Source organism: Erinaceus europaeus, chromosome 2 (genome assembly GCF_950295315.1).
Source record: "Erinaceus europaeus chromosome 2, mEriEur2.1, whole genome shotgun sequence".
NCBI classification, from domain to species: Eukaryota; Metazoa; Chordata; class Mammalia; order Eulipotyphla; family Erinaceidae; genus Erinaceus; species Erinaceus europaeus.
In genome coordinates this window covers 183,393,569-183,507,561 of record NC_080163.1, presented here as the reverse complement: position 1 = coordinate 183,507,561, position 113,993 = coordinate 183,393,569, and the positions used below count along the sequence as shown (strand labels likewise).

The following is a 113,993-nucleotide window of genomic DNA, read 5'->3' as shown; positions in this document are numbered from 1 at the left end:
TAGTCTGAAAGAGACAGACAGAGAGAGAGAGAGAGAGAGGACACTAATCCCCCAGAACTGGCATCCTTGGGAGAAGGGAGAGACAGGAGAATGAAGCAACTGAGACTTGCATCGTGGTGAAAGTTGGGCAACCACAAGCTGAGGAGTAGCCTAGATGGATGAGCCCCTCAGCTTTGCTGGTGGCTTCAGCCTCCAGCCTCCAGCCTCCAGCCTCCAGCCTCCAGCCTCCAGCCTCCAGCCTCCAGCCTCCAGCCTCCAGCCTCCAGCCTCCAGCCAGGAGGGAACAAATGCCTGGGAAAGTCCACCCCCTTCCCCTTTGGTGCTGGTCACTGATGCCTGTTTGTGTGGGGGTGGGGGGGGTGGGGGGGTCAGCTGCTCTGGTACCCCAAGGAGCTATCTCTGAGTGGCTCCCCATTCCTCGGCACACACACTCAGGACCTCAGGACCCCAAGGTGGCAGCCACAGAACTCTGTGTGTGGTGCCCCTCAGGGGAGACCTTAGGTTGACACCCAGAGTGGAGAAAAGCCCCCAAACATCACAGACACATGGTCCCAATGGGGTTGTTATCAGTGCTGAGAGCTGTGAAATGAGCACCCCAGCATCTCTGTCTGAAGCCCAGGCACTAGGTCTCTGTCTTCTCAGGGACCCAGGCGTGCAGGCCCCACCCTGCTCTCAATGGGCCTTTGTCCCTGACTGGGAAAGGCACGGGCAGAGTCTGACATCATGAAGCCTGAGGTGGGGGTGGGACCCCCCCCTCCTGCCTTCCCCTTCTTATGAGTCCTGGAGGGTTTCCCCATCCCTCACCCCTCGACCTCTCTGGGCTCTCCCATGGGAGAGAGACCCTCCTCCCCACCCTACTGCCCTGATCTGAAGGAGTATAGAGAATGTCCCAGTGTGGCTAGACAGGGCAAGTCCAAGTGCTGCTCTATTGGAAACCCCACCACCAGCCTCTCCATCTCCTAATGTCACTTTGCAAAGGTCATGACTGATTGGAGGGGGTGGGAAACTGTCATCTCTGCACCCAGAGCCCTCCTCCCCCTTCAACCCCCCCTTCCCTGCTCAGCTTAGAATGTCAGTGTCCAGACACCCCTGGACATCAGGTGCTGTTCAGAGGGGTGGGGGGTGGGGGGCTCATGGGTGAACAACATAGACAGACACCTTGGTGTTTGGAGGTCCCCTGGAAGGAAGCTGGGAAGCAGTACCCCAGGGGGTTGGGCAGGCCAAGATGTCATGGGCTCAGGAAGGACAAGTTCTGAGCAGAGGAGCTTGGCCTGATGACAGGCCAGGGAAGCTCTGGGGGTGCCAAGAGGCTGAGCAGGCTGTGGCCAGTGGGGACTTGGGACTTTCCAGGAGGAAGGAGAAAGTGTGCGCGCGTACACACACGCACACCTTAGAAGGTGCCTCAGGACCTCAGAGGACCTGGTTTGTGTACCCTCTTGAGCTGTGGGCATCTTTATCCAGGACAGGACTGGCACAGAGCAGGCAAAGCCCTGACCTCCTGGAGGTTGTGTCTCATGAGAGGAGGCACTTGGGACCCGAGACCCCAGGCCACATCCACTGGCAGGAAAAGCCTAGAAGAAAACAGACCAGGACGGGCAGCAAGCATGGAAAAGTAACTCCAGAGACAGAGGAGGAGCTGTTGAAGCCGAGAGCAGCCAGGCTGCCTCTCTTCTGTGAGCCCTCCCCTAGGCCCCCAACTCTCCCAGGTCCCTAGGATCAGGGCTATGCTGAATGTGGCTTCCATGATGCCCTGGACACTGAGGACAATGCCGTCTGCCCTGAGACTGAGCCATCCAGAGATGTCAGGATGTGCTCCAAGGGTCCCAGACCCAGGGGTGCAGGGGAACAGAGGGGGGGGGGACGACAAGTGAGGCAGACCCCCATCCCCTCCCTCCAGGAAGGAGCTAGTGGGACCCAGGCGTCAGGCTGCCTAGTTGGAGCAGTGGTGACAAGGGCCCCTTTGTGCCCCCTCCCCCGGGGGCAGGGAGGAGCTGGGCCCTGGAGGCAGGCGGCCCCTGGCACCCGGGGGAGGGGAGGGGCCGGCAAGTGGGGGCCTAGACCCTGGTAGGCCAGGGGGCCTGTGTGCTGGACTGGAGGAGCAGAGAGTACAGGAGCTGGAGCAGAGAGTGGGTGAGTAACGCAAGCAGCCCAGGCTGGGGTGGGGCGGGACAGAGACCTGGGCCTGGAGGGCAGGGCTGAGCTCCCAGATATGCAGAACAGAGGGTGTGGGAGAGGCCTGGGGCTGAGTGCCGCCAGGTAACACCTGCACCCTGCTGTCTGGGAAGGTGTGCTCTGAGGGGGCAGTTCCAGCACAGGGCAAGGGGGCACAGACAGGTGTGTGAGCATGTGTATCCACCCCCATGGCAGTCTCATGCTAAATCAGAGTGTACTCATCTCTTTCACTACATGCCTCTTCCTCCTAAGGAGAGTTCTGAGATGTGTCATCCCCAAGCCCACTTCCTGCCCCCCTACCTTAAGCCCTCCCCACAGGACATTCAGTGTTGTGGTCACTGTGTATATGTTTGCGGACTAGGGCCTTGTAGAGAATCCTAAATCACTGGAGTTTCTAAGACTTCTCTGGTACCCACCCCAGGAGTCATTTACTTTTGGGCCAGGAGATAAGTTTATTTGGTGGAACACAGGCCTTAGAATGTGTGAGGAGCCCTGGGTTTGAGCCCTGCCATCTCATGGGAACACCATGATGGCCCTGGGAAGCAACATGGATGGAGGAATGGTGCTGTGGTGCTTCTCCTGTCTATCTATCATCTGTCTATCTATCTATCATCTGTCTATCTATCTATCATCTGTCTATCTATCTATCATATGTCTATCTATCATCTGTCTATCTATCTATCATCTATCATCTATCTATCTATCTATCTATCTATTTTTCTTTCCCCAGCACTGCCTAGCTTTGGCTTGTGGGTGGGAAATTTAATTTGGGACCTCAGAGTCTCAGGCATAAGACTTTTCGTTGACCACTGTGTTATTTTCCCAGCCCTATCATCTCTATCTTAAAAAAAAAATGAAAGACTGAATCTGCTTCCCCATTAAGAAAGCTAGGTTTCGGAGACCAGGTGGTAGCTTAGTGGGTTAAGTGCACACAGCACAAAGTACAAGGATGGGTGCAAGTATCCCAGTTCAAGCCCCCAGCTCCCCACCTGTAGGGGGGGTCGCTTCACAAGTGGTAAAGCAAGTCTGCAGGTGTCTATTTCTCCCCCTCTGTCTTCCTGTCCTATCTCAATTTCTCTCTGTCCTCTCCAACAACAGCAATGGCAACAACAACAAGGGCAACAAAATGGGAAAAATGGTCTCCAGGAACAGTGGATTTGTAGTGCAGGCACCAAGCCCCAGAGATAAACCTGGAGGTAAAAAAAAAAAAAAAAAAAAAAGCTAGGTCTCCATGCTTGTTTCCTGTGTCTACATGGGCCCTGAGCTGGTGCTCACCTGTGTGGATCTCCTGGGCCTTCTTGTTGCAGCTGTAAGGGCATCTGCTGTGTGTTCAAGGGCTTGGGGGTCGTTTGTCCTGTAGGCGAGCAGCCCCGTCTGTCTGCAGGCTTGGTGGCAGGTGCTTGTGTGTGCCATTTCATGCATATGTGTGTGTGTGTGAGTTGCAACCAAATCTATCCCTGCATGTGGTGCAGGTGTGACTGTGCATGCGCCTGCATTCTCCTGCTCAGAGCTCTGGGTGCCTGTCCATGTCTTGGGCTCTGTCACGGTGTTTGTGTGAGTCTGTTCTGAGAACCCGTTCTTGAGGCAGGGTCGCCATCTGTCAGTTCAAAGCGGCCTGTGTGTGTCTGTGTTGTTGGAAGACAGGAGGCAGGATGGAGAGCAGCCACTTGGAGCCCCTGGCTCAGCCCTGAAGTGACTACGACCCCACCCCCACCCCTAACCATGCCCAACCAGGAGTGTGTGATACTCCTCTCTCCCCACCTACTCCGGAAGCCCCCAGGAGGAGCCCCACTCAGCCTGTGGGAACAGGGCCCTTTTGTACCTCTCTGTGGCCTCTGCAGAGGGTGGGGACACCAGGGGCCGGCTGTGGGGTGGCAGAAGGCGGCAGGAATTCACACGGCACGCTGGGAATGCCGGTGCCGTGAAACCCGCTCATTGATGGGACTGGGTCCCTGCTGCCACCCCCAGACCTTGGTGGGACAGCTGCTCCCCACCTCACTCTCCACAACCCCTGCTTCCCCCACCCCAAGGTTCCACTGACCCCCTTTCCTCCCCTCCCAGCACAGCTTGGGGGAAAGGCGTGGCCACAGAGTAGCCTCAAGTCTGTGTGGGATAGTCCTAAGCAGTCAAGGACAGCAGAGACCACATGCCAGGCCACACTTAGAGTGATCAGTGCAAACAGGGGTGGGGTGGGGTGCTCTCAACCCACCATCCTGCACCTGCTTATTCCAGGTGGGCTGCTGACAGCTTCAAGTGGAGCAGAAGCCTTTCTCAACTCAGGGAGACTAAGGTGAGGGACAGGGACCACTTCTCTCTCTTCTCCCCTTCCCCTGCTTCCCTGCTGCCTGGACACTCCTGGCTCCTTTCTTCCTTCCTGGTGACCTGCAGGGACCCACGGTGATAAGGGGATCAGTCCAGGTCACCACTTAGAGATGTGGCAGCTTGGTGGTAAGGTTTTTAGACTTGGACGTGTAGCTCCATCACTTATCAGCTGTGTGGCCCCAGGAAAGTGACGTGACCTCCCCAAACCTCAGCTATAACATGTGAATGGGGGCCATGCTTTGCCACATATGAGGGCTCAGGTTCAAGTCCCCCACAACCTGGGAGCACTACACAGAGAAGTTTCACAAGTGGAAGCGTGGTGTCTCTCCTTCTCTCTGTCTCCCTCTCCCTTTCTGTCTCTTACTCTTTATTCTGGAAAAAAAGAAAAAGAAAGAAAGAAAAGACTCCTCTCAGAGTGGAGAAATGGTGCTGGCAAGGAACCTTTGTGACCATAAATAAATAAATAAACCAGACAATTGTCCCCTTTTCAAGTGATCAGTTGAGTTAGCACAGCAAAGCTAGGCATTGTGGTCTGGTGGGCAGGTGCTCCAGGCTGTGGAACACCTGGCTGAGTGTATATGTTACCAAGGATGAAGGCAGGTGGGAACTTGAGCCTGGGACCTTGGTAATAATGTATGCGCTTAACCAGGTGTACCACTGTCTGACCCCTCAAGTGCTTGCTTCTTTTCAAATAACATGACATAACTCCACAGTGGTGACTGGAATCTGGACAGAATCTTCTACAGAAGTACCCACTTTGCCTGGCAGGGCCTCTAACCAGCTCCTCTCTCCGCCCCAGCTGTCACTCACCTGCTGAGCACAATGATATTCCTCACAGCACTGCCCCTGTTTTGGATTATGATTTCAGGTAATGAGTGGGGATGCAGTGGTTTTCTGAGATCTTGCCCCTGAGCAGATTGGGGGCGTTTCTGTGGGTCTTGTGACCCCCTCAGTTGGTAGTAGGGGGGTGGCAGTTGGGGGGGGTGGTCAGGGTGGGACTGGCTGGTCAGCCTCAGTGGCCCCGCTGGCCCACAGCCTCCCGAGGGGGTCACTGGGGCGCCTGGATGCCCTCGTCCATCTCGGCCTTCGAGGGCACGTGCGTGTCCATCCCCTGCCGCTTCGACTTCCCCGATGAGCTGCGACCGGCCGTGGTGCACGGCGTCTGGTACTTCAACAGCCCCTACCCCAAGAACTACCCCCCGGTGGTCTTCAAATCTCGGACCCAAATCGTCCATGAGAGCTTCCAGGGCCGCAGCCGCCTCCTGGGGGACCTGGGCCTGAGGAACTGCACCCTCCTGCTCAGCAACCTCAGCCCTGAGCTGGGCGGCAAGTACTACTTCCGTGGGGACCTGGGAGGCTACAACCAGTACACCTTCTCTGAGCACAGCGTCCTGGACATCATCAGTGAGTTCCCCAGATACTGGGGGAGGGGGAGAGCCATGGAGCAGAGACAGGAAGTCCCCCCAGGCACCTTTCTTTTTCTTTCTTTTTTTAAAATAATTTTTAAAACACTTATTAATTTGGAGCTAGGAATTGAGTGGGGAAGTGGAGAGAGGTAGAGAGAGAGAGAGAGAGAGAGATGCATCCCTGCTTCACCACTAATGAAGCTTTCCCCCTGCAGGTAGGGACTGGGGACTTGAACCCTGGTACTTGTGCATTATAATGCATAAGCACAACCAGATGTGCCACCATCTGGGCCCAGCACCAATCTACTTTCTATCTTTCTGATGTATTTGTTATTTACTTAGAGAGAGAGAGAGAACCAGAGCATCACTCTGGAATAATGTGATACCAGGCATCAAACCTGAGACCTCATGCTTGATCTACTTGATCCACTTAAATGCTAGATCCACTTAATCCACTTTATCTAATGCTTTATCCACTGTGCTGCCATTCCGACTGCCCTCCCCATTCTACCATTCTACCCACAGGGACAGAAACCAGCAAAGTGGACCCCAGGGAGTTTTGCTGCCCTCTGTGGGAAAAGGGGTGTTTTCTCATTCTCTCACAAACACCTGGACAGAGAAAGGCAGAAGGACCAGGGGTTGGGGGATAAACTCTGGATTTTTGCTTGAGCTGGGTGACCAGGGGCAAGTTACTTGACTTCTCTGGGCATTGGCTGGCCTTCCAGTAAGATGAGAATGAGAGCAGCACTCTGGCTGGGCTCAGGGAGGGCACAGTCATCAAGGGTTTAGAGCTGTGCCTGGCACACACTTCCCTGTACCAGCTGGGGCTTTCTGGGGCAGGAGACGAGGTAACACCACAGTCTGGGTTTCCATGAGAAAACAGAACAGGGTGTTTCTTGGTGTGATCACCTCATTCCTAAACTCCAGTTACTTGATTCAGACATACATTTAAAACTATCTTATTTATTTGATAGAGACAGAGAGAAATTGAGAGGGAAGGGGAAGATAGAAAGGGAGAGAGACAGGTTTGCAATTGTCTATCTTTCTTTCCCCCTCTGTCTTCCCCTCATTTCTCCATTTCTCTCTGTCCTATCTAACAATGAGTACATCAACAACAACAATAATAATAACCACAACAAAGGCAACAGAAGGAGAAATAAATAAATATATATATTTTTTAAAAAATCAAAAAAAAAAAAAAAGAAGGTGGCAGGGAGAGAGAGAGAGAGAGAGAGAGAGAGCCAGCCATTGCAGATCTGCTTCACTGTGAACCTTTCCCCCTGCAGGTGGGGGCTAGGGGCTTGAACCCAAGTCCTGTGCATTGTAACATGTACCCTCAGTAGGGTGTGTCATTTTAACCTTGAATTTGGGCTAGAGAAAAGGAAACTCAAAGCCAGGTCTGGGACTGAGTAGGTCTCACTGCAGGTTTTAGGCACTCCCACTGACTAACCTCTGATCCTGCTTGAGACTCATATTCCTGGTGGCAGAGTTTGTGTGAGGAGTCCAGTCACAGTCTTGGTGCTGAGGGAGACCTGAGGCATAGCCAGACAGGAACATGACACCAGGACACGAAACACACTCATGCAATTACACAATCACTACACATACACACACACATAAACACACACATGAAGACATATATACTTACGCATTTCCTACACATGTACTACCACATACATACACGGAAAAGCAAAGCAAACATGGACCAAAAAACCACAGCTTTCTTTTCTCTCTCTCTCTCTCTATTTTTTTTTTTTTGCCTCTAGGTTTATTGCTGGGGCTCAGTGCCTGCACCATGAATTTACTGCTCCTGGAGGACACCTTTTCCTCCTTTTGTTGCCCTTATTGTTTTAGCCTTGTTGTGGTTATTATTGTTGTTGTTGATGTAGTTCGTTATTGGATAGGACAAAGAGAAATGGAGAGAGAAGGGGAAGACAGAGAGGGGGAGAGAAAGACAGACACCTGCAGACCTACTTCACCGCCTGTGAAGCAACTCCCCTGCAGGTGGGGAGCGGGGGGCTTGAACCGGGATCCTTACGCCGGTCCTTGCGCTTTGCACCACGTGTGTTCAACCCACTGTGCTACCGCCTGACCCCCTTTCTTTCTCTTTCTATCACTAGGGCTTCACTACTCCAAGTTGACTTGTTCAGATAGAAAGAGACAGAGAGAGTGTGTATAAAAGAAACACACCACTGAAACTTCCTCCTATGTAGTAGGGGTCAGGCTGGAACTTAAGTCACCTGTATGCAATTCAGGTGCACTATTCAGAGAGTTACCTTGCTGGCCCAGGGAGGAGATTTCTTTTATTACCCCCATTTTTATTAGTGTTTTAATATTGATTTACAAAATTATGAGATAACAGGGGTATAATTCCACATCATTCCTACCATCTGAATTCAATGTCCCCATTCCCTTCACTGAGAACTGCAGTAGTTCTCCCAAAGTCAAGATATGGGTTTGGGTTGACTGTTATTTCTATAACTATCTATATTTATTTGCCCATTTTGCTATGGTACTGCCTTCTCTTCCTTTCTAAGTCACACCTACACTTATAGCTACTTCTAAATCTTCTTCCTTTTTTCTTCTTCTTTCTCCGGGTCCTGATGTAATTGGAGTTCAGAGCCCTCTGGTCATTTCCTAATATTTCTCACCCTCTGGGAGTATGGACCAAAATTCTTTATGGGGTGCGGAAGGTGGCAGGTCTGGCTTCTGTAATTTCTTCTCTGCTGGACATGAGCATTGGCAGGTCGATCCATATGCTAGCTTGTTTATATCTTTCCCTAGTGGAGTAGGTCTCTCTCTGGAGAGGTGAGGTTCTGGGACACATTGGTGAGGACATCTGCCCAGGGAGTTCAGGATGAAATCATAACAGTGTCTGCAACTTGGTGACTGAGGAAGAGGTTTCCTTTTTTTTCAAAAAAAATTTATTTATTCCCTTTTGTTGCCCTTTTTTAAATTGTTGTACTTATTATTTTGTTGTTGATGTCGTTGTTGTTGGATAGGACAGGGAGAAATGGAGAGAGGAGGGGAAGACAGAGAGGGGGAGAGAAAGACAGACACCTGCAGACCTGCTCCACCCTTTGTGAAGCGACTCCCCTGCAGGTGGGGAGCCGGGAGCTCGAATGGGATCCTCATGCCGGTTCTTGTGCTTTGCGCCACCTGCGCTTAACCCACTTTGCTACTGCTGGAATCGCAGGAAGAGGTTTCTTAAGGAATATAGTGCAGTGACCAGGACACAGAGGATTTAGTCAGTGTGACTGGGCTTGAGCTCAATTTTACCCTGAACTAGCTGTGGCCTGAGAGTTATCATCACAAAATGACATCACCCACCTGTTAACATGGCTGAAAGGACTGGCCACGCTTAGCACTGTGCTCAGACCATGCCACCGTCATTTGCACTATCGGATCCACAGTGAAAGCTGTGCAGGGCCCTGGGTCAAAGGAGAGAGTATTGTCACACCTTCTGGATTCAAGGCTAAGGACAGGAAGGATAAAGTAGTGGGAAAGAAACAGGACAAAATGGGAGGGTGTCTCCGAACCCAGTGTGGCTCCCCAGCCAGCTTCCTTCTTGTGTCCCCTAGACACTCCCAACATCGTGGTGCCCCCCGAGGTGGTGGCAGGCACGGAAGTGGAGATAAGCTGCATGGTGCCTGACAACTGCCCGGACCTGCGCCCAGACCTCACCTGGCTGGGCCACGATGAGTTAGGGGAACCCACCGTGCTGGGGCGACTGCGCGAGGACGAGGGCACCTGGGTGCAGGTGTCGCTGCTGCACTTCGTGCCCACCAGGGAGGCCAATGGCCACCGGCTGGGCTGCCAGGCCGCGTTCCTCAACACGTCCATGCAGTTCGAGGGCTATGCCAGCTTGGACGTCAAATGTAAGCAGGATTGCGGGTGAGGCAGGGCCAGAGACCCGGAGGTGGGGCCAGAGGCCTGGGAAGGGGCGGGGTCTGAGGGCTGAGGTGGGGCGTGGTCGGGGGGGGTGGGGGCGGGACCGGGGCGGGGTCAAGGACCTAAGGTCTGTGTTGGGTGGGGCCAGAGAGCTGGGGCGGGGCCTGACCTGGGGAGGGGCCAGAGAGCGGGAGGTGGGGTCTGACCTGGGGCGGAGTCAGGGGACGGGGGCGGGTGCCTGGCCTAGGGCTGGACCAGGCGGCAGGGGAGTGTCTGCGGTGCCGGCTCTCTGACTCCCGCGGTGTCTCCTGCAGACCCCCCTGTGATTGTGGAGATGAACTCCTCGGTGGAGGCCATCGAAGGCTCCCACATCAGCCTGCTGTGCGGGGCTGACAGCAACCCGCCGCCGCTGCTGACCTGGATGCGGGACGGAGCGGTGCTGCGCGAGGTGGTGGCGGACAGTCTGTCCCTGGAGCTGGAAGAGGTGACCCCCACCGAGGACGGCGTGTACGCCTGTCTGGCTGAGAACGCCTATGGCCAGGACAACCGCACAGTGGAGCTCAGCGTCATGTGTGAGTGGCCTCAGAGCGCTGGGTGCACCGGCGGGGAGGTGCTGGGGCCTCTTGGTCCCCTGCCAGTGACTGAGGCCAAGGGGGAGAGCTGCAGGTTCTGGTCCCGGGTGGTATGAGGGACGAGTTGGGTCTGACCTAAAAAACAGCACTTAATTAACTAACTAATTTAAGTTTTAATTATTTTTGAGAGAGTGAATCAGAACATCACTTTGGCACATGCGATACCTGGGACTGTACTCAGGACCTCATGCTTGCAAGGTCAATATTTATCTACAGTGCTACCTCCTGGATAGCTTATTTCTATTATTATTATTTAACCAGAGCACTTCTCAGCTCTGGCTTGTAGTAGTCCCTGGGATTGAGCCTGGTGCTTTTATGGAACTTTAATAGTCTTTTGCATAGGGAGCCAGGTGGTGGTGCACCTGGCTGAGTGCACACATTACAATGTGCAAGTACCCAGGTTCAAGCCCCTCGTCTTCACCTGCAGGGGGGAAGCTTCACAAGCGGTGAAACAGTCCTGCTGGTTTCTCTCCCTTTTAATCTCCCCCTCCCCTCTCAATTTCTCTCTGTCTCTCCCCAAAATAAATAAATAAATAAATAGCTTTTAAAAATTAAAAAGTCTTTTGGATAGATGGCTATATCCCTGGCCCTTAAATTAAAAAATAATGATAATAAATGTCTTTATTTCATGAGAAAGTTTCATGAGGCAGGGGAAGCCAGAGCAGCAGTCTAGGACCTGGGGTGCTAGGGATCTAGTCCAGGGACTTAGGCATACAGTCCAGCACTCTACTAGCTGAGTGCTCCCCTCTACCCAGGGAGCCTGCATGTTTAAATGATTTCCACCCCATATCTGGTGGGAGGGCTGGAGGGAGCCCTGGCCACCCACCCCACACCCAGTCCTGTGAACATTTTGTACATTATTGGTCAGGGGCAGGGGGCTGTCAGATGAGATTCTTTTCTTTCTCTCTTTCCTTCCTTCCTTCCTTCCTTCCTCCTCTTCTTCTTTTTTATATGTAGAGAAATCAAGAGGGGGAGGGAGAGTAAGGAGAAAGGGGAGAGAGAGAGAGAGAGAGAAAGAGAGAGAGAGATGGAGAGAGAAGGTTTTGCAGCCATGGTTCACTACTTGTGAAGCTTCTCCCCTGCAAGTGGGGACCAGGGACCTGAACCCAGACCTTTGCACATAGTAAAGTGTGCGCTCAACTGGGTGAAGCACTGCCAAGCTCCCCCAAATGAGATTCTTAGCAAGGAACCAGAGATAAGTCATTGATTTATTGATTTGCTCACTCATTCTTCTTCTAGCGTTTGCCCTTCTTCCGTAGCCAGTCAACAGCGTCAGGTTGAGCCTGATGTAAAGTTTCGAGACCTCCTTTGAATCTGGAGAGGTGGCAGTCGTTGACTATGTGGGTCATTGTCTGTAGCCGCAGGGGCAGTTCGGGTCATCTCTGGCTCCCCAGCGATGGAACATAGCGGCGCACCGGCCATGGCCTGTTGGATAGCGATTGAGGAGGGCCCAATCATAACGTGCTAGGTCAAAGCCGGGTTGACGCTTGCAGGGGTCTGTGATGAGGTGTTTGTTCTTTACCTCAGCTGACTGCCAACTCTGTTTCCAAGAGTCTGGAACAGAGAAGTTCAGTGTAGGCGTAGGGGACCAGATTGGATGACGAGACGTCAAGCGTTGGACAGGGTGGGCGAAGATATCCACGTATATTGGCAGGTCCGGTCGAGCGTAGACATGGGAAATGAACTTAGATGATGCCGCGTCCCGATGAATATCTGGCGGGGCGATGTTGCTAAGAACTGGCAGCCATGGAACCGGGGTAGAACGGATAGTTCCAGAAATTATCCTCATGGAGAAATATAATTTGGAATCGACCAAGTGGACATGGGGGCTACGGAACCATACTGGGGCACAGTATTCTGCAGTGGAATAGCATCATGCCAGAGATGATGATCGTAGTGTGGAAGCGCTCGCGCCCCATGAGGAGCTGGCCAGTCTTGCAATGATGTTATTCCTCGTGCCCACCTTTGCTACAGTTTTTATGAGATGTTCGTGAAATGACAGAGTAACGCCAAGATAGACTGGCTGGGCTTCATGCCAGATTCTCGTATCGTCAAGCTGCACATTAAGCTCACACGAGGCCGAGGCATGGTGTAGATGGAAAACAGATGATACCGTTTTTTGCAGTGCTAGGGATTAGTTGCCATTTTTTACAGTAATCAGATATCAGAGACATGCCTTTCGTGAGTGTTTCCTCGAGGATGTCGAACTTGGATGCCTGAGTTGCACTCATTAATTCACGTCACCACAAATGCTCAGTGAGTGTTGAGGATAATCACAGTGGCAGCTACAACCTGTATTTATCAGCGGTTTCCAAATGCTTTACACAAGTACTCCTCCCCCAGATGGTTGTGGCTGGCTCCAACCCACCTCCTCCTAGTCTCACAGCTGTTTTCTTTTCTTCCCTAGCCTAGTTAAGACTGGCACTACCCCTATTTCCCATCCACTGCCCTACATTGTTCTCCAAAGTACATATCTCTATCTGTATATATGTTTTTTTTTAAATCAATGTAGTATCTATTTACATGAACAGGAAGCAACAGCTACCTCATGCAGACCAGAACAGTGTCCAACACTTAGTACATTCTCAGAGTTCCCTATGAGGCTGGAATTATTCTGAATCCCACTTTCCAGATAAGAGAAACAAGGCCTACATGGGCTAAGACAGTGGCCAGACTGTAGCTGATGAGCCCCTGGGGTTACCTGAGCCCTCCCAAGCTGGTGTGCTTTGAGGCAGTTGGGACCCCTGACCATCACCCCTCACCCTGTCCTGCTCACCCCAGATGCTCCCTGGAAGCCGACGGTGAATGGCACCATGGTGGTTGTGGCTGGCGAGTCAGTCTCCATCCTGTGCACCACACAGAGCAACCCAGAACCCATCCTCACCATCTTCAAGGAAAAGCAGGCTCTGGCCACCGTCATCTATGAGAGTGAACTGCAGCTGGAGCTGACTGCCGTGGAGCCCGAGGACGACGGCGAGTACTGGTGTGTGGCAGAGAACCAATATGGTCAGCGAGCCACGGCCTTCAACTTGACAGTGGAGTGTGAGTACACACCCCTGCCTCCCCTGGTCTCACCCCTGGCAGATGCTTCATTGGCTATCACCTGGCACCTGCACTTCCCAACCAAGAGTCAATTTTATATCCATGGATGAGGACGGAGCAGGAAAATAGACAAATTACAGTCCCACCCCAGGACACATCCTGGGGTGTGCTTCTAGGCAAGCAGAATTCTGGTGAACTAGAATTAGGACCATGGTATCTAAGCTTTGAGGAGCACTCTCATGTGCCAGGCACTGCTGAACACCCTTCATGGGGCAGGGACTCACTGCCGACATCCCTTTGAGGGTTCTATCTGTCTCCTCCTACCCTTCTCCCCCACTTGCCCAAGGTTAAGACTGAGTCCACTGTCTTGATGGAGAGAGAAGTCAGCCATGTCATCTGTGAAGTGGGTGGGGACTGGTTCTGGGGGAGCCAAGATGGACAGGGTGTTGAGGTGAAGTGCAGCTGACTGGTGCAACCAGAGAAAGAGTGAGAGGGGGAATGAGGTGTGTGTGTGTGTGTGTGTGTGTGTGTGTGTGTGTGTGTTGTGAGTAAACCTGCAGAGTGTGGGAATGACTTGGGCAGGTTTCAGTGAGCTGTTCCAGGTAGAGGAACCTGGGTGGGGAAGAGCTCCATGAACTTGAAAATTGGCAAAGAGTCCAAGGAGATTGGGCTGCTGGTGGCCCATGAGATTAGAACTTGGCCACCTTAAGTTTGTAGATTAATATCAAAGATTTGAGTTTTATTCATTTAAAAATATTTATTTACTGGGGCCAGTGGTGGTACACCTGGTTAAGCGCACATAGTACAAAATGTGAGGATCCACACAAGGACCTGGGTTCAAGCCCCTGTTACCCACCTGCAACAGATGTGCTTCATGAGCAGTGAAGTAGGTCTGCAGGTGTCTTTCTCTCTCACTCTCTGTCTCCCCTCCTCTATTTCTTTCTGTCCTATTCAATAACGTGGAAAAAATGGCCACCAGGAGCCGTGGATTCATAGTGTGGTACTGAGCCCCAGCAATAACCCTGGAGGGGGGAAATATATGTATGTGTATGTGTGTATTTGTATTTGACAGGACAGAGGGAAATAGAAAGATAAACAGACACCTTCAGCACTTCTTTGCTTATGAAGTTTCCTTCCTGCAGTTGGGTAGTGGAAGCTTGAACCTGGGCCGTTGTGCATGGTAATGTGTGTGCTCAACCTGACCCCAGGACTTGGCTTTTATTCTTTTTAAAATTTTTTTATTATTTATTTATTTTCCCTTTTGTTGGCCCTTTTTTACTGTTGTTGTAACTATTGTTGTTATTGATGTTGTCATTGTTAGATAGGACAGAGAGAAATGAAAAGAGGAGGGGAAGACAGAGGGGGAAGAGAAAGATAGACACCTGCAGACCTGCTTCACCGCCTATGAAGCGACTCCCCTGCAGGTGGGAACCGGGATCCTTATGCCGGTCCTTGAGCTTTGTGCCATGTGGGCTTAACCCGCTGCGCTACCGCCCGACTCCCCTTGGCTTTTATTCTAAGTGACACAGGGGCAACAGGAGGGAGATGTTTGAGCAGGGACCTCTATAATCATCATCATCATCTTATTATTATCATTATTATTATTTTAAACCAGAGTACCACTCAGCTCTGGCTTCTGGTGGTACAGGGAATTGAACTTGAGCCCTCAGAGCCTCAGGCATGAGAGTCTCTTTGTATAACCATTATGCTTTCTCCCTTGTCCTGTTCTGATTAAGTTTTACAGCGGAGATGCACTTAAGATAATGCAAGGGGTGGGGAGGGGAAAGCAGCTCAAGGGAGCTAGCTTCATGCTTCCCAAGCCCCATGCCCTTGACTCTCTGTCTCTGAAGCTTGGTGGGTGCCACTCCTACCTGCTGAGTCTCGCCCCTCTCCCCACCCTCCAGTCGCCCCGGTGATTCTCCTGGAGTCACACTGTGCTTCGGCCCGGGAAACGGTGCAGTGCCTGTGCGTGGTCAAGTCCAACCCGGAGCCCTCCGTGGCCTTCGAGCTGCCCTCGCGCAACGTGACAGTGAACGAGACGGAGCGGGAGTTCGTGTACTCAGAGCGCAACGGCCTCCTGCTCACCAGCATCCTCACGCTGCGCGGACAGGCCCAGGCGCCACCACGCGTCCTCTGCACCGCGCGCAACCTCTACGGTGCTCAGAGCCTGGAGCTACCCTTCCAGGGGGCCCGTGAGTGGGGCAGCCTGGGGCTGGGGCGTGCGGGGGCTGCAGGGAGGGGGCGCCTTGGGTTGGTTGCCAAGCTTGGTGGGTCACTCAGACAGATCAGAGGGCAAAGATGCCCTGAGTGTCTCTCCTCCCACCCACCTCGACTCCTCCAATGTTATTGGGCATCTCGCCTGAGCCCTGAGGCTGGTCACGCAACACCAGGATATACCAGCTGTGCCAACAATTTCTTTAAATTATTTTATTTATTTATTGGATAGAGACCGTGAGAATTTGGGCAGGGAGACAGAAACGGAGGAAGAAAGAAACAACTGCATTACTGCTTCACTGCTCGTGAAGCTTTCCCTCAGCAGGCGGGGATCAGGGGCTTGAACCAGGGTCCTTGCACACTGGAATGTGTGCAATTAACCAGGTACATCAGTACCCAGTGCCACCAATAGTTTTAAAATTTTTAATTTACTTATTTATTGAATAGAGACAGAGAAAAGGGAGATAAGAGGGGGAGAAAGAAACATGTAATACTTCTTTACTGTTTGTGAACTTCACCCCTCCCCCCATGTGTGGATAGGGACTGGGGGCTTGAACCTAGGTCTTTGGGCTTTGTAACACGTGTGCCCTACCCAGAGCACTATTGTCCATCCCCTACATTTATTTATTTATTTATTTATTTATTTATTTATTGCCACTGGGGTGATTGCTGGAATTCAGTCTGAATTATGTACCCATTGTTCCCACTGACAATTTTTTCTTTTTTTATATATTTATTTATTTATTTTCCCTTTTGTTGTCCTTGCTTTTTTTATTGTTGTGGTTATTATTGTTGTTGTTATTGATGTCATCATTGTTGGATAGGACAGAGAGAAATGGAGAGAGGAGGGGGAGACAGAGATGGGGAGAGAAAGATAGACACCTGCAGACCCGCTTCACCGCCTGTGAAGCGACTCCCCGGCAGGTGGGGAGCTGGGGGCCTCGAACTGGGATCCTTACTCCAGTCCTTGCACTTAGCGCCACGTGCGCTTAACCCGCTGCGCTACTGCCCGATTCTCCATCCCCCCCTTTTATTTTATTTAATAGGACAAAGAGAAATTGAGAGGGGAGAAGGAGATAGAAAGAAAGACACCTTCAGCATTGCTTCATTGCTCTTAAGGCTTTGCCTTGTAAGTGAGGACTGAAGGCTTGAACCCAGGTCCTTGTGCATGGTAATGTGGTCCTAAGCATGTGCATTATCACCAGGCTTTTAAGATTTATTTATCAATTAATAAGAAAGAGAATCAAAGCATCACTTTGACACATGCAATGCTGGGGAATCAAACTCGGGACTTCACACTTGAAAACCCAATGTTTTATCCACTAAGCCACTTCCTGGACTGCCACATCAATATTGTTATTGTCACTTCCTGAGATCCCAGGCCTCCACCCCTGCCCCCAGCCTTGAGGGATCTTCTCCATCCTCAGATCGCCTCATGTGGGCCAAGATCGGGCCTGTAGGAGCCGTGGTCGCCTTTGCCATCCTAATTGCCATTGTCTGCTACATTACTCAGACCCGCAGAAAGTAAGTAGTACGGCCTGCCAGGCTGATCTGGGGATGGGAGTCTCTGGCTGGGAGGTGGAGGGGTCAGAGGGAGCCCAAGGCTGGCCCTGTGTATGTGGGATATGTAGGAGGGTCATTCAGCTCTGAGAACCATCAGCAGGCAGGAGAGAGGGCTCCAACGCCTGGGCTAGGTCCTGCCCACCACTTGGCTTTCACTCCGGGTGCTTTGGCCTCCTGCCTACCAGGAACTTCCCACATACCCCTCAGGGTGAGGAGGGAAACCGCGGCCATCCCCAGCTTGCAGCTGGGACATTAATATATTGAGTTAGTTTCAGAAGCCCAGTGTGAGCAAACCCAAACTGCTCCAGTCTCTGGCTGCACTCACTTGCTGCATCTGTGTCACCATTAGTTTTCCTCCTGGTGGCACTCACATCAGTGTTCCACAACCTGACAGCACAGGGCAGACAGACCAGAGAAACGTGGGTGGGGGCCTGAGCCACACAGCAGGAGCAAGGCTGGCCTTGGTGGATGCAAGAGCTGGGCCTTAGCAGAGTCTGAAAGCCTCTTGCCTTGCCTCAGAGAGCTGGGTGGGATTGACTCTGGGGTCCTTTAGGCCACTTCCTGTGGTGGATGGGGGGCAGAGAGGGTGGTATGAAGGGGGCTGGGGCATCCTGCTGGGGCTGACCTGTTCTGCCCTGCAGAAAGAACGTGACAGAGAGCCCCAGCTTTTCGGCAGGGGACAACCCCCCCGTCCTGTTCAGCAGTGACTTCCGCATCTCCGGGGCGCCGGAGAAGTATGAGGTGAGGGCCAGAGTTCTGTGGCTCTGGGCAGCAGGAGAGGCCCAGGGTCAGAGGGGAGGCTGGCTCCTATGGGAAGAAGGGAGGCTGTGTGGTGGGCTGGCTGAAACCTGGGCAGGGAGGGACTTCTCAGGCCAAGACTGTGCTGGTTCCCCCTCCTCCCTACCTGGCTCTGTGACACCATTTCCTTCTCCAATAGTCCAGAGAGGTCTCTGCCCTGGAATGAGCACCCTAGGAGGTAGGTCCCAGGGGCCTCAGTGTGTCCACCCTGGCCTCCATGGGGCCCAGGGGAGGGCGTGCTTCTGTGTGCGTCCCGTCAGGTGTCCAGGATGACTCCCTGCCAAGTCTTGTCTTGCCCAGCATTTTGGGCCTCGTCTGTTCTGTTCCCTGGCTGCTCCCTTCCGTCTGTCTGTGGCCACTGTCCTGTGTGTGTGTCCAAGGTGCATGGGGACGGGGGCTGCAGAATGGTGGGGAAGTTGGTGATGTACCTTAGGAACTCCCAGAGGGAAAGGGGGACTACGCCAGGCCGCAGATTCAGGGAGGGACATCCTGAAGTAGGCATTCACAAAACTGTGGAAAGACAGACTGCTTTATTCTAGGAAGGTGTTGTTCCTTACGCTGGTCCTTGCACTTTGCGCCACCTGCGCTTAACCCAAAGCCCTACCGCCTGACTCCCAGGAAGGTGTTATTCCACAAAGGTGTTATTCCTATGTGAGGCCCTGAAGCCCCTGTTATATTGAATAGACACTGAATTTAAAAAACTGTATTTACTTTAATTTTATTGAACAGAGACACATTGGGGAGGAAAGGGGAGCTACAGATGGAGGGGGAAGAGGAAAGGGGGGAGGAAGAAAGAGAGAGACCTGCAGCACTGCTTCACCATCCCTGAAGCTTTCCCCCCTGTAGGTGGGGACTCAGGGTTTGAACCTGGATCCTTGTGCATGGTAACTTGTACACTCAACTGGGTGCACCACCATCTGATCCAAGAGACATTGAATTTAAAGGTGACTTTCAGACTTAGCCATGAGAAAGGGGGATCAGGGGGATCAGGATGGGCCAAGGCTCCAAAGCGGAACCTGGGGAGCTCAGCAGTTCGTGCAGGACTTTGGAATTGTGTATTTGCATGTGTATGTGTGTGTGTGTGTATGTGTGTGTGTGTACTGTAAGTAATCTTTTGTACCTGGGAAAGGTAGAGCTGGACCTTTCTGAAGGCCGGTTCCCTTCACAGAGTGAGAGACGCCTCAGATCAGAGAGGAGGCTGCTGGGCCTTCGAGGGGAGCCCCCGGAGCTGGACCTGAGCTATTCTCACTCGGACATGGGGAAGCGGCCCACCAAGGACAGCTATACCCTGACAGAGGAGCTGGCCGAGTATGCTGAGATCCGCGTCAAGTGAGGGGCCTCCCTCCTGCTCAGGACCCACACTGGCCCCCACTGGCTGTGGGCTCTCTTTTTCCCAGAGTGGTGGCGGCTGGGGCAGGACAGGGCTGGGGTGGGAGGCAGTGAGGTCCTGGGGGCCTGGCCTCCCCCTCTTCCCAGCTGCCCCCTCCCTGTGCCCCCACTGCAGCTCCCCTCTAACCTCCTTAACCTCACCTGTCTGGAGGGGAGCTCTGTCTGTGCATGTTATTTATTGCTCCCCTGCCCTGCCTGGCCTCCTGCCCCAACCCCCGGCCCCAGGACCTATCCAGAAGGGACACAAAATAAACATCCCAAAGCCCCAAAACTATCTTGGTCCTGATGATTTCTGCCTCCCCATTCTAGGGGAGCCTCCCCCAACTTGCCCTCTGCTGGCCCCTATGGAAGCAGGGGGTTGGTGCCTGGGAGACAAACGCCAAGTCCAGGTCTCCGCCTGTGGTCACTTCTATTTTTTGCATCAGGGTTATTGCTGGGGGCTCAGTGCCTGTGGGATGAATCCACTGCTCTCAACAGTCATCCTCCTCCCTTCCCCCCTTTTATTTGCTAGGACAGAGAAATTGAGAGGTGAGGGGAAAGTAGAGAGGGAGAGAAAACGAGAGACACCTGTAGCTTCCCTCCTGCAGGTGGGGATTGGGGTCTTGAGTCAGGGTCCTAGAGCATAGTAACACGCGCACTCTATTGGGTATACACATATCCCTCCCCACCCCACCCCTCAGAGAGAGAGTGAGAGAGCAAGAGAGAATGAGAACGAACCAGAACATCACTCTGGTACATGTGATACCTGGGATTGAGCTCTTCTCCCAGGAGAAGAGCAGAGGATGGGAATGTGACCTAGGGGCTGGGGTGGGAACACCCTGCGTCAAGACCCCTGAAGGGGACTGACATGATTTGTCAGGACCTCATGTTTGTAATCCCACCATTTTAGCCACCGGCCCACCTCCTGGGCTGCCCTACATCATTCCTTCCAGCTGTGACTGGTTCTCCAGGTGGAATTCCTGTAGCATCATCACCCGGCTACTTGTGAGGCTGATTTTCAGGCTGCCTCCCCTAAATCAACTACCTGGTAGTGATGGTGGGGAATAGCAGCAGCCTGATGTTTTCAGATACCCGCTGAACCATGTTCAGCTCGAGCCCTGATTTGAGCCCCATGTCTTGGCTTCTGAAGCCCATGCCATGATGTTGAAGAGCCTCAGAAGTTGAGTGTGCTAAGAGAGCAGCAGATGGGGATGGCTCACCAGGTGGTGCACACACTTACACACTTTCCCATGTGTGGGGGAGGACCTGGTTTGAGCCTCGGCCACCACAAGGGGACACCATGCACAAGGAGAAGCTTCAGAAGTGATGCAGTGGAGTTGTGCTGTCTCGCCTTCTCTGTTTCTCATTCTTTTTCTTCTTTCCCTCCTTTCTTTCATTCTTTTTTTTTTCTTTCTTTATTCCTTCCTTCTTCTTTCTTTCTAGCTTCCTCTCTCCTTCCTCCCTCCCTCCCTTCCTTCATTTTCCTCACTGGGCCTTCACTGTTTCAGGAAGACTTTTTATGAGGGAGGGAGGGAGGGAGGGAGGAAGGGAGGACACATGCACACACACACACACACACACACACACACACACACACACACACACACAGAGACTATGGATGTAGAGACTATAGACTAGAGAGAGGCTGCGCTTCCTTCAATCAATATGGTAGGGTCTAGGCTTGAACCTGGGTCAAGCTTATGACAAAGTGAGCACACTATCCAAGTGAGCTGTCTTGCTGACTCTTTCCCTCTGTTTCTATCTATAATTGAAAGAGATGGGGGGAAAGCCCACTGGAAACAGTGGAATTGCACAAGTGTGAAATTCCAGCAAAGACCAGCAGCAAAGAAAAACAGAAACAAACAAAAAACGAGCAGTGTGAGCTGTCGGGTGTGGTTCCCGAGGATGGCTAGGGACACCATAGAGGTCAAAGTAAAGGTCTAAAGCAGGTGTGACCCGAGATCGAGGCAGTTTCAGCTGGAATGGCCAGTTCAGGTGCAGGAGAAAGAGGAGATGTGGATGATGGGCCCCTCTCCTGCTGCCTGCCTGAGCCCCTTCCTCACACAAACCATTTCACACACAGTGTTTGGTTATGGCATGTGACATGTGCTCTTCACACACAGTGTTTGGTTATGGCATATGCCATGTGCTCTTCCAGGAGAAGAGCAGAGGGTGGGAGAATGAACACCCGTGTGAAGGCCCTCACGGGGGAAAGGTGACTGATAATGATTCCAGGAGCCAAGAGAGAGCCTGGAGAGGGAGGGTGACAGGGATGAGGGGAAGGTGTGTGGGAGCTCCCACCAGTCAGACACACACACACGCACACATGGATGCAGAGGCCCTGCCCTGACACACCATCCTTGGCTCCAGCAGGTCTGGCCAGGAAGGAATGGCCTTAAGGACTTCGCCCTGATGCACAATGTGAATGAGGAGAACACAGTAATCCTGGCTAAAGCCCACACTTAGCATCCCAGCACCCTGCCAGGGAGCTGGGGGCCCAAGGAGGACTGTGTGACTGCTTTTACTAATTTTAAAAATATATGTTTTACTCTCTCTCATTTTAATTATAAAGAGATCCAGAGAGAAAGATACAAAGAGGAGACCAGAACACTGCTTGGCTCTGGCTTATTGTGGTGCTGGAGATTGAACCTGGGACTTGGGAGCCTCAGGCATGAAAGCTCTTTGCTGAACCTTTCTGCTGTTTCCCAATCCTGCTTTTGCTAACTTTTAGTAACTGGGTTTCCTTTAGTGTGGTTCAGAGCAAAAGGAAACCAGTATTCCAAACTGGTGAATCTGTATGTTTATATTTGTATCAGTGTCTGCATCTGTGTCTGTCTATGTCTATATGCTTATGTCTATGTCTACACCTATAACTATATCACTGCCTAGGATGAGGCTAACTCAAGGAAATTAATTTGAAGAAATGTGCAAAATGACAATGATATATTTCAAGGAAATTGAACAACTTATCCAAAATTTCATGTGGAACTATAAAAATCCCAAGAATAGGGAGTCGGGCAGTTGCACAGTGGGTTAAGCGCAGGTGGTGCAAGGACTGGATCCCGGTTCGAGTCCCCTGCTCCACACCTGCAGGGAGTCGCTTCACAGGCAGTGAAGCAGGTCTGCAGGTATCTATCTTTCGCTCCTCCTCTCTATCTTACCCTCCTCTCTATTTCTCTCTGGCCTATCCAACAACGACATCAATAACAACAATAATAGCTACAACAATAAAACAAGGGCAACAAAAAACCGTAATAAATAAATAAATATAAAAAAATAATTTCCTTAAAAAAAAACCATAAATAGCAAAAGCTCTCCTGAAGAAGAATAAGAAAAGTGGAAGCATCATAATTCCTGACTTCATTTTATATTAGAAAGCAATAGTAGTTAAAATGGTGTAGTATTGGGACAAAAATGGACACATGGACCAATGGAACAGGGCAAAGAGCCCAGAACTAAACCCACACATGTATAGGCACATCATATATGATAAAGGGGCTAAAACTACACACTGGGATCATAAAGTCTCTTTAACTCAAAATTGATAAAAAAAAATCTTGATATTAGACCTGAAGAATGCATTGGTGAAACATTTCATGACATTAACATTAAAGACATATTTGGAGACTACACTGCATGGGCAAGGGAAACAAAACCAAAAAAGAATAAATGGGACTATATCAAATTAAAAATCTTTTATACATCAAAAGAAAACTCCCTAAGGATAAACAGGAAACCCAGTAAATGAGAAAAGATATTTGTACACTATACTTCAGACAAGCAGTTGATATGAAACATCTGTAAAGAACTCATACAGCTCAACAAAAAGAAAAAGTACAGCCCAATAAAAAGTGGGCAGAAGATGGAGTATGGAGCCATGGTCATTATGGGATGCAGAAGGTGGAAGGTCTGGCTTCTCTAATTGCTTCCCAGCTGAACATGGGCATTGGCAGGTTGAGCCATACTCCCAGCCTGTCTCTTTCTTTCCCTAGTGGGGTGGGGATCTGGGGAGGCAGGGCTTCAGGACACTGGAGTCGTCTGCCCAGGGAAGTCCGGTTGGCATCATGGTACCATCTGGAACCTCTTGGCTGAAAAAAGAGTTAACATATAAAGCCAAGCAAATTGTTGAGTAATCATGAACGTAAAGGCTGGAATATTACAGATGAAGATTTGGGGTCTCTGTTTTGAAGACAGCTAGTAGGCCTATTTTAGTTATATTCCAAAGTGCCCATGACTATACAAGTTTTTTTTCATGAGCCTGACATCTGATATGCAGGTGGACCCAAGTTATTGTCTGGGAAGATGATGTCATGGCTGAGAAAAGGGAAAAAGGAACTCTATTACACTGCTGGTGGGAGTGTGAATGGTGCAGCCACTATGGAGAACAGTATGGAGAATCCTTAAACAAATACAAATGGAAATACCTTATGATCTAGCAATTCTGCTACTAGGTATATACCCCAAAGATATAATAACTTGAAGGGATATATGCACCCCCATAGCGGCTTTATTCACAAAAGCAGTAATTTTAGGCCTATTTTAGTTATATTCCAAAGTGCCCATGACTATACAAGTAATTTGGAAACAAGGAAATACTCTTCAACAGATGACTGGATAAAAAAAAGTTATGGGACATATACTCAATGGAGTTTTACTCAGCAACAAAAAGATGACATTGTGTCCTTTGGAATAGTAGATGGAACTGGAGGAGATTACACAATGGTTTCACTCATAGGCGGAATATAGAGAATTGAACATATGAATACGAAAAAAGGTCAACCTTATATATAAGATTGTAGGAGAACTATAGTGGTTGTCGGAATGTGGACATCGACCTTTGGTGATGGGAGTGGTGGGGAAAAAAAAACTATACTATAAACCATAACTCAAGCTTTGAGGTAAAAAAAAATGAAGTTGTGCCAGGTGGTTCCCAGACAGAACAAAAGTCCAGACTATCCCAGACTATCTGAAGTCTGGGCTAATCTAATACAGAGAATACATTTTAAAAATTTGTATTTATTTATTTAGTCTCTAGGGTTATCACTAGGGCTCGGTGCCTGCACTATGAATCCACTGCTCCTGGTGGCCATTTCTCATTTTATTGGATAGGACAGAGAGAAATTGAAAGAGGAGGGGAAGATAGAGAGAAGGAGAGAGAGATAGATACCTGCAGACCTACTTAAACACTTGTGAAGTGTCCCCCCTGCAGGTGGGGAGCTGGGGGCTTGAACCAGGATCCATATGCGGATCCTTGTGTGGGTTCTTGCGCTTTGTACTTTGTGTGCTTAACTCTTAATCTGATATGCCACCGCCTTGGCCCCTGAGAGCACCCTTTTAATAGATATTATTTATCTGTTGGATAGGGACAAAAAGAAATCAAGAGGAAACAGGAGATAGAGGGAAAGAGAGAGAGAGATCTGTAGCACTGCTTCACTACTTGTGAAGCTTTCCCCCTGCAGGTGGGGATAGTGGCTTGAACCTGGGTTCCTGAGCATTGTAGGATACACACTATAGTGGGGGTGTCCCACCATCAACGCCACAACAAGCCCACTGTTAAGAGGGATTGATGTTCAATGACGACACCTGAGTGGGACTGGAAGTCAGGTGCCATACTCCACTCAGCTCCCAGACCTCTCAGAACCTGCATGTTCCCTCAACACATGTTTACTGAGCATCTACTGTGTGTCAGGACTCTCCTGGGCTCCAGGGTATGGGAGCAACCAAGAAGAAGTGCTCTCTGACCAAATGGGGCTGATACCCTGGGAGAAACAGCTCAGATCAGCAGGTGTTCGTTAGGTGGAGGGAGCAGGCAGGGAAGAACACTAAGAAAAGAATGGGGATACTTAACAAGGGACCATCTGAGTGAAGAAGGGTTTAGAAGGGGAGGGGGATCAGGATTTCAGAGGAATATGAGGTCAGGACAAATCAAGATAAAGTGCAGTGACCTCTGGGGCAGACCTCTGCTCTCTCTAGGAAACAAGAAGGAGGTCCGCTGGCCAGTTCTGCAGTGATGATGGTGGGGTGGTTGTCTGAGGGAGCCATGAATTGGGATCTTGAAGACCACGGTCAGGATGTCCCTCTGAGTGGACTAGGGAGCACTTGGAGTGCTATATGCAGGAATGTTCTGGAAGGACTCAAGGTTGCAAAGACTGCTGGGAGTGGAGTGATAGCTGACCAGGTAGAGCATGTGTCTTGCCACATGTACAGCCCAGGTTTGAACCCTGACACCACATGGGAGGTGCTGTGGTGCAGTGGTGTCTCACTCTCTGTGTCTGAATAAAGGAACCGGCCAAGGTGGTAAAAATGAATCCTGAGTGAGGCCTCAGTTGTATGAAAGAAAAAAAAAAACCCCAGCATATTGCATAGGTGAGGGCAGATGCTAGGAGGGGAGGAGAGGACTCAGAGCTGCCTGGCATGTCCTCAGATGGTGGAGATGGTGAGGGCTGAGTGTGAGAAGGGATGCAGGAGCTCCATGATGGCCAAGTCCCTGGATGCTGAAGAGCATCAGGATCCATGGGGCTCAGAAACTGGGGTGTGTGTGTTGGGGGGAGTGAGTAGGAGGTGGGGGGTAGGGCTTAGAGGTGAAAAGGTGTGGGAGACTAGGGGCATAACAGGGACCCTGTCCTTCCTTTCCTGCCAGTCCCTCAGGTCATCCTGCTTGAGGGATCCCATCCCCAGTCACCCTTTGACCTGTCCCCAGGGCCACGCAGTTCTACTTCCCTTTGCCTTGATGGGGATTCACAGTCCATGCCTCATTTTCCCCCTTCCCACCTCCTTTTAAAAATACTATTTATGGGAGTCCAGTGGTAGCACAGTGGGTTAAGCGCACGTGGTGCAAAGCGAAAGGACCGGCATAAGGATACTGGTTCGAACCACTGGCTCGAGCCCCTGGCTCCCCACCTGTAGGGGAGTTGCTTCATAGGCTGTGAATGGTGCCAACAGAGGCTTCAGGACTTCTGCTAGGTGTTGAGTAAGGGGCTTGGTCCCTAAAGGTACCCTCTCTAAAACCTTTTAAGAATCTGCCCTGTGTGGCCTGGAGTTTCCCACTGAGATTGTGTATACATGTGAATGTGTATGTGTTTTCATTTTTATATAGGGAGTTGCAAAAACACGATGGAGATATCTGGTCTGCCCTTCACCCAGTCTCCCTTGGTGCTTATTTTTCCCATAATTCTAGCACACTCTTTTCAGTATTCAGACAGAGAAGGAGAGAAAGAGGAGAGAGAGAGAGATAAGTTGTTGCCAACACTCATATTTTGTTCCTTATTGTTACTGCCATTTATTACAACTTGTTTAACCACTCACCCACTGAAGGGCAGGTCAGTTCCAGTTGATCACAAATAAATAAATTTCTGTAAAAGATCATGTACAGCATCTTATGTGGACATAAGTCTCATCTCTTGGAGATAATTACCTGGGAATGTAACTGCTGAGTCATGCACAAAGTGTAGTCTACTGGTTTGTTAAGAAACGCAAACTATTTTTTCCACATCTGTACCATCTTCCATTCCAGAAAGCAACATATGAATATTCTAGTTTCATTGCCATCTCCCCAGCATTTGGTATTGCCATTCTTTTAAATCTAATCTTATGATTATTATTTTAAATTTAATTTTATTTGATAGGATGAGAGAAATTGAGAGGGGAGGGGGGGAGAGAGAGAGAAAGAGAGACTCCTATGGACCTGCTTCACCACTTATGAAACTTTCTCAGTGCAGGTGGGGACTTGGGGCTTGAACCATGGTCCTTGTGCATGGTAACATGTGTGCTCAACTGGATGCCTCACTGCCTGGCCCCCCTATTATTATTTCTTTTAGAAACAGAGAGGCAGAGACAGAGTGAAAGAGACCACAACACTGCCTTAAGCACTTGGCAAAGCAACACTGTCCAAGTGCACTATTTTGATGGCCCAGGGCTTTTTCATTTTAGATATTTTAATAGGTAGGCAGCAGATCTTGACCTCAATTTGCATTTCACTAACGGCTGGTGATGCTGATCATCTTCTCATGTGTATGTTTGCCATCTGTGTCTCCTCTTTGGCAGAGTGTCCCTGAGTCCTTTGCCTGGGTTCTGACTGAGCATCCAAGTCACCCACTCACAGTGTACGCTTCAGTGACTTGAAGTAGATTCAGGGCTATGCAACCTCCACCCCACAATCAATTTTTAGAACATTTTTATCATCCTCTCCCAAGTAAAGCCATGCCCATTATCAGTCACTACCTACTTCCTCTCAATACTGCCCTCCCCCCTCCCCCCCACTTCAACCCTAGGCAAATGTTAAGTCTACTTCCTTTTTCTGTAGATTTTCTTTGTCTGGATATTGCATTTATTGATTGATTGATTGATTGATTGATTGTGTGTTGGGGGTTGACCTTAGGGCTTTGCACAGGCATGACTTCACCACATTCTGGCTGATAATTTCATTCAGAGTGAGAAAGCCAGGAAGAGTGGCAGAGAGAGGAAGAGAGGGAGAGGGAGAGGGAGAGAGAGAAGGAAAGGGAGAGGGGGAGGGGAGGGAGAAGGAGAGGAAGAGAGAGAGGGAGAGAGAACCAAGGCACTACAGCTTTGGTGTCACAGTGCCCTCCATAGGGTACTGGGACTTGAACCAGGCATTGGGCATGGTGAGACAAGTGCCTTGCTCAGTGAGTATCTCACAAGCCCATGATATTTAAATGTGATTGTATGTGATTGTATGTAAATGTGATTGTATGATGTGTGTCATTTAATGTTAGCTTTCGTTCACTGGTTTTCTTTTCTTCTTTTTTTTATTTTTAAGAATTTTAATTTTATTTCTTTATTTTTATTTTACTTGATAAGACAGAGAGAAATTGAGAGGGAAGGGAAAGAGAGGGAGAGAGAAAGATAGATACCTGCACACCTGTTGTACCGCTTGTGAAGCCTCGTCCCTGCAGGTGGGGAGTGGGCGGCTTGAACCTGTGTCCTTGCACTTGGTAATGTGTGCACTCAACAAGGTTCATCTTTGCTTGGCTTCTCACTGGTTTTTGAGTTTACATTGTAGCAACTCTCAGTGGCTTATTCCATTTTATTGCTGAACAAGGCCTTTCTGGCTGGAAACACCAGCTTTTATTTATCTGCTCATCACTAGGTGGAGACCTGGGCTTTTCTACCTTCTGACTTTCCAGTTCCCTTTGTATTTTAAATATTGAACTAGTCAGTATCCCTGGAATAATCCCCACATGGTCATAATATATCATTGATGACTGCTATCTTCTCTCCCTTCTTTTCTTCTCAACTAAGTAAATCTTTAAAAAAAATTGGGGTCCAGTGAGATAGCATAGTGGTCATGCCTGAGGCACCAGAGGCCACAGGTTCAATCCCCAGCACCACCAAAAGCCACAGTTGAACAGTCCTCTGGTAAATAAATAGACAAATTTGGTCTATTTTGGTATATATTCCATAGATGTGTGTAAAGAGTATATATATGTATTCTTCTGAGTATGCTGTTTCCAACTGTAATTGTGAATTTGTATGCTTATCTTTTAATTTCTGTTGGGTTTTGCTTTTTAACATTTCTTTATTGGGGGATTAATGGTTTATAGTTGACAGTAAAATATAATAGTTTTTACATGCATTACACTTCCTAGTTTTCTACATTACAATTCAACCCCCCACTAAGTTCTCCTCTGCCATCATGATCCAGGAGGATCTTCTTAATGTTTCAGATTTGCACCTCTGTTGCTAGAACTGCTATGTCTTCTCAGAATTAATTTCTGCTTAATATCCCTTAGTAGCTTTGATCACTTTCTTTGTTCTGAAGTCTAATTTAGTTGTTATCAGTATAACCATTCCTGCTTCCTTTTGACTAATACTTGCAAGTTAATCCTTTTACTTTATCATATTTTTACTTACTTACACAGGAATGCGTGCACACACACACACATACACACACATGAACTTCTCTTCTTTTTCTTTCTTTTCTTTTCCTTATTAGAAAGGACAGAGAGAAACTGACAGTGGAGGAGAAGGTAAAGAGGGAAAGAGAAAGAGATACCTACAGATATTTCACTGCTCACAAATCCTCTCTTCATGCAGATGTGGAGCAGGGGCTTGAACCTGGGTCCTTGCACATGGTAAGTTATGGGTAACCATCTGGCTCCTCTGAAGTTATCTTCTTATAAGCAGTGTATAGTTGGGTCATTTTTGTCAATTCACCACATCAATCTCTGTCTTTTAATTTGTGTATTTGGGTCATTTATATTTAATATTTTTGCCTGCAAAAGTGTAAGTTTTCTGTTTAATTTTTGTTTTTCTTTGTTCTCTTTTTTAAATATTTTAAAAAATATTTATTTATTTATTCCCTTTTGTTGCCCTTGTTGTTTTATTGTTGTAGTTATTATTGATGTCATTGTAGCTGGATAGGACAGAGAGAAATAGAGAGAGGAGGGGAAGACAGAGAGGGGGAGAGAAAGATAGACACCTGCAGACCTGCTTCACCACCTGTGAAGCGACTCCCCTGCAGGTGGGGAGCCGGGGGCTTGAACCAGGATCCTTATGCTGGTCCTCACACTTTGCACCACTTTGCTTAACCCGCTGCATGACCGCCCAACTCCCATTCTTTCTTCTTTCTTTTAAAAATTTGTTTTCTTTTTCTACCTTCCTGTGGGTTGCCTGAACATTTTTAGAATTCCATTTAGATTTGTTTACAGTATTTCTGAGTGTATCACAGTGTATAGCTCCTTTTAGTGGCTACTCTAGCTATAACATTACACATAACTCTACAGGTCTTGAGACTTTCCTGTTTCTAAGTGAAATACAGAAACCTTACAGATCTTTATATCACTTTACTTTGTTCCATTTATTATATAATTGTCAAGGGTTAGGTGGTGACACACCTGGTTAAACATACACATTACATTGCGCAAGGATCTGGGTTCAAGCCCCTGGTCCCCACCTTCGGAGGGAAAGCTTCATGAGTGGCGAAGTAGGGCTGCAGGTGTCTCTCTGTCTCTTTCTCTATCTCCCCCTCCCTTCTCAATTTCTTTCTATCGCTATTCAATCACAAATAAAAATTTTAAAAATTGTCTTAAATATTGCCTCTACTTGTACCAAAAATAGTGTTACACAGTGTTATGGTTTTTGCTTTGATTGTCAAACATAATTTAGAAATCTCAAGAGAAGAAAGCTTATCTATTTATTATTAAGTTTATTCTCTTCATATTTTCCTTCCTGATGTTTCTTGAAAATATATATTCTTTCTATTTAGACAATTCTCTTTAGTTCTTTTTTTCTTTTTAAGAGAATTCTTTATTAATGAGAAAGAAAGAGGGAAAGAAAACCATAGCATCACTGACAAATGTGATGCCAAGGACTGAACTTGGGTTCTCACACCTGAGAGTCCAATGCTTTATGTGCTGAACCACCTCTCGGGTTACTCTTCCAGCTATTCTTTTTTTTAAAAAAAATATATTCTATTTTTTTAAAAAGATTAATTAACGTTGGTAGTTAATATGACAAAAACAGTGGGACATCTTGATTATTCCTGGTGAAATAATTTGCAAGTGTCAAATGTCCACCACAATTGTCCACGTAGACTTGCTTTCTTTGGGTTTTTCCCACAAACCATGAGTCTGAGTACATTGGGGGCTGCTGCTCTGATCATCCTTGGGGAGACTCTAGTCAATAACTTTGTCCTCAGTGACTCTGTTGGCTCTGCTCCTGAACCATCTCCAATCCCATCTTTCCAAGAGCCCTTTTTACCTCTGCTTTCTGTGGTCACTCTTGAGTTCAACTCTGGGCAACCCTTTTATTGACTGTATTCCAGTTTGAAGGTTTGATACTAAAACTAATTCTAGCTATTTCAAAAAACTTTTAATTAAATTAATTAATTTGATGGGACAGAGAGAAATTGAGAGGGGGAGGAGGGATAGAGAGGGAAAGAGATAGAGAGAGACACCTGCAGCACTACTTCACCACTCAAAAAGTTTTCACTCTATAGGTGGAGAATGGAGGCTTGAACCAGGTCCTTGCACATGGATAGTAATGTCTGTTCTCACCCAAGTGTGCAACCACCCAGCCTCTCTTCCAGCTATTCTTACAGGGCAGGTTTCTGCTGGTTTTAAAACTTCTGTTAGTTTTCCTCGATCTGAGAAATTCCTAACTTCCCCTTCACTCCTGAAGTATATTTTCACTAGATAAAGGTTTCTGGGTTAGTAGTTCTTTCATTTCACTATCTGAAAAGGGGCGGGAACCAAACAACCCTCAACAAACTGTTTCACTTCCTTCTGAACCTCACAGTTTCTGATATGAAACCTACTATCATCTGAATGGGTTTTCTCCCTATAGGTAATGTTTCATTTCTCTGTGGTTGGTTACTTTGAAGACTTTTTCAGTTTTTAGAAGCTTGATGATATGAAATGTCTTGGCACATATTTCTTTGATTTGTCCTTTTGAGATTTTCTTAAATCAGCAGAAATATGTAAATTTTTGTCAAACTGGGGACACTTCCAACCATCACTACTCTTCCTTCTCTTTCTATTTCTCCTTCCTCATCTCCTCTCCTCCACCCTTCTTCTCCTCCTTCCCTCCCCTCCCCTCCCCTCCCTTCTCCTCCCCACTACCCCTTCTCTTCCCTCTTTTTTTTTTTCTTTCCCAGAGCACTACTCAGCTCTGGCTTATGGTGGTGTATGGATTGAACCTGGGACTTTGGAGTCTTAGGCTTGAGAGTTTCTTTGCATAACCATTATGTTGTTTCCTCTCACCCTGCAGCTATTACTTCTTCAAATGCTTTCTCATTTCCTTTAAAACCTCTTTCTCCTCTCCTTCTGAGTCCAGTGACATGAATATTAGCTCTTTCATTATAGTCACACATGTCCCTGAGACTGCTCATTTTTCTCAGACATTTTTTTTCCTCTCTTTGATCTAATTGGGGAATTTTAATATTTTAAAATTTAATGTTTCCACTTAACATATTCTTTCTGCTGCATTTTCCATTCTACTGCTGAGTCCATTTATTAAGGTTTCTAATTGCAGTCACTGTCATCTTTGTTCTAAATTTTCCTTTTGACTCCTCTTTATCTTTCCTGCTTCTGTGCTGTGGCAGGTCATTTCCCTAACTGCGGTGGCCTCCTTATTTGTTCATTTATTTTCAGCATGTTTGACATTGCTGACTGAAGCACTTTTATCATGGTTGCTTAATAGTCTCTGCCAGCTGATTCTAACATCTGTGTCATTGAGGTATTTTTGTCTGGGAGTTATTTATTTCCTTTTTTTTTTTTCTACATTAGGTTTGAAAACTTCTTGGTTTTAAGCATGTGAGTCATTTTCAATTCAAACCATAAAATTTGGGTATTATGTTATAGGACTGCATCTTAGAAAAGACACCAGTAGGTGGGATCTAATAGCACATAGCATACACAAATAGCCTTATTCATTAGGGTTAAGACACATTTGGCCATACAATGCTGAGCATTAGTAAGTGAACCATATGAATGTTTGCAGATGTTTGTTCCATCTCAACAAAGTCATCAAAGGTTCAGACCTTTTCCATCCTTCTTCACTGTCACCATTAACTAAGAGACTTTCTTCTTCAAGCTTGTGACTGTATGGTCTCAAAATGGATGCTGTAGTTTCAACTATCATATCCTCAAGTAAAAGTCTCTAAACCAGAAAAGCAGAGAGCAGCTCCCCATACATTTCTTTTTCTTTTTCTTTTTTAATTAATTTTATTTTTGAGAGAGATGCAGAGAAAGAGAGAGAGAGACAGAAAGAGAAAGAGAGAGAGAGAGAGAGAGAGAGAGAAACACCAGAGCACTGCTCAGCTCAGGCTTATGGTGGATCAGGGAATTGAACCTGGGACTTAGGAGCCTCAGGCATGAGAGTCTGTCTGCATAACCATTATGCTGTCTCCTCCACGCTCCTCATACATTTCTTTCTTCTAGTGTGGAGGAAAATCTTTCCCGGGGACCTTCAGTGGGCCCTCCTTCCCCCCTCTCTTCTCCCTTATTATCTGGGACTTGACATGTGGCCCAGGACCTGTGGCAGGAATGAATTTAGTCCATTCTGGAAAAGCTCCTTCTGTTTCCTGGCCACCAAGTGGTTAGTTTTGCAAATGCATACAAACTATGTTTTCTACATGTTAACAAAAGCACAGGGACTGGGCGGTGGCACATCAGTTAAGCGCACATAGTACTATGCTGGGTTTGAGCCCTTGCTCCCTACCTGCAGTGAGGATGTGCTTGACATGCAGTGAAACTGACCTGCAAATGTCTTTCTTTCTCTCTCCTTCTCTGTCTCCCCATTCCATCTCAAATTCTCTCTGTCCTACCCAATAAAATAGAAAAAAAAAAGGGGAGGAGGAGGGAACAAAAATACATTGCTGAGAAACTTTGTTCTTCTCTTCTTGGCTTTTGTACCAGGCCACTGTGGACCCTGAGACTGCCATCCTGCAGGGGACAAGGTCACCATGGTTATGTGAGGAGCAGCCCTCCCCTTTCTAGCTTTGGAAGATGTTTGTTTGTTTGTTTTCCCACCAGGGTTACAGTAGACTCTGTGTCTGCATCTCCACTGCTCAGGGAGTCCAGTTTCCACCACCCCCCCTTTTTTCTTTCTTTTTGATGATCAAGACAGAAGTAGAGAGTGAGAGAAATAAGAAGAGAAAGAGAGACACCTGCAGCACTGCTCCACTGCTCATGAACCACCCTCTCCCCTGCAGTGGGGACTGAGGGCTTGAACTCTGGTCTTCACACATGGTATTATGTGCACTCTACGAGATGTACCACCACCCAGCTCTTGGTTTGGAATTGTTTATGTGAGGACATGATACACTTCTGTCCCTGGGGCTGAGGGATCTGCGGCAAAGGGTAACTGATTTGTTTGTGACCTTCTAGTCTACATCCAATGAAATCACCCTCTTGAGCAGCCTGGGAGGTGTCATAGTGGGTAAAGCACTGAGCTCACAGGCGTGAGGTCCTGAGTTCTATTCCCAGCACCACATGTACCAGAGTGATACTCTGGCACCATCTCTCTCTCTCTCTCTCCCTCCCTCTCTCTCCCTCTCATCTCTCAGAAATAAATATAATCTAAAAGAAAGAAAAAAAGAGATTACCCTATTTAAAACAAATTCTGTACTTCACTTCCTCTCCCCTAGCTTATCCCTTGGCAGTGGGGGGCTCCATGCCTGTTTTCACTCCCACCAGAGTTTGCAATTTCTCTGCTCTTGTTCCCTGTCTCTGAACTGGGGTTGCGGCATCCTTTTTCTATGGCACAGCAGCCGCTAGGGTGGTAACCCTGTGTCTAGGTTCATGGAACTGCCCAAGAGGGAAGTCAACAAACTTTCTGTGGGTGTTGCAAAGCTATAGGGACCAGAACTACCTGTCTTACTTGGGGATTTTTGTTAATAGAGTGAAGTAAAGAGAGAGAGAGAGAGACAGAGACAGAGACAGAGAGAAAAGATAGAATGATCTGTATACTGCATCTCCCCCTAGACTGCCTTTTGGAGAAGCTGTAGTTCACTCTCAGTTTCTGTCCCCCTTGCATAGTGTAGACTTTGCAGACATGTCCCTTGTCACCTGCATGGGATGTGTGTGGACTTGTCTGAGCTCTGCTTCTGGCTTCTGGACACTTCATAGAGTATAAGCTCAGTAAAAGGATGAAAGTAAAGTGTTTTCAGTTTCAAGATTCCTCTGTTCCAGAGTGTCATTCCCAGTGGGTCATTGTCCTTTCCCTAGTCCTTGTGTGTCTGTCTGTCTGTCTCCCTGGGCACAGCAGAAGCTCCCACTCCACCTTCATCTCATGCCTGTGAATGTGTCTGGTTTGGACGGAGTCCTGAAATGACAATGACTTTTTAAAGATGGCTGGGGGTGCTGTGCTGTAGCCTGGCCATTCTGATCTTGTGTCATTAGCATTTCCTATGAGCTGGGGTGGGGTGGGTGGGTTGGGGGTTGGTGGAGGCGGTCGCATTTGAGGCAGCTCTGGAACTCATAGTGTCAAAATCCCACCGGGCTTGGAATGTCAAGGCTGACTGTGCATACATCCTTAAGTGATCCCTCTTTCCTATCTGGCCTGTCTCTGCTCCACGCCCCAGATCAAGATGTCCCTGGGTTACCCGCATTGCCACTAGAGGCAGGGGCGGGGCAAAGGAGAGTGAGCAGAGCCTGGCTCTCTCTGCTTCCCCTTTCACTCTTAGATGCTGCCAGGGTCCCTCAAGAGGGAAGACGCCAGGAACGAGGTAAAAAAAGAAAGAAAGAAAGAAAGAAAGAAAGAAAGAAAGAAAGAAAGAAAGAAAGAAAGAAAGAAAGAGACCCATCTTGTTTCTTCCTGCTCTTGGTCAGTGTGGGATGGCTGCAGGGTGCACTTCCTGGGGCTGGTGGGTGGTGGTCTCTCTCTTTGTCTATATGTCGCTTGCCCTGAGCATACCCTTTTCTCTCCTGCACCTGGTGGGTCTTTTGAGAGTAGGATGAGGGTGGGTGTGGGGAGTGGAGGCCCAGGCGGGAAGGATGAAGGAAGTCGAAGGCTGATTCCAAGGTCCTGTCAAACTCCAGCAGGCCACAGGTCTAGTCTGTGTGACTTTGTCCTTCTGCCCTTTGCCTCTATGCCCTGCTCTGCCTTATCTGCACCCTGCAGCTCCAGGATCAGGTTCCCCTTCTTGTGTCTGGAGACTGCCTGGAGCCCCGTAGGTACGCACACAGCCCGGTCTGGAGGAGCACCCTGGCCCTCTCACCATGGCATCCTCTGCCAGTTCCCACTGGGAGAAGGTGGGTGTGTGGCAGAGCAGCCCCAGGCCCCAGTGACCGAGGCTTCTCCGTGTCACAGTGCTTGTGACAACCCCGGGGGACCCGGAGAGTGTCCCTTGACACACTGACCCTGCAACCTTGCCAGGCTTTTCATAGCAAGAGGGAACTAGGTCCTCTGGAAAAAGTGACCAGGGAAATAGCACTACAGGTAAAGCATTTGGACTTATGTGTCTGAGGCTCCTGGTTCAATCCCCAATACCACATGTACCAGAGTGGTGCTTTGGCTTGAGTCACTCTGTTTCCCTGTTTCTCTGTCCCCTACAAAACTCTCTCCATATATAATCAATAATAATGATAATGATACTACTACTACTACTAATAATAATAATACTAAAAACATTTAACAACAGAGAAGGAAGGGTAGACTGTGGGATAGCATGGAGTCCTCCCTCCCCCCATGGTGAGAGTTGTCTTTGAGGCCTTACTTGCAACTAGCTAAAAGGTTTGAATAGACCTGCAGTAATGAATCTTAATCAACTTTTTTTTTTTGAATTCTTTATTGGGGGATTAATGGCTTACAGTCGACAATAAAATATAATAGTTTGCACATGCATAACATTTCTCAGTTTTCCACATAACAATTCAACCCCCACTAAGTCCTTTTTTGCCATCATGTTCCAGGACATGAACCTTCCCCCCCACTCCCAACCCCAGAGTCTTTTACTTTTGTGCAATACTTACTCAACTTTTAACTAGATCCAGCTCTTCTCAAATGGGTATGTCCTTTAAGGGCTTTGTTTATTTTTCTTTCTCTTATGTATTACTATTAGCAGCTGCAAAGCCGGTGGCCATTCTACCTGGATAGAGTCTTCCTGCTTGAATCTGTCATCTGGACTGTGCCCACCACACTCTTGGTCTTCGGCTGAGCTCCTGGGCACTGTTAACCCAGCAGCCTCGGTCAGAAGCCACACAGCACCAGAGGAGCAGCCAGCGGGCGTGAGAGGCACTGCTTGGGAATGTTGGGGTTGCTGCAATAGGAGATGCACTCTGTAAGCACATCCTGTGGGCTCCCTGGGGAACAGTGTTGAGGGGGCAGGCATGCAAAATGGGGCTTAAATTTAACTCTGGGTCACAATCCATTGAGTTGGCAGGCAGGCTCACTGCACAGAGAGACAGGCAGGGGGAGAGAGTGGGCCTCCCCAGGACTGCTTCTAGTCGGCAAACAGGTGTTTGTTTTTTAAAAAGTTCTACTTGTTTTTTTGCTGCTAGCTTTTTGCTGGAACTTCATGCCTTCATGATTCCACTACTCTTGGCACACTTTACATTTTTTTTTTTTTTTTTACTAGAGCACTCTTTAGTTTATAGTGATGTTGGAGATTGAACCTGGGACCTTAGAGCCAGCTCTAGGTCTTTCTAGAGCTAGCTCTGGAAAGACCCCCCCCCCAAGATAGTAGAGGACAGAGAGGGAGAAACAGAGAGAAAGAAGAGACACCACAGCACTGCTTTACTGCTTATGAAACTTATCCCTTGTGTAGTGCTTCTGTGTGGTGACCAGCGGTTCAGAACTGGCCCCTATTTATTCATTATATTATTTTATTTATGATTATCATTATTATTTTTAAAACCAGAGTATGCTCAGCTCTGGCTTATGGTGGTCCTGGAGATTGAACATGGGACACCAGAGGCTCAGGAATAAAAAATTTTTGCATAAGCATTATGCTATTTCCCTGACCTTTATTTACTGTGTGTGTGTGTGTGTGTGTGTGTGTGTGTGAGAGAGAGAGAGAGAGAGAGAGACAGAGAGAGAGAGAGAGAGATACATATGCAATTGTCTACCTGTTAAATTACCTGTTTGACCACCACAGACTGGTCTTGCTTGACTTGCATTGCATTTGTTCCTTCTTTTCTTTCTCTCTTCCCTCCATTCTCTCTCTTTTCTCCCTCTTTTCTTTCTTTGTTTCTGTGTTTCTTTTCTTCTCCCTTTCCTCTATTCATCTTTCCCTCCTTTCTCTTGCTCTCTTTTTATCTTTCCTTCTTTCTTTCTCTTTCTTTCTTTCTTTCTTTCTTTCTTTCTTTCTTTCTTTCTTTCTTTCAGACAGGAAGATCGACAGACAGATAGATATACCACAGCACCTAAACTTCCTTCAATGCAGTGGGATTCAGGGTCAAACCTATGTCATGTCCATGGCAAAGCAGCACACTATCCAAGTAAGCTATTTTTCCATCCCTACATTTGTTTTTTCAAAGTATTCCACACAGAAAACTGACTTCTGACTCCTCTTAAACACTGCAAGTGCAGGCAGTGCTGAACCCACATGCTCACCGGGCAGTAACCAGTTGGAACTGAGAGAGTGGCAGGATTTACACAAAGAATGATCTTCATCCCTTCTGGGTTGATTATGCTTCCTACCCAGCCTTTGGGTGCCATTGCTTGGGGCCATTGAACCTTCAGACCATTCTCCTAGGTCTCCTGAGAGCCCTCTAAGTGCACTCTAAGTATCAGACATACTTCATCAGTGAGTTTGAAATTATCTCCCCATTTTGCTTTTATTTTTTTCATCCTATTTATTACAAATGAGAGAGAGGTTCATAGGAGATGGGGGGCTCTGTCACACCTGTTAAAGTGCACATGCTATCATGTGCAGGGACCAGGATTTGAGCCCAGGTCTCCACCTGAAGGAGGGAAGTTTCATGAGTGGTGAAGCAGTGCTGCAGGTCTCTTTCTCTCTCTTCCTCTCTGTCTCCCACATTCCTCTGTCTAATTTCTCTCTTTATTAACAAAAGTAAAAGAAAAATGAGATGAGAGAGAGAAGGCAGAGAAAGGAGAGGGAGAGAGAGAGAGAGAGAGAGAGAGAGAGAGAGAGACAACAGTCAGAATAACATTGTGGCACATGCAGCACCAAGAATTGAACCAGGAACCTCAAGCCTGCAAGTCGGATGCTCTACCTTTTGAGTTATTTCCCAGCTGCTACCTCTGGTCTTCATTTTAAAATATTTGTTTATCTGATTCCAGGTTCATCACTAGGGCTCAGTCTCTAGCACTCCCGGTGGTCATTTTTTAAAATAGAGAAATAGAGAGGGAGAATCAGAGAGACACCTGCAGCACTACTTCATGAGTGGTGACTCATGAAGCTTCCCCCCCACCCCCCGCAGATGGAGACTGATGGCTAGAACCTGGGTCCTTGAGCATGGCAACGTGTGCTTGTTCTTGCTATCTCTCTGGTCTTTAAAAATCAAGGTTGGGGGCGGGGGGCAGGTGGTGACAAGGCTCACATGTTACAATGCACAAGGACTCAGGTTCGAGCTCCTGGTCTCCACCTGCAGGAGGAAAGCTTTGTTAGTGAGTGGTGAAGCAGTGTTGAAAATCTCTCTCTCGGGAGTCGGGCTGTAGTGCAGCGGGTTAAGCACAGGTGGCGCTAAGCACAAGGACCCGCATAAGGATCCTGGTTCAAGCCCTGGCTTCCCACCTGCAGGGGTGTCGCTTCACAAGCGGTGAAACAGGTCTGCAGGTATCTATTTTTCTCTCCCTCTCTCTGTCTTCCCCCTCCTCTCTCCATTTCTCTCTGTCCTATCCAACAACAATGACAACAATAATAACTACAACAATAAAACAACAAGGGCAACAAAAGGGAATAAATAAATAAAAATAAATATAAAAAATATTTATTTTTTAAAAAAGAAAATCTCTCTCTCTCACTCTCTTTCTCTCCCTCTCTATCTCCCCTTCCCTTCTTGATTTCTGACTGTCTCTACCCAATAAATAAATAAAGATAATAAAAAATTTTTTAAAAATCAAGGTCTGACCATGTGTTTCTCCTAGGGGGCTTAGCCCCTTTGTAGCTGTTTTGAGGTGAACCCCAAGTTGCCCAGGGCCTGGTCCTTCAGGCTCTCAGGTCTAGTGTCACCTGAGAGCTGCACAGGAAGTTTGTGAAATGAGCAGATGAGTGGTTGGATGGGTAGATGGATGGATGGATAGATGGATGGGTGGATGGATGGATGGATGGATGGATGGATGGATGGATGGAGAGTTAGGGAGAGATAGAGTCTAGTCCTATAGCATTCTCTGGCTGCTGGGAGAGGCACAATGTGAGTAGCCAGGACCCCATATTCCCTCCACAAAATGAGCAGAGGGATGGGGCTAAAGCTCCATGGGAGCAGCCAACAGGCAGGCATCTGAAAAGCAAACTCTCTCCAGCCCAAGCTCCTGCCCAGACCCAGCACCATGTGTCTCCTCTGGCTACTGCTGCTCGGTAAGGAAAGGATGGTGCCTTAGCTGAGGCTAAGCTTCTGCCGGGCCAGTGGGAGCTGGGCAGGATGGGCAGGGTATAGGGCTGCTGCTGCTCTATGTCTGCATCCCCTTTCTCCTTCTGCCTTCAGAAGGAGCTCCTCAACCCCCAACCCTACCCTATGTCTCTGTGCCCCAATCAATAATACTTTCTGATCATTGTGGTGGATTCCAGAGACTTCAGTTTCCTTTGCCTCGCTTGACTGGTTCTTTGAGCACCCCAGAACCCTCTATTCCTGGAAGGGGGCCTGCGTCTGGATTCCCTGCAGCTACAGAATCCCAAGGCTACAAGGCACGTTGGAAAATCTCACCCTGTACCACAATTACACCTACAACCAAACCCAGAAGGAATACATGGGGACCATCCTCTACCAGGTTTCTAGCTTCCCGAGAGGCAGAAGTATTAGCAACGGGCGAGTCCAGTTCCTGGGAGACAACAAAAGTAACTGCACCCTGAGCATCCAGCCCGTGACTGTGCAGGACAGCGGGGTACTGGGGCTGAGGATGAGAACCATTAGTGACAAGTGGCTGGAGAACATCTACCTCAACATCTCAGGTGAGGCCCCATGGATCAGGGTGGATGGGGGGGGCTCCTCTGCCTCAGGCCAGGGAAGTGGGGACTAAGGTGGATACCCACAGAGACTAGGGGAATCCTGTGAATGACCTGGGTAGTGGCCTACCTCACTAGGCCACTTCTTTCCACAACTTATATTTTTTCTTTTTTTTAAAATTTTTTAAATATTTATTTTCCCTTTCGTTGCCCTTGTTGTTTTATTGTTGTAGTTATTATTGTTGTTATTGATGTCATTGTAGTTGGATAGGACAGAAAGAAATGGAGAGAGGAGGGGAAGACATTGAGGGGGAGAGAAAGACAGACACCTGCAGACCTGCTTAACCGCTTGTGAAACAACTCTCCTGCAGGTGGGGAGCTGGGGGATCGAACCGGGATCCTTATGCCAGTCCTTGAGCTTTGTGCCACATGCACTTAACCCGCTGTGCTACCGCCCAACTCTCCACAACTTATATTTCATCTAGGGTTTTCTGAGCTGCTCTGTGTTTGGATGAGAGATGGAGGGCTGGCATAATAGCTCACTTGGATGGTGCATTTGCTTTGTCATAGGTCTGGCATGGGTTCAAGTCCAGCTCCTACTGCATGGAGGGAAGTGTCAGTGCTGTGATCCCTTTTTTTTCCTTTAAGTACTGCATTAAAATATTTTATTTATTTATTGGCTAAGAACACAAGTTGAGAGAGGAGGAGGGAGCTATCGAGGGAGAGAGAAAGACACCTGTAGACCTGCATTATAGCTTATAAAGCATTCCCTCTGCAGATGGGCGCGGGGAGCTTAAACTCTGGTCCTTGCCATTGTACACTTAACCAGAGCATCACCACTGGACCCCTCTCTTGGTCTCTCTCTACCTGTGCCCTTGTCTCTCTATCTGAAAAAGTTAGTCTGGAGCAGTGGAGCTCCAGTGGTGAACAAAACAATAATAGAAAGAAGTGAGACACAGAGATAGAGAGATTTGGGCCCTGTAGTCTGAAGGTGGCCCAGCTCTGGGAGCTCTGAAACTGGCTGCACATAAAAGGACCCTTTTGTGGGATGTCTCCAAGATGGAGACATTAAACGAATGCAGGCTTGTCATAAAAGCCAAGATATACTGCCCTCTGCTGGGAAAAGCCACAGAGGAACAGGAGGAAGGATGAGCCTGAGGACACTCAGAAAGCAGACACAGGGGCCTGAGCATATGGTGAGCATCAGAGCTACAACCCAGCTCCCCAAAGCATCAGCACCCACAGGGGCTGTGAGAGGCTGTGTTCCAAGCGACCCAGCAGAGAAAGGCAGGTTTGGACAAATGTTCCTGAGAGGTTATTTGCAGGGAGTGTTTTTTTAAAAAATTATTTATTATTTTGGATAGTGACAGAGCAAAATTAAGAGGGAAAGGGGAGAGAGACACTTGGAGCTTGTGAAGCTTCCCCCTTGCAACTGGGAACTGGGGACTTGAACCTGGGTCCTTATGCATGGTATTATGTGCATTCAACCAGGTGTGCCACTAGCTGGCTCCAGGAGTGTGGTTTCTAATGTATGTATGATTGTTTATACTAGTGCACTGCTCACCTCTGGCTTTTGGTGGTACCAAGCACTGAATTTGGGACTTCAGAACCTCAGGCATGAAAGTCTGCTGTATTACCTGATGCTAGCTTTCTCACTGGCCTTAGAAGTTTGTTTGCTTGTTTTAAGCATTCTTAGCTGGAAAATTAGCTCATTTCATTACATTTATTTATTATTTGTTTTCTTTTTTAAAACTGTTTTTATTTATAAAAAGGAAGCACTGACAAAACCATAGGATAAGAGGGGTACAACTCCACAAAATTCCCACCACCAGAACTCTGTATCCCTTCCCCTCCCCTGATAGCTTTTCTATTCTTTAACGCTCTGGGAGTATGGACCCAAGGTCATTGTGGGATGCAGAAGGTGGAAGGTCTGGCTTCTGTAATTGCCTGCCTCTCTCTTTCCCTAGTAGGGTGGGGCTCTGAGGAAGTGGAGCTCCAGGACACATTGGTGGGGTTGTCTGTCCAGGGAAGTCTGGACGGCATCATGGTAGCATCTGGAACCTGTTGGCTGAAAAGAGAGTTAACATACAAAGCCAAACAAATTGTTGAACAATTATGAACCTAAAGGCTGGAATAGTACATACGAAGAGTTGGGGGGTCCTCTATTTTGTAGAGGTTCCAAGACTGGGGGAAGTATAGATTCTAAGAGGAAGCAGGAGGTTCCTGCTGTCTTAGGTTTAAGAAGACAATAGTTATTGCTATAATCACATTATTTGGCAATTGGGTTAACTTTGAAAAATCACTTTGTTAGGATTTGCTGTATCATACACAACATCACCATATTATGATTATAGCAATAACTATCTATTGTCTTCTTAACCATAAGACAGCAGGAACTTCCCGCTTCCTCTATAGAGCCTATATTTCCCCCAGTCCTAGGGTGGGGCTCACTTTCCTGCATGCTTCTCTCAATTCATACCAAATGATTTTGCATCCGCTGATCCCACCTAATCAACACAACGAGTACCACCTCATCATGCTTCACTTCAGACTGTGTCCAGAGATGTCAGGCACGGAATGTCAACCCTTCAACCTTATTACTAGGGTGAGACCTTTCCTTTCATGGTATTCTCTAATTCCATTCCAAGCGGTTCACTTCCTAACAAAGTCCCAAAACCTAGATATAGACCAGGTCCTGTAAGATAGAGCATATATTCACATGTATCCATAAATTAGGGCAAAATATACCTGAAAGAAAAAGTACACAATAGTCTGCAGTTAGTCAGTATAAAGTTCCTAGTGAAATAGTATCTAATTAGACTTAGATACCTTCCTCACCTACTTCCTATTACAGTTCTCTCACTCACTCCAAAGCTAACCTTAGCAAATCAAGGACTGCAAAAGCTGAATAAGGGCAAGAGACTGGCATACTTTAATGATGACTCTTTAGTCAGTATCAGGCCACCCCATCAGCTAGGGCCCTAGTTAGGGAGTGCTGAGATTCCCAAACAGACATGATGGACCTAGACCTCAAATAAATCCCTTTCTCCATTGTTATTGGTCGTCTCTATCAGAAACAACAAAATAGACACTTTTGTCGGCCCCCCATAGGACCTTGCTCTCAACTTGGATCAACAACGGTAGAGAATGTTCCATACTCTATGCTACACCTGAGGAAGATGGGTCCTAATATTGGGGTAGCTTGGAATGTTCCTACTCATGACCACAGAATGTGAGCTCAGATCTACAGGGATGCAGAGGTCACATAGGCTCCTAAGCTGAATATGGGCCCCAGACCAAATCAAATGTATGGGATTTACAGTCAACAATACTTATACCCCTCGCCCATATTAGGGAGCTGCTCTCTTCCCTGATCCAGCTTTCTGTTCCTTTTCCAGCCATGACATCATCTCCCCAGACAATAACTTGGATCCACCTGCAAATCAGATTTCAGGCTCAGGGAAAAAAAAAACCTAGTATAGCCACAGGCCCTTTGGAATGTAACTAAAATATGCTTACTAGCTATCTACAAAATGGAGGACCCCCCAACTCTTCGTATGTACTATTCCAGCCTTTAGGTTCATAATTGTTCAACAATTTGTTCGGCTTTGTATGTTAACTTTCTTTTCAGCCAACAGGTTCCAGATGCTACCATGATGCCGTCCAGACTTCCCTGGACAGACAACCCCACCAATGTGTCCTGGAGCTCCACTTCCTCAGAGCCCCACCCTACTAGGGAAAGAGAGGCAGGCTGGGAGTATGGACTGACCTGTCAACACCCATATTAAGTGGGGGAAGTAGTTACAGAAGCCAGACCTTCCACCTTCTGCACCCCACAATGACCTTGGGTCCATACTCCCAGAGAGTTAAAGAATAGGAAAGCTATCAGGGGAGGGAAAGGGATACAGAGTTCTGGTGGTGGGAATTGTGTGGAGTTGAACCTCTCTTATCCTGTGGTTTTGTCAATGCTTCCTTTTTATAAAAAAAATAAATTGATTTAAATAAGAGAGTCAACATCAAAGAGTCAGCCTATGTATTAAAAACTCAACCTGTGCTTTAAAAAGTTTGAGACATACAATCAATTTTCCCCTCTCATATTAATTAAATAGTGATTTATATGACTACAGATTAATAGGAGTGAAAAAAATTAATAGGAGTGTACATAAACACTATTCCCAATACCAAAAAGACTATGTCCCAGGAGTCGGGTGGTAGCACAGTGGGTTAAGCGCACGTGGTACAAAGCGCAAGGACCAGCATAAGGATCCCAGTTTGAGTGCCTGGCTCCCCACCTGCAGGGGAGTCACTTCACAGGTGGTGAAGCAGGTCTGCAGGTGTCTGTCTGTCTCTCCCCCTCTCTGTCTTCCCCTCCTCTCTCAATTTCTCTCTGTCCTATCCAACAACGACATCAATAACAACAATAAAACCACAAGGGCAACAAAAGGGAATAAAAAAAAAGACTATATCCCATCCCATCCCCCTCCCCATGCCACCCTGTGAAGCCAAACATCCACCCTCACCCTCACCCCAGGGTTTTTACTTTGCTGCCCTACTCCAGATTCAGTCAAATCCTGCTTTTAGTTTCCCTTTCTGTTCTTCTTTCTCAACTTCTGTTTACGAGTGGATCATCCCATACTCATCTTTATCTTTCTGATTTAGCTCACTTAACATAATTTCTTCTAGCTCCATCCAAGATGAGTCAGAGAAGGTGGGTTCATTGTTCTTAATAGCTGCATAATATTCCATTGTGTATATACCACAGCTTTCTCAGCCACTCATCTATTGTTGGGCACCTGAGTTGTTTCCAGGTTTTAGCTATTATGAATTGTGCTGCTATGAACACAGGTGTACACATATCTTTTTGGTTGGGCATTATAGAGTCCTTGGGCATATCCCCAGGAGAGGGATTACTGGGTCATATGGAAGGTCCATGTCTAGCCTTGTGAGAGTTCTCCTGACTGCTCTTCACAGAGATTGGACCAATTTACATTCCCACCAGCAGTGCAGAAGGGTTCTTCTGTCCCCATAGTCTCTCCAGCATTTTTGCTGCTGTCCTTTTTGATGTATGCCATTCTCACAGGGGTGAGGTGGTATCTCAATGTTGTCTTTATTTGCATTTCTCTGACAATCAGCGACCTGGAGCAATTTTTCATGTGTCTGTTAGCCTTTTGGATCTCTTCAGTAGTGAATGTTCTGTTCATATCTTCTGCACATTTTGGGATTGGGTATTTTATTTATTTAGTTAGTTAGATAGTTTTTATTTTTTTGATAGAGGTAGAGAAATTGAGGTGGAAGGGGGAGATAGGGAAGGAAGAGAGAGAGAGAGAGAGAGAGAGCGAGCCCTGCAGCACTTAGTCACCACCTGTGATGTTTTCCCCCTGCAGGTGGGGGCATGAACCTGGGTCCTTGCACACTGTAATATGCACACTCTAATGGGTGTGCTACCACCCAGTCACTCTCTGTCTCTTTCTGAAAATGAAAATGTCAACCTAAAGTGGTGAATCCCTGCAGATGACCCCTCTCCCCCCACCACTGAAAAAAAATAATAAACCGGAGAGAGAGATTTATTTTTTATTTATTTGACAAATGGGCTTGGGGTGAACACAAGCATCACTCTGGCCTGTGAAGTGCCGGGTATCAAATTCAAGGCCTCGTACCTGCAATTCTGGCACTTTACCCACCATGCCACCTCTCAGTCCCCTCAGCAGTGGCAGGGGGCATGTTTATTTTATGACATTTTTATTTGTTCATCAGTCAGGGAGAGAGAGAAACAGAGCATCAACTTAGTACACGCAGTGCTGGGATCTCAGGACCTCACACCCGAGAGCCTAATACTTTCTTTACCCTCTCTACTCCCTCCCAGGCCACTGGGGGAGAGTGCCTATAACCAGGGGTAAGAAAGTGGCCAGCACTCAGGGTCCTGATTCTCCCCCTCTCTTTTGCAGAAAGTGCTCCTATGCCTCGCATCCAGCTCCCTGCAGAAATGCAGGAGTCCCAGCAGGTTACTCTGATCTGCTCCCTGGATGTCGCCTGCTGGGGGTACCAACTGCATTGGGCCCTGCCTGACACCCTGTATTCCTCCTTGGAGAGGGAGCCTGTGCCTGTAACCTCCTTGACTCCCAAGGCTGTCTCCATGGAGAACAAGGTTCAGTTCAGGCCTCAGTGGATGCACCATGGCAAGAAGCTGACCTGCCAACTCCGGGAGAGCCAGGAAGGTCCTGCACTGTCTGAGGCCACTGTGTCACTGGACGTAAAGCGTGAGTCTACCCTCTGCTCCTGAGGGGGCTGGGGGCTTGACATCAGGCCTATCACCAGCATTGGGTGGGTGGAAGGGTGGTGTTCTGGAAACAGCTGGCTTGGGGACCAGATTATTTTTCCTGTCATTATGTCTGCCTCTGTCACTCTTTCATTCTGTAAATATTCACTGTGATCCTGCTTTAGGGCCTCAGGGGCAGGGTGTGAGCAATGTCTTTGTCCACAGGGAACTAGCATTGTAAGGATGAAGCACCAATCTGCAGTTACATCTAAAATACAATTGTAGGTAGTCCACCCTGATAAGTAAAGCTAGGACAGCACAGCTAGGAGAGCACCTGCTTTGCCAGGTTTGTTTGAACCTTGATAACCCAGATTCAAACTCCCAGCACATCACAAGAGGAGTATGCTGAGGCATGAGGGAAAGCTTGAGTGCTGTGGTATTTCTCTGTTTGTCTCTGTCTTTATCTGGAAAAAGTTCCCTGGTGACATGAAATCACACATTATTAGATCTCAAACACATACACACAAAAAAAAAGAAGAAGAAGAAAGAAAGAAAAGAGAAAAGAAGGAAGGAAGAAAGGAAGGAAGAAGGAAAAAAAGAAAGGAAAGAAGAAAAGATGACGGGGTAGATAGCATAATGGTTATGCAAATAGACTCTCATGCTGGAGGCTCCAAAGTCCCATGTTCAGTCCCTTGCACCACCATAAGTCAGAACCGAGCAGTACTCTAGTAAATAAATAAATAAATGGCAGAATAGTACCTTAGTGTCATTTTCTCTTAGCAAAAGAAAGGAAAAGAAATGAGAAATAGAGAGACTGGGGTGGGGAGATGCATACTTCCTCTCTGGGGGAGGTAGCCTTAACCTGAGCCTTGTAAGCAGGGAGGGACTGAGGTAGGCAGATGTTTGAAAGGAAGGGTGTAGGAAGAGCAGATGGAGCAAGAGCCTCCTTGTGTCTGACAACGCTTGGAGCCATAGTATCTAGGACAGCCTGCATCCTGAGGGCCCAAGTGGTTGGAAAGGGGTTCCTGCATCTCAGGGCTGAAGTATGGATTTGGTATTTCGTACATTTATTGTGGTGCCAAGGATCCCTTGGAGGGGGAGTGTGGAATCTGCTGACTGGATTCAGCAGGAGAGGGACAGGGTTGGTGGGGTGTGTGTGTATGTGGGGTGCTGCCGGGGAAGAATGAGCCTCCAGGACTGGTGTGGGGGTGGACAGAGAGACTGAAGGCTGTGGCAGTGACCTGGGCCAGGCCAGCTCACCTGTGCTGCGGGGAAGGGACAGCAGGGAAGAGTCCTGGCTCTGTCAGGGTGAAAACACATCTTCTCTGACGAATCCCTGACCCCTCCCTGACAGCCTCCCTGTCCCCCCAGATAAACCCAAGCTGGAAGTGGAGGTCAGCCCCAGAGATGCTGTTGTCATGAAGGGGGAAACCGTGACCATGACGTGCCATGTCCTCAGCAGCAACCCAGAGCTCTTGTCCCTATGGTGGCTCAAGGATGGGCAGGAGAAGCTGAGGGGGACGGACAGGCCAAGGGGGCAGGAGAGGCCGAGGGGACAGGAGCAAGGACCGATCATGCTGACTCTGTGGAAAGTGACCAAGGAGAAGAGTGGGAAATACGTTTGCCAGGCCAGCAACACCCTGGGCGTGGGGAAGTCGAAGGAAGTGAACCTCCAAGTGCACTGTGAGCCCCTGGGCATGGGAGGGGTTAGCAGGGGTGAAACTGAGATCCTTGGGAGGTGAGCCTTGGTGACTCCCCTCACCCCTCTGCTTATCTCTGCCCCTTCTTCCAGATGCTCCAGAACCTTCTCAGGTTCGAATCCAGCCCTCACCGGCTAGAGAGAACAGCCCAGTTGTGCTGACTTGTGTGTCCCAGGCCAATCCTCCCCCTACAAACTACATCTGGTACCACAATCAGCTAGAAGTGGTGGGGACAGCCCAGGCCCTCCGCATCCCGATGGTCCTCCTCAGCCATGCTGGGAATTATTCCTGTGTGGCAGAAAACAGTCTCGGGCCTGGACAAGTTGGCCAGGAAGCTCAGCTGGACGTCCAGTGTGAGTGATCCCAGAGCTCCTAGGTCCTGGAGGGAGGCGATGGCACTGGGAGGAGGAGACAGGTAGACGGAGGGAGTTCTGGCTGCTCCTAGAACAGTCAGCTGGCAGAGTTGGGTCCCCTGACACAGAAGCTTGCAGGGCCAGGTGTCCTAAGTTACTCATGTAACATAGTCTCAGCTCCAGAATATGGCAGATGTCTGGTAGGTGTGTTTTTGAATGACCAAGACCTAGGTGGTGGCTGAGGGGTCTCAAAAGGGGTTGTGGAATTCTCCAGAAGAACTGGACACTGTGTCTCACTCTCTTTCCATTGTTAGACTTTAGCATAGTTGATCTGATAACTGAGTCAAGTTTAGGACAAGAGAACCTGTAATTTTGTTTTGCTTTGTTCTGTTTTGTTTTATTTCCCATCTTCAGGGCTTCACTACTTTGGAGATGACTTGTTCAGATAAAGACAGAAATAGAGAGGCAGAGAAAGAGAGGGAAAGAAACACAGCACTGAAGCTTCCTTCAGCGTAATGGGAGCTGGGCTTGAACCTGGGTCACGAACATGGCAAAGCAGAGCACTGCCCAAGTGAAATAGTTCACTGGCCTGAGGACCTGTAGTTTGGATCCTTGGATGCTGGATGTCGGAGTCTGGGGCAGATACACTGATGAAATCCCGAGAAAGTATATTGTACATCTAGGCAGCAGCTAAATGATTGCAGCAGTGACATTTACTGAATATTGACGATGTGTCACACTGTTCAAAGGACGTCATCCTGTTTTGTCCTTGCAATGATTAAATGAGGTTCTGTGCTCTTAAGGATCTTTCTGGCAGATGAGTACATTGAGGCCAGTGGTACATACTCAAACAGCTCTTAGTGGCAGGACTCATGGCATCCCAGCTCCAGAAGAGACGGAACAGCCTGCTCTGCCTTGCATAGCACTGCACACAATCTGCCCAGAGCTGTGCTCTCAACCGCTGCACCATCCTGCCTCAAGCCACAGTCAGGCCAAATGGCTGAGAAGGACTGTCCCTATATGAGGGGGCTGCTTGCTAGATTTAGGGACCAAGTGGGGGCAGATGGCTGGAGTGAGGAGGCAGGAAGAAAAAGGTGGAGCTGTGTGGTGGAACACCCAGTTGAGTGTACATGTAACCATGCCAAGGACCTGGGTTTGAGTCCCTACTCCCACCTAAGGGGTTGGGGGGATAGTTTTATGAGCAGTGAAGCAGTGCTACAGGTCTCTCTCTCTCTCTCTCTCCCCCATATTATTCTTCTCTCCTGATTTCTCTCTGTCTCTATCCAAATAAATAAATAAGTAAAATATTAAACAAAAAAATGAAAGAAGCAACAGTGAGCCGATGGCCTCTCTTCACTCCTCTCTCTCCCCAGATGCCCCCAAGGATGTGGCCATGGTGATCAAGAATCCCACACCAATCCGAGAGGGGGACACTGTCATCCTGTCCTGTAGCTATAACTCCAGTAACCCTGTGGTTACCCGGTACGAGTGGAATGCCCCAGGCTCCTCAGAATATCTCTCCTCCGGGGTGCTGAAGATTCAGGGAGTTGCCTGGAATTTGGGGTCCGTCTCCTGTGCAGCCTGCAACCAGTGGTGCTCCTGGGCTCCATTTGTCAGCTTGAATGTCCACTGTGAGTAGCTCTGGTAGAGGGACCTGGTAGAGGGGAGCCCTCACTGGGGCAGAGGGCTGTTGGGTTGAGGATGTTGGGTTCCAGTCAGAGCCTTCACTGAGAATGAGGGAGTGAGAGCCAGCCCTCGGGGGTACGGGAGAGGGAGTTCTGGGCATGGAGAGGAAGGAATCAGCCTGAGGCCCTTGCTCTGCAGATATCCCCAGAGACGTCAAGGTCACAGTCATGCCTGACTCTGAGATCCACTCTGGGCACCGTGTCATCCTCAGCTGTGGCTTCTCCAGCAGCCGCCCTGCCAAGGTCCACTTCTCCTGGAGGAAAGATGGTGTCCTTCTGCGGGGAGGCCGGGAGCTGAGCTTCAACGCCATCACTCCAGAAGACTCTGGAAGCTATGCCTGCTTGGTCAACAACTCTGTAGGGCAGGCTGTGTCAGAGGCCAGGATGCTCCAAGTGCTGTGTGAGAGACTGAGGCTGCAGTCCAGGGCCTGGGAGGGGGGCCCTGGGCCCCATCAACATGGTCTTCATCGCTGTTCTCCTCACAGATGCGCCCCGGAGGGTTCGAGTGTCCATCAGATCCAAAGAAAGGGTGACGGAGGGGGAGCAGGTCGTGCTGACATGTGAGAGTGACGCCAACCCTCCTGCATCCCACTACGCCTGGTTTGACCAGAACAACCAGGACCTTCTGCACTACGATCAGACGCTGAGGCTGGAGCCCGTGGCAGTGGAGCACTCGGGGGCCTACTGGTGTAAGGGGGTCAACCGACTGGGCAGCAACCACTCGTCTGCCAGTACCCTTACCGTCTACTGTAAGACCTTCTCCCTCTCATGTTCTATTAGTGATCTAATAGTGGTTGGTGAGATTGTCAGATTATAGTGTATATAGTCCCATACTGTGCCCTCCACCAAAGTTCTGTGCTCCCACCCTCCCGCCTCACAAAGATAACCACAGTAGTTTTCACAAAGTCTTAGAGACAGATTGTTTCTTTTGTTTCAACTTGCTTTGTTTTTGCAGGCTCATGTTTTAGTTCTCTAGATTCCATGTCTGAGTGAAAGCATCCGGTACTTGTCTTTCATCTCTTTACTTATTTTAATAAGCATCTATATCCATTTTGTCCCAAAGAACACAATACCATCTTTTTTTTTTTTTTTTTTGATTGTAGAGTAGCATTCTGTGGAATATATATCTCATAACTTCATTATCCAGTCATCTGTTGATGGGAATTTAGGCTGCTTCTGCTCTTTGGCTATTGTGAATAATGTAGCTGTGAGCCTAGAGGTGCATATTTCCCCTCGAATTAGTGTTTTTGTGTCTTTTGGATAAATGTCTTGAGAGTAGTATTGAAGGATCACAACATTTTTTCATTTCAATTTGCTTATGGATAGTCTCTTCCCTCTTAGCCTATAGCAACCCACCACCACCTCAAAGCTGTGTGTTCTGGACCACCCCTCTCTCTCCCCACCACCCTGCCAGCCAACCTGTATGCTCCACACTGCTCACTTGCCTTCCCTGCATCCCTCCTCAGCCTCTCCTGACTCTCCAGACTGCCTGCTCAGCTGTTCCCACACCCCCACACGTACATCCTGAGTTCCCAAGATGCCCCTCTCTCTGCTATACCCTTGGTTGGCTGCTGACTCCTACCTGTTCAGGTTGTGGTAGTTATCCTCCAAAACATGGTACAATTAGATGGTACAGATGAAAACAGCACAGGCTGGCCAGATAGCTCACCCAGATAGTGTGCCTGCTTTGCCATGCACATGATCTGACCCAAGTTGGAGCCCAGTCCCTGCTAGAGGAAACTTCAGTGCTGTGGTGTTTTTCTCCTCTCCCTGGGTCTCTTTCTTTCTATCCGAAAAAACATAAAGTTGGATTGGAGCAGTGAAGCCTCAGCAGCAAAAAAACAAAAACCAAACCAAACCAAAACATCAACAACAAAAAACAACCCAGTGTGAAAGGATAAATAATGGAAAGAAAGACTGCTATCTCACCTCTTTTGACCCAAGAAGCGTAGCCCCTCTCTTGAGGACTTCACTGCAGGCTGGATAATAACACTACTTGGAGGCTGATCTGGATCTGTGCATATACAGAGAATGCAATGAGTGTAGAAACATAGTGGAGAGATTTATTTATTGCCCTTTTTCAGATTAATGGTTGAAACCTTAGCCTTATTTATTTACTAAAAAAAGATTTATTTATTTATTTGTGATACAGGAGAGAAATATAGAGAGAGGGACTGGTGGTGGTGCATCTGGTTGAGTGCACATGTTACAGTGCACTAGGACCCAGGTTTGAGCCCCTGGTCCCCACCTGCAAGAGAAAAGCTTTGTGAGTGGTGAAGCAGGTCTACAGGTATCTCTCTGTCTCTCCCCCTGCCTATCTTCCCCCTCCTCTGAATTTCTGGCTGTCTCTCTCCAATGAATAAATAGAGATAATAAAAAAGAGAGAGAGTACCTGTAGTACTACTTCACTGCTCATGAAGCTTCCTGCCTGCATGTGGGGACCAGAGGCTTGAGCCAGGGTCCTTAAGCATGGTAATGTGTGTGAGCTCCAGGGTGCGCCACTGTTGGGCCTATTTATTTATTTATTATTTATTTTTATCCTCAGGGTTATCACTGGAGTTTGGTGTCTGAAAGATGAATCCACTGCTCCCAGTGGATTCCATCCATCACTGGGATGAATCCCAGTGGCCATTCTTTTCTTCTCTTCTCTTTTCTTTTAAATTTCTTTATTACAGTATTAATGGTTTACAGTTGACAGTAAAACTTTTTCTTTCTTTCTTTCTTTTTTTTTATAGGAGAGATAGAGAGGGAGAGAGAGAGAGAGAAAGTGAGACATCTGCAGCACTGCTTCACTGCTTGTCAAGCTTCCCCAATGTAGGTGAAGACCTGGAACTTGAACCTGGGTTCTTGCACATGGTAATATGTGCACTGCTTTCTTCCTACCCTTATTTTGATTTATGTATTTATTAATGAGTGAGAGTAGAGAAAGAATCAGAGCATCACTCTGGCATATGTGATGCCGGGGCTTGAATTTGGTATCTCATGCTTTAGAGTCCAACACTTTATCCACTATGCCACCTCCCAGTCGAGAAGCATAAAAAGTTTATATTAAACAGGTTTATATTAAACATATTTATATTAAACATGTTATTTGGTCTGTTGGTTTATCATTTTATTTTATCTTTAGCCAGAGCACTGTTCAGCTCCAGCTTATGGTGATGTTGGGGATTGAATGTGGGCCTTTAGAACCTCAGGCATGAAAGTCTTTTGCAGAACCATTATGCTATCTCCCCAACCAGCCCTGGAAGCTTATTTTTAAAGGTAGAAAGTCATCTCCTGCAGAGCTAGAGTTAGCTCCAAGCATGCTGCTGGGAAATACATTAAAATTTTTTATTAAATTTTAAAAATTCATTTATTATTGAATAGAGACAGAGGTAAATTGAGAGGGGAGGAGGAGATAGAGAGAAGAGAGACAGAGACCTGCAGCCCTGATTACCACTCATGAAGCTTTCCCCCTGTAGGTGGGGACCTGGGGCTTGAACCTGGGTCCTTGGACACTGTAATGTGAGCGCTTAACCAGGTGCACCACCACCTGGCCCCATACTGGGAAATGTAACACAGTAAATGGATGTGTGTCCCTTGGGGTTTTGCTTTGCAGACACCTCAGTTACAGCCTCTTTCCTAAAGGCTAGGCTGTAGTTCACAGCTTTTCTCCTCCAGGCTGTGGGACACCAGCAGAGATGGTTGCAGGAGAGAACCAGTCTCACTGAGAGGGGTGATTTGAGGCTCTTGTGAGCCGCCTTGTTTCTGAAGTGATCGTGTGTGGGGGCTAGCTCCCCCCACCCCCTTGTGCCTATATAGCTATACCCACACACCCACATACCCACACACCGACACACCCAGCAGCTGCATGGGGTGGGGTGTTGGGGAGAAGGCATGTGGGCAGCAAAGCTGGTATCTGGTGGTGCGGTCAACAGCTGACAGTCACTGCTTCCTCCCACAGATAGCTCCAAGACCATCGGCAGACGGGCGGCCTTGGGACTTGGGGTGTGTCTGGCCGTGGCCCTGCTGGCAATCGGGGGACACAAGCTTGTGCAAAGGTGTCTGCTGCCCGCCTGCCCTTCCATCCTCCCACCCAGTCCAGGCAGTACCCCTGGGAACTCAGCTCTACTCCCCATTGGGGACCCTCCCTGTCTTCTTTTCTTAGCTGGAAGAGGACTCAGAGCCAGCAGAGACTTCAGGAAACATCCAGTGGGCAGAGCTTCTTTGTGAGGAAGAAGAAGGTGGGGCTGGAGAGAGGTCAAGTATAGGGCAGACCCTGAGGCTCAGGGAGGGGAGAGGCTGATCAAGACATGCTGGGGTGGAGGGGGTGGGGGAGCCTGAAGTATCAAAGGTCAGGGGAGGGGCTATGGATTTGAACCCCACCCCCAACCTCCAGGTGAGAAGGCCCCCTGTTGAGGAAGCTCCCCAGTTCCTGGGCTGCTACAACCCAGTGATGGAAGATGCCACCAGCTACGCAGTCTTGCGCTTTCCAGACACAACAAGGACAGGGTACTGAGGGGAATGGCACCCTGTGGGGGGAGGACCCTGGGGAAGGGGAGCCATGTCCTGCCTGTCTGATTGGCACCAGGCAGTGCCAGGCTCTACCGTCCACTCATGACCTCATTCTAGCTCTGTAGCACTCCAAAACTCACCCCTGGCAGGTAGTAGTGTCTGGAGTGACCTACACCTTTGAACCAGCAGCATGTGTGCCCATGGTGAATACTGGTATACACGGGGCCAAGAGATAGCTCACCTGAGGGGAGGGGTGTCTGCTTTGCTGTGTGCACTGCCCAGGGTTTGAGCCCCCTGGCACTCCATGTGTGAGGACTGTGATACTGGGAAAATTTTGATGCTGTGATGTCTCTTTCTCTGTGTGTCTGAAAAAGTCAGCCTGGAGCTTTGAAGCGTTAGCTTCTACTGGGAACATGAGGCATATAATGGGATAGAAGGGGGTGGGGCTGACTTGCTGGGGTTCTTGGGTCTGGGGGCATTGGGAGGAAGAAGGGAAACACTTTCTTCATGTGGAGTACTACTGCCTTTGGCCCTCTTTCTGCCCTCCCCTCAGAGATGCAGGGACCTCCCAGGCGCAGGGACCCTCCCCAGACTGGGACAAGGACACTGTGGTCACTTACTCTGTGGTGAAGAAGAGGCAGGTGGTAAGAGAGCAGGGGAGTGTGGGGGGATGTCGGTGGGGAGGGGGCTCAGACACCCCCATTTCTGTGGAGGCCATTTCCTGCTGGGGTGCCTGGAGCCTGGGCAGGTGGGGACAGAGCTGGTGGTAGGAGGCTGGTCACCTCATGGCTTTTTCTCAGGGCGACTATGAAAACGTGCCTCGGGAGGTTCCGGAAGATGAGGGGCTTCACTACTCAGAGCTGGTGCATTTTGGAGTGGGGGAGCGTGCCCCAGCCCAGCAGGAAGTGGAATACGTGACCCTCAAGCACTGATCCAGGGGCTGGTCCTGGAGCTCCCACTGCTCAGCTGCTATGGGGTGGAGCTGCCTGCCCTGCCAGTCATTGCACCTCATCTCATCAGAGAACTAGGGGTGTGGCCCAGAGACTGTCTTCCTTCTCAGTCCGGTCACCCTAACTGTCCAAAAGGTCTGTCCCTCCTAATCCGTTTCCCCAGCAATGACTCTTCTAAGCTCCTGCCCTGTGCTGTACAGCACTCCCCCCAACTGCCAAGCTGGCTATGCCCAATTCTCCTTTTTCTTCCCCACCCCCTTGGTCCAGCTCACACATTCCTGCTTCTGGGGTGAAGCTGTGCCAGAGAAAGGGGGAGGAATGAGCCTGTGCTGACTTCTCTCAGTGTCCTTGAGGCTCCCCCTGGAGGGGCTGGTGCATCCACAGCCCCCATCCTCATGGGTCTCGAGGTCTGAGGCACATGATTGTGTGGCCAGGCATGGAACAGACAGAGCTGCATGATAAAGATGGCTCAGACCCCACTGCAGAGAGCCAGGGAGCCATTTCTCCTGTCAGCCAAGTCAGCATGAGGACAGGCAGGTGGTGGAGAGGGACAAGAATCCTGTAGACAGTATGACTGAATCTGCAGATGGGGTATTGGAGAGAGCACTCACTGAAGAGGATGGTGCATTGCCTCATACATGCCCATATTTCAGCCCTGGCACCTCATGGGAGGTGCCATGGCAACAGGAGAAGCCCCAGTGCCATGGTGTCTCTCCCTGTCTGCCTGAGTGAAGGAGCAGTCCGAGAGCATGTACAAGGTCCCAGCTCCCCTCACTCCGTCCCTACAAACTCTGCAGAGTGGATGGTCCCTGGTCCTCTTGCAGGGGGCTCTGCCTCTGAGGCAGCTGAATGGGATTTGAACCTTGACTCTTCTGCTTTACTTGCGATTTAGGGGTAAAGAGCACCAGCTCATCTGAGCCTCTGTTCCTTCTTCTGTGAAGTGGAGATGCCCTTGCCCTGTCATGCAGGTGGTTGAAGATGGGAATTGACTGTGATGGTCTGTGTGCAGGGGCCCCCTCGTCCCCTCCCCCCACAGGAAGCCCCGCACAGCAGCCCCAAGTCCCTACACATCTAGTCCCCCCAACCCCAGCCCCTGTTGAATTTGCATCTCTTGAAGAATGTGAAAAGAGGAAGCTGACTCATTTCTGGGACAGTCATCCTTTAGTGGGACCCCGCATAGTTTCTTCACCAGCCAGGGCTGTCTGGCAGTCTCTCCATGGCCAGCAGCATGGAGAGATCTCTCTGCTTCCCTCTCCTCCCATCAGCCCCTGCAGGAGCAGAGGTGAAGAAGCAGAGTTCAACTTCCAGCCCCGCCTCCACCTGTCAGGTGGGCTCTTAGCTTCTGCAAATGGGCTGAGGGTGGTCCCTTTAGGGCAAGTGTGGCTAGCTGGGGGTGGGATGGGCAGGGCATTACTCACCCAGTAGAGCACACACGTTACCATGCCTGAGTGTCTGAGTTAAAGCCCCCAGTCCCCATGTACAAGGGTGTAAGCTTCCTGACTGGTGGAGTAGGGCAGGGCTACAGGTATCTCTCATTCTCTCTATCTCTTACTTTTAAACAAAAAAATGAATGGCTGCCAGGAGCAATGGAATTATTGTTTAGGCAGTGGCCCCAGCAATAACCCTGGTGACATGAAAAAAATCAATCATCCAGAAGTTGAATCTCAGAGAGAAAACATCATCTGCTTGTTTGGGAAAATTAGCAAAGCGAGACACAGGTTCCCTATCTATTCACTTTTGTGGTGGTTGTTGTTGTCACTGGGGTTTCATTGCTCCAGGCCGACGTATTTTTCTGAGGGGAAGACATAGAGACAGGGAGATAAGAGACACATGAGAACACTGGAGCTTCTTCCAGTGTGGTGGGGGCTGGGATAGGATCTGGGTCACATTCTTGGTAAAGGAATGCACTATCAGGGTTGGGCCATGGTACACCTGATTGAGCATACACATTACCCTGCACAAGGACCCAGGCTCAAGCCCCCTGTCTCATTCACAGGAGGAAGCTTCTGTGTCTCTCCCTCTCTATCTCACTTTCGCCCTCTCAATTTCTCTCTGTTCTATCAAAAGAAGAAGAAGAAGAAAGGCAGGTGGGGGTGGGGAAAGAATAAAATGGCCTCCAGGAGCAGTGGATTCGTCATGCAGTCATTAAGCTCTTGGTGGGGGAAAAATGCACTATCTTGCTGGCTACCCTGTCAATCCTCTGTGTGCCCATTTCCATCCCATGGGAACGCCACTAACTTTCTTTGAGGACAGGGAGGCTTCAGGAACTGTTCACACAAGGTGGGGAGGATCAAGGTAGATTGAGGGGGGCCCAGGGTAGTGGGAGAGTGCCCTGTGTTGAAAATGGCATCCAGTGTCTTCCCTCAGTTCCCTCAGCAACCATTTCCTGAGCATCTGCCAACACATCCGGCATAAGACCAACCCTGAGTGCTCAATAAAAATCCCACATGGCTCTAATCTGGGTGATCTCTAGTCTGGGGAGCCTGATGGGCCTCAGGGCAGGGTCCCCTGGCAGAAGCTGCAGGCTGATGAGGCCTGTCACCAGCTCCCTGGCAACCAGCAGGGGCCTTTCCATCCCAATCCTGGGCTCAGCTACTGGCATAAAAACACTTCATGGCCAATTGCCTGAAAGGCTCAGCTTGTCAGCAGGCCCACTGAGGCGTGAATGCCAGGTGCTGGGCAGCTCCCATCCGGGGCACCCAGATACAGGATGCCTCAGACTCCGTGGCCCTCCCTGGGCCCAGACAGCTCATAGGGTACCCCTTCTACACACTTGGGGAGCAGTGGGCAGAGCAGGCTGCACTCACTGATGCTTTCCTATGAGTGTTTGGTGCTGGTGTTCTAGTGGTGGGTTCTCTGAGTAGACACCACACCATAAGTGCACAGAGTTTGGAAAGACCGTCAAGGGAGGTGATGTTGGAAGAGACCAAGTACCACACTGACAGAGCTGAAGCAGAAAATGTTCTGGAACACCCTGTCTCCCTTCACACTCAGCCTTGTTATAGGAGGTTTCCCCCCTCAGTTTATAGGTTTCTTGGTGTTTTTTTGAAGACAAGAGCAAATGGGGCTGAGAGACAGCTTACCCGGTAGAGCACACACCATGTAGAAGGCCTCTGGTTTAAGACTCCTGAGTTACATGGGAGCACCATGGTACTAAGGTGGCTCTCTGTGTCTATTTTTTTTCTTTTTTTTTTAAATATTTATTTTATTTATTCCCTTTTGTATTGTTGTAGTTATTATTGTTGTTGTATAGGACAGAGAGAAATGGAGAGAGGAGGGGAAGACAGAGAGGAGGAGAGAAAGATAGACACCTGAAGACCTGCTTCACCGCCTGTGAAGCGACTCCCCTGCAGGTGGGGAGCCGGGGTTCGAACTGGGATCCTTATGCCGGTCCTTGTGCTTTGCGCCACCTGCGCTTAACCCGCTGCGCGACAGCCCGACTCCCCTATTTTTTTTCTTTGTTAAGTCATTTCAGGAGTGATGTAATCACTGGCAAAACACACACACACACACACACACATACAGACACACACACACACACAACAACAACAACAACAACAACTAGTGACCAAAATTCTTCTAGTTTCCTAGGACTGGGTGCCAGACCATTTCTATAGGACATGGAGGAAGGCTGTCAATGATCACTTTAGTGACTCCGATGGAAAAGCAAATCCAATAATCTCTTTTTATCAATATACATTGATTTATTAATTCATTATATATAGAGAGGAGAGAATAAGAGCATCACTCTGGCACACGTGTATCTGGGGATCATACTTGAACCTCATGCTTGCAAGTCCAGCTTGCTATCCACTGCGCCACGTCCCGGGACTCTGTGATTTCTTAGAGGGGCTTGTTGCTCTGCCGAGAGCACCAACTGAGCTGCTTCCATCTGAAGTCTGGTGGGGGGTGTCATGTCCCAGGGAAAGACTGAGAGTCTATTCTGAGTGACAGCCTGATAACCAAGAGAACAGAGAGAAAGAGAGAGGGAGGAAGGGAGGGAAAGAGAGGTTGTGTAGTCAGAGGGGTGGACAGAGAGAGAGAGTGAAAGAGAGAGGTAGGAGTCATGGAGGGTAGAACCAGAGACTGCAGGGGATGGGGAGAGGCAGTTTCCAGGCTCCTTGAGGGAATCTTCCAGAACAAGGTAACCCGACACGTAGGTCAAAGGTCAAGTCCCCAGAAGCTGGGAAGAACACTTAAGTCAGCTGGAGGCTCGGCCAGTGTCCCTACAGGTGCCCTATGGAGGAGTCCCCTGTCACATCCGGAGAGAAGTGGAGGGGGCAGGTGGTGTTGCACCTGGTTGAGTGTACATGTTCCCATGCACAAGGATCCAGATTCTAGCCTCAGTCCCCACCTGAAGGGGGATACTTCATGAGTGGTGAAGCCGTAATGCAGGTATCTCTTTCTCTCTCCCTCTCTATCTCCTCTTCCCTCTCAGTTTCTCTCTGTCTCTAGTAAAAAGGGGAAAAAAAGTTAATAACAGAAAGATGGAATGGATACAGTGGTTTGCTACTCCAGGGTCATAGGTGAGACTTCACCCATCACTGGTCCCTTCTTCATGTTTCCTGTCAGCACAGACAGGGCTAGAAACCACTGCCATCAAACGGGGAGGAGGGATTGAGGGAGGGCCGAGAAGCCCCTCACAAAACGTGTTCCCACCTGTGAAGATTTGGGGAGGGCGGGAGCTCCATCCTGGAAGGAGTCTTTTATTTGCCTGTGTAAGCTGCTGGCACCCTCAAGTCCTGGAGGGGATCTGCCAGAACAAAGTAACCCAACAGGGAGCTCAAAGATCAAGTTCCCAAGTAGCTGGGAAAAACACTTAACAGTGTCACTTAATCTTTTTTAGGGGTTTCACCACTCTGGGCTGTCTTTTTTCAGACAGAGAGAGAGGGAGAGGGAGAGGGAGAGGGAGAGGGAGAGGGAGAGGGAGAGGGAGAGGGACAGGGAAGAGAAAAAATACCACAGCACCAAAACTTCCCTCAGTGCAATGGGGGATGGGCTCAAACCTAAGTCAGGCACAGGGCAAAACAGGTGCACTGTCCAGGTGAGCTATCTTGCACACCACCACCCCTCACCCTGCCCAAAGTACTTTTTCACTCAGAAGGGCCTGGCCACCACTTTACAGGGAGGAGAGATATAGGTCCCACAGTGGATGTGCAGGGCTATTGTGCTGAGTGGTGTTAAAGGTGGGCTCAGCATATACCCCTCCTTACCTTGCCCACCGTCACCCACCTGACTGCCTTGTCTCCTGCCTGCACTCCCATCATCTCCCCAGGTCCCCACCCCCTGCAACCCAGCCTTGGCTCCAGCCTGAGATGCCCCATTAGCTGCTCAGCCAGGCTGCCAGGACTGAGGCTAATGTCCCTGCCACCCCGCCCTGCTCTCCCTTCCAGTTCACTGCCCTGAGCACCCTCCCTCAGCCTTGGGGGCTTTCAGCCTCACAGACAGCTGGCAGCACCCACGGGTGAGTCCTTTTTCTGTGGCTTCTTTCTCCAGCCATTCCTATACCCCAGCCCCCCAGCTTAGGGAACCCCTGAAGTCAGATGAGATCATTCTTGGTGACTTGGCCTCCCTTTGGGGGTCCTCTTGGCCTGGCCTTTCCCACAAGCTCTGGCTTACCCAAACCTCAAACTGGCTGCATGACTTCCCCTCAGCTGAAAGCTGCCCTCTGCCCTGTACCTCCAGGCTGTGAGTTTTATACTGTGGTGGTGAGGGGTTGAGGGGAGCTCCCCATCTTCCCAGGAGACTGGGGCAGAGGAGGAAATCTGGATGTTTGACTTTTTTTTTCTTTTTTTGCCTCCAGGGTTATCGCTAGGGCTCAGTGCCTACACTATGAAACCACTGCTCCTGTGGTCTTTTTTTTTTTTTTTTTAAATCTTGTCGGGGGTAGGACACAGAGAAATTGAGAGGGGAGAGGAAGATAGAGAGGGAAAGAGACACCTATAAACCTGCTTCACCACTTGTGAAGTGACCCCTCCTTGCAGGTGGAGAGCCAGGGGCTTGAACCGGGATCTTTATGTGATTCTTGTGCTTTGTATTATATATGCTTAACCCAGTGCACCAACACCCAGCCCCTGACTTCCTTTTTAATTTTTTAAGAGACAGAGAATCAGAGAAACAGAGACACAAAAAGGAGGAAAGAGAGACACCACAGCCCCAAAGCTCCCTTCAATGTGGTGAGGGGCTGGGCTTGAACCTGGGTTAGTCACACTGAACAGCAGCTCACTATCCAAGTGAGCTATTTCTCTGTCACTCCAGGCTGACTTTTGCAAAGAGAGAGACAGAGACAGAGAAACAGATCCTAGCACCAGATCTTCCCTCAATGCCATCGTAACCCCCCTGAGCCCCATGGTGCTGTGGCTCGAACCTGGGTGGCACCGTGGCAAGGCAGGTGCCCCAGTGGGTGAGCTATCTCCCCAGCCCTTTGACTTTCCATTTCTGGGAAGAGCACAGACAATCCCCATCTCCAACACTCTCTCCTGAAATCTCTCTCCCTCTCTCCCCACAGTCGCTGGAAGCCTCCTTATAGAAGAGGGCAGCGGTGTTCGGTGGTCTCTGTGCCCAGCAGCTGGACCCCAGGCCCAGAGCAGGAAGCCCAGTGCGGCGACCCCATGGACCTGCCAGGGCAGATCTCCTTTGCCCTCTACCTGGCGGCCTTTGTGCTGGGCTTCCCTCTCAATGCACTGGCTCTGAGGGGGGCTGCTGCCCACGCCCGCCTGCGCCTCACGCCCAGCCTGGTCTATGCTCTGCAGCTAGGTTGCTCTGACCTCCTGCTGGCGCTCTCACTGCCTGTGAAGGCAGCTGAGGCGCTGGCCGGGGGAGCCTGGCCCCTGCCCACCCCACTCTGTCCAGTCTTTGGGCTGCTGCATTTTGCCCCGCTCTATGCAGGCGGCAGCTTCCTGGCGGCCCTGAGTGCAGGCCGCTACCTGGGCGCCGCCTTCCCGCTGGGCTACCAGGCCTTGCGCAGGCCCTGCTACTCCTGGGGTGTGTGCGCAGCCATCTGGGCCCTGGTCCTCAGCCACCTGGGGCTGGTGTTTGGACTGGAGGCTCCGAGAAGCTGGATAGACAACACCACCTTCTCCCTGGGCATCATCAACCTGCCGGCCAATGGCTCTGCTGTCTGCCTAGAGGCCTGGGACCCAGCCTCCGCCGGCCCTGCCCGCCTCAGCCTCTCCCTGCTGCTCTTCTTCCTGCCCCTGTGCATCACCACCTTCTGCTACGTGGGCTGCCTACGGGCACTGGCCGGCTCAGGCCTGAGCCACCGGAGGAAGCTGCGGGCGGCCTGGGTGGCCGGAGGGGCTGTGCTGACGCTGCTGCTCTGCCTGGGGCCCTACAATGCCTCCAATGTGGTCAGTTTCCTGCACCCCACCCTGGGTGCCTCCTGGAGGAAGCTGGGGCTCATTACTGGGGCCTGGAGCGTGGTGCTCAATCCACTTGTGACCGGCTATTTGGGACAGGGGACAGCCCGGGGGACGTCCTGTGTGGCGAAAACGAAAGGGGGGACATCTCAGAAGTAGGGAGGAAGGGGTGCAGAGCAAGAGAAGTTGGCTGCTTCTCTAGGACCCTAGAGGGGGCTGAACTGCTGGGGCATTCCTGGAGCAGTGTGGAAGAACAGATCCTGGTGGAAGACCTCATTCCCCCTCACCCCCCAGGAGAAGAATGAAGCCCTTGGGAGTCAGAAGCTCTGAAGCAGAAGAAAGGTGAGCTTCCCTCTGCTAGCTCCACCCTGTCCCTCTCCCTTCACCTGCCAGCCACCCGGTGCTAGGGATAGAGTCTTCCCAATGGTGGGGAAGGAGGATAGGAGCCTGCCTCTAGCCTAGAGGAAATGATTCTCCTCTCTCCCCTAAGGGACACTGCCACCACAGACACAATTTTTTTTGCTTTGTTTTCTTGTTTTTCAGTTTCTCTCTCTTTTTTTGATAGTGATTTGATACTGATAGACAAGATTGTGGGATAAGAGAGGCACAGTTCACACAATTCCCACCACCAGAGTGCCATATCCCATCCCCTCCACTGGAAGCTTCCCTGTTCTTTATCTCTCTGGGATTATGGGCCAAAGATCTCTTTATGGGGCACAGAAGCTTGGCTTCTGTAATTGCTTCTCCGCTGGACATGGGTGTTGACAGATCTCTCTATACCCCCAGCCTGGACAGACACATTCTGGGGGATGCTCCTCCAAAGCACTCAGAGAAAAAAGAACATTGTGATTTCTGGGTGATTACAAGTGAGGCCATTTCTGATGACACTGCTATAGCACACAGAACCCAAAAGGGGCAGCATTGAAACTGTGAACTGGGAATTAATTGGGAGGCACCCATGCCTCTGCAAAGTGGAATTTACTAGCAAAAGTAAAATAACCACAGGGACCAGGCAGTGGTGCATCTGGTTGAGCCCATGAGGTAGCAGGCACAAGGATCTGGGTTCTTGCAAGGATCTGGGTTCAAGCTCCCCATCCCTACGAGAGGTGAAACAGTACTGCAAGTCTCTCTCTCTCTCTCTAATTTCCACTCACTCTCAATTTCTCTCTGTCTTATCAAAAAGGAAAACAAAAACCAAAAAACCCAAAACCCAAACTGCTGTGGTGGATTCAGGCACTGATTCCCAGTGATAACCCTGGTAGGGGAAAAAAAAAGAGAGAGACAGGAAAAAGAAAGCCACAAACAAATCTAGCTAGTCTGATACGTGACAGTTACCACGTCAAGTGCTTTACAAGTATCACTTCACACACATGAGCCTTTTATCTAGCCACAGCACTGCTGTTCACTGCACCAGTGTGGCCAGCAGAGGGGGCCAGTGAAGGGAGGGAAATTGTAGCCTGTGCTTTGTCATGTGTGTCTGGAGTGAGGGAACCTCCACCCTGGAGAAGAAAGAGCTCTCTCTGGTTTGGACCAAGATGCCTCTGAAGACCCTAGTGCAGAGCTATGCACCTCCAGGGTGGGTAGTTTATACAAAGGCGCTGCCCTGGCCACCACTGTTCTGTAGCATCTTCATTTTATTCAGTTAAGAAATCTGCCCATAGGCCTGGGCAAACAGATTTTCATGCCTGAGGCACTGGAGGTCCCAGGTTCAAGGTTCAATCCCCAGTACTGTCCTAAACCTGAGCTAAGCAATGTTCTGGGGGGAAAAGGAGGAGGAAGAAGAAGAGGAGAAAGAGGAGGAGGAGGAGGAGAGAGAGAAGAAGGAAGGAAGGAAGAGAAAAGAAATTTGCCTACATAGCTGGGGAGGTGGCTCAGTATGTAGAGCACAGGCCTTGCATATGATGAAGTCCTGTGTGTGTGTGTGTGTGTGTGTGTGTGTTCACAGTTTCACTGCTCCAGGCCACTTTTTCATTCACAGAGATGGAGGAGTGACACTCTAGCACCAGCATTGCCTCCGTTGTCACAGCACTTCCCACATGGCCTGGGGCTCAAGCCTGGGTCACACATATGGCAGGGCTGGTGCCCCACTTTCTGGCCCATCAGATCCTAAATTCTGTTTCCAGCAATGAATATGCTGAAGTGATGCTCTGATTCTTTCTAATGAAAAACAAAATGAAGAAATACATCTTAAAAAGAAAAGAAAACCTGGGGCAGGGGACTGGGCATTGGTGCACCTTGTTGAGTACACATATTACCATGTGTTAAGTTCCTTGGTTCAAGCCCCCTCTCCTGACCTACGGGGGGACGCTTCATGAATGGTGAAATAGGTCTGTAAGTGTCTATCTTTCTTTCTCCCTTTCTGTTTCCCCTCCTCTCCTCAATTTCTCTCTGTACTATCAAATAAAATACAAAGAAAAAAATGAGAAAAAAATAACCACTGGGAGTGGTGGGCACAGAGCCTCAGTGATAAATAAAAAATTAAATTTAATTTTAAAAAGCAAAAGAAGACCTGGAACCAGCAGGATAACTTACTTGGGAAGGAGTCTGCTTCACCACGCGTGTTCAAGCTCAGCTTTTACCACAGTGGGGAGCGGTGGGGTGGAGGCTTCAGTAATTAATGTCTTTCCTTCTGACCCTCTATCTCTCTGTCTTGGGTTTTATATGAAGAAAGAAAACCAACTAGAAGCAGTGAAATCCCTGCAATGAAAAAACAAAATTGTCTGAGCCGCAACAACAAGGATGGGAAGAATATAGAATGAGATCCTTCAAAGCAGGGCCCTGAGAGTCAGATATTTGGAAAATGTTATGGTGCCAATGTTATGGCTATGGAACCCTGGACCTTGTGATCCATTTGGGAGAGGGAGACAGTGCCTCTTGAAGTGGACACAGTGGCTGTGAAGGACACCAACATCTGCTCCACTGAGGCTCTGCTGTAGGAGGCCAGTTCCTATGCCTCTCAAGGCAAAGATGCTTTAAACAAACAGGAGCAGGACAAGTGGTGGCAGAGCAATAGACTGGAGTGAATGGTTCCTGCAGTATCTCTCTGTCTGCAAGGGCAGGTGTTTCATTTCCTGATAGATCTCTAGCACCTAGGAGACAGTCTGCACAGAGCAGGCTCTCAGTAAATATTTGAGGAGTGAATGAATGCCCGTCATGCTCCTTCAACAACAGGGTTTTTGTTGTTTGTTTGTTTTGCCACTAGGGTTATCACTGGGACTCAGTGCCTGCATGACTCCACCATTCTTTCTTTTCTTTTTCTTTCTTATCTTTTGCCTCCAGGAATATGGCTGGGGCTCAGTGGCCGCACTATGAATCCACTGTTCCTGTGACCATTTTTTCCATTTTGTTGTTATTGTTGGATAGGACCAAGAGAAACTGAAAGAGGAGGGGAAAATAGAGGGGGAGAGAAAGGCAGACACCTGCATACCTGCTTCACCACTTGTGAAGTGACCCCTGCAGGTGGGGAGCCGGGTACTCAAACTGGAATCCTTCCTTGCACAGGTCCTTGTACTTTGTACCATGTGCGCTTAATAAGGTGCACTACCACCAGCCCCCCATTACTCTCTCTCTCCCTCTATGTATCTATCTATCTATCTATCTATCTATCTATCTATCTATCTATTAATTGTTAATCTATGACTTTTTTTAAAAAAATCTGAATGGTTGCCTGGCCAGGAACCTTGATCCTTGAGCATGGTGACATGTGCACTCAACATGAGCTATCATCTGGCCCCAGATAGTTTTCTTCCTTCCTTTTTTTTAAAAAAATTATTTATTTATAAAATGGAAACACTGACAAGACCATAGGATAAGAGGGGTACAATTCCTACCACCAGAATCCATATCCCACCCCCTGCCCTGATAGCTTTCCTATTCTGTTAACACTGTGGGAGTATGGACCCAGGGTCATTGTGGGATGCAGAAGGTGGAAGGTCTGGCTTCTGTAATTGCTTCCCCGCTGAACATGGCCATTGACAGGTCGACCCATACTCCCAGCCTGCCTCTCTCTTTCCCTAGTGGGGAAGGGCTCTGAGGAAGTGGAACTCCAGGGCACATTGGTGGGATCATCTGTCCAGGAAAGTCCAGTTGACATCATGGTAGCATCTGGAACCTGGTGGCTGAAAAAGAGTTAACATATAAAGCTATACAAATTGTTGTTTGATCATGAACCTAAAGGCTGGAATATTGCTGGTGAAGATTTGGGGTCTCCATTTTGGAAATAGCTAGTAGGTCTATTTTAGGTGTATTCCAAAAGGCCCATGACTTTATTAGTTTTTGCCTAAGCCTGACATCTGATATACAGGTGGATCCAAGTTATTGTCTGGGGAGATGATGTCATGGCTGGAAAAAGGGAGAGAAAGCTGGATTGGGGACAAGAGTAGCTCCCAATTATGGGAAAATGTATTAATATTGTTGATTGTACTTTTATTCCTTTCTTTTACTTCCTTCCTTCCTTCCTTCCTTCCTTCCTTCCTTCTTTCCTCCCTCCCTCCCTTCCTTCCCATATAGTTTTCTTCTAATGGAGGTTTAACCCTGACTTTGTGAAAATTTTCATTAGGTCTGTCTTTTGTAAGTATACAGACAGACCAGAGAAGTTCAGTCACTGACCCCAGGCTCCAAGGAAACTGGAGTTTGCCCCCTGCACAGCAATGACACTGGGACTATCAGGGAAAGCTGCATGGCCTGTCCCAGCTGCAGGGTTGCTCTCTCTCATTGCACCGAGCACCCCTTGGTGTTGGGTCATTTCTTCCATTGACTCCTCCACTACAGGGAGCTTTCAGTTCCTTTGGGGGCACCCCCAAACATGATTCATCCCCTGCATCTGGAGTCCCAAGTCCTCTCCCAGTGCTTGTAAGTCACAGCCAAGCACTGACAGGCCCCTGCCTCCCCACCACTTCTGCCTCAGCATCATCGATCTGCCACGGCTCTCCCACCACTCATTCCCCAAGCCCCAGGCTCATGGGGGAAGATTTTGTGCACCTCTAAACTTTACTGACTTATTTGAGACAAAATTTACACATCATAAAGTTCACCCAGTGCTGGCAAAATAGCTCACCTGCTGTCACACGTGGGCCCCCGTTGCATGGTCAAAGTTTCAGTTCTGTGGTATCTGTGTATCTGTCTCTTTCTGTGTGTGTCTTGGTTTCTTTCTATCTGGAAAAAAAAAACTTTTCAGAAGAAAACATCAGTCCAATGGCCAGGAGGTGGCACACCTGGTTAAGCACATACATTACCATGTGCAAGGATCTGGGTTTGAACCCTTGCTCCCTAACTGCAGGGGGAAGCTTCAGAAGTGGTGAAGCAGGTCTGAAGCTGTCTTTCTCTCACTTCCTCTCTCTCCCTCCCATCTCAATTTCTTTTTGTTGTATCAAATATAAAGGAAAAAATTTCAGCCCAGAACAATGAAGCCCCAGTGACAACAAAAATATAAGCGTTGTACCCCTCCTACCCTATGGTTTTGTTAATTAATCCTTTCTTAAATAAAAAAAAATTAAAAAAAATATAAGCGATACACGTATTTTAAGCACATAATTCAATGATCAGAGGCTTGAAATTAACACAAGCTTTTTAGAAGATTCTCCTGTTCTGTTTCCATTTCCTAACCCCAGACAATAATCTACTCTTTAGAGGACTGGAGAAACAGCTCACCTGCTCATCTGGATAGCGCACTGCTTTGTCATGTGTGAGACTCAGGTTCAAGCAGTCCTCCCACTGCATTGAAAGAAGAATCAGTCTCTCTCTCTCTCTCTTTTCCTAGCTGTCTCCGTCTAAAACAAAAAACAAAACAAATCAAAAACCCAAAAGCAAGCAAATACAAACCTACTCTTTGTCCCTATAAATTTGCCTTTGTGAACATTTCAGAGAGCTAGAAACACCTAGCACATAATGTTTCCCTACTTGTCTTCTTTCACTTGACATGCTTATGGGATTCATCTGTGCACAGGAATCATGGCTATCTATTCCTGTTATTGGCCGGCTAGTATTTCATTGCAAGGGTGTACCTCTTGGCTTACTCCTTCTCAGACTGACTACTGTAACTAACGCTATTGTAGCAGTCCTTTGTGTGGACATGTTTTCTTTGCTCTGCAGTAAAGACTTCTCATGGAGTTGGGCTCCATGGATTATCTTCTGTGTATGTATGTATGTATGTATGTATGTATGTATGTATGTATGTATGTATGTGTCTATCTATCTTGCCACTTGGGTTATTGCTGGGGCTCGATGCCTGCGTGATGAACATATGGCTCCTGGCAGCCATTTTTTCCTTTTCTTTTTTTAAAAAAATTTATTTGATAGGACAGAGAGAAATTGAGAGGGGATGGAGAAATAGAGAGGGAGAAAGAGAAACACCTGCAGCACTGATTCACTACTCATGAAGTGTCCCCCACCACAGGTGAGGACCGGGGTCTTGAACCTGGGTCCTTGTACATGTTACTTTGTGCGTTGAACTGGGTGCACCGTTGCCTGGTCCAGGTTAACCTTGTTTTAAAGAAACTGCCCAACAGCTCCCCAAAGTGGCTGCACCATTTCCTGTTCTCCGGAGCAGTGCACAAGGCGTCCCAAATCACCGCAGCCTTGCCGACACTGGGCACCCTCTGACCTTGGGGCCTAATACCTTCCACTCCATGTGCAATGACTCATTGGGCCTCATCAACATTCAACAAATACAAACCATCTCTAGAGCTGGACTGAGGCTGGCTGGGGGAGCGGGGAGTCTTGACAAGCTGTACCTCCTGGGTCAGGTCACTTCCCCGCTATGAGGTACGAGGGTTTCATGACACAGTGGTGCAGCCCTCAGGAGGCACAGTCTGCCATGTGTCACATGTCCACTAACAGGTTGCTGCTGTCAGCATCCTCCCCATCGTCCCACAGCATGACTGGCGTACTTCAGCATACATGGCATGTGCTCATCACAGTGTTCAAGACATTAGACACATCACAGCTTGCAGAGAAAAATTGTGCTGCTTGGCTGGTGGAGAAGCTAAAACTATGGCACCAGACTTAGGAAGTTGAAAAAAAATCTTATTTATCAATTATTATTATTATTATTATTTATTACTATCACTATTTTAGATAGAGGCAGAAGTGGGAATAGAGTGAAAAAGACCACAGTACTGAAGCTTCTTTCAATGTGGTAGAAGCTGAGCTTGAACCTGGGTCAAGTACATGGCAAAGTAGCGCACTAGCCAAGTGAGCTGTTTCGCTGGCCTGAAAACATTTTATTGAGAAGGCTGTTGGCCAGGAGAGAGAAGGCAAGGCTCACATCTGCCTCCCTGATCCTGGGGTTGCTTTTGCTTTGATTCTTCTTCTTAAAAAAAAAAGTTGGGAGTCTGGCAGTAGCGCAGCAGGTTAAATGCACATGGCACAAAGCGCAAGGACTGGTGTAAGGATCCTGGTTCAAGCCCCCAGCACCCCACCTGCAGGGGAGTCGCTTCACAAGCAGTGAAGCTGGTCTGTAGGTGTCTGTCTTTCTCTCCCCCTCTCTGTCTTCCCCTCCTCTCTCCATTTCTCTCTGTCCTAACAATGATGACATCAATAACAACAACAGTAATAACTACAATAAAAAAACAAGAGCAGCAAAAGGGAATATATATATGTCTAGGGAAAAGGAAAATATGGCACTTTTGGAAAAAGTGAAGTGGCACAAACTGAGCAGGGGATTTGGAGTTAGACCATATAAAGTAGTTGGCTATGCGCCGCTATGTTCCATCGCTGGGGAGCCAGAGACGACCCGAACTGCCCCTGCAGCTACAGACAGACTATGACCCACATAGTCAACGACTGCCACCTCTCCAGATTCAAAGGAGGTCTCAAAACTTTACATCAGGCTCAACCTGACGCTGTTGACTGGCTACGGAAGAAGGGCAAACGCTAGAAGAAGAAGAAAGTAGTTGGCTCTTCCTACTTATGGATGTCTGGATTTGGACTAAGTCATTAGGTTTTTGAAGTCTGTTTTTTTATATGTTTTATTTGTTTTGTTTTAATGAGAGAGGAAGATACAAAGATAGAGCACAGAGCACTGCTCAGCTCTGACTTGTGGCGGTGCTGGGACCTCAAAGCCTCAGGTATGAAAGTCTTTTGCAGAACTATTATGCTACCTCCCCAGCCCAGATGTTTGAAATTTTTTTTTTCTTTTTTTTTTGGTCCAGAGTTGGGTGAATTTGGTTCTGCTGGTGTCCAAAGTCATTTGAAGGTCAGACTAGTTTACCTTCACATCCTATAGAATAACTAGCAACAGTGGTCCTAGAAGGAAGGCTGGTGACATTCCCAGTCTCAGTGTTTGTTTCATTTGACTTCAGCCATGCTTTGCTTTGTCCATCAGGTCAAAGAGCTGGGTGCTGGGACCATCCCTATGTCACAGCCCAGAAAGCAGAAATACGCAAAGACTTAAGTAACTTGTTGAGGAGCACAGAGTCAGCAAGTGACCTGGGGTGGGGGGCAGGTTTGGGGCTGAGGCAGTCCTGGACTATGGCTGGTTTCTTGCCCTTAAGGCAAGGCAGACCTGAGCTGGATCTGGGGGAGCTGATGCAATCTAGCTGAGGGCCAGAGTGTGAGAAGGAGGTCTGCTTGTATGGGCCCCACCCAGCCTCTATCTGCAGCTCATGCATTCGTGGAATCACTCCCCCGTTTTGCATGCTAGAGCAGGCGTGCACTTGGGGAACTCTTCCTCATTTTGCATAAGGGTGCAGTACTGGGACCAACCAGGGCTCAGGGCAGCTTCTGCACTATTGCTCAACATTCAATGATGTCACAGGCACTATCGGGACCTTATAGGCTTTGCTAGATAAAGAGCTGGTAGTGCTGCCCCTGGAGGAGCCTGCAGAGTGCCGAGAGACAGTGCGCTGGGTTGCCAGACAAGAAGGTTAGTGCGGGCTGAGAGGGTGAGTGAGAGTTTGCACCAGAGGGCCGGTGGTGGCTCACCCGGTTGAGTGCACATGTTACAATGCATAAGGACCGAGGTTTGAGCCCCTGGTCCCCACCTGCAGGGGAAAGCTTCGCAAGTGGTGAAGCAGTGTTGCAGGCATCTCTCTGTCTCTTTCCCTCTCTATCACCCCCTTTCCTTGGGATTTCTGGCTGTTTCTACCAAATAAATAAGGATAATTTGTTAATTTTTTTTAAATAGAGTTCACACCACTGGAAGGTAGAGGCTGACCTCTCTGGGGTAGCATCCAGTGGCACAGTGGAGTCCTGAGGGTGGTGGTGATGTCTCCTGATAAGAGCTGAGATGTGCTGGTGGGAGATCTCCACTCACAGTGACATCTCTCTGTCTCTCCTATAGCCAGCGGTCATCACCATGGACACGAGCCTGGACCAGCCTCCTGCCTCTGGGAATCACTGGCTCTCCTTCTTGGTGTACCTCTTGGCCTTCCTGGTGGGGCTGCCCCTCAACCTGCTGGCCCTGGTGACCTTCGTGGGCAGACTGCAGCGCCGCCCGGTGGCTGTGGACGTGCTCCTGCTCAACCTCACCCTCTCCGACCTGCTGATGCTGCTCTTCCTGCCCTTCCGCATGGTGGAGGCGGCCAACAGCATGCGCTGGCCCCTGCCCTTTGCTTTCTGCCCCCTCTCTGGCTTCCTCTTCTTCACCACTGTCTACCTCACCTCCCTGTCACTTGCGGCCGTGAGCATCGAGCGATTTCTGAGCGTGGCTTACCCGCTGTGGTACAAGACGCGGCCCAGGCCGGGGCAGGCGGGGCTGGTCTGTGTGGCCTGCTGGATCCTGGCCGGGGCACACTGCAGCTTGGTCTACTTCATGGAATATTCCGGGGATTCCTCCCGCAGCCAAGGCAGAAACGGCACCTGCTACCTAGAGTTCCGGAAGGACCAGCTGGCCATTCTCCTGCCCGTCCGGCTCGAGATGGCAGTGGTCCTTTTTGGGGTGCCCCTGCTCATCACCAGCTACTGCTACAGCCGTCTGCTGTGTCTGCTCAACCAGGGTGTCAGCCGCCACAGGCAGAGGAGGGTGGCAGGGTTGGTGGCTGCCACACTGCTCAACTTTCTCATCTGCTTTGGGCCACTAGCCATGTCCCATGTTGTGGGCTACGTCCAGGGCAGGAGCGTGGGCTGGAGAAGCTACGCGATGCTCCTCAGCACCCTCAACACCTGCGTCGACCCTCTCGTCTACTACTTCTCCTCCTCTGGCTTCCAGACTGATGTCCGTGAACAGCTGAGGAGGCTGGTGGGGGGGTGGGGCTTTTGGAATCAGAAGGACAGTGTGACACTAAAGGAGAAGACAGACGAAGAGGTGAGGACACAAGAGCTGTCCAACTAGGGTAGTGAGAGGCCTGGGTAACTCTTTCCTCAAGACTCAAGACTGACATGACCATGGAGTGGCTGGGGCAGAGATCAGCCTGGGACTGATCAGTCTATCAAAGTGCCACCCAAGTCCCGAATTTTTGTTTTTGTTTTTAACTGGGACCTCACACATGTGCCATTTCATGACTCCAGGTCATTTTTTCTAGAAAGAGAGAGCAAGAGACAGAGGGAGGGAGAGACACCATGGTACTAAAGCATCCTCTGTTGCCATAGCAACTCCTCCCATATAGTAGGGGGGCAGAGCACCTGGGGCACATGCATGGCAATACAGGCACCCTACCTAGTGAGCTGTCTGGTCAGCATCAATGCCCCACTCTTGATCCCACCACATTGCCCTTCCACTCTCAGGATGGCTTCCACCTGGAATATAGTCAAAGTGAGAGAGGAATTTGGGGCAAATCAGCCTCACAGCAGCACCACTCTTGGACTTTTCTGAGGGTGAGAATTGAAAGAACCTCATTCAGGGCCTGAGGGCACAGCCTGGTGACCTGGGACCAGACAGAGGGAGAGCTGTCCCCTGAGAGAACTGGCCCCATAGGTCAGGGGCTGGGCAGACACAAGACTTCAGGTGTGAGCGAGCAGCTTGCTTTTGGGCAGACTTTAGTGGGAAATTTTAAATGCTCAACAATGACGATGTTCAGATTATCAGAAACATTAATGCAGAATGACTGGAGAATCACTTCAACAACTAATAAACTGGCTGAAGCAAGCAAAAGTGAACGGTCCTTCTTCATCCTATGATTTTTCTCAAATGACCTGGGGGAAGTGGGGTGGGAGGGACCCCGGAGACAAGACACCTGGGCTCTGAGGGCAGAGAGCCCTACACTAGAGTGTCTACATACTGAAGAGGGGCTGGGTAGGAGGCCTAAGAAAATCTGAACAATTTTCCAGCCCTTCCCTTTCCTTCTCTCTCTCTCTCTCTCTCTCTTTTTCTTTCTTAGATACTGAGAGAGCATGTAGGTAGGAGGACCAAGAAAGACAGCTGAACTACCTTAAGACCTTTGTCCTGACACGGTGTCCCCCTCAGTCAGTGCTAACACTCTTCCCACTGTAGGTGAAGCATGTCTCGCAGCTGTAAGTGATCAAGGCAGAAGCAGCTGACTCTAAGGCCCTCTTCTGAGCTGACTTATCTTGGGTCACCCACAGTCCCACAGTGCCTAGTACATAAACTTACAAATCACTTGATTAGGACCATTGCTTGGATTTTTTTTCTTTTTTCTTTTTCCCCCTCCCCTTTTTTATGTTTAAAGTTATCACCAGTGATTTATAACTCCAGGCCAATGAGAGAGGGAGGGGGAGAGAGAGAGAGAGAGAGAGAGAGGGATTGTGAACAGTACTAAAGTTTCTCCAATGTGTTAATATTTCCATGTCATGTGTCCCGGGCTCAAACCTGGGTTGTGCACATGGGAAGCAGGTGCCTCCTGGTTGCGCTATCTCACTGGTCCCAGGCACAGGATCACTTTTTTAAGCAGCCTAATGGTTTTCATTTTGTCTTTTAGCAGATAACACAGTTATTCTTCTTGTTATTGTCAATTTTGCTAGTTGTAGTTTCTAACCAGAGATCAGCTCTGTGTTAGCTGTTAGTGGCACTGGAAATTGAACTGGAGGTCTCCCCTTCTCCTGTGCAAGTCCTGTGTGCTACCACTGCTCTTGCTCCCCATGGGCCTGAACGAGAAACAGAGCTGGATGCAAAGCAAGCTCACTCTAGGTTGTGACAGCCTCTTCCCAGGCAAGATGTCATCTTGAAAAAAACTTTCATGCTTGAGGCTCTGAGGTCTCAGGTTCAGTCTCCAGCACTTCCATAAGCCAGAACTAAACAGTTCTCTGATAAAAAAAATTAAATTAAAATTAAAAAATTAGGTAATGCTTTTGCCTCTCTTCTTCCATTTCCTTTCTTTCTAAAACTTGAGAATAAGAACTGGGCTGGGGAGGGCGCCTTACCTTTATGGCACCTGCACAAGTCCTGGGTTCAACCCCCATATGGCATTTAAATAATGATGAAAGTTGTTCAATGTGATTGATGCCAGGTTACTACAAAGCAAATGTATGTTCTTGGAGCTATTGAGAGGAGGACCCAGCAGGATGGGAGAAAGTGCCAGTCACCTCTCTTTTTCAACAAAGTCATAGATTAATAACATTCCAACTCCTGATTTAAAAGTAAATGGTGGGATGGGCAGTTATGCACCTGGTACATATTATAATGTACAGGTACATATTATAATGTACAAGGACCTGGGTTCAAGGTTTCTGGTTCCTTCCCACCTGCAGGGGAAAGTTTCATTAGTGGTAAAACAGTGCTGCAAGTGTCTCTCTTTCTCTTTCCCTCTGAATTTCCCCCTCCCCTATCGATTTCTCTCTGTCTCTATCCAATAAATAAATAAGCAAATAAATAAATAAGAATGGAATATTCCCTTGAAGTTTAAAATGAAACAAAGATGAGACATCAGCAGGAGCAGTGTCTCCACAGAGGAGGAACCAGCAGTGCTGGAGAAGGAAGGGAAAGCAGTGACATTGTTTCCCCTGGTGAGCCACCAGCCATGACTCAGGACCAGAAGGCTACACCCAGAGCCTTAGGAGACTGAAGGGCTCCTGCCCACAGTGGGAATCTGGCATTTGGGAATACATAGAACCAGGTGTGGAAGTGGGGCTCTCCTTTGGAGAGTGGTGACATGCTGGGGACAGGGCTCTAGGGCTGAGTGCTAGGGACCAGACAGGCACAGGTGACAGCAGATGCCACACTACTAGGAAACAACCAAGCACAAGTGCTATCAGGTGAAACACCCATCCCCCTGCTGCTGGGGCTGCCTGAGGCCACCAGACAGCACCTGAGGTAATAAGTACAGCCCTTGTTCCAGGCAGTGACTGCATTTTGAGCCCATGTGCCCTGAGTACAAGCCTTCAGGGAGGGTCCTGTTCATAGAGTTTGTTGTGAGCTGAGCAAGGTCTACCTGGGCCCCCTGGTAAGTAAGTCTCCTCTTTACACCTGGTGTCTGAGTTACTGGAGGCAGATGTTCCACACTGAATGGGGCCAACACTGGGCCTCCTTGCCCATCCATCAAGCCATCCTATCCTGGCAGAAGCTTGTGCTTCTGGGGAAAGCTTATTCACAGTTCCCAGACACAGCTCCCCCACCCACTGGTAGCTCTCTCCCAGGATGAGAACCTTAAAGAGAAATCTGACAGAGCAAGGTAGTCTCTTAGAAGTGGCTGGATGGTGGTGCATCTGGTAGAGTTATATGTTACAATGCTCAAGGACCCAGGTTCAAGCCCCCAGGCCCCACCTGCAGAGGGGAAACTTCACAGGTGGTGATCAGGGCTGCAAGTGTCTCTCTCTTCATCTCTCTTCCACTCTATCTACTCCTTCCCTCTCGATTTCTTTCTGTCTCTATCAAATAAGTAAATAAACAAAAATTTTAAAGTCTAAGAAAAAAAAAAGAAGTGGCACCTAGAGACCCTCAGAAGCACCCTCTTTCCTATTCTCTGGCTGTGGCTGCCATTGGGACTATGGCTCAATAGAACTGTGATCAGAACCCACAGCTTCCAGATTGCTCTCTGCCTGTCTGCCCCTGGCCCCCCACTCTAGTCACTCCCCTGGACAGACTCAGGCTGCAGAGCCCACAGTGAGAGCTGGACCCCAACAGTGATCTGTGCAAGGTGCTAAGGAAGCTCTGATCATCGGCCTGATCCCCCCTAAGGAGTCCCTAAGGAGCTTTATAGTACCTTCCGGAGATAGCTCGTGCAGGTAGAGTGCATGCCTTATTATGCACAAGGCCCTAGGCTTGAGCCCTGGCACCACATGGGAGCATTATGGCACTGAGAGAGGTCCATGTTTGGTGGAACAGTGTTGTAATGTTTCTCCTTTCCCTGTATCTCTCTCTTAAAAAAAAAAAAGAATGAAAAAATTAACTAAGAGAGGCTGCTCAACAGAGAAGTCACATATATGTTAGGTCCAGGTGTCACATTAAAATGTTTTAAGGAAACAGCAAAAAGATATATTTATATCTAAAAGTGGTATCATAGGCATGGGCACTAGGAAGATGACACAATGGTTATCCAAAAGACTCATGCCTAAGGCTCAGAGGTCCCAAGTTCAATCCCCAACACCACCATAAGCCAGAGCTGAGCAGTCCTCTGGTAACTCTCTCTCTCTTTGTATTTTTCTCTCTGTATCTTTCTCTAATTAAAATAAAATATTAAGAGATAGATATGGATATTATACAATGATGAAAAGTTTAATACAAAAAATATTATACTAAAAAAAAGAAAAACAAACCCCCAAAAATATACTTATTATAGATGCACCAAATGACAGAGCACCAAAATAAATAAAAGCAGTCATTAATAAAACTAAAGAGGGGGTCAGGCAGTGACACACCTGGTTAACTGCACACATTACAGAGCACAAGGACCCAGGTTCAAGCCACTGGTCCCCACCTGCAGGACTGCAGGTCTCTCTCTCTCTCTCTCTCTCTCCCTCTTTCATTTCAATTTCTCTCTGTCTCTATCCAATAAATGAATAAATAAAAGATAATTTTTATAAAAAATAAAAATAAAGAATAGTGCCAGCAGTAATGCATTAATAGTAGGGAATTTTACCTATAGGAAATTTTTAAAAAAGGTACTGAGAGGAAAGTCAATAGAGATATGGGTCTTCATCAAGAACCTCTCAAATGAAGAATGTAATTCAAGGCAAGTGGGAAGACAACAACAAAGCCAGACGTTAGGAGAAGAGAGTAAATAATAAAAAATGAGAGTGGAAATTAACGACATAAACCCACAAAATATAAAATCATGAAGCCACCAGTGGGCTTTTCAAAAATGATAAACAAGATTGAGAAGCCTTTATTATCTAGGCTTACAGAGAAGAGAGAATATTCAAGTAGAATCAGTAGTGAAGGAGTTGAAATTACAACAGATGACATGGAAATGCAGAGGATCATAAGAGACTACTATGGACAATTATTGGCCCCCAAATTGACAGCCTAGAATAAATGGACACATTTTTGTTTAGGCAAAATACAACCTACTATTGATACAACTGAACTATGAAGAAAGAGAAAATTTGATTAGACCAAACATAAGTATGAAAATGGAAGCAGTATTCATAATATCACTAAAAACAAAAAGTCCAGAGTCAGATGGCTTTATTAGTGATTTTTACCTAAACTTCAAAGAAGAATTTAGGCCTATGTATAAGGTTCAGTCTTCACCGGGAAGGAGGGAAGGAAGGAAGGAAGGAAGGAAGGAAGGAAGGAAGGGGGGAAGGAGAAGGAAGGTATTTGTAATGTATGGGCTTAACCAGTGTGCCACTGCCTGGCCCCTGGGAAAGACTTGTAGAACAAAAACACTCTACTGAACAAGAGAAGATATTCAGACATTATACAACTGATGAACGCTTATATACAGGGTTTACAAAGGATTTATGGAACTCAACAACATAAAACAAACCCCATTTTTAAAAAATGAGTGAAAGATTTAAGACCACTGATTACTAGGAAAATGTAAATGAAAACAGTACCATATGCTATCAAGGGTGTGGAGAAAAAAGGAGCCTTGGGCACTCACTGTTGGTCAGAATAGAAATTGGGACAACCATTTTAGAAAAAGTATGGGCCTTCCTCAAAACATGAATGGATTAACTCATAAAGTTATAGCTACCAAGAGAGGGAAAAAAAGCCACAGAATTCTGTTGGTGGGAATTGTATGGAATTATACCCCTCTTATCCCACAATCTTGCCAATAATTAAATAACTAATAATAATAATAATAATGGAAAATAGGGTGGAGAGGATACTGGTGGGATGGTCTTACACAGCCCAACTCCAGCAGTAACCCTGGTTGCAAATAAATAAATAAAGTCATAACCACCCCAGTGTTTGTTGTTTATTACAATAATATCTAAGATTTACAATATCTAAGATATGAAAACAGATTAAGCCCTCACCAGGGGATGGTTATATGTATCACATGAAATGGGCCACACCTTTTTATATACATACATGAAAACAACTGGTTACCATGTCGCCAAAAAAGGAAGAGGAAGCTTTGCCATTTGCAGTCAAATAGAAAGAACTTGAGATTAGAAAAAGCAAAATAACTCAGAGGGGGAAAGACAAGTATTGGGATTTCACCAATGTGTGTAACACAGGAAACAAAACCAGTGAGTAGACAAGATAAGAAAACCCAGTGGACAGTGATAGGAGATCTGAGGTTAAGTGGAGGTGGGGAGAGGAAGGAGGTGGGGGGTAAGGTGAAGGAGGATCAGGGAAAGGTGGTGGGTGTTACTTTTTTTTTTCTAATTAATAGGTTCTAAAAAGAGGTGCAAATTAGGAAAAGAGGATGAGAGACACAGAATATGAAACCAAGAGGTTTTAACATCCATCATCAAGATTAGAATAAATGAAATGATCAACATGGGAGGGTGTTGTGAATGAAAACACTCATATCTCCAGATTTCAGGGAGGCAGCTTCATGAGTGTTGAAGCACTGCTGCAGTTGTCTCTCTTTCTTTCCCTGTATATATCCTCCCTCCATTTCTCACTGTCTTATCAAATAAAAGAAAAGAAAAAGAGAGAAAAGAAAAGGTGGAGGGAGGAGAAAATGGCAACCAGGAATTGTAGATTTGTAGAGCAGGCACCAAGCCCCACTGATAACCCTGGTGGAAAGGAAGAAAGAAAGAAAGAAAGAAAGAAAGAAAGAAAGAAAGAAAGAAAGAAAGAAAGAGGGAGGGAGGGAGGGAGGAAGGAAGGAAGGAAGGAAGGAAGGAAGGAAGGAAGGAAGGAAGGAAGGAGAGGGGAGGGAAGTGGGGGAGAAAGGAAGGAGAGATAAACAGAGGAGGGAGGGAAAAGAAAGTGTAAAAAGGACCACAACATCAAATCTTCCTTCAACGTTATGGGGATTGGGCTTGAACCTAGGTCCCACACATGGCAAAGACAGCACACTCTCCACGTAAACTATTTCATCAACACTAGCTTTCCACACTTAAAAGAAGCCCACTGAGGCAGGATCTTGGCAACTGGGGGAAAGCGTCTCATCTTTAGATGTGCACTTGGCTGAATGAAGGGTCCTTTCATAGGTGAGATCATCAATTACATGCCCCCCCTTTTTCCTAATTTACTTCATTTCACACAATCCCCTTGAGTGCTGCAAATGGCTAATTCTCATCTCATCTAGTTATCCACCATGGATACTTGGGCTGTTTCAATAGCTTAAATAACTAAATAGTTTAAGTAGCATAATCTAAACAATGCTGAAAAAACCTCACTGCTCCACTTAACATTACACTATATGTGGACATTTCATGCTTTTTAATTGCCAGATGGCATTTCATGATAAAGCTCTGTTTTGTGGCTTATCCCTTCTCTGGCTGATGGCCTGCAGGTGATGTTTCCACTTTGGGTCCATTATGACTAATGCTACACTGAGCCTTTCTGGGCAGGTCTTCATGTTGAACATGTCTTCATTTATTTTAGGTAGAGACCTAGTGTGGAGATGAGTTGTGATCGGTTTATGCTGACCTTTTGAAAAAATAATCTAACAGCTTCCCAAAGTGGCTACACAATGTATATTATCCCCAGCGATACCCTCAGGCATGAGAGTCTTTTGCATAGCCATTATGCTGTCTCCCCAGCCCTGCAATGGACTGTTTATCCCGACATATATATATGGAGAGAGAGAGAGGGAGAGAGAGGGAAAGGGAGAGGGAGAGGGAGAGGTAGAGAGAGAGAGAGAGAGAGTTATAGCTACTTGGTTGGCTGGGAAGTGATATATATATATCTAAAGATTTTTAGCTCACTCAGTTTCTCTGTTTTCTATCTAATAAAAATTATAAATTAAGAAAAAAGATTTTATTTATTTGTTTTAATGAGAGAGATGTAGAGAGAGAGAAGGAAAGAAGGAAGGAAGGAAGGAAGGAAAGAAAGAAAGAAAGAAAGAAAGAAAGAAAGAAAGAAAGAAAGAAAGACAATAATAGGCCAACTAGAGCACTACTCAGCTCTGACTTAATGATGATTCAGAATTTTGAAACTGGGACCTCAGAATGAAGGCATGAAAGTCTCTAGCATAGCCACATGCTATGTCTCCAGCCCAGGAGAAATGGTTCCTTGTTGCCATTATAAACATGTGAGTAAATGCACAGATTAAGCCCTGGGACAGGTAGTAACTCTTTAGTCTACAACGCAGCCCTATGAACTGGAAGTGACAATTACCACCTGTTCAAATCAAAGGGGCTCAGAGTCATTCTAGGGGAGCAGATGAGACTCCAGGGGAGGATGAGGGAGCAGAAGAGGTATCTCAAAAGGCTGGATCTGAATCTCCAGCAGAGGTTGCCCAGTGGGTCAAGCAGTCCTGGAATTTGCTCCTGGTTTTGCATATGGAGGCAGTGGAGGTAATCCATTTCAAGGCCTCTTTTGTTGTTGGTGGAGGCTGAGTGACATCATAAACACTACCAGGACACTATTGCTTCTGCTAGGTAAACTCTGGAGGAGGAAATGCTCTAAGTGACAGGACACTGGGCTTTTAGACAAGGAGGTGAGTGGACAAGGAGGTGAGTGGGGACCTTTATGGTGGGATGAAGGGCACCTTAGCGCTTGCTCTATGAAGGAAGGCAAAAGAGGCAAGCAGGATGGCCCTGCTGGGGAAACATCAGGTGGCACGAGGGGGTCCTGAGGGTGATGTTGTCCCCTGCTGACAGCTGAGATGTGCTGGTGGGAGATCTCCACTCACAGTGACATCTCTCTGTCTCTCTTTCTGCCAGCAGTCATGGCCCTGGACACAAGCCAGGATCCGTCCTTCTTCTCCGGGAATCACTGGCTCTCCTTCTCCGTGTACCTCTTGGCCTTCCTGGTGGGGCTGCCCCTCAACCTGCTGGCCCTGGTGACCTTCGTGGGCAGGCTGCAGCGCCGCCCAGTGGCCGTGGACGTGCTCCTGCTCAACCTCACCCTCTCCGACCTGCTGATGCTGCTCTTCCTGCCCTTCCGCATGGTGGAGGCGGCCAACGGCATGCGCTGGCCCCTGCCCTTTGCTTTCTGCCCCCTCTCTGGCTTCCTCTTCTTCACCACTGTCTACCTCACCTCCCTGTCACTTGCGGCCGTGAGCATCGAGCGATTTCTGAGCGTGGCTTACCCGCTGTGGTACAAGACGCGGCCCAGGCTGGGGCAGGCGGGGCTGGTCTGTGTGGCCTGCTGGATCCTGGCCGGGGCACACTGCAGTGTGGTCTACTTCATTGAATATTCAGGGGACAATGCCCACAGCAAGAGTACCAATAACACCTGCTACCTAGAGTTCCGGAAGGACCAGCTGGCCATTCTCCTGCCCGTCCGGCTGGAGTTGGCGGTGGTCCTTTTTGGGGTGCCCCTGCTCATCACCAGCTACTGCTACAGCCGTCTGCTGTGCCTGCTCAGTCGGGGTGTCAGCCGCCACAGGCAGAGGAGGGTGGCAGGGCTGGTGGCTGCCACGCTGCTTAACTTCCTGGTCCTGTTTGGGCCCTACAATGCATCCCACGTTGTGGGCTATGTCCAGAACCAAAGCCCAATGTGGAGAAGCTATGTGCTGCTCCTCAGCACCCTGAACTCCTGCGTCGACCCTCTCGTCTACTACTTCTCCTCCTCTGGTTTCCAGACTGATGTTCGAGAGCAGCTGAAGAGGCTAGTGGAGGCCTGGGGCCTCTGGAGGCAGACAAACAGTGAGAAACTGGAGGAGACCATGGAGAGGGATAGGAAGGTCCAGGAGCAGGGCAGCTTAGGGGTATAGGGGGGCTGTGGGGCAGTGAGAGGCCAGGTCAGTGCCTCCCTCAAGACTGAAAGGGTCAGGGGGGATCATCTGGAAAGTATGCCCAGCTTTCCTCAGGGTGTTGTCATCTAAGCCCCAAAGTTAATCTCATCACATTGCCCTTCCTCCCCTCCCCCCACTCCACACACAATATGGTTTCCAGCTGGGCCATAGCCAAGGGGAGAGATAACTTTAGAGGAAATGTGTCCCATGGCAGAACCACTCCTGTGCTTTTCTGAGGCAGAGAAGAGTTGTAAGAAGCTCTCTCAGGGTCTCAGGGCACAGCCCGAGAGTGGCTGGCCTGGGAGGCCAGGGGCAGAGGTGACACAGGACTTCAGGTGTGAGGGAGCAGCCTGCTCTCACAAGGACTTTTGCAAGAAGTTTCCACTATTCAACAGCTTCAGCTGTTCAGCAACATTTATGAAGAACAACAGAAGAATCACTTCAATAAACTGAAGTGAAGTGAGCAAAAGCAAATGGTCCTTTCTCATTCTGTGCTTTTCTCATGGTGACATAAGGAGGTGGGATGGGTGAGGGGAGGGGGACAGAAGACACCTGGGTTCTGAGGGGAGAGAGTCCCACAGTAGAGTGCTACCTGTCCAGGGGGGCTGGTAGGAGGACCAAGAACAGCTGAACCTGCTCTTCTTTCTTTCTTTCTTTCTTTCTCTTTCATATCTGGGAGAATACTGGGTAGGAGGACCAAGAAGAACTGCTAAACTATTTTTTCTCCCTTCCTTTCTTTCCTTCTTTTTCTCTCTTTATTTTTATTGAATTTATTTTATAATTATTTTATATTTTTATTTAACTATTTATTATTTATTCTATTTTGTTTTATTTTACTAGAGCCCTGTTCAGTCTGGTATATGGTGGTGCTGGGGATTGATCATAGGACTTTTGGTACGTCAGGCCTGAAAGTCTCTTGCATAACCATTAAGTTATCTTCTCAACAAGCCTTCTTTTCTTCCTTCCTTCCTTCCTTCCTTCCTTCCTTCTTTCATTCCTTCCTTCCTTTTTCTTCCACTACCAAGTTCTGGCTCATGGTAATGCTGAGGATTGAACTTGGGAACTCAGAGCCTCAGGCATGATTGTCTGTCGCACTGTTCTTGGTGCTATCTCTCTGGTCCCACCTACACTATCTTAAGGCCTTTGTCCTGGCATAGTGTCTTTCTCATTCTCTCAGTAACCAGTGTTAACATTATTCCCAGTGTAGATGATGGGTCTTCCCAAGAGGCTGTAAGTGAAAGAGGTAGGATGAGGAGCTGGAACCAGCTGAGCCACCTGGAATCAGCTCCTCTGCTGAGCTGTACTATCTGAGGGTCACCCACTGTGCTCAGTCACCAGGACAGAAGTAAACAGGCCACATGGAGAAGCAGAACTAGATGCAAAGCAGATCTGCCATCTGGGCTGGCACACCACTTCCCAGGAAGAAGATTTCCCCAGAAAATCAGCGCGGATGAATTCAGGTGGCCCCAAAGATAGACATTCTTCAGAGCTGTTTTTAATGACAATGAGGTCATTTCAAAGGTTTTCATTCTCCACACAGGTCTGCTTAAGCTGGGCCTCGTCTCCCCACCAGGCAGCCAGAGCAATGATGCTACCTGTTTGCACTCAGTCAACTTTAGTGAGAAACACTTATTTGTGTACCTGCTGTGTGGGGGCAGCCAGGCTCAGAACTCTGGGATTCTGAGAACAATGCCTATAGCCTTTCTTTTCTTCCCCGGACTAAAGTGGCTGAAATATTGGGGGGTTGGCAGCAGGTAAGTGGGGTGGGGGTTGAATTTCAGGTGGAAGGACAGAGACATTGTCACTGTGCAAGCTGTCTCTCTGTCCCATGGTTCATTCACCTGTCCCAAGGCCCATAGAACTGAGACTTGGCTAAGAAATTGCCACAAATAGGCTGGGAAGAGAGCTCAGCCTGTGAGAGAGAGCAACAACTTGCCTGCCTGAGGCCCAGTTCAGTCCCTAGCACCACCTTCTACCAGAGCTGACAGGGCTCCAACTGCCCCCTTCCCTCCTCCCTCAATCTCTCTCTCTCTCTGATAGTAAATAAGTAAATATCTTTTAAAAAATAAGAAAGAAACTAATGCACACACAGGCCACCTGATTTCAGAAGGGAACAAAAGTAATGTGGATTCCTGCCACTCCAGAACTAACAAAAATTACCGAGGACAAAGAAGAGCTGAATATACCACAGTAGAGAGAGCCAGGAAGAAGAGGAGTTTGACATAACAAACAATAAGGCAATGTCACAGGCCAGGAAGCATCACAGTGAGCAGAGCACTGAACTTGCAAGCATGGGGTCCTGAGTTTGATCTCTGAAATGGAATGTCCTTTGATTCTCTTGATCTCTCTCATAAATAAATAAATAAATGCTTTGGAAGAAAAAAAAGGGAACTTTGGAGTTTGGCAGTGGTTTTACCTGCTTTACCTGGCAAAGCAAACATGCTACAATGAGCAAAAGCTTGGGGTCAAGTCCCAGGTCCCCACCTACAGGGGGAAAGCTTCACGAGTAGTGGAGCAGTGCTACAAGTGTTTCTCATCCTCTCTCCCTTTCTCTCTGTTTCCCTCTTCTATTGATTTCTCTTTGTATCTATCCAATAAATAAAGAGATAAATAAGATTTTCTTTAAAAAACAAAGAGAGAAGAGGCAGCTTCTCTGGCTTGGCTGCCCCTGTAACCCCCCAGGACCTTCCCCCCACCCTTTCATCTGTATCAGCAAAAGGCTGGGGCAGGGAAATAGAAGCTCCCTGGAAGCTGGGAGGACAAACTGATGGTAGTGAGGGAAACAATGTAGGCTTCCACATCTTCCTCTTAGAAGCTAAAAAAAGGATCACTCAGGAAGCGGAGTCTACCTTTAGGGGCTGCCTTCTAAGTCCTTGTGAGCAGGGGAAATGATACTGGTCTACTGTGACTGTCAGATGGAGCACACTGGCTTGAGCCAGGCAGAAGTAGACAGACAGCCTGGGAGCAATGGCAGAGGTCAATCTGGCTTGAGTCTCCCAAGACAGAGGTCAGAAGAATTCAGTCCTTACTGCAAAAGTGTCAGCAGACGAGGCAGCTGCATCTCAGGCACCACCATCCTCAAGATGCGAGGCAGCACTGTCTCTGCAGCGTGTCAGTGACATGGTCCTCTCAGCCAGCCTTTCTAGAGACTTCCCCACTCAGCACCTTCCACTTCTTATCCGTGACACTTTATCATATAGACAGACTACTTCCCCCCCAATTCCAATATCACTTTATTTGATGAAATGATGATTTACAGGATTTTTAAAACTTTTAAAAATATTTTATTTGTCTATTTTTAGAGACGAAATTGAGAAAGGAGAGGGAGATAGAGATAGATGAAGAGAGAAAGAGAAAGACACCTGCAATTCTGCTTCACCATTCATGAAGATTCCCTCAGCAGGTAGGAACCAGGAGCTTGAACCTGGGTCCTTGCATATTATTATTATTATTATTACCACTAGAGCACTGCTCAGCTCTGGCTTATAGTGGTGTGGAGGATTGAACTTGGGGCCTTTAGAGCCTCAAACATCAGATTACCTTTGCCTAACCATTATGCTATATCTCCCCCACCCTGAGTTAGTGTGTGTGTGTGTGTGTGTGTGTGTATGTGTGTGTGTGTGTGTGTGTGTGTGTAATCACAAGGATACATTGCACTTTCCTCCAAGTTAGGTAACATGTACACTTTACCAGGTATGCCACTGCCTGGTTCCTTTAATTTTTTTTTTTAACTTTATTTTTATTTGATGAGGTAAAGAGAAGTTGAAAGGGAGGAGATAGAGAGGGGAGAGAGACAGAAAGACACCTAAGACATTGCTTTGCTGTTGTGAAATTTCTTCTCTATAGGTGGAGACCAGGGGCTTGAACCTAAGTCCTTGTACATGGTAACATATATGCTCTACTGGGCATACTCTGTATATTTATGTGTTCTGTCTCTCTGGAAGGCTACAAACCATTGTAAGTTCTTTGTGTGTGTGTGTGTGTGTGTGTGTGTGTGTGTGTGTGTGTGTGTGTATTATTATTTTCTTTTTATATCTCTTTATTAGATAGAAACAGAAATCAAGAGGGAAGGGGGAGGTAGAGAGAACGGAAGCACTACTTTACCACTTGTGAAGCTTCTTACCTGCAGGTAGGGATTAGGAACTGGAACCCAGATCCTCACAAAGGATAACATGTGTGCTCAACCAGATGTGTCAGCACTTGCCCCTTATTATTATATTATAGTTGTTGTTTCTAACCAGGGCACCAGTCTGGTTCTTGCTAGTGTCAGGCATCAAACTTGGGATCTCTTGAATGCAAGTCCTATGATCTACTGCTATTGCTGTCTCTCCAGCCCATATATATAAATATATATATATACAGAGAGAGAGAGTTAACTCCTCTATAACTAATTTCACCTCTTTGTGGGTTAGTATTGTCCCTGCTAAGAACTCATGAACCAAGAAAAGTCTCATCTCATTGAGTGGCCAAACAAAAGTCTCCAGTGGCCTGGGAGGTGGTGTGGTAGATAAATCACTGGACTCTCAGGGCCCAGGCAGTAGTGTACCTGCTTAAGTGCTCACATTGCAGTGCACAAGGGCCCAGGTTCAAGCCCCTGGTCCACACCTGCAGGAGCAAAGCTTCACAAGTGGTGAAGTAGGGCTGAAGGTGTCTCTCTCTTTTTCTATCTCTCCATTCCCTCTCAATTTCTCTCTGTCTCTATCCAATAATAAATAAATAAATAATTTTTAAAAATCACTGGACTTTCAAGCTTGAAGCCCCAAGTTTGATCCCTGGTATCACAGGTGCCACAGGTGTTTCTCTGGTTCTCCTTCTCATTAATAAATGAAGAAATAAAAAAAAAACTGGTATAGCCACAGGCCCTTTGGAATATAACTAAAATATGCCTACTAGCTAGCTACAAAATGGAGTACCTCCCAACTCTTCATCTGCACTATTCTAGCCTTTAAGTTCATGATTGATTAACAATTTGTTTGGCCGTGTATGTTAACTCTCTTTTCAGCCAACAGGTTCCAGATACTACCATGATGCCATCCAGACTTCCCTGGACAGACAACCCCACTAATATGTCCTGGAGCTCTGCTTCCCCAGAGCCCCACCCTACTAGGGAAAGAGAGAAGCAGGCTGGGAGTATGGATCGACCTGTCAACACCCATGTTCAGCGGGGAAGCAATTACAGAAGCCAGACCTTCCACCTTCTGCATCCCACAATGACCTTGGGTCCATACTCCCAGAGGGTTAAAGAATAGGAAAGCTATCAAGGGAGGGGATGGGATATGGAGATCTGGTGGTAGGAATTGTGTGGAGTTGTATCCCTCTTACCCTATGATTTTCTCAATGTTTCCTTTTTATAAATAAATAAGAAATATCTTTTAAAAATGACAAAGGTGTCACAAACTGTAGTCCCACCTAGTTCAGTTTATTTATTTAATTTTCACGTTTTGAGGATTTTTTTTTTTTTTTTACTGACAAACTAAGAGGAGCAGGCAGGCATGTGTATCACTCCCTATGGTGCCTGTGTTTTGTGTGCCTGTGTGTGTGTGTGTGAGGAAGGAGGAAGCAGGTGGCATCTGCTGTGCTCTCCTACCCTGTTGACCCATCTCTTCACCAGGAATGGAGACACCTGGCTGGGGTGGGGCAGGCAGGCTGTTCTGATCAGCCAGCCAACACCCACATTCCTGTTAGCTTTCTGTAGTTTCAGGGTGCTGTGAGAAGCCAGGAGACACCTCAACAACACCACTATTCTAAAACCCTGTCTTGGTCAGAAGTAACCCCCTCCCCCCCCCCATACAATGCTGACTTACAGTTGCCTTGGCAGGGCTTGGAAGGAACCACATAGCTAGTTCTGTTTATTATCTTGCTGGAGCAAAGAAGATCACACCCCAGAGGAAGGGTGGGGTGTCTCATAAAGAAGAGATGGGGGTTGGTGAAATAGCTTCCTAGGATGATGTTTTGCTTTGCCGTGTATGCAGCCCACGTTCAAGCCTGGCCCCTACTGCATTGGATGAAGCTTCGTGCTGTTCTCTCTCTCTCCCCCTCTCCATCTCTGTCTAAAATAAGAGGAGGAGGAGAAGGAAGAGGAGGAGAAGGAAAATAAAAGAAAGAAATGGGGGGATCTTGGTGGATCTAGAGAGGGCCACTTCTGGGTGAGGTTGAGGTTGCAAAGCAGGGACCTGTGAAAAGCAAGGGCTCAAGTTCAGGCTCCAGCTGCGATGCAGACTCGAGACCCTATATCTCAGGAAAATACAAGTAAAGATAAAGATAGACTTTCATCTGAAGCACTGGGGGATGTAGGGCCACTTTTTCAAGTCCCAGACCCCTATCCACTTTTAAAAACTAGTTTTGTGAGTTAAGAAGTCTATGGCTGAGACAATTTGTTTCCTACAATCACAGATCACAGACTGGCAGGAACTGGGTTGTTGGAATAAAATGTCTTAGTGTCCTGTGTGGGAGGTTCAATCCCTGGTACCACCACCTTGTCCTCCTCCTTCTTCTCTTTATCCTTCTCCATTATTAATTATTATTATCACTGTTAATATTATTATTATTATTATGGGCCACCAAAAGAGCTCCTTGAATAGTGCTCTGCTTTGTCATGTTCACTACCCAGCTTCAAACCTGACCCCCAAACACTGGAGGAAGTATCGTACTGTGTTCTCTTTCATCATCTCTGTCTCTTTCTTTTATTATTTGAAAAAGTCAGCCTGGAGCCAATGATTTAAAAAAAAAAAAAAAAGTAGGGGCCGGGTGGTGGCGCACCTGGTTAAGTGCATGTGTTATAGTGCGCAAGGACCCGGGTTCAAGCCCCCGGTCCCCACCTGCAAGGGAGAAGCTTAACGAGTGGTGAAGCAGTGTTGCAGGTATCTCTCTATCTCTCTCCCTCTCTATCACCCCCTTCCTTCTCAATTTCTGGCTGTTTCTATCTAATAAATAAATAAATAAATAAAGATAATAAAAAATTAAAAGAAAAAGAAAAAGAAAAAGAAAAAAAAAGTAGAAAGACAGTTGGCCATAGATTCCAGGTGAGAGGAGTTTAGGTAGAGAAAGAAAGCACTTAACTTTTTTTAAAAAAAATTTAATTTATTCATGAGAAAGTTAGGAGGAGAGAGAGAAAGAACGAGATGTCACTCTGGTACATGACTGAACTCAGGACCTCATGCTTGAAATTCCAGTGCTTTATCCATTGCACTACCTCCCTAACAGCATCAATCAGCTTTTTACCTTCCTCTCTCTGATACAACCTCTGCTTAAAAATAAAATAAAATAAAAATCCCCAAGTAACACAGGTAGTTCTGGCTCCTACAGCTTTGCAACACCCACAGAAAGCCTGTTGACTTCCCTTTTGTGCAGTTCTGTGAACCCAGACACAAGGTCACCACCCAGGGGCTGCTGTGCTCTGGAGAAGGGGATGCTGGGATTTCAGCCCAGAGACAGGGGACAAGAGAAGGGAAACCTGCAAACTCTGATGGATGTGAGATCAGGCATGGATGGAGCCCTCCACCCTTAAGGGATAAGCTAGAGGAGAGGAAGTGAAGCCAGAATGTGTTCTCAATGGGGTAATCTCTTTTTTTTTCTATTCTTTTCTCCCCCTCCCCAAGATTTGATTTATTTATTTATATGAGAGAGAATCCAATTATCACTCTGGTACATGCAGTGCTAGGAATAGAACTCAGGGCCCCTGGGGGCCGGGTGGTGGCACACCTGATTTAGTGCTCACAGTAAAGTGCGCAAGGACCCAGGTTCAAGGCCCCGGTTCCCACCTGCAGGGGGAAAGCTTCACAAGTGGTGAAGCAGGGCTTCAGGTGTCTCTCTGTCTCTCTCCCTCTCTATCTCTCCCACCCCTCTTGATTTCTGGCTGTCTCGATCCAATAAATAAAGATAATACAAAATTAAAAAAAAAAAAAACTCAGGGCCCCATGCTTGAGAGCGCAGTGCTTTACTCACTATGCCACCTCCCAGGCTGCTCAAGGGGGTGGTTTCACTGGATGTAGACTAGAAGGCCACAGACAAATCAGTCACCCTTTGCTACAGATCCCTCAGCCCAAGGGATAGAAGTGCATCATGTCGAGAATTAGGCGGTGGCCCAGTGGGATAAGCGCACGTGGCGCCAAGCACAAGGACTGGCATAAGGATCCTGGTTCGAACCCCCAGCTCCCCACCTGCAGGGGAGTCACTTCACAAGCAGTGAAGCAGGTCTGCAGGTGTCTCTCTTTCTCTCCCCCTCTCTGTCTTCCCCTCCTCTCTCCATTTCTCTCAGTCCTATCCAACAACAATGACATAAATAACAACAACAACTACAACAATAAAAAACAACAAGGACAACAAAAGGGAATAAATCAATAATTTTAAAAAAAGAAAGTCATTAAAAAAAAAGAAGAAGTGCATTATGTCATCACATAAAAGCTTCCAAACCAGGAGCTGGGTGGTGGTACATCTGGTAGAATGTGCACAATACCATGTACGAAGACCAGGGTTCAAGCCCTCAGTCCTCACCTACAGGTGGGAAGTGTCTTGAGCAGTGGAGCAGTGCTGCAGGTGTCTCTCTTTCTCTTCCTATTTATCTCCCAATCTCTATTTCTCTGTCTCCATCATAAAAATAAAAAGGAAAGAAAGGAAAGGAAAAAAAAAACTGGACTCTCCAAGTAGTAGAATTGAGCACACACTGAATTCCAGTGACAAACTTGATAGAAAACCAAAAAAAAATTGGGGCCAGGTGGTGGCGCACCTGGTTAAGCACACACACTACAGTGCTCAAGGACCAGGGTTCAAGCCCCTGGTCTCCATCTGCAGGAGGGAAAGTTTCCCGAGTGGTGAAGCAGGACTTCAGGTGTCTCCCTCTCTAGTTCTTCTCCTCTCAATTTCTATCTCTATCCAATAATAAATAAATACAGTTTTTTAAAAAAGAAAAGAAAAACCTTCCAAACCAGGAAAGGGAAGGGTCAGTCCTCATGGTAACCATGGTGACCTTGTCCTATGTAGGGTGATTGACAGTCAAAGGTTCCACAGTGACCTGGTTCCAAATCCAAGAAGAGAAGAACAAGGTGTCTCAGCAAGGTTTTTTTTTCTTTTATAAAATACCTATTTATTCCCTTTTGTTGCCCTTGTTGTTTTATTGTTGTAGTTATTGTTGTTGTTATTGATGTCATCATTGTTGGACAGGACAGAGAGAAATGGAGAGAGGAGGGGAAGACAGAAAGGGGGGAGAGAAAGAGAGATACCTGCAGACCTGCTTCACCGCCTGTGAAGTGACTCCCCTGCAGGTGGGGAGCCGGCGGCTTGAACCAGGATTCTTATGCTGGTCCTTGTGCTTGGCGTCACATGCACTTAACCCGCTGCACCTGACTTCCGTCAATATGTTTTTGTTAATGTGTAGAAATCATTGTTGGGGGAGTCGGGCTGTAGTACAGCGGGCTAAGCGCAGGTGGCGCAAAGCACAAAGACCGGCATAAGGATCCCGGTTCGAACCCTGGCTCCCCACCTGCAGGGGAGTCACTTCACAGGCGGTGAAGCAGGTCTGCAGGTGTCTATCTTTCTCTCCTCCTCTCTGTCTTCCCTTCCCCTCCCTCTCTCCATTTCTCTCTGTCCTATCCAACAACAACAACAATAATAACTACAACAATAAAACAACAAGGGCAACAAAAGGGAAAAAATAAATAAAATAAATATTAAAAAAAAAACTTAAAAAAAAAAAGAAATCATTGTTGGTATGTGTTTACAAAAAGAACCAGTTGGTGGCCAGGAAACAGAAGGAGTTTTTCCCTCCTAGAAGGAAGGCTCCCCCTTCACCAAAACCTAGGACAGCTCAGCCCAGAAAAACAGGAAGTAGAATGGACTAAATTCCTTCCTGCCATAGATCCCAGGCCACACATCAAGTCTCAGATTATAAGGGAGGAGAAAGGAAGGTTGGGTGGGGGCACTGCAGGTCCCTAGAAAAGGGCTTTCTCTATACTAGAAGAGAGAAATGTGTGAGGAGCTGCCCTCTGCTTTTTAGTTTGGGTTTTTATGTGAGGGGGTTTGGGTTTTTATGTGATGGAGCTGTGCAAGCCATTTGGGGACCATAGCACTGCTCAGCTCTGTTTTATGAAAGTCTTTTGCAGAACCATCATGCTGTCTTCCCATTCCTCAGGGGGGGTTCTGGTTAGTAGTTCTGGCACCAAGACACCAGCACATCTTTCACTCACAAAGGAGATTTCAATCAAGAAAACAGAGCTGCTGAACCACCTCCCCAGTCACAGTGCCATGAGTGGGATCATTTTTTCCTTTCTTTTAAAATTTCTTTTTAAGCTTTATTTTATTTAAGAGATATAAGCAAGGAAAAGTGTCTGTCCCACAATGCATAATAATTGGAGGCTTTGCAGTATTGAAGACTTCTAAGCAGTGGTAAGAAAAAGAACACTAGATTATGATTTAGATATTTTCCTTTCTTGCATCCAAAGAGACTTATTATTTAAGTTTTCTAAGATGAATTTGGTCACCTTTACTAATATCCAGGCATATATTTTCTCTTGTGGTGATGGTAAACTTCCAAATGTTGATTATCTTTGACCTAGTGAATGTCATTTTAAAAAATTTGTCTACTGCCTTCAAGGATGTTGTTGGGGCTCAGTGCTGGCACTACAAATCCACCACTCCCAGCAGCCACTGTCCTTTTTTTTTCCTTTACATTTTATTTGATAGTACACAGAGAAATTGAGAGGTGAGGTGAGATAGGGGGAGAGAGGGGAAGATAGACACCTGCAGACCTGCCTCATTGCTTACGAAGCTTCCCCCCTGCAGGTGTGGAACTGGGGCTCGAACTTGGGTCCTTCCACACGGTAATATCTACCCACCCCTGTGAACATCTTATCCCTCTGCTTCTAGAACGTTTTTTCCCCAGAAAGGACAGAGAGAAATTGAGAGGGCAGGAGAAGACAGAGAGGGAGAGAGACAGAGAAACACCTGCAACACTGCTTTACAGCCCATGAAGTTTCTCTTCCTGCAGGTGAGGACCTGGAGTTCAAACCTTGATCTTTGCACACGGTAACATATGCACTCAATTGGGTGCACCACCACCTGGCCTCTTGCTTCTGTGTCTTATTGGACCAACTTTGCCTGTACCACACACCCAGCATAAGATTTCTGTTGTCTATAAAACAAACCAACAAAGAAAACCTATCCCTAATTTCCAAGTCATTGTCTTTTGCATAAGGAAAAGATGAGGGGGGTCAGGCACACCGGGTTAAGCACACATAGTACGAAGGGCAAGGACCTGCTCAGGGATCCTAGTTTGAGTCCCTGGCTCTCTGCCTGCAGGGGAGTCCTTTCACAAGTGATGAAACAGGTCTGCAGGTGTCTTTCTCTCCCACTCTCTATCTTACCTTTCCCTCTAAATTTCTCTCTGTCCTATCCAATAAAAATGAAAAAAAAAATGGCCACAGGAGCAGTAGATTCATAGTGCAGACACCAAGCCCCAGCAATAACCCTGGAGGCAAAAAAAAAAATGAGTATGTGAAATATCATATAGGAGAAGAATAAATAATATGAATTTCTGTTTTTTCTTTTAAACCCTGGCATTATTAGCCTTGTCCTAAGTTAACTTGTATAATTAGAACATATTCTTCAATTTTGAGTCAATGCTTGCTCGGCAAATCTATCATTGCAAAATAGGTAGTTTTGTTGGAGCAATCATTTGTTTCTGATAACATTTTTATCTTGATTAAAATGTCATTTTTATAGCAAAGTCATTTTTTGAATGGGTGTTATGAACTGGACCCTTTTAAAGTCAGATATCATCTGACTGCTAGTCTTCACTGCAAGATATCCTTAAACTGATTAAAAAAAAAATTCCCCGTGTTTATTATGGGATCCTGGTTGCCATGGAAACAAGAGAGGGTTGAGGAGTGAGTGGGGCTCAGGAGAGATGCCCTGGGGGAGGGAGGGCACTTGATCTAGTTCCTGGAGTTCAGAGAGCCGGCCAGCCAGTCGCCTCATCAGTGGAATCACTAAAACACATGGTGCCCACAGGAAGGCGAAGCTATGAGCTTCAGAATGTGTATTTACTACTTACAGTCTATGCGCACAATTAAGGGCTTGCTGCTGACAGACCCTCCTCTCTCCGCATCCTATTCACCATTTTCTAATGGTTCTCTAAGCTTAGAGCAAACTTTTCAGCATCCTAACACCCTAGAAGCTCCATTAAAATACCTCCTGGCTTGCTTATCCTGAGGGAAGCAATCATATTATTTGCTGGGAACCTAGAAGCCAGCCAGAAAATTTGTGGGCAGAAAAATTGGTTGCAGAGTGGACTGAGTAGACAGGCCAGCAAGCGTGGTTACTGGTTGGGGGCCTTGGCTGGGTACTGGTTGGGGGCTTGGTTGTGTTGTTTCTCTTCTAGGCAGATCACCACCACCACCACCCAGGTCTGCTGGATGAGGAACCTAGACAGGTACTGTGAGGTAAAAACATACCAGTACTTTGGAGAGACATTGTTTTTGATATTAGGACTGTGGGATGTCCTCTTAGATGTTAGGTCAAGAACCTCCTTGTCTACAGTGAGACTGTAGGCAAATATTTATAGCAGCTTCAGTCACAGTACCCCACACAGTGGAAATGGCCCAGAGAGTGGATTTAGAAACTGTGTTCTAGGAGGGTCAGAGAGACAGCATGGTGGTTCTGCAAAAAGACTTTCATGCCTGAGGCTTCAAGGACCCAGGCTCAATCCCCAGCACCAACATAAACCAGAGCTGAGCGGTGCCCTGGTCTCTATTACTCTGTACCTGTATCATTAAAACAAAATAAGTAAAATACAGCTTTTTAAAAAACTGTGATCCAGCTATGCAATGGAGTTCTACCCAGTGATTAAAAAAAAAAAAGTTAATGACAAGTATCCTAAGGGTACTGACTGGGAATTGTGTTACCTAAAAACAAACAAACAAATAAATAAATACAGGTTTGGCTTTCAGCCCTGTTTCTGACACAAAGCTCATGAAACCTTGGGATTTCCTAAATGGTAAGAGTCCCCACAACTGTGTTTTGTTATGTTGATAGGGGACCCCACCTAAAGATGGGGGCTGTTGGATACTGGTAACCTTTGATTAGAAGATTAGAACTTTTGGAGCTGGGTAGTGGCACAGATGGTAGAACATGTGTGTTACCATGCACAAGGATCCTGGTTCAAGCCCCTGGTCCACACCTGTGTGTAGGAGGAATTTCATGAATAATGAAGCAGGCCTTCAAGTTTCTCTACCTCTCTTACTCCCCATCTCCCCCTCCCCTCTCAATTTCTTTCTGTCCTATCAAATATAATAGAAGGAAAAGAAGAATAAGAAGGAGGAGGAGGAGGGGGAGGAAGAGGAGGAGGAGAAGGAAAAAAAAAAAAACGGCTGCCTGGAGTGGTGGATTCCTGGTACTGGCACCAAGCCCCAGCAATTATGCTGGTAGCATACAAATAGCTGGTCTTATTGCCTGGGTGTCTGAAGGGGCAGGAGACTTTGTAGGCCTGAGCCCTTCACCTGTAGGATCTGATGCTGACCTGGATAGATTGTGTCAGAATCCAACAGCTAGGTGATGTCAGGAGGCACACACACACACGCACACGCACACGCACACGCACACGTACATATCTGGGTCCCGGAACTCAAAGACCCTGACGCTTCTCTTTTTAAAGGTCTACTTTTCTTTTTCCTTTTTCAAATGATTGTGTAATAAAAATACACTTTTCCAGAAAAGAATGGAACAGTTCTATGAATTGTGACAAACATAGGTTCCTGTAACCACCACTACGATCAAGATAAAGAACAGTCACAGTCACATCTTCCCCTTGCCCCTAACCGCTGGCCACCATAGATCCTGTTCTTTATCTTTCCTGAAAGACCTTTCCAGTGTGTTATGTAAATGGAATCATACAATCTCTCACCTTTGGGGCCTGGCTTCACAGTGTCTGCAATTGACCCCAGTTACTGGGAAGGAGTCTACCTCCTTTCACTGCTGAGTGGTTTGTTCCATTGTGTGACTGCCCTAGGGAGCCTGGCCACATGCCTGCAGAAAGGCACTGAGGAGGGGCCAGGTGGTGGTGCACCTGGTTGAGAGCACACATTACAGTGCACAAGGACACAGGTTAAAGCCCCTGGTCCCCACCTGCAGGGGGAAGCTTCACAAGTAGTGAAGCAGGGCTGCAGGTATTCCTCTGTCTCTCTGTCTTTATCTCCCCCTCTCAATTTCTCTCTGTATCCAATAATAAATAAATAAAAACATTTTTTTAAAAAAGAAAGAAAGGCACTGGGGTTGTTTCACTTGAGGGTCATGTTGAACAGAGCTTTTCAGGGATCAGGTGGAGGCCTCAGTTTTTACTTCTTGAGGTCAGGTACCCAGAAGTGGGAAGATTTGAGTCACAAAGCAGTGACATATATCACTCTACAGAATCACTCTTTGACAGATGGGCTGCTCCATCCTGAGTTATGAACGAGAGGCTCTATGGCTCCATGTCATTGTTGGTACTTGGTATTCAGTCAGTCAGCCTGTCTCTCTATCATCTGTTTGTCTGTCTGTCTGTCTACCTATCTATCTTTCTTTCTCTACCATTGCACTGCTTAGTGTCTTTTGCAGAACCACTATGCTATCTCCCTGCCCACCCCCCACACACACACAAGTATTGGGGTTTTCATTTTAGCCTTTCTGAGAGGTATAGAGTGATTAGTACTCAATTAAAACAGTGTTTCTTGTTTGTTTGTTTTAGTCAGAGCAATGCTCAGCTCTGGATTAAGGTGGTGTGAGGAGATTGAACCTGGGGCCTTGGAGCCTCAGGCATGAAAGTTTCTTTGCATAGCCATCATATTATCTCCCCCACCAACTTTCTTTAACTTTTTAAAATTTAAATATTTTATTTACTTATTTTGGAAACAGAGGGAAATTGAGAGGGTAGGGGAGACAGGGAAAGAGGGAGGGAGAGAGGGAGGGGGGTACAGCACTACAGCACTACTTCACTGATCATGAAAATTCCCTTATACAGTTGAGGACTGGGGGCTTGAACCTGCATCCTTGAGCCCTATAGCATGTGTGCTCAACCAGGTGCACCACTGCCTGGATCCATATCTTTAAAAACAAAACAAAACACTTTTCAATGACTCTCTTTTTGAACCCATTTTTATGACACACCTTCATGGACTACCCAGATACACCTCTCTCTCCACGTTCTTTCCAAGGTTTTTAAAAGTATATTTGAGGGGCCAGGCAGTGGTGCACTCATTAAGGAGCACACATTACAGGTGCAAGAACCCAAGTCCAAGTCCATGGTCCCCACTTGCAGGGGGGAAGGTTTATAAGCAGTAAAGTAGCACTGTGGGTCTCTCTCTGTTTCTCCTTATCTCCCACTTCCTTCTCAATTTCTCTGTGTCTATCACAAATAAAAGAAAATATATTTGATCTTCAGTATGCCTAAAGTTTTTCCTTTTGTTACCTAATGGCAACTCTTTCAAATGCATAGTCCAACCCTATTTACTGCCTATTCCCTTCATTTCCCCTTGCAGTGACTTGGACCACTTAAGCAGAAAGTGTCTTTGAAAAGTAAACTAAACCATCAAGAGCTCATCTATATACCATTATCCTGTTAGCAAAGATGTTAAAGTTTACAAATACCTAATGTGTGGAAATGGACACTCTCACACCTATTCTCTGGGAATGCAAATTACTGAACATTTTCAGCAAGGTGATATGGAAATGTCTATTAAAACTTTAAAGCACATTTCTTTCACCCAGCCACAGCTTCAGTTCCATGTCTAAAAGTTCCCTCTGTAAACCAGGAGATAGCTCCATGGCAGAGCACATGCCTCGCCAAGCACAAGACTTTGGATTCGAGCCCTGACACCACATGGGAGCACCGTGGATGGCAGGCAGATCCTTGGATGGTGGAGAGGTGGTCTGTTACCTCTCCCTCTCTCTTTACCTGAAATTTTTAAAAAGTGTAAATGCTGGCCTCAGAACAGTGGAAACACATATGTGGGAGGGGTTGGCACCACAAAATAAATAAATAAAAAGTTCAGCCAATCAAAAATACTTCAAAGTGTTTAGATGGATAGAAAGCAAGAGAGAGAGAGAGAGTCAGTAAAACACTATTTTAGTACAAGAATAAAAATGGACCCAACAATATACAATAGTTTTAATACTATGTTTTAAGAAGCCATGGATAACAGAAAGAATACAGTTATCTATATGCACTGACAAGGAAAGATCAATGAGAAATACTATATGGTTAAAAAAAGAGAAGATTTAGATATATATTCTATCTATGCATTTGAAGCTGTATTTTATATATGTGCTTATATGGATTTAAACAAAGGAGAGGTTACCACTAGGAAGGGAAAGGGGTCAGGGAGAAGTGACATGACGTTTCACATTTTACTTCTGTCTTATCAGATTCTTTCACAATACGGATATGTTTGTTATTATGCAATTTAAACAAAATTCAAGAAGACAGCTGACAAGATGACTTACCTGGGGAAGTTCCTGCTTTGCCATGAGCACCATGTAGGTTTGAGCCCACACGCACCCCACCACCTAGGTGCTGCTGTGGTCTCTCTCTCTCTCTCTCTCCCTTCCTCTCTCTCTCTTTGTGTGTGTGTGTTGTCGTCTTCTTTCTTTTTTGTTTCTCAAGGCATTTTTTAAAATAACATTTATTTATTTATTTATTTATTTATTTATTTATTTATTACCAGAGCATTGCTCAGCTCTGGCTTCTGGTGGTTGGGGACTAAACCTAGGACATTTAGTGCCTCAGGCATGAAAGTCTTTTTGCATAACTATTGTGCTGTCTCCCCAGACCTTCTTTATATTTTAAAATGTGATTTTTAGTGTATTATAATATTACAGGGTAGAGTTCTACATCTCATCCATCACCAAAGTTCTGTGTCCTTGTATCCCAATAAGAATCAGTATAATTTTCACAAAATCTTAGATTTTTATCTCTTTTTTTTACAAGTTTATGTGTTTCAGTAGATTTCAATTCCACAGATTCCACGCATGAGTGAAACCATGCAGTAGTTGTCTTTCATCTCTTTATTTATTTCATTAAATATAATCACTTGCAGTTCCATCCACTTTGTCCCAAAAAATACAATGTTATCTTTTGATTGCAGACTAGTATTCTATGGAGCATATATTCTTTTTTTTTCTTTCTTACATAGAATTCTTTTTTTTTATTTCTTTATTGGGGAATTAATGTTTTAAATTCAACAGCAAATACAATAGTTTTTACATGCATAACATTCCCCAGTTTCCCATGTAGCAATACAACCCCCACTAGGTCCTCTGTCATTCTTCTTGGACCTGTATTCGCCCCACCCACCCACCCCAGAGTCTTTTACTTTGGTACGATACGCCAATTCTATTTCAGGTTCTACTTGTGTTTTTTTTTTTTTCCTGTGGAGTATATATTCTATAACTTATTTATCCAGTCATCTATCTGTGGGCATTTAGGCTGTTTCTACCCGTTGGATACTATGAGTAATACAGTTATAAACATGGGGGTACACGTGTCCCTTCGAATTAATATTTTGTGTCCTTTTGCCAATTTCCCTCTATCTGAAACAGTCAGTACTTACTGGTGAAACCCCTGTGGTGACAAAAAAAATCAGAGTAATAATAGTAGAAGAATATGCATTTCTTTTTTTTTTAAATTTATTTTATTTATTTATTTATTCCCTTTTGTTGCCCTTGTTGTTTTATTGTTGTAGTTATTATTGTTGTTGTCATTGTTGGATAGGACAGAGAGAAATGGAGAGAGGAGGGGAAGACAGAGAGGAGGAGAGAAAGATAGACACCTGCAGACCTGCTTCACCGCCTGTGAAGCGACTCCCCTGCAGGTGGGGAGCCAGGATTCGAACCAGGATCCTTATGCCAGTCTTTGTGCTTTGCGCCACCTGCGCTTAACCCGCTGCGCTACAGCCTGACTCCCAAGACTATGCATTTCTTTGGCTCGGACCAAGCTAGAACAGAAAACAGGGCACAGTGATTCGAGTTTCCTGCAAACTCCCGGGGGTTAATACACAGTTAGCTGGGTCAATGAGACACATCACACAGCACACCCAGGCCTCTGAGTGCCTGCCCAGCTTTGCAGGTGAGAGGAGTTCTATAGTACAAATGCCCCTTCCCCCCCAGCCTCAGGTATTGAAAGCATGAATGTTAGAATAATAAGCTATATGTTCATTGGAGAGTATAGAAGGGGGCAGATACACTGGGTGAAGTGCACATATTATCATATGCAAAGACCCAGGTTCAAATCCCCAATCCCTGCCTGCAGAAGGGAAGCTTCACAAGCAGTGAAGCAGGTCTGCAGCTGTCTCATTCTCTCTCCCTCTCTATCTTCCACTCCCCTGTCAATTTCTTTCTATCCAATAAAAACTAAAAATAAAAAACGAAAATAAAGTGGCTACCAGGAGTAGTGGATTCATAGTGCTGGTACTGAGCCACAGCAATAACCCTGGATGCAAAAAATATATAATAATAATAATAATAATAACAATAGGATGGAGAGGGCATAGGGAGTCTTCTCTCTCTGTAGGAGAGAGGTATATTCTCAGTCAATGTATGGGCTTCTGGGAGACTTCAAAGAAAAAAGCTGTGATACGTGCCTCCTCAGCATTCATAGTTCTGGCTGACATTTATCAGCTTCTTAATTCGTTGGGTTATCACAGGGCTTCACCATTGCAGGATAACTTTTTCACATAGAAAGACTGAGACATAGAGAAAGGCATCCCAACATGAAAACTTCCTCCAATGTGGTGTGTGTGTGTGTGTGTGTGTGTGTGTGTGTGTGTGTGTGTGTGTGTATGTGTCTAACCTGAGTCCTGAAAGAGATCTTCCAAAGGTTGTGCGGCTGTGTTGAACTTGATTGGTGGTCTGGCTTTAGAGTTCTGTTCCTGTTTCTTCTCTCAGAACCATAAGAGCGACAGACATTAGAGAAAACAGATGCTAAAGGAGCTGAAGACTGCAGTTAAATGTGTTTCCTGAACCCTTTTATGTCTCAGGATGCTGCAAACTCTGGTCTGTCTGAAAGCTGGGTTAAAAACCAGGGTGTCTGTCTTCCTCACGGCATAGCTGGAAGAGATGAAAACAGTGCCCCTGCCTGAGAGGATCTGTGACAAATAAACATAACAGCAGAGCTGAGGAAGGCCCCACGGTCAAAAAAAAATCCTGTGGGTGATCTCATATAGGAACAAAGCCCCAGTGAAGACCTAGCAGGAAAAATTAAAAAAAGGAAGGAAGAAGAGAAGTTAAAAGGAGGGCCTTAGCTGTTTTAGTTACAGCCAAAAACCAATCAACAGATACCACAGATACCAACTATCACCACAACCCAACCCACTGGAAGATGGTAAATCATCTGAGACAAACTAGCCAGAAGGGGGGGAACCATACTAGTGTCATGGTAGTCTACATACACAAAAGAAAAAACATCCACCAAGATTATTACTGGGGCTTGGTGCCTTTACCACTTCCAGTGATTCACCATTCCTTCCTTTCTCTCTCTCTCTCTCTCTCTCTTTCCCTCCCTGTCATTTTAATAGAGATAGAGAGAAATAGCAAGGGAGAATAAGAGTTACACCTGCATCACTGTCCCACCTTTGGGAAGCTTCCTTTCTACAGAACCAAGGAATTAAACTGGAGTCCTCATGCACAGTAATGTGTGTGCTCTACTGGGTGTGCCACCACCCAGCCTCCAAAAGGAAAAAAAAAATTAAGGTAACAGTGAAGATGGAGTCTAACCTTTTTTCCCTCACTTCTCTCTTCTCAGGGAAACAGCCACCAGCAGGAGCCACATACCCTGAGAGAGCACTCTAACTGTAGTGGGCCCAGCAGCAGCGGTAGAAAATGTAGAACCCAGTTAGAAAATGTGTCAGGGGAAATAGCTTAACCTGTAGTACTTTGGGCTTTCATGCCCGAGGTACCTGGTTCAGTCCTCAGCACCACATTCTTCATATACTTAAAAAAAGATTTATTCAATATTTATTTTTATATGAGAGAGAGAAAGATAGAGAGAATGGGGGTGGGGAGAGAAAGAGAGACCAGAGCACTGTTCAGCTTTGACATATGCAGTTCCAGGGATTAAACAGGGCATGCAAGCCCAGTGCTACTGCTGAGTTATCTCTCTGTCCCAGGGAAACATTGTTAACATGAAATTAATTTTTTAAAATAGTAATTTGTGGTGGTCTGGAAGGTGGCACAGTGGTAAAGCTTTGGACTCTCAAGCATGAGGTCCTGAGTTCAATCCCCCGGTAGCACATGTGCCAGAGTGATGTCTGGTTCTTTCTCTCTCCTCTTATGTTTCTCAGAAATAAATAAAATCTTCAAAAAAAATTTTAAAAAATAGTAATTTGTGGGAGATAATGGTTATGCAAACAGACTCTAATGCTTGAGGCTCTGAGTTCCCAGGCTCAATCCCTTGTATCACCATAAGCCATAGGTGAGCAGTGTTCTGGTAAAAACAAACAAACAAAAGTACTGTTGACACATACACACACTTGTGTGAATGCAGGCACGCACACACACATTATAGGCTTTTATTATTTTGTTAACAGAATTCTTGATAGTGTGGAGTCAGTAGTACCAGGCTGCTGGTATTATAGAGAATAAAAACAGCAAAACAAAACAAAGGGAAAAAGAGAAAAGAAGAAAAAAGGGGGGGGGGGGAATGAAGGAAGGCCTTGTCAAGATATTTCTGCAGCTGTGTGCTAATCTCAGCGGGTGCTCTCACATCAGAATCTGCGGTGAGGGCTGGGCTGGGTCTTCCACGCTGCACTGTCACCGTGATGGCCTGGGGTAGCAATGCCACATCCCTTTGGACACACGATCCACTCTTCCGCAGTTTCCCCACCCCACAAGCCATCTGCTCAGTCATTCGAGAGCCCAGAGCTGCCCAAGATGCCAGGTGGCAGAATGCTGAGTGTCAGAGAGGAAAGGACTGTACCTGAGGCCACCTGACAAATAATGTCACCAAACCAGTGAACACACAGGACTTGAGCCCGGTAAACTCTGCTTCATCTGTACCCCTTCCACAGCTTGCACATGTCCTCCTGCTTCTTGGGGCACTCTTCGCTAATGAGAGATGGACTGACCCATAGCTGCCGGCCAGTGCCAGGCCACATTCTCAACTCTACTCTGACTAGTACTTCTCCCTCCCAGCTCTGAAAAACCCACAGCTCACTGCCTGTGGGGGCGGCTGCTATTCCTTGCCTTCTGTCTTGCCTCATCCCCTCTCTCACTCACAAGCCCAGCTCTGGGTCCACTCCATGGTGGGCAGTGGGTTCTAGTTGACGTGGCCTGTTCCGACCGCTGAGAAGGGTAGGCCTCTGCTGTGATTCAAGCTCAAGCTCAGGTCCTTGGAACTGCAGGCCGCCCCTGCATTTCCCTGGGTCTGTGGAATGATTCTTCTGCTTGGTCACCTTTGACCCACTCTCAGCCCCAAGTTCCTCTGTGGGGGTGGTGTTGCCCTGCAGCTAGGCTGGTCCTAGGTGGGATCCTGTATAAATTGACTAGGGGCTGTCAGCTCAGCAAAGGGCCATAGGACCTAATTGTCGGCGGCCTAGCACTGGTCTTCCTGCTCTCCCATTTCATTCATTCATCTCTCTCACTTTGTATTTTCTACATAAAAGCACTAGGCACCAGCTCTGTGTCATCTGACTTTCAGGGTGCACCAAGCTCTGCCAGGGACTGTCTGGCAGTCCCTCTTAAGTGTAGCTTCTCTAGAAGAGGAACCCCCCTGGGGTTCTTCCTGGGGTGATTGGGGGTGGAGGAGAGGGTCAGGTCACAGCACTCAGCTCCTGAGAATAATTCCCTGCCTCTGGCTCTTCCAACTTCCAGCACCTTGCACTTGACCTAAAGGTGGGCCTTGAGCTCATGCTACAGACCTTGGCTCCAGAGTCTAAGCTGCTAGCTGTGGGTTTTTCCCCTGAAGGGGAATGAGAATGTCTAGACTCAGGGTACAAAGTAGGAAGTGACTGGAAGGCTAGAAAAGCAGCAAGTCCACTGTCCTGGTAGTAAAGATCAGATCGGTATTGTACCGGCATTACCAGAGAAGCTTGAACAGGAATTTTAAACAGTTGAAGTTCTTAAACTCTTTTTTTTTTTCAGCTATTTCTTTAACAGAGGCATATCACACAGGATGATGCAAAAAAAAAAAAAAGTCTATTTGGGGGCAGGGATACAGTTTCTCTCGTACTGTAGGCTTTTTGCAGATTAAATTATCCCTTTATTTTGTGTTTGGAGCAAAACAAAATGTTCACAAGATGAATCTTCTTCAATATTCTTCCTGGGCTTTCTTTTTTAAAAAAATGATTTATTTTATTTTCATTTATTTTTATTCCAATTATCACTTTATCTAGGGAATGTTGATTCATGGGATTGTTGTTGTCACAAAGGTACATTTCTGCATTTTCCCAAGAATTTGTTTTACCTATAACACGAGAAAGAGAGAGAGAGAGAGAGAGGATTCACATGAAGCAGAGAGGAGAGACATTCTGTCACTGCCCCCCCCACGCACCCTCCCCCACACATACACATACTGGGAACCTTAAAAAATGGAAGTGGCTAGGGCTGTCCTGACCACTGATAGGTCCCACTGAAGAAACACTGGTCACTGGCTGGTTGCTTAGTGCCTGCACCTTGTTTAGGGACTTGCCCGCACAAGAGCCTTAGAGGACAGCAGAGCCCAACATCCATAAAGAAGCTGATAATGTTGGGGCCTTGTTATCCAAGCACCCTTCCCCTCTACTAGGCCATCTGGTGTCCTGAGGTCACAAAGTGGGGCAAAGGAGGGACAGTGATGAGGAGCTTCCAGTGGCAGTAGTGATGGTGAGATGATGTGCCCCTGGGGGCCAAGTGGTGGCACGCCCAGTTAAACACACAGGTTATAGTACTCAAGGACCCAGGTTTGAGTCTCTGATCCCCACCTGCAGAGAGTCCTTTCATGAGTGGTCAAGTAGATCTGCAAGTGTTTATCTTTCTTTCTTTTCTTTTTCTTTCTTTTTTTTTTGTATTTACACAAATCTTTATTTTAATTGATTTTATATTTTTAACTTTTTACCAGAAACATGTGGAAAAAGGGAAGACAGAGCACTATGGGAACAGCCATGGGGTTGAGCAATTGGATCTCATTTTACATAGTTGTGCTAGTCATGCCTGAAGCTTCAACAATGCAGGGCAGGTAACTCCTGGTAGAGTTACATCCAAGACTCTCTTTTTTCCTCATCAAACATTTAGAAAACCACTTCTAGAATACCAACTGTTGTACAACACACTATAGATTATCCATATTTACAGGCACCAATGAAATAATTTCACAGATCATTCTTCACAACCTCTTACTTCACAACCTCTTAGAGAATCTGGGCCCACATAGAAATAAAGCTTCAAATCGATGGGGTTTACAGTCAACAATATTTATATACTTTTCCCATATTTGGGAGCTACTCCCTTCCCTGATCCAGTTTTCTGGTCCTTTTTCCAGCTATGACATCATCTCCCCAGGAAATAACTTGGGTCCACCTGCATATCAGAAAAAAAAATTGTATAGTCATGGGCCCTTTGGAATATAACTAAAATAGGCCTACTATCTACAAAATAGAGACCCCAAAATCTTCGTTTGCACTATTCCAGTCTTTAGGTTCATGATTAGTCAACAATTTGTTTGGCTTTATATGTTAACTTTTTTTTTTTTAGCTACCAGGTTCCTGATGCTAACATGATGCCAACTGGACTCCTCTGGACAGACAACTCCACCAATGTGTCCTGAAGCCCTACTTCCTCAGAGCCCCACCCCACCAAGGAAAGAGAAGAAAGAGAGAGAGAGAGAGAGAGAGAACCAGGGCATCACTCTCACATGTAATGTGATCTAATGCTTGTTAATTCAATGCTTTATCCACTGTGTTATACTTTATCATTTTATTGGAACATTAATGGTTTGCAGAACAGTTGTTGACACATGGGTATAGTCTCTCATCTCCTGTGACAGGTGTCTGCAACTGCATTAGTTTTATGAAAGAGAGACTAGAGTACTGCTTAGCTCCAGCTTATGGTAGTGCCAGGGGTTGAACTTGGGACCTCTGTGACCTTGGGCATGCAAATCCTATGCTTGAATATGTTAAGCTCTCTCCCTGCCTTCAGGGCATGACTTCTTTTTTATTTCTTTATTGGTGGATTAATGGTTTACAGTCCACAGTAAAATACAATAGTTTGTACATGCATAACATTTCCCAGTTTTCCACATAACAATATAACCCCCACTAGGTCCTCTTCTGCCATCATGTTCCAGGACCTGAACCCTCCATCCCCACCCTGGAGTCTTTTACTTTGATGCAGTACACCAACTCCAGTATGGCATAACTTAAAAAAAAAAAAATTTTAAGCCAGAAATCGAGAGGGTACATGGAGATACAGAGGGCAAGACAGAGAGGCAGCCGCTTCACCACTCACAATGCTTTCCCCTCGCAGGTGGGGACTGGGAGCTTGAACCCAGGTCCTTGCACATTGTAACATGTACGCTTAACCAGGTGCACCACCATCTGGCCCCTGACTTTTTTTTTTTTATACCTCCATCCCTCCTTCCCTTCTATTGTTGTCATCCAGACTTCTCTAGTTTGGATGATTTTTTTCTTAGAATGAAAGACAAGTGACAGTATATTCTAACACATAGGCACAACCACTCATCTCCCCTTGATTGGTGTCTAGGAGACACAACAGGATCCCAGTGTCCCTTTCTCCTGTCCCTTTCCCTTCTTCCTTATGACATGACTTCTACTGTGGTTGCACAACTTGCTTTATTCTCCCTGTCTGGTTCCTGAGCCGTTATGGCAAACCTCTGTGCTGGCCAACATCTTATCACATGGCCCCTAAATTAGCCAGAGTTGGTGTCTGATGCTTCCAGCAAGAGCCATCCATGAGATGGTACCCCACACAGCAGCCATGAACTGAGGAAGTTCATGCACTATGTAGAGATACTCAGTACATTAGCTATCAGAGCAACAGGACTGCTTGACAGCAGCCAGGAGATACCCAATGGATTTAATGCAAGTGATTCGCAGACACCCAGAAATCCAATGATGCCAGGGGTGAATGGGAATGTAGCTCCATGATCCAGTGGCTGGCAGATGGCTCTGGCCACTCTTCCTTCTTGGGCGGCTCACCAGAAGGGAAGGCTGTGGCTGGGCAGTGTGGGCTGTGTTGCTGCCACTGTTACAGGCTGTCTCGACTCCCTCACCTCACATCATTATGGCAGCACAGCGCAGCATAAATGCTCGATGAATGTAAGCTATGGATATGCTTTCTTTTTCTTAAAAATATTTTATTTATTTTACTTTAATGAGAGAGAGGGAAAGGGAAAAGGAGAGAGAGAAAGAGAGAGATAGAAAGAAAGGAAGGAAGGAAGGGAGAGAGGGAGGGAGGGAGGAAGGAAGGAAGGAAGGAAGGAAGGAAGGGAGAGAGGGAGGGAGGGAGGGAGGAAGGAAGGAAGGAGGAAGGAAGGAAGGAAGGGAGAGAGGGAGGGAGGGAGGAAGGAAGGAAGGAGGAAGGAAGGAAGGAAGGAAGGGAGAGAGGGAGGGAGGGAGGAAGGAAGGAAGGAGGAAGGAAGGAAGGAAGGAAGGAAGGAAGGGAGAGAGGGAGGGAGGGAAGAAGGAAGGAAGACATGGAGAAAGACCAGAGCACTGCTTAGCTCTGGCTTATGGTGGTGGTGGGGATTGAACCCGGGGCCTCAGAGCCACAGACATGAGACTCTTTTGCATAATCATTATGCTGTCTTCCCAGCCTTATTCTTTTTTTAAACACACGCACACACACATACATTATTGGATAAAGACAGAGAAATTAAAAGGGGACAGGGAGAGAGAGAGAGAGAGAGAGAGAGAGAGAGAGACACCTGCAGCCCTGCTTCACCTCTTGTGAAACTTTCTCCTGCAAGTGGGGACCAGGGGCTTGAACCCATTTCCTTGTGCTCTGTAGTGCATGCATTTAACCAGGTGCACCACCACCCGTCCCCAGCCCTATTCCTTCTTTCTTTTTCTCTTTTCCTTCCTTCTTCCCCCTTTCCTTCCTCCCTTCCTCCCTCCCTTTCTTCCTACCTTCCTTCCATTGTTGCCATCCACTCCACTCCAGATCGATCCCCCCCCCCAGATTGAAAAGCAAATGACAGATGGAAAGACACCACAGTATCAAAGCTCCCACGAGTTCAGTGAGGCCAGGCTCGAACCTGGGTCGAGCACCAGTGACAAAGCAGGCACACTAGCCAGTTGAGCTATCTTGGCAGCCTTGTTTCTCTTCCTTTTATGTTTTAAGTAAGATCTCACTCTCTCTCAGAAAAATAAATAAATATCAGTAAAGATAACAACCAGTAACTAAAGGTTCTGTGGAGAAAGGAACATTTTCCTCTCATCCCAAACTAGCTCTCTGTCTCAGGGACAACCAGTGCTAAGAGTTTTGGGGACCCCTTGCCCCGATCTATTCCTCATCCAGCATCTAGAGTTTTCATGTGGGCATGTGGAACAAGCAAGCCAAGTGCACCACGTCTCTGTCATCCTCCCCCAGATGTCACTCTGCATCCTGACCACAGCCACACATGTTCCGGGCCTGCCCACTGCCCTGACCACATTCCCCAGAACTCGCCCGCCCCCACGCCTTGCCAGAGGCCCCCACTCTGTGCAGTCACCAGGCCTCCTGGACTCTGCAGACACATGCCCTGTACGCCTCTAGCTCTGCTCTTCCGTGTGTGTGTCCCCTTTTAGCAGCAGCCTGGCCACCACCCCCAGCCCCACACCATGAATCTCTCTCTTGGTCTTTTTTCAGTCTTGACACAAAGATCCATTGGTCCCAGGGGGCAGGGTGGAGCTAAGTGCCCAGGGTCAGTAAGTGCATTACCCAGGAATCTCACTGAGGAAGGACTGATGAGACTGTGGGTGTACAGTTCCCTCTTTCACAACCCACTCTGCTTCTTTCCTTCTCTCAGCCTCCCTCCCTCCATCCCTCTTTTCCTCTTTCTCTCTTTCTCTCTCTCTTTCTTTCTTTCTTCCCCTTCTTTTTCATTCTACTTATTTTGACAGGACCAAGAAGGAACCTGTAGCTCTGTTTCATTGTTTGTGAAGCTTCCCCCCTATAGGTGGGAACCAGGTGGGGCTTAAATTTGGGTCCTTGAGCATGGTAACACATGTGCTCTATAGTGTGCACCACTGCCTGGTCCCTAGCCCACCCTTGCACCTTGCTTCCCAACATGGCTATACATCCTGAAGACTGAGCCACACTGGCTTAGGTGATGCTGCCCCCTTCCCTCTGCCTCTTCGTAACAAATCACTGTGTTTTTTGGATGCCCTTTCACTGATAATAGGTTGCTTCTAGTTTATTACCATCACAACAAACAACCAAATGCTACAATATGCATTCGTGTGTGTGTGTGTGTGTGTGTGTGTGTGTGTGTGTGTGTATTTTCACTGAAAAACATACCCATACAGTAGACTTAGAGTGCTGTCTTATTGGGTCAGATAGTATAACCTTTCTCTTTTCCTTTTCTCTCCTTTTCTTTCATCTTCTTTTCTTTTCTTTTCTTTTTCCCAAAGCTAGGTCTCATGTGTATGTGATTTCACTGCTTCTGAGTCACTTTTTCATTCAGACAGACAGAAGAGGAGGGGACTCTGTAGCACTGGAGCTCCCCCTGGTCCTGTGGCACTTTCCATATAGTGCCTGGTGTTGACTCTGGGCCACTGTGGATGACAAGAAACACGCCTTACCCAGTGAGCTGTCTTTCCGGTCCAGACGTTTCTATATTGAAGGATCATTGAAAGATTATCTGAAGGATCGCCTCCTCAGAGGAGAATCACAAGCACCAAGGGAGAGAGAGACAGATTTATTCTGAACAGAGCAGAAAAGATTTGCTGATTTGATAAACGCAAGAGCAAAAGAAGAACTGAGGGACCCGAAGATGGTTCCCTTGGTGGAGCACACACTTTACTATGCATGAGGACCCAGGTTCAAGCCCCTGGCCACCACACAGGAGCACCTTGCAAAGGGAAGCTTCACTAGTGGTGGAGCAGTGTTGTGGTATTTCTCCTCCTCCTGTGCATCCTCTTTTTTTCCTCCTCTTCTTTCTCACACTCTCCCTCTCAGTTTTTTACCCTTTATGTGAAGAAAAAAAAAGGGTAGGGGAAAGAATGCCAGCAGGGAGCAGTAGAGTCACATAGACATGAAGCTCCAGCAAAGCTGTGGTGGGGAAAAAAAAAAAGATGTGAAACTGGAATGTTGTGACAGCAGTCTTGTCAAGCAGTGATTCCTCAATTAAAAGAAAGTGAAAAGACACCTATTAGAGCTTGGGCCCTAGCAAGTAGAAGAATGAGGTGGCGAAGTCTGTGTGACCTGGGGTCCCACACCTGCTTCAGGGGCCTGGAAGGGGAGCAGCAGCTGGTGGAGGGGAGGTTTTTGGAAAACCACAGTTTCCTAACAGATTGGTTTCTTGAACTTTGCCTGCTTTCATGGTTTGGTGCCCTGCTGTGGGCTGAGCTGCATGGGAGCTCCAGCTTCTTCTTCTTCTAGCGTTTGCCCTTCTTCCGTAGCCAGTCAACAGCGTCAGGTTGAGCCTGATGTCAAGTTTCCAGACCTCCTTTGAATCTGGAGAGGTGGCAGTCGTTGACTATGTGGGTCATAGTCTGTCTGTAGCCGCAGGGGCAGTTCGGGTCATCTCTGGCTCCCCAGTGATGGAACATAGCGGCGCACCGGCCATGGAGCTCCAGCTTAAAGGAAAAGGCAGCAGAGACTGACTTGAGCCCAGGTCCCCGGCTTACCCCCACCCCCACCCCCCACTCTGCTTCCATCTCTCCCTGCTGCTGTGTGGATGGTGGGAGCCTTGATGGTTCCCTGCACTTAGAAATATGCCCCAGTCATTCTGCCTGGAGTGCCCCTTTGTTCCTACTGGTTGTCACTGACAGGTGCCTAAGAGGTCAGCAGTGGCTCCAGTTGGGGTTATCAGGGTGGATCTGAGTCAGAGGGGGATGCCAGATTCTGCTGGGCCAGGCCAGCTTGTTAGCACAGGAAGATAAGATTGACCATTATCTGATGCAAAACCCAACACTTAAGGTCAAACAGCTTCAGATGAAAGCCAGCAGCACCCTCAGGCTCCCTCCTGGGTCTCTGGCCACCGCCCACAAGGCCCAGCAGCAGCCACCCTTTCTATCCCTCCAAGGAGATCAGCTCATCCCTGCTGCAAGGCTGTGGTCCTTGCTGCTCACTCTGGCCAGGATACTCTGCACATGATCATCTCATCCTTTCAAATATCCCGTCCAGGTTGGTCTCCTCTGAAGAGAAGCACCATACAAACCTTAATTCAGGAGGGGCAAACTGTGCCAAGGAGCCATCCTACCACACAGCTCCCAGTCTCTGAGTCTTGGAGGAATATCAGACCCACTTAAGCACAGAGCACACTCACTATCCTAACTAAGCTCAGGACGCATAAAGCTCTAGGGCTTTATTGTCAAGGCTCAGTGAAAAATCAATTTTGCATTATCTGCTTCTCGTTTTTGTCCTGTTTAATTGCCATTATGGGAGATGGTCTCTATTCCTATAAATTGTTGGCTCCTTTGCCATTCAGGAGAGAAGGTTCTCTCTCTCTCCCTCTCCCCACCACCAGCCCTACAACCTCAGCTTCCTTTCTCCTTCTTTGACCATAGAATAAATGAAATGTTTCCTTTATCTCTTTGTTTTCTTTTGTTTGTGTGTCATCCCTACTGATAACAGTTCCTTACTGATAACAGGGACTACTGATAACAGTTCCTTTTCTTTCTTCTTCTCCTTCTTCCTTTCCTTCATCTTTCAAAGAGAGGGAGAGACAGAGACTACAGCTCTGAAACTTCCTTCAGTGCAGTGGAGGCCAGGCACGAGCCTGGGTCAAAAACATGGCAAAGCAGCATACTACCCATGTGAGCTATTTTGCAGGCCCAACAATGCCCTTTAAGACACAACCAGAAACTACCTGCATATCTCAGACAACTTGCATGGAAGATTTCTGATGAATCCAAGCACCACCTCTATTTTTATTATTCACTTATTTTCATTTTTTCAACTACAATATAAATAACTGGGGGAATGTTGGTTGATGGGATTGTTGTCCCAAGGGTCCATTTCCACTTCTCCTTGAAATGGGTGCATTTCCCCTCCTCCGGCACCTGTGTTTTTGAAAGTGGGTG

At 47.5% G+C, this 113,993-nt stretch overlaps 5 protein-coding genes across 12 annotated transcripts; all 5 read left to right on the top strand.

Annotated features, from left to right (window-relative positions):
* Window positions 1–4,403: 4,403 nt before the first annotated feature.
* Window positions 4,404–19,700, top strand: MAG (myelin associated glycoprotein). Of its 4 annotated transcripts, none has more exons than XM_060185729.1 (10): window positions 4,404–4,462; window positions 5,294–5,362; window positions 5,530–5,898; window positions 9,482–9,778; window positions 10,106–10,363; window positions 13,205–13,465; window positions 15,370–15,657; window positions 17,107–17,203; window positions 17,884–17,983; window positions 19,209–19,700. In XM_060185729.1, the coding sequence occupies exons 2-10, from the start codon at window positions 5,317–5,319 to the stop codon at window positions 19,371–19,373; spliced, it is 1,881 nt and encodes a 626-aa protein (XP_060041712.1). In that variant the 5' UTR covers window positions 4,404–4,462; window positions 5,294–5,316; the 3' UTR covers window positions 19,374–19,700. The 4 variants fall into 4 exon arrangements, with proteins under 4 accessions (XP_060041712.1, XP_016050855.1, XP_060041713.1 ...); XM_016195369.2 differs by having other exon boundaries at window positions 4,405–4,462; window positions 5,208–5,362; XM_060185730.1 differs by lacking the exon at window positions 4,404–4,462 and adding an exon at window positions 18,180–18,218 and having other exon boundaries at window positions 5,209–5,362; window positions 19,209–19,345.
* Window positions 19,701–35,340: 15,640 nt separating this feature from the next.
* Window positions 35,341–57,289, top strand: CD22 (CD22 molecule). 4 transcript variants are annotated; one of them, XM_060185701.1, is made up of 17 exons: window positions 35,341–35,594; window positions 35,990–36,042; window positions 36,930–37,148; window positions 38,199–38,307; window positions 40,295–40,349; window positions 40,560–40,940; window positions 46,880–47,191; window positions 48,562–48,873; window positions 48,983–49,243; window positions 50,617–50,874; window positions 51,068–51,328; window positions 51,414–51,677; window positions 54,872–54,968; window positions 55,076–55,151; window positions 55,307–55,419; window positions 55,976–56,066; window positions 56,223–57,289. In XM_060185701.1, the coding sequence occupies exons 1-17, from the start codon at window positions 35,553–35,555 to the stop codon at window positions 56,352–56,354; spliced, it is 3,036 nt and encodes a 1,011-aa protein (XP_060041684.1). In that variant the 5' UTR covers window positions 35,341–35,552; the 3' UTR covers window positions 56,355–57,289. The 4 variants fall into 4 exon arrangements, with proteins under 4 accessions (XP_060041684.1, XP_060041687.1, XP_060041686.1 ...); XM_060185704.1 differs by lacking the exon at window positions 35,990–36,042 and having other exon boundaries at window positions 35,521–35,594; XM_060185702.1 differs by lacking the exons at window positions 35,341–35,594; window positions 35,990–36,042 and having other exon boundaries at window positions 37,028–37,148; window positions 38,195–38,307.
* A 5,611-nt stretch (window positions 57,290–62,900) lies between these two features.
* Window positions 62,901–63,922, top strand: FFAR1 (free fatty acid receptor 1). Its single transcript, XM_007539495.2, has one exon. The coding sequence runs from the start codon at window positions 62,984–62,986 to the stop codon at window positions 63,887–63,889; it is 906 nt and encodes a 301-aa protein (XP_007539557.1). The 5' UTR covers window positions 62,901–62,983; the 3' UTR covers window positions 63,890–63,922.
* A 29-nt stretch (window positions 63,923–63,951) lies between these two features.
* LOC103128609 (free fatty acid receptor 3-like) lies at window positions 63,952–74,743 on the top strand. Of its 2 annotated transcripts, none has more exons than XM_060185700.1 (2): window positions 63,952–64,072; window positions 73,011–74,743. In XM_060185700.1, the coding sequence occupies exon 2, from the start codon at window positions 73,026–73,028 to the stop codon at window positions 73,998–74,000; it is 975 nt and encodes a 324-aa protein (XP_060041683.1). In that variant the 5' UTR covers window positions 63,952–64,072; window positions 73,011–73,025; the 3' UTR covers window positions 74,001–74,743. The 2 variants fall into 2 exon arrangements, with proteins under 2 accessions (XP_060041683.1, XP_007539558.2); XM_007539496.2 differs by lacking the exon at window positions 63,952–64,072 and adding an exon at window positions 72,469–72,593.
* Window positions 74,744–82,803: 8,060 nt separating this feature from the next.
* On the top strand, window positions 82,804–84,341 carry LOC103128634 (free fatty acid receptor 3-like). Its single transcript, XM_007539517.2, has one exon. The coding sequence runs from the start codon at window positions 82,804–82,806 to the stop codon at window positions 83,791–83,793; it is 990 nt and encodes a 329-aa protein (XP_007539579.1). The 3' UTR covers window positions 83,794–84,341.
* The last annotated feature ends 29,652 nt before the right edge of the window (window positions 84,342–113,993 follow it).

Bases quoted from the DNA above. Each gene is read 5' to 3' on its own strand.
- LOC103128634 (XM_007539517.2), top strand. From the start codon at position 82,804: ATGGCCCTGGACACAAGCCAGGATCCGTCCTTCTTCTCCGGGAATCAC.
- FFAR1 (XM_007539495.2), top strand. From the start codon at position 62,984: ATGGACCTGCCAGGGCAGATCTCCTTTGCCCTCTACCTGGCGGCCTTT.
- MAG (XM_060185729.1), top strand. From the start codon at position 5,317: ATGATATTCCTCACAGCACTGCCCCTGTTTTGGATTATGATTTCAG. The intron at 15,658-17,106 runs GTGAGTGGGGCA...CTCCATCCTCAG, and splicing joins GCTACCCTTCCAGGGGGCCC to ATCGCCTCATGTGGGCCAAG. The intron at 17,984-19,208 runs GTGAGGGCCAGA...TTCCCTTCACAG, and splicing joins GGGCGCCGGAGAAGTATGAG to AGTGAGAGACGCCTCAGATC.
- CD22 (XM_060185701.1), top strand. From the start codon at position 35,553: ATGCTGCCAGGGTCCCTCAAGAGGGAAGACGCCAGGAACGAG. The intron at 37,149-38,198 runs GTAAGCACATCC...TCTTTCAGACAG, and splicing joins TGCAATAGGAGATGCACTCT to GAAGATCGACAGACAGATAG. The intron at 55,420-55,975 runs GTACTGAGGGGA...CCCTCCCCTCAG, and splicing joins CCAGACACAACAAGGACAGG to AGATGCAGGGACCTCCCAGG.
- LOC103128609 (XM_060185700.1), top strand. From the start codon at position 73,026: ATGGACACGAGCCTGGACCAGCCTCCTGCCTCTGGGAATCACTGGCTC.